The 139,707-nt window shown below is 47.4% G+C and overlaps 3 protein-coding genes across 17 annotated transcripts; all 3 read right to left on the bottom strand.

The window, feature by feature from the left end:
• Window positions 1-21,211: 21,211 nt before the first annotated feature.
• On the bottom strand, window positions 21,212-67,996 carry LOC135899795 (endothelin-converting enzyme 2-like). Of its 4 annotated transcripts, none has more exons than XM_070534086.1 (9): window positions 67,775-67,996; window positions 64,412-64,488; window positions 61,070-61,162; window positions 51,050-51,156; window positions 39,712-40,330; window positions 38,775-39,254; window positions 30,074-30,495; window positions 28,456-28,772; window positions 21,212-23,662 (listed from the first exon to the last, which is right to left on the bottom strand). In XM_070534086.1, the coding sequence occupies exons 7-9, from the start codon at window positions 30,471-30,473 to the stop codon at window positions 21,689-21,691; spliced, it is 2,691 nt and encodes an 896-aa protein (XP_070390187.1). In that variant the 5' UTR covers window positions 30,474-30,495; window positions 38,775-39,254; window positions 39,712-40,330; window positions 51,050-51,156; window positions 61,070-61,162; window positions 64,412-64,488; window positions 67,775-67,996; the 3' UTR covers window positions 21,212-21,688. The 4 variants fall into 4 exon arrangements, with proteins under 4 accessions (XP_070390187.1, XP_070390188.1, XP_070390189.1 ...); XM_070534087.1 differs by having other exon boundaries at window positions 39,765-40,330; XM_070534088.1 differs by having other exon boundaries at window positions 39,868-40,330.
• Window positions 67,997-70,730: 2,734 nt separating this feature from the next.
• LOC135899875 (uncharacterized) lies at window positions 70,731-128,253 on the bottom strand. 12 transcript variants are annotated; one of them, XM_070534085.1, is made up of 8 exons: window positions 128,046-128,253; window positions 123,965-124,041; window positions 119,764-119,856; window positions 95,436-96,636; window positions 79,054-79,475; window positions 77,467-77,783; window positions 72,685-72,870; window positions 70,731-72,612 (listed from the first exon to the last, which is right to left on the bottom strand). In XM_070534085.1, the coding sequence occupies exons 5-8, from the start codon at window positions 79,451-79,453 to the stop codon at window positions 70,897-70,899; spliced, it is 2,619 nt and encodes an 872-aa protein (XP_070390186.1). In that variant the 5' UTR covers window positions 79,454-79,475; window positions 95,436-96,636; window positions 119,764-119,856; window positions 123,965-124,041; window positions 128,046-128,253; the 3' UTR covers window positions 70,731-70,896. The 12 variants fall into 12 exon arrangements, 8 of the variants coding, with proteins under 8 accessions (XP_070390186.1, XP_070390178.1, XP_070390179.1 ...); XM_070534077.1 differs by having other exon boundaries at window positions 70,731-72,870; window positions 95,436-95,563; window positions 95,988-96,636; XM_070534078.1 differs by having other exon boundaries at window positions 70,731-72,870; window positions 95,436-95,563; window positions 96,020-96,636.
• A 2,251-nt stretch (window positions 128,254-130,504) lies between these two features.
• Window positions 130,505-137,067, bottom strand: LOC139055566 (uncharacterized). Its single transcript, XM_070533086.1, has 2 exons — window positions 136,900-137,067; window positions 130,505-132,425 (listed from the first exon to the last, which is right to left on the bottom strand). The coding sequence occupies exon 2, from the start codon at window positions 132,075-132,077 to the stop codon at window positions 130,986-130,988; it is 1,092 nt and encodes a 363-aa protein (XP_070389187.1). The 5' UTR covers window positions 132,078-132,425; window positions 136,900-137,067; the 3' UTR covers window positions 130,505-130,985.
• Window positions 137,068-139,707: the final 2,640 nt, after the last annotated feature.

Here is a 139,707-nt window from a genome sequence, read left to right as displayed (position 1 = left end):
CACGACGCACTCGGTATGGGCCTGTGTAACGAGACAACAGTTTTTCTGACAGGCCGACCTGACGTGACGGAGACCATAGAAGCACCAAAGAACCAGGCGGGAAGTATACGTCTCGGCGTCGCCGGTCGTTCAAACGCCTTTGACTCTCTTGCGATTTCAGAAGGCGCTTCCGGACAATTTGCCTTGCGTGGGCACAGCGGGCGATAACATCAAGTGCATATTGACTGGTCCGTGCCGCATGAACAGGGAGGGTGGTGTCGAGGGGCAGTGCTGGTTGTCGGCCGAACAGAAGGGAAAATGGGGAATAACCGGCAGCATCCTGGCGCGAGGAATTGTAAGCAAATGTGACAAAGGGTAGAGCGAGGTCCCAGTCAGGGTGGTCTGAAGAGACATATTTCGCGAACGTCTGTGAGAATGCGATTGAGACGCTCCGTGAGGCCATTTGTTTGCGGATGGTATGACGTGGATAGCTTGTGCCCCGTGGCACAGGACTGCAGGATGTCCGCGCTAACTTTTCAAATCAAATCAAATCAAATCAAATCATATTTTATTCTCCAGCAAGTACCTGGATGGTCTGGATGATAAGAATGTCCGGCCACGGTCTGTGAGAAGTTGTCGTGGAGCTCCATGTAATAAAATTACGTCGCGTAGAAGAAACTCGGTGACATCTGTGGTGCAGCTTGTCGGAAGCGCTCGGGTGATGGCTTATAGAGCGTGGCCTAATTCGTGGCCACAGCGATCCACCTGTGCCAAGAGGTAGAAAGAGGAAAAGGGCCAAGTAAATCCAAACCAACCCGAAAGAATGGTTCCTCATAGAATGTCGAGTGGTTGAAGGTACGCAGCAGGGAGCGTCGATGGTGTTTTGCGTTGCTGGCATTTCTCACACACAGCTATGTATCTTCGAACAGAGCTAGCTAGCCCTGGCTAAAACAAGCGTCGACGGATCCGGTCGTAGGTACGCCCAGGTGACCGGCAGTGGGGAGGTCGTGAAGTTCGCGGAGAACAGCCGATCGAAGGTGTTTAGGGATCGCAAGGAGTAATGCAGGGCCGTCGGGGTGAAGGTTGTGGCGGTATAGAGTACGCCATCTTGAAGTGTGAATAGGCGAAGGGAACTGCCGGCAAGTGACAATTCCAGGCGGTCATTGATGAAACGCAAGTACGGGCCGCAGCGCTGCTCGTCGGCGACATGTAGCAGTGGAAAAACACAGAGAACACAGGCGTCGGCGTCAGTGTCGGACGTAGAAGGCGCGTCTTCAATTGGGTAGCGAGAGAGGCAATCGGCGTCCTGGTGTTGGCGTCCCGACTTGTAAGTAACTGTGTGGGCATACTCTTGTAGTCGGAGGGCCCAACGATCGAGCCGGCCAGTAGGATACTTGAGCGACGAAAGCCAACAGAGAGCATGATGGCCTGGGATTACTGAGAAGGGCTTGCCATATAAATATGGACGGAACTTTGAAACAGCCCAGACAAGAGCAAGACATTCGCGCTCGGTAATCGAATAGTTGCATTGGTTGTTAAGAAATTATTGAATATAGCTTGACCTTTCTGACTACCATGTTTGGCGGCTTTCTATGAAACTCCTACTATGTGTCCTCCATGCATTCGGGGGAGGGGGTGGTGGCGGGGCGAGGGAAGGGCAGCGATTTCTGATTGTGAACAAGACAATAACGCCATGCTATCACTTAGGCACATTAAACGTTTTTAATGTGTAGGTTAGCTATGTGTTTTAAAAATATTTACTAAATGCTTCTTGTACTTGTTCACTCCCTAATTCGATACGTTCTACGGAGCGTGTACTTGGCTTTCCCTGTCGCCTCGGAGACCTATGCGAAGGAAGCAGGTTTAGTTTCATTCATGTACATATGCGTATTGTGTAGGATGTACGAGCAATTTTTCATCTACGTAGATTATTTACAACCTTTGTACAAAAATGACCATTCAAATTATACGCAATGTCGCACAGCTTCTATCCAAGATGTGTTTCTTGCAATCGTAAACATACTGACATTGGGTTGAACATTGATAGAATTGTAGGGTATACACTCTTAGACAACATTACACCCACACAACAATAACCGTCACCTGTCTTGTCCGCACTTCTTTTAACGCTTCGAGCACGGTACTTCGAAGTCACAAACGGCATGCGCGTCATGAGCATGACAGAGCATTCTCGACAGGAAAGCAGCCAGCGCAACGTTTTCAAGAGATGAAACGCAAACAAGACAGATGATTATTATTGTGTGGCAACGTACGATTCAAAGGAGGTACATTTGTTTATTTGTGTAAGAATATAGTAAGTTCGATGTATGTCCAAACTTAAATGACCGCAGGCTAATTGGACATGTTGCAAGTAACTCAACCCTTCTGTCTCCGCCTATCTTTAGCGATATACAAGTTATGTTGTTAATTTCAGCGTTGTTCTCTGTGAACTGAAAAATGACGTTCTTCGTACTTGGTTACAAGGGGACACGGTATGCGTAATTGCAGGCAAACATTAATGACTGTAGGTTAATAGCGGCTTTTGCAATATATCAGTTATTCAAGTGCTCCCCAGTGTTATGATTGTGTTTAATGAGCAGCGCAATATCCACCCCGCTCTACTGCAATAACAAACTACACCGAGTTTTATCAAGAGAAAATAGTGGAGAATGCTATGGAGAAACTGTATACGCTTCTAAGTGCTTGTGGAAGAAACACTGTCCTTGCAAAAAAATTCCTAAAGGTGTGCCAGAAAGTGTCTCAGAGCCGGAGTCAGCTATGTTTCCTAAACACGTGAGACCATTCTACGCTACTCCTAATATATATTTGGCGGAAATAGGGGGCATGTTAGGTGTAATGTGTGGCCAAATTATAACTTTGGTGGCTTAATGAGCACAGTTGCGAAGATATCTGCTGAACCCACGTTGTCATTTCGTGTTATGCGTCATACGTTGTTCGTTGTACCATGTCTTCTGTAAACTGAACTAGGCATCTCTAAAATATTCAGCTAACATTAGGAAAAATTTATTGGTTATTTGTAAGAAAAGTTGAGAACGACTGGCCTTTCATGATTTAAAATTCAATAGAGATGGCCGGCCGGGTGCACGAAAGTGGTAACCGTTGCCTTCGCTACACTTATATTGCTCTACAACCAGTGACAAATGTAGTACGGGAGTTCAAAGGCCGCAAGCATAATAAACAAAGGACGCAATTTTTCATTTTTGCTTCATCTAGTTATTCGTCGCAAGATTCTGGAAACAAGAGGTTATGGCCACCGAGAATCGACACTATATCGTGCAACCTATGACGATCAGCAAAACCAGCCAAGCGTGGACAAATCAGCGGATCTCTTAGGCATGTAGGGCCCTCTGGGCCGTACTTTTCGGTGGCAACGTAGCCTAGCAGCCTGCGAGATTATCTTACTGAGCTATGCCGAATGCTCGGCTGCGGTAGTCGGAAGTACAAATCCCCCCGTCTTTTTTTTTTTTTTTTTTACATTTGCAGGCTTGGTAGCACCGGCGAAAGATGCCGAGATCGAGTGGGGCTATACTAATCCAGGTACAACCAAATTAGGAAGACAACCACTAAGCTGAACAAAGACACTCTCTCACCAGAACAGCAATTGGCCTCCCTGGTGCAGCTTTGGCAGCAACCTCCCTAATGATATCTTCAATTAACCAATGGCCCTCAGTCCCCAGCGGCTGCGGAGCATCTTATCAAGGCGGCGGTCAGACTTGTAACGCTGCAGAGGGTGGTAATATTCTCTGGGTCCGGACAGGCTGCCAATGGAAACTGACCCTGCAACGTTTAACACCCGAACCCTCTCGAGTGATGCTAGCTTAGCAGGATTATTTGCGGAACTATCAAACATTCTTTGGGATATTAGCGGTCTTAGTGAGATTAGAAGAACTGGTGAGGCTTACACATTGCTGAATAACGGCCATGTCCTCTGCTATAGAGGTCTCCCGGATAAGAAGGAATACGGGGTAGGATTCCTAATCCATAAGGACATAGCGGGGAGCATTGACAAATTCTACAGCATTAACGAGAGGGCAGCGGTAGTCGTAATCAAACATAATACGAGGTATAGATTAAAGGTGGTACAAGCCTACGCTCCAACATGCAGTCACTACGATGAGGAAGTAGATCAGTTTTACGAAGATGTTGAATTAGCGATGAGAAAAGTGCGAGCTTGGTATACAGTAGTAATGGTTGACTTTAATGCAAAAGTTGGGAGAAAGCAGGCGGGTGAACTAGATATTGGCAATTACGGTGTCGATTCCAGAAATACTAGAGGAGAGATGCTGGTAAAATACGCAGAAAGCAATGAGCTGAGAATAATGAACACCTTTTTCAGCAAACATAGCGACAGAAAGTGAACCTGGAAAAGCCCTAATGGTGAAACAAGAAATGAAATTGACTTCATACTTACTGCTGATCCCAGCATAGTGCTGGATGTAGAAGTGATAGGTAGGGTAAAGTGCAGTGATTATCGGTTAGTGAGGGCCCGGATTCACCTCAATTTGAAGAGAGAAAGAGCAAAATTGGTCAAAAAGAAGCAGGTCAACTATGAGGCAGTAAGGGTAAAAGCAGAGAAATTTAGGCTGGTACTTCCAAACAAATTTGCAGTCTCAGAAGAGAGAGATAATGATGATGACATAGAGGTCATGAATGAAACCGTAACGAGGCTGGCTTCAGAGGCAGCAACTTAAGTGGGAGGCAAGGCAACCAGCAGGAAATAAGCTCCCCCAAGTAAAAAAGGACCTAATAAAGAAACGACAAAAAATGAGTGTCCAACTCAAGAGATAGGATAGAATTCGTGGAACTGTCAAAATTGATCAAAAAAGCGAAAATAAGAGATATTCGAAATTATATAACGTGAGAAAAACTGAAGAAGCCGTAAAAAATTGGCGCAGCCTGGAATCAATGAGAAGGAAACTTGGTATACGACAAACCGAGATGTATGCACTGAAAGATAAGCACGGTAATATCATCAGTAATCTCGAAGACATAGAAAAAGTGACGGCAGAATTCTATACTGATTTGTACAGTACCCAGAGGAGTCACGATACCTCAATTACAAACAGTAATGAACAGGATACAGAAAATACTCCTATAGCTACATGAAGTAAAAAGGGCCTTGCAAGGCATGAAACGTAAAAAAGCGGCCGGTGAGGATAGAATAACAGTCGATTTAATCAACTCGATTTGTTATATATCTTATGTGTATATGTTATATGTTATATATCTGTTATGTTAATAGTCGATTTGATAGAGGAGACATAATCCTAGGAAAACTGGCGGCTCTCTATACCAAGTTAGATACACTGCAAGGGTCCCAGAAAATTGGAAGAATGCAAACATTATACAAATCCACAAAAGGGGAGACGTTAAAGAACTGAAAAATTATAGGCCCATTTATCTTACTCCCAGTTATATATAAAACATTTACTAAAATAATCTCCAATAGAATAAAGGCAACACTGGACTTTAATCAACCAAGGGAACATGCTGGCTTAAGGAAGGGATACTCTACAATGAATCACATGCATGCCATTAATCAGGTTATACAGAAATACAGAGAGTACAATAAGCCTCTCTACATGGTTTTCATAAGTTACGAAAAAACATTTAAGTAGAAATACCAGCAGTAATAGAGGCATTGCGTAATCGAGGAGCACATAGCGCTTACGTAAATACCCTGGAAACTATCTACAGAGATTCCACAGCCCCCTTGATTCTACACAAGTAGGAAGATACTTGTAAAGAAAGGAGTCAGACAAAGAGACACAATCTCTCCAATGCTATTCACTGCGCGCTTGGAAGACGTATTCAACCTATTAAACTGGGGAAGTTTAGGAGTAAGGATCGACGGTGAATACCTCAGTAACCTTCGCTTTGCCGATGACATTGTTCTATTCAGCAACACTGCGGACGAGATTGAAGATTAATATGCAGAAGACAAAGATAATGATAAATCACCGGGCAAGGGAACAAGAGTTCAATATCGCAATTCAGCCTCTAGAGTCTGTGAAAAAGAACTTTTACCCTTGTGAACTGATCACAGGGAACCCTGACCACGAGAAGGAAATTCATAAAATGATATAAATGGGTTCAATCGGGGGGGGGGAGGGGGGTGAGGGGAGAGGCCAATGGCAGAAACCGCGAGCTCCTGACTGGGAGCTTAGCGTTGTCATTGAAAAGGAAGGTATAAAATCCGTGCATTTTACCGGTGCTGAAAAATGTGACAGAATTGGAGACTGACAAAGAAGCTTGAGAACAAGCTAAGGACCACGCAAAGATCGCCGGAGCGAAAAATGCTAGGCATAACTTTAAGGGACAGAATGAGCGGCTTGGATCATAGAGCAAGCGGGTATAGACGATATTGTAATAGACATTAAGAGAAAAAAATTGCGATGAGCAGGTCATGTAATGCGCAGATTAGATAACCGTTGGACCATTAGGGTGGTAGAATGGATATCAAGAGAAGGGAAACGCAGTAGAGGACGGCAGAAGACTAGCTGGTGCGTCGAAATGAGAAAATTTGCGGGTGCTAGTTGGAATCGGCTGGTGCAGGACAGGGATAATTGGAGATTGCAGGGAGAGGCCTTCGTCCTGCAGTAGACATAAAAGAGGCTGATGATGATTATGATGATGATGATGACTTATTCATCAGAAACAACTCTAACGGGAAAGCTGATAATTGTTAAATGTGTCTCGAAGTGCTCAACCTTACTGCTTTCTGACCCCCTTCACCTTGGACGCCTCAACCGCTGCTAACCACTCCCGCTGCCTGCACGGCGGAAACTTCTAATGGAAATCTACCGTATACAAACAAGTTTGTCTGCTGCCTGCTTGCTGTCAGCACCCTAGCATGCTTCATTCGATGTCCTCAAGCATTCACCCTTCCGTTCATGGTCACGAATAGGCTAACTCCAGGAAGTGCTGGAGGCCAATTAGCTTGTAGCGGCAGCAGCATCGGCGTCGCACGAGGGATGACGTAGACGCGAGCGTCTACACGAGGCTCGAGCGGCTGGCACGCTCCGGCACGGGCTAGCGTTCCGAAGGAGATTAAAAAAAAAAAAGAATGCTACGCTAAGCGTAGCATTCCGGACAGGATGACCGGAATGACAGGACAGGATGACCGGACACGGCCATCTGCACACTCTCCGCGCTTACCAGCACAAACCCCTACGCAGTCCACTTTTTGCGGTCCCTTCTTTCACAGGCAAACCGTCTCCACGGCCACTCAAATGGGTTCCTCATTAGCCAAGTCTTCCACACCATAGCAAGAGGGGGGGGGGGGGGGGGCGGGATGACGTTGCCCCTTCTCCTGACTTTCCAGGATGTTGTGGTCTTGCTGATGCGTGCCGCTAGGTTCCTTGCAACACCACAAGGTGGCACTCGCCTCGTGGTAAGGCTCGCTTGCGCCACGGTAGTGTTTCACAGTGTGTGCATACAGTACGTCCTGTGCTTGCTTTCATGTGCAAAGAAAATGGAGGTAGTAGGTTGTAGAGGTCGCGTGCTGGACTGTGATAGTTTAAACATTACAATCGTCCATAGGCTGAAAAGAGAGCTTGGAGCTGGCGTGTCAACAGCGTGCTGCCAACGTATGCAGAAGGAGCTCGTAAACACGTGCCAGCAGACCGGCTCCAAAGCGTGGAGTCAGCGTCGAGAACACTCAGGCTCAAAAGAAGCGTCGCATGGAAAAGGAACGCCTTCGCCACTTAGTGAAACGTGAAGATCGCGGCAGTATTTATGCAATGTATACATAAAATTGCAAATTAACTGATTGCCATACAAACTCATAATTCAAAGAGTTTAACACTTCTGCCAGGTCAACCAAAGTAAACATCCCACAAATCTTCCCTTACATCCGACAGTGCTTTAGATCCGCCAATTTCTTGTAAGACTGAAACTACCTGCTTTTTTTTTCTCTCCGCACTTTCCGAACCATCTTGGAGCGTTTTAGCATTGCAAACGAAAATAACATGTCAACAACGAGCACCCTCAGACCTTATTTGAGGCTCCAGTAGTAGCATTTTCTCTCACATTTCTCGGTTTATTATTCAGCAACTAAAAAGAATGCTTAATGTTTTTTCCTCATTGTGTTATTCTATGTCAAATCACCTAATTTAACAAATTTATAAGGAAGAATCCACGATTACTTATTTTTATGAAGAGGTGTTTAAAATCGTGTTCATTTTTTAACATGCCAGAACATGAACGCTTCTTGTGGATTTCTTACCCAGCGAGAGGAAAGTATTTACTTCAAATTTCAATGAATTTCTTGCGGCGAGTTTCCAGGTTGGCAAAGTTGAAAAATGTGCTCTCTTCATAAGCGGAGGTAAAAATATTTGATCTTTCGCCAACGTTGTGCAATGTTCACTCCTTGCATTTTTTGTTTATCTTTCACAAATTGATAGCTGTGATACCTTGTAGTAATACTTTAGAATCGACGTTATTTACCCATAAGCTCTCTTGCTAAATATTCTTAGACCCGTGGACATAGTGCCTTTTCTATTCGAGCTAACCATGAGGTGAACTTCTACGACGAAATCCGCAAAAAGCTCTTTCTACGGACACGACGCTTCTGCATTTCTTTCGTGATGGCATCTTTTTCTCGCGATAGTAACACTCATTTATTTATTATTGGTACTCAGGCAGAACAGTGCCATCATTTTTTGTTTTTCAAAACTAAGAGTGGCCACCAGATATGTTCGGCCGAACTCATCTGAACCCACCCTTCTCACACGTTCGCCGCCTTCAGGATCGGCGTAAGAAATAGCGCACCCAGCGTTGCGTGTTACGCCCCAGTCTACACGTCAATGGAGGGTTTGCGAATAACATCACGAACAGCAGCGCGTATCACCGTCGCGTAGGTGATGCACTACGAAGTGTAGCCACGGAACATACGTACACAACGGCGACAAGATCTTTCAAGAAAAAGAACGCAAGACGGACCCGAGCACAGTTTATACGGTACAAAACAACATCACGTTTGCTTATTTTATACAGTTGCTTGATAAAAGCGCATTTTCATACGCATGCTACCTCTGACTCCCAGCGTTCCGGTACAAGTAACACATGAAAGCTGGTTAATCAGCCAATTCTATGTGTACTTAGAATTAGTAGTACGTGTCGCACAGTGACCGCAGTGATAGCAGCGATTAAGATCTCGAGGTATCGTGTGTGTGCTGCAGAACTACTCTTTCATAGCTCTGCAAGGACACAGCAAGTGGCCTGCAAACTTATAGAGCTAGTTTATTTTATCTGACAGTTTTGCCACGTGTATAGTCGAATTGGGATAGACGTACAGATGAACAACAACCTCAATGGGTTCTAAACAAAGGTGTTTATTGGAGAGCTCCGGAATCATTTTGGCATTTTGCAGGTCTTAAAACAGCCCCTAAGGTTGCAGGTCGCTTTCATCTGTGCCCCCTAGCAAGCATCTGTGCCCCCTAGCAAGCCAGAAGTAGAGCATACACACACGTTGAAATTGTACAAGCGAACGGGCTACCTCCAATCTGATTACGCCGTGAAATACTTTCTTACGCGAAGGGGCAGGCCACCTCGTGGTCCCTCACAGCGTCCATCGGGAGAACCGCGGGGCACCCCTGGGGCCGGTTGGAGCAAGGTGAAAGGCATCTGCATTAAAAAGTAGGCAAAATTATTAATCGTACAAGGCACGAAAATAGGAGCGATCATTTTGAAGCTGATAAATAGCTCGTCTTCACTACTGTATCGTAAAGAGGCCATAAACGACAATTTTCGAAGCCCGAAAATCCCCTTTGAATGAGTCGGGTGCCTCCAGGGATATATAGCCGAAATAGTTTTTCAAAATGACGTTACGCGCTTAGTTAAATCGTGCGCGCTATTTATTTATTTATTTATTTATTTATTTATTTATTTATTTATTTATTTATTTATCGATTTGTTTGTTTGTTTCTTTGTTTCTTTGTTTGTTTATTGCATACTGCAGACTGATCTGGTTCAAGCAGGGCGGGCAATACAATTTACAGAATATTTCTATTGCACAAAAAGAGAACAACAACAAGAAAAGAAACATGATAGTACCGGAGGAAAGAACACAAAAGAACATAATCATCTAGTCATACAGTGCGTCATTAGGTTCTGTTAGGCTATTCCAGTCGAACACAGAATGCGGAATAAAAGGAGAACTTATAAATGTCTGTTCTTGCAATGTAAGGGGTTAGAAAGTGTGTTTGGTAATGTTGCGTAGGTCTTGTGGCCAAAGGGGAAAGAAACTGTGCCTGATCAATAGCCATTTTACCGTTAAGAAGTAAGTCTAAAAAATTCAAACGACATTTTTTGCTTCTCGATTCAAGTAGTTAAATGATGTTAGCTTTCATGAGCTCAGAAGGAGCATCAGTGTACTTAAATTTAGAATAGATAAACCTGTCAGCTTTTCGCTGAATCCTTTCTAACTTTTTAATGTTATGCTTAGTATAGGGATCCTAAAAGATATAGCAGTATTCAAGCTTAGGGCGTATGAATGTGAAATAGCTAAGAAGTTTGACCTTAGGAGGAGAATTACGAAGATTATGTCTTAAGTAACAAAGTTTGTGGAAACCTGAAGAGTAAATGTTATCAATGTGCCGATTCCAATAGAGGTTATTAGTGATTTTGACTCCTAGGTACTTGTAACTGGCAACTGGTACCAGTTTGACTCTTAGGAACTGTAACCGGTAATTTATGTCCCATTCGCCCAGCATTTCTCTGTTCCGAAGGAGCGGAGGAGCATTTCTGCCGTCGCCGTCGCCGTGATGTTCTGTATAAAGACCGAGAGCGATAAAATCGTCGCCGCGCACCGTATGCAGTATGTGTGAGAGAAAACGTACAGCCGGCGATCGCGGGTCAAACTCGCGCATTAAAGAGGGGAAGCGCACCGTCTGCATCACGTGCAAGGCTGAGGGAAGCGGGTAGGGTGGAGTAGAGTTACTGTACATGCTGTATACATATACAGTAACTGTATATGTATATGGGTGGAGTAGAGTTACTGTATAACCGCACTGGCAACAATTTCAGCGGAAATACCACCACAAAGCTTAATTTTACGAAGAACATCTTACAAAAGGACTGGTTCCACACGGGAGTCAAATTCGGCAGCGATCATTACATGCTAACAAGTACGCTACCGTGTGCCATTTTAAGCCCGCAGTTCAACCTAAAACCTATTGTCGGCTGGGACAAGTCCCGGGAAATCTGAGGCCGAAACATAACAGCAGAAATTCAGGACTGAAAAGACTGGACTTCTAATTCTCCAACGGGACGTAGCTCTTAGCGAAAAAGTGGCCCCGGTAGAACATATCCGCGATCCAGTGGACAGCAGGCTGCTCCACCTATGGGACGCCTATCAGGTTTTGGAGAAACGATAGCTCGGAAAAAAACATAATCGTAAATTGAAACGGAAAATCGCGCAAACGCTCCAGCTCATCACTGAACACGTGGCCGAGCTTTCGTCACAGTAACTAAATCGGATATGCAACCGACTTGACGGTAATCTACTTACAAAGAACTCGTGGTCTCTCCGTCGCTATATGTTAGACTCATGCTCTTCGCGCTCGGAAAATAGCAGGAAAATCATCCAAGTCCCGTTGGACGTAGATAAACAGGGTCAATGATTTGATGGTGTTCTTAAAGCCACTTAATTATTCGACCTAAAGCAGAAACCATCGCCGACCTATAAAGGAGCCCCGATTCACACTTGGAGGCCGGCATCACAGAAGCGGAGGTACTTCATTCGTAGGTACACGTTTAACGCGTACGTCCGAATAAATATAAGCACAAGCACTTACAGTAACGCAGCATCAAAATACCCTTAATATGAACATTTTCAAGCAGTAATCAAAATTTATTATGGGTAAATTTGAATCACAACGGATTACATGGTGTATAACCATATGTTGAAAGCGACAATTATATGAATAGAGGCAAATATGATCAATAAAATTAGGAAGTTCGATTTAGCACCAATAAGTACTTAAGCACTGAAGAAAAGTTTTACGCCTGTCTTATTTGTACCAGTAGTTAATTCGAAACTTTAAGCCAATTAAATTTAGTGAGATCGTGACTGCAAGAATTCTTGTCAGAAGGAAGATTAAAAGTTGCGAACGTTTGGTTTCTGATGGCACGAGAGCGTGAGTGAAATACAGATTGTTGTAAGGGAAAGTTTTTTTAGAAAGCTAAAGACATGCGGAAATTTTTATTATATGTATCCTATCATAGGGCAATACATTCTACTAACAAACCCAGAGTAGGTTCATAAATCTTGAGTGAGTAATTATTCACTAAGCTCGTTTCCCTAGCAGGCGAATGTGTTCAAGAGAAATTTTGTACGTCGCACAAGATTCATTACGATACCCTAGACGACAGTGAATTAACGTAAAATATAAAATATGCAATCCTTATACTAAGTTATGTCATGCTCGTGAGAGTGCATAGCATCCTTTCACCAGTAAAACATAGTGCATAGCATCCAACATAGCATAGCATCCTTTCACAGTGAAAGAACAGTAAAAGAACAGTACAGGTTATCAAATAACACGCCGCGATATTGAAATGAACTTCATCCAATGTGATTTCGTTTATTAATAACGGTAAATCTTCAAGTGCCAGGGAGTTGCTACATGTCCTAAATAAAACATATTTAGTTTTCCTAACGTTAATTGCATGTTTGGCGAATAAAACCATTTTCAGACCTTTTACCTCTTCGTTTCCGTTATCTTCTAGACCATAAACGATGTCGGCTTTAAGCAAAATGCAAGTGTCGCCGGCAAACAAAAGGGCTGTATTTGATTTCATTATTGTTCTTACGACATTACCATATAAAAAATATAGTATTGGTTCGAGAAAGGATCTTTGCGGGATCCCAGTACTCACATGCGGAATTTGGGGAAAGGTTGCCCTGTCCATGTTTGGGGTCGACGTCCAAGGGACTGCAACCAGGAATCTGAGAACTGCAGACATGGAGGGAGCATAATTTCAGTATAAGAGATAAATGTACGATTTGAAAAATACTTGTCTAGCACGAAGAATACTTAGGACGAGAAGGACAAGCACGAAGAACATGTCATGAAAGTCCTTTTAACTCTAGATAATTTTCTATTTCTTTCTTTTTCACTTGCCATCTTGCACACTTACAAAGATTCACTCATACAGCTTGTACACTCATACTGATGGGAAGACTGGGTAAAAAAGCTGATTTTTGGCAGCTTGACGAGGCCCGCAGCCCCTGAAGTCAGTGCTTGGAAGCACGCAAGGAAGTACACAGGAAGCACGCAAGGGTCCTAGGCCAATTTAATAGTCCAATGAGTATCTCTAAGATAATATCTCTAAGGGAACGCGCCAAATCAAAGTTTACCAATAGGTTCCGTGTCTTCCCCATGATTCGAAATCCTAAACTGTTTACAAATTCGCCGCGAAGGTGATTTGTGATGTATTCCTTGGTGTGACCCGATCGAATATTCATGACTCCCTTGCCAGTGAGTTGAGAAGGTTGGCTTGCGTCGAATACTTCAACAGGAATCCTACGCGCTTTATCTGGCGATCCCATGGTTAGTGTGAGCTCTCGTTGTGCCGGCAAAGTTTTGAAGTACATTTTATTCCAATTGGAAAGCGTTAACAGCATTGGCTTTAGCTATGTAGCCGAATGCCAAGTGTTCGGTTGCAACGCTTGCAGGGGCAGTTTGTCCTATGAGGTGGTAAATGGTTGACTTGGGGATTTCTTCTGCAGACATCTGGTTAGCGGCCTGACGAACTCGAAAAAGTGGGGCCCACCCACCCGCTCCGATAGCAGTTCACCCTCGAGTATTCGCATCGTGCATCTGCAGTAGTTGCGTCATCGTCTGATGCGTCGACGTCGTCTTGCTCCATACTGTCCGTCATCAGGGGTGCCGAGCCGGCGGATTCTCCCTTCGCCTGCACCTCGGAAACCGCGCGCCTTCCCCGCCGTATTGAGTTGACGCCCGGAAATTTCACGGTGATTTCATGCGAACGAGAAGGCATGGTTCATTCTACGGGACGACCTTATTGCTGAAGTGGGTCTACGAAGGGTGTAGGGGCGTTCGTCGAGTCCGTGCTGAAGAAAGCCTAGTCGCAGTCGCAAGTCAGAGAGGCCATACTCGAGCTAAGCCTAGGCGCAGTTAGGCCTAACCCGTCGACCAAGAGCAACAAAAATTTGGAGGACTCTTAAGCTCCGCATTTGAGAGTGGAACGCCATAGCATTCAAAGGTCCCTGACTACTTGTCACGCTTCCTGGCAACCGCAGCTCTCTTTTAAAGCGAAAGCTTCACTGGCCGCGAACTTGCGATTTCGCCGCGGCAGTGCTCTGAGGAGGCACATGACGTCACAACGCGCGCCTCTCCATGAATGTTTATCTCTCTCTCTCTCGCTATCTAGTCACTACTGCGCATGCGCCACTAGTAGCACGGAGCCACGGATATTCCGCCGCGGCGCAGCGGCGCCCCTCAGCACCGCCGTTTGGTATGACGTCACAAAGCGTTCCTCGTCGTTGAGCTCCCCTCCGCTCGCGTCGCCAGCTGCGTCGCATGCCTGATAACGTGCCGTAGGATTGAAAAGGAAAGCTCCAGTGCGCGGCAACCACAGTTCAGGCGGCAGTATCGACGGCGACAATTCTGATAAGCAGGAGGAAGCCTGGAATCGACATCGGAACGAGATGAAGAGGAAGCGAATCGCCCAGGAAACAGACGAACAGCGCGCCGGACGACTGGCTAAACGCCGCAACATAGCTAGACAACCAGACTAACCTGTACGTGCAATCAAGATTAACCAAAGCTAACCATGCTATGCCTTAGCTTTCGCTACGTATATCCTGGCATAGCCGAGACAATTAAGCCACTGCCAATTTTTTTTCTCCCCCTTCCAGGCAAGCGCCATCTAGATGAGTATGTTGCAAGGAACCCAGCGGGGGCGCCGCTCTATGAATGGTAGAAACGCTGGAAAGAGGGTTTGTGTTTCAGCTTCTGTATAACAATTTTCTCGTATATGCAAGTTACAATCCAAGCTGTCATCTCTGTAGGTTGCCTATAGGTCGTAGTTTACGATTTTATGCGAAGCATATTATAGAGAGCTCAACCCAGTTCCTCAGGCGCGGCGGTGTCGCCTTGAAACCACGTGACACCGTGACGTCACGACAGAGGAGAAGTGGCTTTGGCTCAACTCTTGCAAGACGGGCTGGGTGGGAATCGAACCAGGGTCTCCGGAGTGTGGGACGGAGACGCTACCACTGAGCCACGAGTTTTTTTTTTCTTTATTCACAAAATGACATACATAAAAACACGTTGGACTACTTGGACCAACGTGACAAGCTAAAATTTCTTGAAATTCACTAATTCATCAAGATTACCCAACCAGTCAGGCGGATCTGCCTGTACACGATATATCTCACGTATGAAAATAATGCTTTCAACAAAATTTTCTCGCGCTGGGCGCGCATTCACATCGGCGTGCGTTACCGCCATCCGTGTCTTCCAAAGACCATGGAGGCCCAGGAGCATTATCATGTCATACGGAAAGCCCTGATGGCTGTCTACCGGCAGGAAACGTATACCCTGTACTGTTATCGGCAGTTCCTTTTTAAGAGTTCTTTGCAAGACATCCCAATAAAAAATTGCATCCCAGCACTCAATGAAAGCGTGCTCAATGGTCTCCGGCTTGTTACATAGCGCACAGTTGGTCGTCCATGGTACAGATATTCCTTTGTCGGCTATCCATGTTTTGACCGGAAGGGTAGATGTATGCAATTTAAAGAAGAACGACTTTACGCTTGCTCTCACTGGCATCTTTTTAACTCTTTTTAAAACATCTTGTCCTGGGCCTCCATAGTATTTCATTCGGTACAATGGCACTGGCATCATAACGTCAACTAAATCCTTGTAAAGTTTCTTTCTTGTTACTGTGCTCAGGTACTGAAAGGAAAACCGAGTTTTTAATATTCGAAGGGAGTCGACTACCTCTCGCAAGTAGCCTTTAAGCCGGTAGTGTACAGGCTGTGCACTAGACACAATAAATTCAGGCAAAACGCTTTTCAAACGGATCTGGATCATCGTACGCAAGAATGAATCACTTTGATCTCGTAAGAAGACAAAACGAGAAACAATCTGTCGTAAGAACAAATGCGACAATCCAAGACCACCATGTCGAACAGGACGAAACAAGTTGGTACGGCTGACCCTTTCCCAAGTGGAACCCCAGATAAAAACAGCAAAGACTCTGTGTATTTTCTGTACATTCACACGGGTCATCGACAAAAATTGGAGGACATACCACACTTTGGCAATTAAAAACAAATTACAAACAGTTGCCCTTGCAAACATTGACAAATCACGACCCTGCCATCCTCCGGTTTTCTCTTTTACGCGCGACGTCTCATCCTCCCAGTACTGCGCGGCACTCTCGTAGTGCTCAAGCGGCACCCCCAAATATTTCGGAGGAGACACGGTCCATTGTAACTCCGCAAAGACAGACGGTGTGTTGTCCCAACTTCCAGGACAAAATCCGATGCTCTTGTTCCAATTGATCTCGCATCCGGTTTGCCTGCAATATCTTTTAGCACCGCTTATCGCCTCTAGTACACTTTGGCGATCTGTACAAAAGATTGCGACGTCGTCAGCATATGCAAGCACTTTAACATGGGACGATTCAAGCTTATAACCATTGATTTTTTCGTTACTTATTAGAGATAAACAGAAAGGCTCTAAATAAATTGCAAAGAGCAGCGGTGACAATGGACAACCTTGCCTCACTGATGATCTGAGTTTAATGTTCTCAGTTAGTGTCTTATTCAGCACGATGTTTACTATGCAGTCATTGTATATCATTTTTAGACCATCGAGTATAACTGTGCCTATGTTAACGTGTTCAAGGATACAAAAAAGAGCTTCATGCGACACACGGTCAAATGCCTTTGCTAAGTCCAGCTGCAACATAGCGACCCGTCCGCCAAAAATGTCACAGCACTCAAGAATACTACGGGCTACATGCACATTTGTAGAGATAGAGCGACCTTTTATGCCACATGTCTGGTGTGGTCCGACTAGAAATGTGATGACACTTTGCAGTCGTTTTGCTAGCACTTTCGTATAAACTTTGTAGTCGGTGTTCGTGAGCGTTATCGGACGGTACGCGCCCACAGATAGCAGCGTAGTATGATCGTCGGTTTTAGGAATCAGCACCACGTGAGCAGCACGGAAAGAGAGCGGCATTTCTCTCGTTTCGTACGCCTCCGTGATGACTGCGTGTAAAATGGGCGCTAGTTCATCGGCATAAGCTTTGTAGAATGCGGCACCGAGGCCGTCTGGCCCAGGTGTCTTCCCCAGCGGTAGTTCAGTTATCGCCTGTTTTATTTCGTCTACGCTAATGGGTTTCTCCAAAAGGGCTCGAGTATCACCATCTAACCGTGGCATTAAATCAAGGGTATCCTGTGTCAGCGGAATGCTCCCACTTCTTTGTACACCTATTAAGTTCTCATAGTGCTCGACAAATGCACGTTCAATTTCTTCAATGTCGCTGGTAATAGTGTTCTGATACGTAATTTCTCTGATTTCATTTTGTGTTGCGTATCTCCTTTCGTCACACAATGCGCGCTTATTTGGAGTTTCCCCCAACCATATCTTCTCAGCTCGCGCCCTTATTACGGCGGATCGATACTTTTCGACGTCCATAGCCTCGAGCTCACCCTTAACTTCACAGATGTCTTTACCGTATATCCCGGGATTTGAGGCCAGGGTCTCCGGAGTGTGGGACGGAGACGCTACCACTGAGCCACGAGTACGATGCTTCAAAGCGGTACAAAAGCGCCTCTAGTGAATGCGGTGTTGCCTTAGAAACGAGCTGTTTCTAAGGCGTGCGTCTCTTGCTCAGGCGCACATTTCGTTGCCGCGCCGAACGCTGCTTTGCTCGACGCTCACCGCGTCCAATGCGGGGCGCGTAGTCGCTGCCCTGTAGCCCATTGTCTTACACCCCTTGGCGGGTCGACGGGAACGCTGTCGCGTTCCACTCTTGAAGGCGAAGCAGTAATGCATGAGTTGTTTCTTCGTCTAGCCGAACCAAATATAGCCAAGCAACAGCAGTTCACCAGGCTAAACAGTGGTTAAACAACCAAAATAAAGGCTAGTACGCTTCGCATCCTGGGTTTAACCTTACCTAAGCCACAGCCATTTTTTCTGGCACATTTTACATCGAGGAATTTAATTAGTTCAGTAATGCATCTGTACCACGCAGAGGGACTGCGTGGTTGTGGTTCAGAATGATTTTTAGCTAAAGGATGGTCGGCGCCTGAGCATCCGGATGGCGACACCGGATGTTTTGCAAGATGGGACCTTTAACGTTGTCTGGAGAGGTTCACGGTCCCGTACACAAAGATTCGTAAGTAGACAGTGAGGATATTCGCTGTAAAGCTGAAAAAACAGAGTCCATACGAAGCACGCCTTTATCACGCTGCGCGTTCGAAGCCATCCACTCCGCCCCTCCCACCACCCCCCACCCACGGTGTGAATGCGCCTCGAGCGTTCGGTAAGTTGCTTGCGTAACGCTGAAACGCTAAGCTTGAGAGGAACCGTGGCTAGAGTGCATCGCGAACGCACGACAGCTCCCGCAGGACACGATTCCCCCGCGCGCTAAGCAATGTGATTCGGCAAAAAAAGCTTGAGCGCGTAGTGCCGCTGGATCAGAAATTTCGGTCGTTTAAGCACATCGCTAGCTAGAAGCTTCACACTGTGCGTCCTACTGGCGGACGTTTGGCAGGAAAGTCGCTCACCTCTGGTGCCTCTCTCGGCTGACCCTCTTCTGGACCGGATTCTTGAGGCCAAATTCTTGAACGCTCGAGCAACGACTTCCACGAGCTCTCTTCGCCTGGCCTTCTTTTATGCGAAGCATACTAGCCGCACAACCACGCTCTTCCTTGCTGCGCCGCGCACGGCCGCGTAGCTACCATATGACGTCGTCACAGCTGCAAAAGCGGAGGCTCCTTCGGAACGCTAGCCCGCGCCGGACGTGCCAGCCGCTCGTGCCTCGTGTAGACGCGAGCGCCTACGTCACCCCTCGTGCGACGCCGATGCTGCTGCCGCTACAGAGGGCTCCCCCCGCTAGAGAGGAGGAAAGTTCGACGAACGATGGAAAGTCCACGTGACGCGGCGTGTCTTGGCGTTGGTCTTGGGTGTCACGTGCACTGGCGGCGGCGAAGCATGCAGCAGGGTCGCGTCGCATACTGGTGGTGGCCTGCATGAGTTGTTTCTTCGTCTAGCCGAACCAAATATAGCCAAGCAACAGCAGTTCACCAGGCTAAACAGTGGTTCTAAAAATAAAGGCTAGTATGCTTCGCATCCTGGGCTTAACCTTAGCTAAGCCACAGCCATTTTTTCTTCCACAGCCATTTTTTCTTCCAAGATATTGCGCTAAGGTCAAAACGCTACCTTAAGAAATGAAGGAACATTGTTAGCGTCCTAATTAGTCGTGGGAGATCATTTTTCAGCAATAATTATGTCCTTACGCTTTCTCTGAAGCTTTCCCCAGCGTTTGTGAAACCGAAACTCAAGGTCACACTTTTATGCTGAAATTGTGTAGTCTTTTTTCTTTTTCAAGGTTTTGCATTACATTCAAACAAGTAATATAGGCTGAAAAGCATTTGAAACGTGTTCCCATATGTTATAACGATGACAATAATGCATAATGTTTTGCGGCGCATGAACCACTAAGTGGCCAAGAGCGCCTCCCCCACCAAAAAAAAAGTATGATATGATTGATGGTGGGACAGAGGAAATATCGGACATGGCTGTATAGTATAGGCGCACAATTTGCGGGCCGGCGACTGTGTTCACGTGTGGTTGGTGAGCGCGCTGTCCAGCTGCCGAGTCGCTTTGGTGACAGTATGACCATTTTTGTCCGGCTCCATGGTGTCTTGGGCAGCATTGAGTTGCGACGCGCTCAGCTTCAAGAATGCGAGCGGCAGAGTTCTCAGCGTGCGCCGGGAACGCGCGATGGCGTTCTGCTTCCCGCTCGCGTGTCTCTCGCTGCACCAAAGCCAAGTTCGCCTGTCGACGCCGTTGCCTATCTGCGCCTCTTAGCGCAGCAGTTTAAGATTCTTAGTTGGCGCCATCGCAAGCAAGCAGTGAGCGACGTGTAAGCACTGCTGATGCATGTTGAAACTGCACTCCATAGGTGACGAGGCGCCACAGGCTAATACGACAAGAAAGGGAAACCCTGTGCACCAAGTGCCAGCACCAGGCATATATGGAGCGTCCGCTGCGCTACGACTAACGAAGCGCTCCGTGTCGGTGCTCGTTAGTATCACGATGCAGAACTTCGCTTCACCGCTCCTATCTCCATTGCACTGTCAGCACTGCCAAAGGTACAAGGCGCATACAGCGGTATCTTGCGCAGCGGTATATAGTTCTGGACATAACTGGCTGATTATTGGGTATACACTAAAAAAGCCTTATCTTTTATCACTTAATGATCAAAATAACGGCGATACGTGACATGTTAGGACGATTGCACATGTACGTCATGCACCAAAAATTCCTGTGACGGTTAACGCCGGTAACCGTAATAGTCACCATAACCGTGATCAACTATAACAACATGGCAGCGCTCATACAACGCCTATACTACCAGCTTCGATCCGAATTCGCGCTTGTCACTGGCTCTCCACCCTGTCAGAAAGAAACCACTGGCAAAATCTGCAATTGCTAAGTCTCATCTCAAGCTGAGGTCAAATCATTAAGTATGTTTTGTCGTAATTATTGAGATTAGCTATTTGTTTTCACTCCTGCTAGGAGTATAGACACGGCACCGAGCCGTAAAACTGATTTGATTTCTAGTTAGCAGATGGCGCCACAGCTGTTCTAGCTTGAGAACTTCAGTTCAGTAGCTTCCTTGCGCCACAGGAGAGCCTGGGTATGGCTGGCTCGAAAATGTTTTGCCGAAACGACGTCCGATGCTGGACGCGGGAGGCGACACGCGACACAGGGCTTTAACGCGTTTAGTAACAAAGCGGGTATGTGGGAAAAGGAGCGAGGAGGGAAATCGTAGGAATAATCGGGATGTTTTCCACAAGAAGTCACGCAGAGCTTTCAGTACTGATATCCATCAAATGCGTTTAATACGCACGCGCGCGAGAAAAACAGAGAGAGAAAAGAGAAAGAAAAAGACCGTAAGAAGCAAAAGAAATAAACGCAATTACAACGCTAAGTTTAAGAACCTCACAACATGGTTTTACTCGAAAGATGTATGCTGTGCGCGGTATCGTTCAAACGAACTTGAATGCCCAGCTCCCAAATGAAATAAAGTCATAGGCAGACAGTAAGACCGTGATGCAAAATGGGGGTGTTAAAAATACGCTGAGATAAGGGCTTGGTACGCGCACAGCGCTGCCACCTGAACTGTACACCAGGAGACTATAGCCAGTACAGGTTCGTGTAACCGAGAATGCTGTGCCAGAGTTCGACGAAGGCTTTCACGTATTTTGGCATCCATATACGGAAAAAATAAAATAAATGTACGACTATTTAAAACGCATTTACCGAGACATTGCATGCAGCGATGTAAAGATCAAACATTGTGCGATAAGGGCGGACGAGAGTTCAAAAAGAAAATGAAAATGAATGTAGATATATCGGCCAAAGCATGGATGCCTTGAAGATTAGTGGCAGTACTACAGTGCATTCACCTATGAACTCGACAGTCTGCACTGTCTCCATGGGTTCAAGGGTGTTCCTGGAGAACAGCCGAAAGCCTCAGCAAACTCTGACATGAATTGGAAGCTCGAGTCACACAGTCCGAGCATGCTTGCCTTTGGCGTGACCTCGCACTTCATATAGCAGGCGGCGATAAACAAGAGCTGCCTGTTTTCATATGATTCAAGTCCTATAAGTCGGTCGCCGTCCTGCTGCGCACCGCTCATGTAGGCGCTAATCAGTGCTTTGCTCGTGATAATCTCGGCCAAGGCAGCCATGGCGTTCCGGCCGTGCAAGAAGCTTCCGGCCGTAACGCAGTCCAACAGGGCACTGATGTGCTTGCGCCTGGTGACGTTCTGCTGGTAGGCGTAGATAAATAGCATGCCCAGCGCCTGGGCTACTCCCAAACCCAGGCCTCCATAGTTAAGCGCAGGAACAAGGTCGACGTTGAAGTGCAGGAAGGTCAGGGAGTAGACCATTACTTGAAAGTCCTCTCCCGGCCGCAACGCGGCAAACTCGAGCGACGCGATGGCGCTTACGACGGCCTCGTCCCACTCGCTCCAGTCGGGCACCAGGACTGACTTGCGCCAGTTCGCAACAAACGAGTCGCCCAAATCCAGAGATTGAGGCGCGAATGAATGGTTGGCGCCATGGCTCGCGCTGACTTCGATTTGGCTGCGGAACGCGCTGAACGACGTGTCCAGCGAGCGCCAATCAGTCACTACAGCGATGCTCTCGTCGTAATGAATCCACGTGGATAGCAGCTGGTGCACGGCTTCGCGAACCCGGAGAGCGAGTTGTCCGGCAGCGGTGAGCGTGTGCATGTTTAAAGCCTTGTCGCTGTATTCGTGGGAGAGGGCGTGTCTCGAGAACCGGTAGGCTCTGCTCAAACAGAAGGCACCTTGACGAACCAAGGCTAGAGCTTTCGTTTCACCGTAAAACGCTAGGATAAGGTCTTGGTTCGCGTACAGCGCTGCCACCTGCACTGTGCCCCAGGAGACTAGCCAGTACAGGTTCGTGTCACCGAGAATGTGCCACAGCTCGATGAATGCTTTCACGTACTTTAGCATCAGTACGCGGAAGATCAAGTCGCCGGTCGCATTGAAGTCGAGTTCTGCGAGGACGCGGCGCCAGCTGCTCTCGGAGAGACTCTGCGACCCCCACCTGCTGAAGGTGCCAGGCGGCAGGTCTACTGGCGCTGTTATGACGTTGTACACCTGCGACAGCTCTCCCATGGCTATCTTCTCAATGTGAGTCAACTCCCTGAAGGTCGCTTCGTCGCCCGCGTCACCATTTTCAAAACTATTTTTGAGCGCGTAAAAGAAGTCTTCCTTCTCGACTAATGTCCTCTGCATCGTGAACTGATGGTTTAGCTGCACGAAGGACCCGCCGCGACTGACGACCACCACATGGCGACCATCGACCTGCATGGGAAATACGCGCAGGAAGACGTCCCAGCCGAGCTTGACGCTTGCGTACAGGGCCACGCGAAGGGCGTCGACTTTGCTGGGACGGCGTGGCCACGTGATGCCGGCTTCGGCGAGGGCTTGCCTCACGGCGGGGAGTTCGTCTCTCTTGCCCTGGGCGACGTCGTAGCAGCTCTTGTAGGCGGCGGCCGCCCTCTGCAAGTCATTCTGACCACTGCTGGGGACCTTGATACGGTGCACCAGGCGCCCGATACGGTCCAGGGTCTCCCACACGAGGTCGTCCTGCACCGAGAGCACGCTCTCTCGCCGCCAGCCATCGCAGACGAAGTTGGTGAAGCTGTGGCAGGGACTGACCGATGTGTTCAGCGAGGAGGCAAGCCGGCGTCCGTACTCGAGGCACTCGTGCGTCTTGCACGGGGCGCTTCTCACGTCTGGTAGGAACATTCTGCTCAGCAAGAGGGCGAACGCGATGGTGCAGGCGATGAGTGCGATGAGAGCCGTGATGAACCACTGAGGCATTGACGGGCCGCTTTCGGTGACCTGCGAGTATGGTGTACGCATTTAGCTGCTACAAGAATGCCGGGGGGGAATAACTATAACGAACGGCCCCCTGCACTTGCCGAGAACAGATCGAAAGAAAGAAATGCTAACCAAGAGAAATTACTACATATATTCACAATGTTATAACATCCTAAATATGCTCCAAGAACATAAGGTATCTGAACCGCCTCCCACCACCATTACCTAAAGATGTAGGCAGCAGGTCGGGCAATCCTCGTAAACTACAGAATGTTATGAAAATGTATGAAACTATATTGAATAATCACGTTGCTGTCGTTGAACGAGTGCACCGTGTTCAAGATGTTGGCATTCTCTGTACTTGGGCCAATAATTTGTAAAGAAGGCTGCTTTCTTTAGCGCAGCGAAATAAAGAGCACTGAGTGTTCCGTCTAAGATTTTCGGGGTAAGGACAAAAGGCGAACACCACAAAAACGCTGAAATGCAACTCAGATGTTTTTCTGTTTCTCTCAGAAGGGCTTGCCAGGACTCGGCCACGGCGACTTTATTCCCTATGCCAAATTTGTAGCTAACACGAAGACCTTTTACAAAGTACCTAAGCCAGAATCACCACGGAAGATAAATATGTAGCCTTGCAGTATTACACTTCTGAACCAGCAAGTAATTGCTTGGGAGAAGGCATGAGTAGAGTTTTAAGCACGGAGTCAACAGGGGACAGGGTAGCACGTGTCCATAGGTCTGGTTCCCTGTCAGCTGTGTCAATGTTGCGCTTCAACTCGACTACAGCAAGCAAGTCACATTAACCCAGTGGAAGAGCTTATTTTAATGCTGTAGAACATGAATTGCTTTCCGCGGTTTTACGTGCCAAAACTACGATTCGATTATGAGGGACGCCATAGTGGAGGACTCCGTATTAATTTTGACCAACAAAAGATCTGTAACGTGCCCCCAATGCACGCGGACACGGGCGTTTTTGCATTTCGCCCCCCATCGAAATGCGGTCGCCGTGGCCGGGATTTGATCCCGCGACGTCGTGCTTAGCAGCGCGACACCATAACCGCTAAGCCACAGTGACGGGTCTACAGAAAGCAACGTATATGTGACACGAAAAGTGCCCTAAATGAAACGAAAAGTCCGTCGAGACCCAACCTTTGAATTCACATTGCAGCTTTCGGTTCCGTCAAGTATAAAGTGAACGAGCATACTCGTTCACTGCTTTGCCTATAGGCGAAGCAGTTGAGCAAGATTTTGAAGTTTCTTTATTTCACCGTCCGCGCAGCCACTGAGGTCACGGACGTGTGTCGGCACGTATTTCGCAGTCCTTTGCTCATTTGGTTTTGTTATTTTCACAAAAGAGGATCAGAACTGATGTCTCTAACGAAGGACGTGCCCCGACTGTACGATACTGGTACAAGATAATCGCGCCTAGCACAGGACATACCGTGGACTTGCCAAGGCCCACAAGCTATTCTGGAGCCCTTCGTCAGTCTCTTGTCCCCAGAGTTGACCGGCATTCTCACTTCAGCAGGTGTTTTCAAGATGACTGTCATTAGGAGAGCGCTACTACAGTTCCTGTTTGATGCACGATTGCATGAATTTTTATAAGCTTTTTAAGTTACCTTGCCTTAAAGATAGCCTACCTTGAATAAGGAAGAAAACGTATGCCTACTTGAATTTTGTTTTTGAATGCTACATCATTATCTCTTATTAGCAGAGGATAAGAGAACGTTGGAGAAAGAATCAAGTGCGTAAAAGAATCCAGCGTCCGCAATTTATAACCTATAGAGAAACGGGGGAAATAAAGGCTTGGTATTATTTGCGATTACTTTCTCCTCTGAGAATACATTTTTCCTACGTCATTCAAAAGCCCTGCCTGAACGAGTTCGGAAACAGTGGTCTGTCCCTCTGCGATAAAAAAGGCATTAGGTTGTCGACTCGAACCTCCGCGCTGTTTCTTTGTGGCGCTGCCTGTTGGTTTCTCCGACGATAATCATGACACTTCCTGAGCCACGACATCTAAGTCATTCGAGCATCCACCGAAAAGCACGTGTCACAGACGTGTTTGGACGTATAGGATGTCAATTTAGTCAAGAGGATCGGAACTGACCTATACCACGCGGAGTGGCTGAGGAGGCCGGCATTGCCCAAAATGCGACGGTCAGTACCTGTTGCAGTGCTCGAATCGCGCGACACGATTTCTCGGGCTAAATATCATGGCGTTTGATCAAATATTTAAAACGAACAGAGCATGTGCTCAACTTTCCAAATAATTTCCTAGGATTGTAATATAAGCGGATTGGTATGTGTACCAGTCTTCGAATTACGTTTCGCAGTTTATGTAGAACGAATTGCCGCACAGTCAAATTCATTATTTGAAACGAAGTTCGACTTGTCAAATAATTTTCGAACATTCATATATTATTATTCAAACGTACTAGTGGCTCGGCTTCTGGGAAACAGAGCAGAGAGCTCGAAATCTGAGTAGAGTCGCCAACGGGGGATAAGAATAGAGAGCCTCAAGATGTCGCCATACCTCGGATACGGGACTTTAGTTATTGAACTATAGGGTCCGTATCGCATTGCTTTAAATGTGTTTTTTTTTCCTAGCATGTGAACCCGAACCACATTCGGGGCTTCCAATGCATTTCTTTATCTTACGCTCCTATCAACCAAATGCAGTAGCCAGACTTGTTCCAGCACCAAAAAATATGGAAGGGACCAGTAGCCGAATTTGCGCTTGATTTAGTCGCACGAATTCAACGACTGAGAAGAACACGTAGTCGTCCTGCTCTATAGTTTCGCGCAAACAGATAACTATATTATTTTCATCTAAATTTTATTAACGCTGCTTGCAGATGCCGGTAATCCCGTGTTTCGAGGTTAACGCATCGCTAGAGAATTTCCTCCTCCCCCCATTTTGCATTCTATAAAAATGCTGTTCCTTTAAAGGGCCTCTGAAACGGTTCGGACAAATTTTGTAGACGCGTAGGGTACTGCTTAAGTAGAACATTCGCACCACAATTTAAGTGAAGCGTAACGTATTAATGGAGCTACAAGCGATTAGAAGTTACCCTCCTCCCCAGCCATGCTTTTCCTCCTCAACTCGTTCGCCGAGCGAGCGGGGCTAAGCTCCGCCTTCACTGGTCCTGCGTCACGATGCGACGTCGCATCGTCCACTTCCGGTGGTTTTCGAACCCGCCCCCGCCCGCGCGAAACCTCTCCGCTAGCCGCTTGGCTGTCGACCCCAAGCGAGAGCTATCGAAGCAGCGTGCGTTGCGAGCATTCTGTCGTAGCGCCGAACGTGTCTGGTATTCCGTTTTAACCACAGGCAAGCTGGTCATTTCGTCAAATGACTGGAGGCATAAACATCAAGCTGCTGAAGGAACTTTAGCGTAGACTTAACGTGAGCGGCCTGACCGGTCTGCACGGTCCAGACACTTGTTGGCGCAGCGCTTAACCAGCCAAACAAAGCGCTAATTTGCTCTAACCAAGTGTAAAACATTTTAAACATTTATAAAAACAACGTGTTGATGATTACACTCCTGCGAAAAATACACACCAGCAGCAAAGAATACACTTCGCTGCTGCTACTTTGTGTGGTTGAGCTCTGTGCCACCAGGTGACTGCACCGTGCAGACCATTCACATTTGCCCTTCTGCTCATCTCGGCTCATCCCGTTACGGCACAGTCAAGCGGCCAGACCCTGTCCCCTTGCGCTTACGTTTGCCCTATACGGGACTCGCGATATTGCGTTAGTAATCTTCCGGTGTAAAGTGACGGCCACAAACGCGCAAATTCCTGGCGCCGATCGGATAGCGGCAGTCCGATGCGCAGCAGCCAGTTCGCTCGTACGCTGCCTTGCAGAGGGACACGATGTCGCAGCTTGACATATTGCCAGTCGCTACGTTTGCAGTCCACAAGGCAACAAAGTCGAATAATAGTGCTCGCGAAAAGACTACGACCAACTCTGACCGCGGAGCTCTCGTCAAAATGGAGTACGTTGTAACACAAGCAGACGACACTTGCTGTGTGCCGGAAGTGCTTAAGTGTACTGAAAAATTGTTCTTGTGCATTCCCTTTATGCTACTTTCTCTTTATAAAAACAAATTAACTAACATTCCAATCATTACGAAGATCATTTGTTTACCATGAAGTTGGAAAAATTATCGATCATGCGTCCTGGTCAGCCAATCGGATAGCTCGCCCCACTGACGTCATATGGGTTATTTCGGTCATATGGATAGGGGCGGCTTAAAATTCCGCCGAGCAGTGCGCTGCGATCGGCAGCGATGTGCATTTTTAAAACCTTATAATAAATTACACGCTTTACGCAGAGCACTTAGATGTGTCAATTAATGATCAGAAGGACATACTCTAACGACTCAGCACGTTTATAGAAAATCGTCAAAAGCGTTTCAGGGTCCCTTTAACAAATATTAGAGGCTATTCTCGCCTCAACTCACGCTCCGGTGTTTACATTTGCTTGTGATGAAAGGGCAGAGAGTACGTTATTGGCCTGACCTACAGTTAAGTAGATCCACAAAACCACAGTACCATTAAGTCACGAGATGCACCTGAACGTGCTTAAATAAACTTGGAAAAAAAACAGTTGAGGGCAAATTATTTTGGAGGCCGATACAAATAAGCTCGTTCGTTCGAGAACTATTCATGCTGTAGGCAGAAATATATCCTAGATACATTTCGGAAATGTTTAATTTGTAGGTTATGTTTCGGAAATCATTCGCTACCTCCGCGATCTCTTTTTAGTACGAGTTTGACGCGCGCATGCAAAAAGGAAAAAAAAAAACACGCACATCGACGAGGTCTGGTTGGACGTCTTTCCGCCACGGGACGATCCCGCTGAGAGGGGTAAAACTGTCGTGTCCCGTGGTCATGCCTGTCTTCATCACGGACTCATGCTTTGCCACCGCCCCCTCGGTTGCCTCATTCCTCTGTGTGAAAGGACGCGTTGGCATCAACGCCGGAGGTGGCAGGGTGGCCAGTGGCACCCGCGAAACCAGGTCCTCTTCGGGTATCTGGTGCGAAGCGGGCACTGCTGGCTCAGGCGATGCGAGCGCCGCCATCAACTCCGACGCTGCCGACAGAAGTGTCAGCGCTGATCGGGGCATCTCTGAAAAAGAAAATGTGGCAGAACCCAGATCACGTATTAATGTAGATGGTAATGTGTTTATCAATTAATCGATATAGCGACACAACATTCCCATCGCCGAAACGAGTTATGTATGAAGCGTGTTCGGCAGCGGGACTCCTCTTTCGCGCTTCCCTACAAAACTTACTCCATTCCGCAAGAACACTCAGCGCCATCTAGCGCCGCCACCACGAAGCCTCTGCGTGGCCTCCGAAATTCATGGCGCGCCGGTGCGAGCGACCGCCTAGAGGCGCGTCATGCGGCAACCAGTTTCCTCTTGCATCGTGATCACGTGTAGCGCGTAAGAGGTGACGGAGATATTCGAGGTCGTGCTACATCACTATACGCCTTCGGCGTGACCACCGTTTGTCCCATCAGACTGCGTTCATCAGCATACGGAGCTGTGAAACTGGTTGCGTTGACATTAACTTAGATGAATAGGAGAAAAAAGCAAAAGAGGTAAACCGGTGACCAAAACCTTTTGCGCGGTCTGAAGTATGTATAGCTTATCTACCCATATCTTACCTATTGATAGAACGGCGCGAAAATAGCGCGCAAGAACGGACAAACAGACGCGAATAAATGGGCGTCCACCAAATTGGCGTTTGTTTGTGTCTGTGTCCGTCGCTTGCGCACGCGTATAAGTATCGTGATCGTTCTACAATGGCATCAAAGCGACAACTCACTCAACAAGTCTTTTCCTGCATCGTTTCTTTTTTGTTATGTTGGTCTGACGTGTTTCTTTAAATGCAAACTGCGCAATACATTCGGTCGCGTTCTATGGCGTCTTCAATGCACGAAACTGCGACACCATGGCACTGTGGTGCAACGCTTTCTAGGGTGGGCGCGTTGTAAAGCATTTTAATTGAGCGCACGTGAATATCGAGGTCGATACGCAAGAACTCTCGTGTTTCGATTTTAGCATGCACTTTTGAGGAACACCTGTTGGGCAAACTTACTTGGGAGCCCTACGGTGTCGCTTATAACGCGTGCTCTCTTGCTTTCTCTTTTCTTCTTTGGGGAGGTGGGGGTGGAGTTCGTAAAGAAAGTAAGACAGGCAAGTAAACAAATAGGCGGATGCTGGAATAAATAAATAAATAAATAAATAAATAAATAAATAAATAAATAAATAAATAAATAAATAAATAGGCCATAACGGTGTTGGCGCCCGCCCACGCGCATCGTACGACTATAGCCTGAACCACCAGCTACTGGCTTCATCGCCGCTCGAATTACTACAGGCGTCCCCCGTGCTGGTCACTGTAATGGAGCAGTACAAATACCTGAGTTAGCGATGTCGCTTTGGTCCTCAGCGACACCCATACTCCCAGCGATCGACGTCCGTTCGCTCGCGGCTCGAGGGTGCTTGTGCCGTCCAGTCGAGGACTTCGTCGACGCCTCGGCCAGCGTGGACGTACTAGGCCGATGGGAATCCACGGACAGCGACGGGACTGCATCCTCCACCTCGGCGACGCCTAGAGAGATTGTACTGCGTTTGCGGGCCCGCCTTGAGGATCGCCGCGAGTGCTTTTTCTTGGACTTGGCCTTAGCCCTGGACTTGGAGCGGCCAGAGGTTCTCTTTTCGCTCTCTGTCGCGGACCGCATCGAAGAATCCATCCTCTTCGTCAGCTGCTGCTTCTTCTTCTGCCCGTGGCATGCGCCTATACGAGGAGAAACTGCCATGGCGCGCGGTCAGCGTAGAGGCCTGCAAAAAAGATGAAAATAAATAACTGACTCAATCAAATTTATTTACTTTGTTTGTTAGTCATTTATTTATTTAAACACTCTCAGGGCCACTAGGGCGTTACGGAGAGGAGTGGGTAGCAGTAGAAATGGCGGTCTTGAATGAAGGCTCGTCTGTATTGCTGGCGATGAAGGAGGGGAGGTGGTTACAGTCAGAGGCAGTCTTCGGCATGAAGGAATTTGCGCACTGGTGTGTGCGGCAGCTGGGCACGTGGACCGTCAGACTGTGACCAACGCGGGAGTAAGGAAATGTTTGAAGCGGCAGCAACAAGTTCACGTTTTAGCTCTGAAATACGGATAAAAAGTTCTATCAAAAAAGAGGCACAGTCGGGCCCCTTTCCGTCTAATTGCCAATCACGTAGTTCGAGAGAATGCCTGATGGCTGACACGCTTGCGTTGCGGACTTAGTTGCGCACAGTAAAACGGGCACATCGATTTTGAATTGATTCAAGGGAACAAGATATAGTAGAAAGGAGATCCCAAATATATACGCCATGTCTGAGTTTTGACCCGATGACAGTTTGTAGAGAACGAATTTAGATAGCTCGGAGGGAGGAGAAATTACGGCGAATGAAACCGAGCCTACGGTTAGCATTATTAATTACGTTGTCAGTGTGCATTTTCCATGAAAGGCTATTCGTAATATGGATGCCAAGGTATGCATACGAGTTAACTGAATCTTGGGGTACACTATTAAGCACATGCGGGAAAGTTCCGAGAGGCCACCTGAGCGCGATATTCTCATAGTCTTGCACTCACGGATTTTGAGCGTCATCACATATTTAGAACACCAATGCGAGACATTGTTAAGATCGGTTTGAAGGAAGACATTGCGTCATTCGGGTTGGTTATTTTGCGGTAAACAACACTGTCATCAGCGTATCATCTGATGGTTGAGGAATAATAATTTATTTGTTTACGGCTCGTCCGACGCTGTCGTCGCCTTCTGTAAATTATTTAATAAACGTGAAACGATTTATGATTTCCTTTTTTTTTAAATGTGCTGTTGATTTGCAGCACAAAAAAGATCGGCAGAAGGCATTCTCGATTATTACGTAAGTCAATGCGAATCATTTCTCACCGGCACGAGGCACGAAAGGCAAGCAAACCCACGTCATTTCGAGGGAGCGCTCGCTCGAGGAGCTGTCGCATGCGCGGGTCCCGACCCGTCATCACGGCGTACGATCGGGACCGGAGGCAATCGCAGATGCTACATGCCGCGCCAAATTATTATTCGACAAAGTGGTTTGGAAAGTACGCCGTCTGCGTCCCACAAGTGGCGGTCCTCCCATCGGCGCCGCTCGGTATCCGCGGACTGTTCTGCAGCCGTGCGCTTGGCGTGCCGCTGCTCTTCGGCCGCGCGCATAATCGTTGGCCTGTGTCGCTTCACATCTTGGCTAGCCGCATCAGCATGCATCCAATACCTTCGTAGTCTCTGCAGAGCCTTGGAACCATTCCGCTTGGTACTCTCCAGGGCTCATTGAGGTATCAGCAAGGATAGGCCACGCGCAACATAGAGTAGCTAGCGCAACTGAGCCGCGTCTATCTGTAGCGCGCACGCCCGCGCACGCCCGCGCACGGATAGAGTTTCTCACTACATTCATCATCATCATCATCATCATCATCATCAGCCTGGTTACGCCCACTGCAGGGCAAAGGCCTCTCCCATATTTCTCCAACAACCCCGGTCATGTACTAATTGTGGTCATGTCGTCCCTGCAAACTTCTTAATCTCATCCGCCCACCTAACTGTCTGCCGCCCCCTGCTACGCTTCCCTTCCCTTGGAATCCAGTCCGTAACGCTTAATGACCATCGGTTATCTTCCCTCCTCATTACATGTCCTGCCCATGCCCATTTCTTTTTCTTGATTTCAACTAAAATGTCATTAACTCGCGTTTGTTCGCTCACCCAATCTGCTCTTTTCTTATCCCTTAACGTTACGCCTATCATTCTTCATTCCGTAGCTCGTTGCGTAGTCCTAAATTTGAGTAGAACCCTTTTCGTAAGCCTCCAGGTTTCTGCCCCGTAGGTGGGTACTGGTAAGACACAGCTATTATACACTTTTGTCTTGAGGGATAATGGCAACCTGCTGTTCATGATCTGAGAATGCCTGCCAAACGCACCCCAGCCCATTCCTATTCTTCTGATTATTTCCGTCTCATGATCCGGATCCGCCATCACTACCTGCCCTAAGTAGATGTATTCCCTTACGACTTCCAGTGCCTCGCTGCCTATTGTAAATTGCCGTTGACTATTAAACATTACTTTAGTTTTCTGCAGATAAATTTTTAGACCCACTCTTCTGCTTTGACTCTCCAGGTCAGTGAGCATGCATTGCAATTGGTCCCCTGAGTTACTAAACAATGCAATATCATAAGCGAATCGCAAGTTACTAAGGTATTCTCCATTACTTTTATCCCCAATTCTTCCCAATCCAGGTCTCTGAATACCTCCTGTAAACACGCTGTGAATAGCATTGGAGAGATCATATCTCCCTGCCTGACGCCTTTCTTTATTGGGATTTTGTTGCTTTTTTTATGGAGGACTACGGTGGCTGTGGAGCCGCTATAGATATTTTTCAGTATTTTTACATACGGCTCGCCTACACCCTGATTTCGTAATGCCTCCATGGCTGCTGAGGTTTCGACAGAATCAAACGCTTTCTCGTAATCAATGAAAGCTATATATAAGGGTTGGTTATATTCCGCACATTTCTCTATCACCTGATTGATAGTGTGAATATGATCTATTGTTGAGTAGCCTTTACGGAATCCTGCCTGGTCCTTTGCTTGACAGAAGTCTAAGGTGTTCCTGATTCTATTTGTGATTACCTTAGTAAATATTTTGTAGGCAACGGACAGTAAGCTGATGGCGAAGAACACTTCTGCCGCTTCAGAAGCTTCTACTTCCCAGATGGCCGACTCCTCGCAGCACAGTCCTAAGACTGCAAAGGCAGTGGAGCGTGAGGACCTCCCAGCTCGTCAGCGACCTGTGGATGGCTTTCAGCTGGTCCTTTCGAAAGGACATCGGCGCCGTGCAAGGGTTTTGGAGAAGGCAACCCTTCCTGTCAACCCTGCTGTCACCGGCACGGTCCTCTGCCGCCCATCTGTGTTGGGTGGAGCCATCCGAGTGCCCTGCGCCTCGCACTTCCGGCGGCACTTTCTGCGCGACCAGGTATTGCATCAGTTCGTGTCAATCACAAGCGCAACATCGTGGCCACCGTTACGAACATTCGGGTATGCCTTGAGGAGCTGCGGGCAGTCGCTGAGCTCCGTGGCATTCCAGGGATGGCCTGCCTGCCGGCTGAGCGTGGAAAGAGCACCGGCTTTATACACGCGATGGACGGAATTCCTGCAGACGAGGACCTGCTGGAGGTCATCGAGTCTTCTGTTCCAGTGCTAACAGCAACAAAGGACGGCATCACAGTTACGATACGATTTGCGGGCCGGTCCACCCTGAACAAGTGGGCATCATCGAGCTCTGGTTCAAGGTATGTCCGGCAGGGCCTCGTTCACTGCAGTGCCGGCAGTGTAGCCGTTTCGGTCACGTAGTGGAGAGCTGCAAATGACCGACAGGCTGCATTTCCTGTGGCAGAAGCCAACCTGATGGGATCCCCTTGCAAGACAGCCCACTGTGTGAACTGCGGTGACGCCTACACCGCGGGTACTCCTGCTGTCCCAAGTGGCAGGAGGAACGACGGGCGGCCACCATCATGGCGTCCTTCACCAATGCACTCTCCACGCATGCTGTGCGGGCAGTGAGCGGTTCGTGAGGAGAGCCAGCTGGAGCAAGCCACCACACCCTCACCGCGCTCCTATGCAAATGCACTCAAGGACATCGCTGATGCTTCAAGGCGCCCGGTACCAGCTCCACGCTGCTCCCAACGTCTGGTGCCGCAGGCCACTACTGTCACTTCGACCAAGCTCCCTACCACCCTCCCGGTGCAGACAAAGGTGGAACAGCTGCTGGCAAACCTGCATCTGACTATACAGGCCGTCAGCACCATGCTGCCCGCTGACCACCCACTCCACGCCATCTGCCTACAGACAGTGGCAGTCCAGAACGAGACCACCCAACATGGCTCATCCCTCTGCTACAAGGAAGAGTCGCCGTTATCCAAGTGTTCTCCAGGGGCACGCCAACTCACTGTGGCGCTGGCATGCAGACCTCTCGTTACATCTCCTGCAGAGTGAAGCTGATGTGCTTGCTCTGCAGAAGGTGTACGTTTCTGCAGAGGAGCTGCGACTGCCAAGCTACCTGGGCTTCAGTGCTCGCACCTCCTGCTCACAGGAGGCATGCCAAGCTGCCCCTTGCCTCGATGACACACATCCGCCAGGAGCTCCCCGCTGCGCAGCGTACGGGGATCCCCCGTGGATCGTTTTCGCGCTCCGCAGGCAGATTCGGGTTCTTCAAACCCGAGCGCTCGCTCGAGGATTTCGGCGACCGCTTCAGATTGCCCAGTGGAAAACGCCGTTAAGCTTGGGCAACCGTCATGCCATATTAAGCACGGGAACAAGTATTTCTATCACGCCTGCTAAGCGCGAAGAGGGGTTGCTGATGATTCCTAGTGGGCGGAATCTGTACGCGTGGAGAAATATGCGTAGATTAGGCTTGTAAAAAAACTGCAAATGTACTTTTAGATAAGCGTCGATTTTTCAGTGTACGTTGCTCACATTTTCTTCACCTGAGGCGTTGCCAAAGGGAAAGGACCACAAATTCAGGCTACGTCCTTAATTGTGCCATGCGTGAGAGCCATGGAACAATACAATGAAAACACTTTATGAGTCACATTGATGGTTTATTTACACTTCGGAAAAGATTTGAACTTGCAGCCGTATATTTCCATTGACACTCAGATCACGGACTAAATCTTCCGAGACGCGCAGACTGTGTGGGTTTTCCCGTCCAGGAATAGTAACTTTTGATTGCCACAAATTACACCCTGCTGGGCCCTGCATGTGCAGGGTGTAGATGTGGGTGTCTTCACTTGCGCTGAGCAAAAAGACTTCGAAGGTCACTTCTCGAGTGGATTGCCCGTGGCGAGAAACCACAAAGGCGAAGACGACACCTCGTCTCAGCAATAGCGCAATGCGCGTTGCGCTCCATCGAGTGTAGCAATCCTCGATGTAAAATGTATTGTCTTCTGCAAAGGATGGTCAGAAAAATATAGAAAGTATTATTAAGAGAGGACACTTGGTGAGCAATGGAATCAAAGAACACGTCATGGCCTAGTTACAACACCAATCGCTGCGTTGTAGCTCGTCTGGGAGCACGAGCGCCGCTTCGCGCAAGTGCCTAATCACTCTTTATGAGCTTTTTATAAACCTTTAAAAACCTTTATAAACCTTTTTATAAACCTTTGTAAGTCCTGCAACTATCCACAGGAAAACACACTATGTGGGTATTCGTCAAGAGCCTCTACAACTTCTCCATATAAGAATTTGTGTTTAAAGGAATGCTTCAAAAGTTTGTCTATTAATAATGGTTCATTACCTAGGCTGATAACAAGCATACTCTGAGTTGTTCAAGAAAGCATGAACCATACTGAACCGTTTTCTTAACGCATACGTGAATATTGTAAGGCTTGGCATGGGAGTTGCGTTAAAGATCCAGCATTTCCCCGGTATAGTAAGAGCGTAGTTTCCAGCTTCGGCAACGATCCGAATCATGGGGTCTATGCAATTACTGCTCCGCACTGTGCTGCTCTTCTTTTATCCCATGTGATTCGCGTAGACCTTGAATGCGCCATTCTGAGCCTTCCTTGTATGGTGATCATCTGAAGTTTTACTTTTCGTTCAGCATAACCCTGATTCATGCACGTCTTGTAAATATTCATGTATGCGACGCACCTCGTTAGTCACATTGCACAGTGTAAGGTGCCCTGCTCACTCATACAATTGACCCATCGAATTCAAAAAATGGCAGCAACTCATGCAAGGTTGTGTCAGAAGCGCACGATCAGCTTCGGTTTTTTTCTGTTCAAACACTCTTGGCTTCAATGTTGCGCTCCAAAACACTGTACAATGGCAAATTTGGTTTTAAAGAGGCTAACGTTATTATAAGTGTTTTCTTTGCCACGTGCCGAGAGACTGGTGTATTCGAGAATGCGGCATTTAAGGTTAATTTGCATTCAGCAATGAGCTTTACTATCATTATACCATATCTTAATATCATACTACCATGCTGTTCTGCTATACTACGTGGGTACCACGAGGCGACGAGAGCTCCCACTTCTCCACGACGAATCAAGAATTCGACACGTTGTGCCATACTACGAGCACCCTGTGGTGACCACAAGGCGACGGATGCTGCATTACATTCCCCACATGGCTACCACGGGGCGACGAGAGCTCCTACTTCTCCGCGACAAATAAAGAATTCGACACGGGCGATGTCATTACCCTGCCCCGCATGGTACCTGCCGACGAGAACTCGCCCGAACCGGTTCCTGCCGACGAGGGGTCGCCGAAGGGATTTAAGGGAGAACCAGCCCATTGTGAGATCAGAAGTCGCTTGCAGCCGCCCAGCCGGTCTGACGCGCTGCTACTGCTACCTGTATGCTATCATCCACTATATGTAAATATTGTATAAAGTTTCTCGTTTCTTTTTCGTCAACGGAACGCGTCCGGCTTTCGTCCTCCGCCCCGACGTCACAACAATGCCCAAACGTAAATACAAGACGTTTCACACTTAGGGCAAAACTCGGAGCGCATTGCATCGCGATGCGGCGAACGCTGGAGTCGGGTAGCGGCAGCAGCTCGCGCAGGCGCAGACGCCCCAGGTGCGTAGTCTTGAACTGCGTTGTCTGCTACAGCGGCTCGCGCCGGCCGCACTGTCGGGAAGCGTGCTACTGTCAGGCGCAACGCGCGGATTTCTTTGTTACTGCGGGAAACGAGCCAACACTCCTTAGTAAGCGTTGTGCGACGCCAAACTCGTACCTTTCGTTGGCCGGATTGTGGTTCTACAAACTTCTTCTGACAGCACGCTTCTTTAGGTCTTTCGTAAGGCTGGAGTACTGAGTGCGTGCACGTATATTTCTTCGCTGTGTGTGCTGCCATAATACGCGTCGACAAAAAAGGGACACCAAATTGTGCGCGCAACATACTCGGTCATTATTTGACGCAGTAGAATATAAACCACTCAACAATAATAACTATGCGGGTGAAACACGATGAAACAAATGGATAAGAAAAAAAGACTGCTTTAAGTTAATACAGTGCGCTGATAGTTTCTTTTCGACAATAGTTCATTCCTTAAGACAGGCTCTGCCAGCCGGCGGGGAAATGCAAGCGTCACGCTCCGAACATCGCTTAGTATATGGTCATGTCCCCAGCGGCAGCGATGACAGCGCTCCTACTGGAGGGCAGTGAGGTCTAAATTGACTCGGTAAGCGATGTGTTCATTCGGAGCACGTCCCACTCGCTGATAATGGCGTACTATAGCGTATCCTCGGACAACCCATGCAGAGGATGGCACGCCAGCGGTACTTTCAACGAACCCCAGACATTTTCAATGATGTCGAGGTGCGGGGATTGGGGCGGCCACTCCAGGACAGTTACGCCGCGCTCATCGAGCAGTTCTTGCACGGCACGTGCAGTGTGGATCGGCGACCTATCGCGTTGAAATATACAGTCACCTTTCGGGAACGGGCCGTCCAGAACGTAGGCAATCAATACATCGTCTATGATTGCCCCGTACCTTTCAACGGTGAACTTGCCTTGTAAGCGTATCAGTGAGCCAACATCATCTTTGCTAATGCAAGCCCACACGCTCGTACTAGTGCGCCCACTAGCTGCGAGCCGTTGCAGGTTACCGCGGCATATAGCTGAGACAAGAAAAGGAACCATATATTGATTACAGATATTTTATGATGGGTAATCAACTTGTCTAAGAATCTGCGCCAATCTCACTTAAGTTCATGTTTACAGCATGGATTGCGAGCACTGGCTCGATTCACAAGCGCATGCACTGCCTCAGGCTCGACAGTAAATCTGAAATACTGACCGCAATAAGTTGTTTAATCGCGGTGCACTGGCCCACTTTGTTAAGCAAATATGTAAGTCTAATATAGTTGCACTTTTTACTACTTAAGTGGAGAAATATCTTAGCAATGACTTATTCGTGTCGCCGAACGAAGTAAAATTAGACTGGATCTGAATGCGAGGGAAACCAACACAAATACTACAACTACCATTTTAAATGTATAGATGATTAATAATTGGTTCTAGAAAATAACTTACCGTGTCTCGCTGGTCGCCAGCGGTCGTAAGCGTGGAATCATCACCGAATACAACGTTTTTCCCTTGTGGCACAGTCCACCGTTCATGTTCTTGTGCTAAACCAAGCCGCTTTGCTCTGTTTGCGGCCCTAAGTAATGGTCTTTCCTCCCAGATCTTGACTTCCACACTCAAAATGCCATTCTCGCACATCCTTTTCAGAAAATCTTCTGTGATCTTGAGGTCCTCTGCATCTGCTTGACCAGCCATGAGTACTGTGGATTTCCACAAGTTGCTGGAGCTCCCATTGGACATTTGTATGGTATATGTCAGGGGATTAGAAAGGGAGCTCAATGTGGTCAGCTTCAGGCTCACCTCGCTGTTGTAATTGCCCTCTCTTGTGATCTCCAGCAGGAACACTTCGTCGTTTCTGACGAGCAGAGCAGTACTGATTGAGCAACGTCTGCTGCAAATGTCGTCAGAAAAGATCGCCTGTGCTTCTGTCTGCAAAGGTTGATCAGAGAAATATAAAAAGAATTTCTAAGAGAGAGCATTTGGGGAGAACTGGAATCACGGAACACGTCATGGCCTAGTTGCTACACCTATCGCTGCTTTATAGCTCGTCTGGGAGCACGGAGTGTCGCTCCGCGCAATTGCTTAGTCACTTATTTATGCTTTTTATAAACCTTTTATATATCTTGCGCGCTTTTTAACATCGAGAAAAGACAGTCTTGCAGCTATCCACAGGAAAACAAACTACACGGTATTCGTCAAGAGCCTCTACAACTTCTCCATATAAGAATTTGTGTTTAAAGGAATGCTTCAAAAGTTCGTCTATTAATAATGGTTCATTACCTAGGCTGATAGCAAGCATACTCTGAGTTGTTCAAGAAAGCATGAACCATACTAAACCGTTTTCTTAACGCATACGTGATTATTTAAGCCTTGGCACGGGAGTTACCCTAAACATCCAGCATTTCCCCGATGTACAGTAGCGGACAGATTAATATGCACCACTGCAAAGGCAGCCGGAGCTGCTGCGAGGGCGGCGTTGCTGTCCCGCTTCGCGCGTTCACGACGAGAGTACCCCGAGTTGCGCCAAACTTCTCCTCCGCACCCTCGCTCTCGCGCTGGAGCTTGTCATGCTTGATAAATTTGTAGTGCCGCGTTCAGCTGCTCTGCTGCTGACGGTCGGAACGAAGGGGGCGCGTGAATCCGGGTGGAAGTACGCCATCTAGGTCAGTCTTCCGTGATCTCAATTTCCACCCTCAAGGTGCCGTTTTCACACATTCTCTTCAAAAAATCCTCCGTGATCTTGAGGTCTTCTGCATCTGGTTGACCAGCCATCACTACCGTTGACCTCCACACGTTCGTTGATCTCCCATTTGACATCTGTATCGTGTAGGTCAGGGCAGTGGAAATTGGGCTCAGTGCGGTCACCTTAAGATTCACCTCACTATTGTAGTTCCCCTCTCTTGTTAACTCAAACAGGAACACTTCCTCGTTCCTGACGAGCAGCACCGTACTTGTGGAGCAACGACGGCTGCATACGTCATCAAAGAAGATCGCTTGCGGTTCATCTGCAAAGGTTGATCAGAGAAATATAAAAAGAATTTCTAAGAGAGAGCATTTGGGTAGAACTGGAATCACGCAACACGTCATGGCCTAGTTGCTACACCTATCGCTGCTTTATAGCTCGTCTGGGAGCACGAGTGTCGCTCCGCGCAATTGCTTAGTCACTTATTTATGCTTTTTATAAACCTTTTATATATCTTGCGCGCTTTTTAACATCGAGAAAAGACAGTCTTGCAGCTATCCACAGGAAAACAAACTACACGGTATTCGTCAAGAGCCTCTACAACATCTCCATAAAAGAATATGTGTTTAAAGGAGTGCGCCAAGGTTCCTCTATTAATAATGGTTAATTACCTAGGCTGATAGCAAGCATACTCTGAGTTGTTCAAGAAAGCATGAACCATACTTAACCGTTTTCTTAACACATACGTGATTATTTTAAGCCTTGGCACGGGAGTTACCCTAGCATCCAGCATTTCCCCGATGTACAGTAGCGGACAGATTAATATGGACCACTGCAAAGGCAGCCGGAGCTGCTGCGAGGCCGGCGTTGCTATCCCGCTTCGCGCGTTCACGACGAGAGTACCCCGAGTTGCGCCAAACTTCTCCACCGCACCCTCGCTCTAGCGCTGGAGCTTTTCATGCTTGATAAATTTGTAGTGCCGCGTTCAGCTGCTCTGCTGCTGACGGTCGGAACGAAGGGGCGCGTGAATAGCCAATAGTTCAGCACTTTGAGCTGTTGCGCAGTAGCGGATGGCCGCAGGCCATCAAACCGCCGCTCTGTGAAGGAACCAGAACCCATTTTTTTTTTAAAGCGAAAGGTTTTCTGGCCGCGAACTTGCGATTTCGCCGTGGCGGTGCTCCGAGGAGGCACATAAGGTCACAACGCGCGCCACGCCGCGGATATTACTCTCTCTCTCACTCCCTAGTCACTACTGCGCATGCGCCACTAGTAGCACCGAGCCACAGATGCTCTGCCGCTGCGCAGCGCCGCGCCTTAGCGTAGCCGCCGTTTGGTATGACGTCACACGCGTTCCTCGTCGTTGCCCTCGCCTCCGCTCGCTTCGCCAGCTGCGTCGCATGCCTGATAACATGTAGGAGGATTGCGAAGGAGAGTTCGCGTGCGCCGCAACCATATTTGAGGCGGCAGTATGGACGGCGACAATTCTGATAGGCAGGAGGAGGCCTGGAATCGACGTCGGAACGAGATGAAGAGGAAACTAGTCGCCCAGGAAACAGACGAACAGCGCGCCGAACGACTGGCTAAACGCCGCAACATAGCTAGACAACCAGACTAACCTAGACTTGCAATCAAGATTAACCACGGCTAACCATGATATGCCTTAGCTTTCGCTACGTATATCCTGGCATAGCCGAGCTAAGCAACTGACCATTTTGTCGGTGATTTGCAGTCGCGGACAATGAAACGAAGCATGGCTCCGGGTAAAAAACGCGGACCAGTGCCGACTGGTGAAAACGGCGCCTGGTGTCGAGACGTCTGTTCTTGCATGCGCATCCCTTTTAGCTAGCAGCCTCTCCAAGCCTCTAGCAACGGCTTAGCGCTATTTAATCGTAGGGAGCAGCGCGAGATGACACCGCTATTAGCGGTGAGAATTTGGAGTGGCGCCCTCCCGCGAGTGACGTCACGGCCAGGACGCCGCTCGCTCCTGCTCGCTCGGCTGCCGCGCGCACTCGTTCCCTACGCGCATGCTTGGGTTTTTTTGCGGCTCGAGCCGTGCTTACAGAGGGATATTTCGGATTATTTCAGCTGCCATCCTGAACCGCAGTTTCTACTTGAAAACCGCGTGAATCAAGACAATTTGCGACTTGCATATCGCAAGCTATGTAGCGCTGAAGGGGTCGATTGTCCCTACGATGCATATATGCGCCCTGTCTGTCCATAAATGTTGATTAAAAAGAATGTCTGCAAGCTCAACACTCGGAGTTATGTATTATGCTCCTCTAAACACTTAATATTCGCTCAGTACTTAGCTGTGAGAGACATAGCATTTTACATGAAAGGAAACCATGATATTTGGTGTCAATATTATAAAATCGTGTTAGAAGGAAGCTTTCATCATGATTCTTATTACTCTGGTGGCTACTGTATTAAGGCCTGAAAGGAAGAGTTAGGCGCGTATTTTTTTGTGAAAAGGTTTGGTACTACTTTCACCGTTCTCTGAAACAGGCAGCCAGAAACGCATTGGCTGTTAACGGCGCATCATGTATTGTGTATATATATATATATATATATATATATATATATATATATATATATATATATATATATATATATACAATACATGATGCGCCGTTAACAGCCAATGCGTTTCTGGCTGCCTGTTTCAGAGAACGGTGAAAGTAGTACCAAACCTTTTCACAAAAAAATACGCGCCTACCTCTTCCTTTCAGGCCTTAATACAGTAGCCACCAGAGTAATAAGAATCATGATGAAAGCTTCCTTCTAACACGATTTTATAATATTGACACCAAATATCATGGTTTCCTTTCATGTAAAATGCTATGTCTCTCACAGCTAAGTACTGATATATATATATATATATATATATATATATATATATATATATATAGAGAGAGAGAGAGAGAGAGAGAGAGTTAACGAATATCGTAACAGCCATCACATGAAAGAAAAATTCGTGGTAATTATCGAAAACCAATCAACCGTAAGCGATGAAATGCATCATAGTGGCCTTCGCTAGCTTTTATTGACGACCTGGCACACCCCACCCGCAACGGAAGCAACCGACTCTCATTGTGGCGAGGCACGCATTGTTCGCGAAACCGAGCTGTTTACTTCAACTTCCAATTGAAACCATGAAGTAGCTCTTTACAGCGCCAATTACAATGCCTATAGCATACTCGAGGAATTACAGCGCAGCTTAGGCTCCCTTGAAATGGAAAATTCAAACACATTATTCTGCCTCGCCATGTTTCGATCCTGCATTGTTTAATTATACAAACTGAAAACTATTCCCTTCGTACGTACGTACGTACGTACAATAAAACTTCGCATACCTGCCTCAGAGAGAAGACACCACAAGCCTTACACGAATTCACTTGACTTTGGCCTCCACTGGCGAACAATGATATCTTCAATATCTGCCACACTACTAATGAATGAGGCTTTGGTTTGTTGCTTGCTGCACCGAAATGGTACAAAAGGCATATTTCACTCAAATATTTGGCCCGAGCAACCTGTGTGAGTTCTCCAAAGAGGTTCATGCAAGAAGCACCAGTAAATTGCTCAAGTGAGCTGAGCGTGTAGCATGGCAAGGCAATAAATATTGGCACATTCCTTTCCGTGCGCTGCAAATAGCTGTAAGCCTCAATCAGCTTTGCTTGAAATTACCCGCACTTAAGTTTAACCAGTGCAGTACGACCTTATGAGAAGCAGTTAAAAATGCAAGTGGTGCTGGCAGAATCTAAACTGCAGTGTTAGTTAAGTCATCGTAGTATACTGCCGAGCGTTTCTGTGAAGAAATAGAACAATTAGATATTGTACCATGAACTACTCGTCGTCAGCAAACATGTTTTAGTGGTTTAGAATAAAGATAAATGTTTGTACAAGTCATATATCTCGAGCGTTTGATTGTGACAAGCATGTTGGACCACGGTGAATATGGAATCCTAACTGGATTCTTATGTGCTGCGCTTTTGTGTCTATACTTTTATTATTCACGTGAGCTACCGCTGTGAAGTGTAGATCCGCGCATGAGAAACCCGTAATGGGCTGATCTGAGCTCCCTCGAGTGGCACCATAAAAAATTATGGCATTTTACGTGCCAAAACAACTTTCTGATTATGAGGCATGCCGTATAGTGGAGGACTCCGGAAATTTCGACCACCTGGGGTCCTTTAGCGTGCACCTAAATCTAAGTACACAGTGGTTTTCGCATTTCACCTCCATCGAAATACGGCCACCGTGGCCGGTATTCGATCCCTCGATCTGATGCTCAGCAGCCCAACACCATAGCCACAGGGCAACCACGGCGCGTGAGTGGTTGAGAAATATGTTGTCGTCTAGGAAATAAGCTCCTTGATTAAATTTTCGCGAAAGATGACTTCGTAAAAGATATATTTGAGAGGCTCGCCATAAGTATATAAGCGTAGAGAACGGGAGTGAACAAACGGAAACACTGCAGAAGGCGCCCGGCAACCGCCCGAACTGCAGCAGACGACAGGCGCGAGTCCATGGAGCGCGAGTCCGTGCCCTGACGTCACGCGAGCGCCGCTCGCAGCGCCCCTCTAGCCCGTTCTGCGCACTAATAGCCCCAACGTCTGATGCGCTGCCGGATGGGGATGTCGGGGGTGCGACTGTTGTCTGGGCCCAGCTCACGCTGCAGCTGACGGCTGCCACCTCAAGAGGAAGCTTCAGCTCGTGCGCGACTCTTATTATTATTATTATTATTATTATTATTATTATTATTATTATTATTATTATTATTATTATTATTATTATTATTATTATTATTATTATTATTATTATGGGGTTTTACGTGCCAAAACCACTTTCTGATTATGAGGTACGCCGTAGAGTGGGACTCCGGAAATTTTGACCCCCTGGGGTTCTTTAATGTGCACCTAAATCTAAGTACACGGGTGTTTTCGCATTTCGCCCCCATCAAATGCGGCCGCCGTGGCCTGAGTTCTACAAATTCTACTAATAACTCTCCCCTGCTATTCCTAGATCCTATGCCATATTCCCCCACTGACTTGTCTCCAGCCTGCTTCTTGCCTACCCTGGCATTGAGGTCACCCATCAGTATGGTGTATCTTGTATTGACTTTACCCATCGCCGACTCCACGTCTTCATAAAAGCTTTTGACTTCCTGGTCATCATGATTGGATGTAGGGGCATACACCTGTACGACCTTTAATTTGTACCTCTTATTAAGGTTTACAAGACCTGCCACCCTCTCGTTAATGCTATAGAATTCCTGTATGTTACCAGCTATATCCCTATTAATCAGGAATCCGACTCCTACTTCTCGTCTCTCCGCTAAGTCCCGGTAGCACAGGACGGGCCCGCTTTTTAGCACTGTATATGCTTCTTTTGTCCCCCTAACCTCACTGAGCCCTATTATATCCCATTTACTACCCTCTAATTCCTCCAATAACACTGCTAGACTCGCCTCACTAGAAAACGTTTTAACGTTAAACGTTGCCAGGTTCAGATTCCAAATGGCGGCCTGTGCGGAGCCAGGGATTCTTAGCACCCTCTGCTGCATCACAGATCTGACCGCAGCCGTGATCAGTTGCTTCGTGGTTGTTGGGGACTCAGGGCCGGGGTTTGATTCTTGTATTCATATAGGAGGTTGTGGCCAAATACTGCACCAGGGTGGCCAATCCTGCTCCGGTAAGAGAGTGCGTTACCGGTTTTGGTCACCGGGATCAGGCCGCACTCCAGTCCTGTTTATGGAATTTTCTCATCACGCGGTTTTTTTTTTTCGGTGGAAAATTCCGCGGCACCGGGATTCGAACCACGGTCCTCTTGCACGCGAGGTGGATACTCTACCCCTTCGTTACCGCACGAGTTGTACGCCTCATTCAACCCATAGTGGTGCGTTCTTCGATCAGTAAAGGTGGATCAATCTGAGCTCGGTAAAACCGCACAGGTGCGCTCAACTGGAGAAACCAGGTAGTTTATAACCTGCACATGAGTGGCCATACATAATAGGGGAGAATGTTTTTTTTTTTGTTAAGAGGGTCCCCATGCGGACGGTCTTGGCGAAGATATGCAATTCCCTCGTATAGTGATAATATAAAAGAAAAGAAATATATAAAGGGGAGGAAAAGAAAGAAAATAAAAAAAGGAAGAGAATAGGGGATTTGAACTCGTCACCCTTAGATTTTGCCCGGAGAGATAGCTCAGTTGGTCGGTCCGTCAGGCCCCAGGTTACATTAAAGCGCCATAGCTCCTGTCCAAAGCCTCATACTTACGTGGAAAGAGACTGATATTGTCCGCGATGGTCGATTTTGGTTTGGTTGGAAGGTAGAAAAACCTGAGTGGGCCGTAGATCGTTCACATATTTGTGCCGGAAAAACACCGATTCACAGAGGAAGAGACGGACCAGGAAGCTCAGTAGCAAGTATGCGACCAGTATGGTGAGCAACGTGAAAACAAAATACGTCAAGCGGGAACTCAGAGAGGCTGACATAATCTCATAGGCGGCGGCAACGGGAAAGAACCCTGCTATGAGTAACCACTTAGAAGGAAAACAAGTGACAGCAGGGAGGAAACAATTGATGATAACTGAAGGGGAATCTCTTTCATTTTCTTATTTAATCTCTTAAACAAGTGGTTGGAAGGCATACTTTCTTGGAAAAAATAGCCGCCCGTCGATGAAAGGGAACTCGAGTGGCTCTAGAGACTAGGAAAAGCTTAAGCAGGTGCGCGCGCGGCTCGCTTAGCGTTGGAAGCTAGCCCGAGTAACTATCCCAACGACTGCTGCTCACGAGAGCGAAATACCTTTGTGTAATTATAATAACCCTAATAAGAGTACTTTCGAATGGCCCAGAGGGCTGTACTACGAGTGCTATGACTGATAATTTATATATATATATATATATAAACGAGAAGAAAGGGGGTTAACCGAGGGACCCGATAATTATTAGTCATATAATGTTGCCTTCAGTTGCCTTCACCCGAAAAGATCACGTTCTCTTGACGCCTGCGGCAAAAAATACGTTCCACGTCCACCGCCAAGGTCTGTGAGTGGGGGCGCTGGCTAACACTCCCAGGGTTCTACTAGTACACATAAATACCCAAGAAAGTGGATGGGGAAACGCCGACGCGGTAGCTCAATTGGTAGAGCATCGCACGCGACATGCGAAGGTTGTGGGTTCGGTTCCCACCTGCGGCAAGTTGTTTTTTCATCCACTTTAATTTCCATTAATTTATCATTACTTTATTTCATTTATTAAGCACATGCAATTTCCCCTATGTTGTACTTGGTGTCAGTGTTTGTTGGCTTCTCATTATATGACTACATATATATATATAATCTCATTTATAGGATCGAATGCGACCGCTGTTGCTTTGTTTCTGCGTGTAGTAGTTAAGAGAACTAGTTTTAAAAAAAGGAAAGGGAAATGACTGAATCATCATTGCAGCGCCGTGGTTCTAAAGCGCAGCCGCGGTAGAGAAACGGAAGGAGATATAAACGTGCGTGGCCATGGTACGCACGCGAAAAACTGCCTCAATAAATTTAGAGACTTGAGAATAAGTTTCGTTAACAGCCGATAACATGGTAATCAGCATTCGAATACGAGAAGAGAAATTATTGAAACATGGAAAATTCCCTTGAATTAAGTGTGGTTTGCGAGAGAAATGCTTGGAAGTATTGAAAAATTTTAGAAGATGAGGGATTATAAGATAGTCTCTTAATAGTATGGATAGTAATAATTCGTTCTAGAAAATACGTTACCGTGTCTCGCTGGTCGCCAGTGGTCGTAAACTTGGATTCATCCCTGATTACAAGGTTTTCCTATTGTGACAGAGTCCACCCGTTATGTTCTTGCGCAAAACCGAGCCTCTTTGCTCTATTTGTGACCCTAAGTAATGACGTTTGGGCGGCTGATCTGCTCCTTAGACCGGCTTCATTGAGCCGCCACGTCGCGTAGACCTCGAAGCCTTCACCTTCAAACTTTGTCGTAGCTTGTTACGGATGGCCGGCGGAGGCTGCCGATCTTCGGGTAACCACGACGGAAAGGCGCCACCATGGCTGCTCCAACGACTCGCTTCGAAAGGACGAAATCTGCCTGGCCCGCTGCTATGACTCACTTTGTTAGGACTACAATGCTCGAATAAACAGTACTTCGACGCTGGCAGGTCTGCGGCGACAACCTGCTTTGTGACGTCAAGAATGCGCCACGTCAACATGGGGACGGTACCCAGATGGCTATTTGTAGCCGCAGTCGGCGGAGGAAGTATTGTTAGTGTGTATGCCGTCACCGTCAAGGTTTGGTTGGAGAGGGGGAATTCCTGGAAGGATATGCTTGGCGGTGCCCTCTCACGCAGCTTAGAAGTCGTCGGTCAATGGACAGACGCGGCGGCCATTGTCTGTGGAGTCGACTGTGGGATAAAGAGGCGCCTGCTAGGGTCCAGCACCGTGTCTGCGAGAACCCACTCTACTCGACGTGGTCAGTGCGACCTGTGCGGAAGTGAGTGCGTCGGCCCTTTCCCTCAAAGGCGGCTCGGCTACGATGTCGTTGGACACTCCGAATTGGCAGTGAACTGCCATTTTCCCTCACTTAGGGATCTAGGGATGATAGCGTGTACTTAAGGAGCCGTTGTCGGCTCCTCAGGGTGCATTCCTCTTTCAGTCATGTTAGACTGATGAACTGTAACGTTCTCATGTAGATACTGCAAATAAATCCCCAACTCCTCGTTCTCGTGGTGGAGCAGTCCTTCCCTTCAACAACGTCCTCAGCGTAGATTAGTTGGACGACGGCGTGGACCAGCTACCATCTATTTCATGCCCGGCTCCAACCATCACAACTGGCTGGCAGCGGTGAGACGGACTTTGCGACGCGGTGCTGTGTCTGCGGTGAGTGCTTGGTTCTTGCTTTGAATCTCTAGGCTTCATTTTGTGGTTGTTCTGTTTAAAACAGAAGGGAAGCTAGATTGTTGATTGTTAGCTAGGTTGTGTTTTCCAAGGTAGGTTTAGCGAGCAGGGCCAAGGCAGTAAAGCAGCAATCATGGAGTTAAGGACACTGCTGAGAGACGAATTGCTGATTGTTGGTGAGGAACTGGACCTAGAGGTACGCAAGGAAACGCTAAAACCGGAATTATTGCTGCTGATTTCCGAAAAGACCAGTGAGGAGGACATGTAAACGCGGTTGTAACTTCTTAAGGAAAGAGAGAAACGGGACAAAGAGAGATAAGAACGGGACAGAGAGAGAACGAGGAATGCGAGAAAGATCGCGAGTTAAGAAAAATGCAACTTGAACTTGAAAGCAAACGTTTGGAATTGTCTCAAGGAAGTGAAGGGGCTCTAGGACGAGCAAGTGAGCCAGAATTATACCGCGTGGACAGGCTGTTAAAGCCATTTGAGGTCGGGAATGACATAGGCTTGTTCCTAGGAAATTTTGAAAGGACTTGCAAAAAGATGAACTTCGGCCCGAGTTCATGGCCACAGCTGTTACTGTCTATGTTGCCGTGTGAGGCTGCGGAGGTAATCGCCAGACTCAGTGCGCATGATGAATATGATTGTGTGGAAGTTAAGGCTAGTCTTTTGAAAAAGTACCGCCTTTCTGCCGAAGCCTTTCGGCAGAGGTTTAGAAGCACAGGCAAGAAGGATAGCGAGGGATATCCGGAGTTTGCATAGAGCTTAAAAGGCAACCTAGTGGAGTGAATTAAAAGCGCGGAAGCGTACGAGAGCCTAGACATGATAATTGAATGCATGTGTCTAGAGTAGTTTTACAGAGGCATCCCACAATCTGTGAAGCTGCGGGAGCAAGACAGAGGAAATGCAAACACTGTGGAAAGGGCAGCTGAATTAGCCGAAGAGTACGCACAGCGTAGAAAGCTGAACGCCGAGGACGGAAATTGGGGTGGCCGAAATGGACCACGGGAACAATTTCCATTCAAAAAAGGGTTCACAGACTAGAAGACCGGAGCCTGTAGACGTGGAGGAAAAGCCCTCAGAAAAGAGCATGGAGAAATCAAACAAATCTTTCGAATTCGAAACAAATTCGAATCAAATTCGTATCTTTTAGACCAATCCGCTGCTGTAAGTGCTACAAACTCGGACATATCACTGTAAACGGACATATCACTGTAAATTTTTCTTTCGACGTCACTGCTGCAGTATATTGACACGTGGACTTGTTTATTTCTAACGAGTGGGCACTTTTCACTGCCATACAAATGTTATCGCTCAGCGCGGGACACACCCGCATGTATGGGAAGTTTCTAGAATGTTATCGATGGTTCTGTGGTCACCAAAGCTTGTGTAATTTGATTACATGTGCGACGCGAATTGTGCAGAACTTTTTGGAAGACACGCGGGCACCGCCGATGACTCTGCAACTTTCGATGACTCGTGTATAGAAGCACACGTACTTGACCGGCAGATCAGTATTCGATGACTGCCGACTGTGTTCGCTGCTATTACTGTGCTTTGAGTGTAACTTGCTTTTGTGGGCACAAGTGCGCCCAATAAGAATTTAGTTTTGTCATACAGAGTATTGCAGCTGTATTATTCACCGTCACGACAACCGTGACAATGTCACTAAATACTTTCCGAGTACACGCCGTGGTGGCTCAGTGGCTATGGTGTTGGGCTGCTGAGCACGAGGTCGCGGGATCGAATCCCGGCCACGGCGGCCGCATTTCGATGGGGGGCGAAACGCGAAAACACCTGTGTGCTTAGATTTAGGTGCACCTTAAAGAACCCCAGGGGGTCGAAATTTCCGGAGTCCCCCGCTACGGCGTGCCTCATAATCAGAAAGTGGTTTTGGCACGTAAAACCCCATAATTTATATTTTACTTTTTGAGTAAAGGATAAAATCAATGTATCACGCTTCCGTATTCTGACTGGCCCCTGTGCACGGTAGTTCCATACGGCTGTTACGGCTATCTGCACACTACAAAGGCAAGTTTTCATGTCGATGTTACGGCGACATTCAGTGCAAGTAATGACCTATGATTATTACATTGGAATACACTTCGCACTTCCCTTCTTGGTATACTGACTTACCTGCGAGATGGTAATAAGGGCAGCCATGCGCGCTCACCAGGTGCCCCGCCATGTCCGTGACCCTTGCGATGTAACCGCAAGTTCTCCGATGGACGCATCGAAGAATACTACAGGAAGATAAAAGAAATTACATTCATCAACATCTTTCAGGTTGTACCAAGATTCGAACTAGTTTTACAGCGAAGTTCTCGAATACCTTCAACGCCTGCTCCAAACATTTCTCAGAAATATAGATAACTCCTGAAGGTTAGATTTGGAGACAAGAGGATATATTGTTACACGAAGGACGAGTCAGTAAGACGAGCAACTATTTACACGTTACAATTACAAAAGTGGTTGCAGCGCTGAGCGGTTAGATTCGCCGCGCGAGCCTAGCTCGATCTTCTCGTTTCTCTAGTGATGGCACCCACGCGCCTCGTTCAAACAATCAAATGCCACTCGCGTGTAGCATAATCCCCCGGCGACAGAAGCGATGTCCCGGAGCGTCTAAATGTCATCACTGGGAGACTTATACTGCTTCAGTCGTGTGACGTGCACGATGTCACTGGACTGAGAAGCAGATGGCGCGTAAGGGGCGATCTCGTATGTGACAGGAGTCACGGCACGACGCACTCGGTATGGGCCTGTGTAACGAGACAACAGTTTTTCTGACAGGCCGACCTGACGTGACGGAGACCATAGAAGCACCAAAGAACCAGGCGGGAAGTATACGTCTCGGCATCGTCGGTCGTTCAAACGCCTTTGACTCTCTTGCGATTTCAGAAGGCGCTTCCGGACAATTTGCCTTGCGTGGGCACAGCGGGCGATAACATCAAGTGCATATTGACTGGTCCGTGCCGCATGAACAGGGAGGGTGGTGTCGAGGGGCAGTGCTGGTTGTCGGCCGAACAGAAGGGAAAATGGGGAATAACCGGCAGCATCCTGGCGCGAGGAATTGTAAGCAAATGTGACAAAGGGTAGAGCGAGGTCCCAGTCAGGGTGGTCTGAAGAGACATATTTCGCGAACGTCTGTGAGAATGCGATTGAGACGCTCCGTGAGGCCATTTGTTTGCGGATGGTATGACGTGGATAGCTTGTGCCCCGTGGCACAGGACTGCAGGATGTCCGCGCTAACTTAATAAAAATAAAATCAAAATAATCAAAAATCAAATAAAATCAAATCAAATCAAATAAAATCAAATCAAATCAAATCAAATCAAATCATATTTTATTCTCCAGCAAGTACCTGGATGGTCTGGATGATAAGAATGTCCGGCCACCGTCTGTGAGAAGTTGTCGTGGAGCTCCATGTAATAAAATTACGTGGCGTAGAAGAAACTCGGCGACATCTGTGGTGCAGCTTGTCGGAAGCGCTCGGGTGATGGCTTATAGAGCGTGGCCTAATTCGTGGCCACAGCGATCCACCTGTGCCAAGAGGTAGAAAGAGGAAAAGGGCCAAGTAAATCCAAACCAACCCGAAAGAATGGTTCCTCATAGAATGTCGAGTGGTTGAAGCTACGCAGCAGGGAGCGTCGATGGTGTTTTGCGTTGCTGGCATTTCTCACACACAGCTACGTATCTTCGAACAGAGCTAGCTAGCCCTGGCTAAAACAAGCGTCGGCGGATCCGGTCGTAGGTACGTGACCCATTCGGGTGACCGGAAGTGAGGAGGTCGTGAAGTTCGTGGAGAACAGCCGATCGAAGGTGTCTAAGGATCACAAGGCGTAATGCAGGGCCGTCGGGGTGAAGGTTGTGGCGGTAGAGTACGCCATCTTGAAGTGTGAATAAGCGAAGGTGCCGGCAGCAAGTGACAATTCCAGGTGGTCAATGATGAAACGCAAGGACGGGTCACGGCGCTGCTCGTCGGTGACATGGAGCAGTGGAAAAACACAGAGAACACAGGCGTCAGCGTCAGTGTCAGACGTAGAAGGCGCGTCTTCAACTGGGTAGCGAGAGAGGCAATCGGCGTCCTGGTGTTGGTGTCCCGACTTGTAAGTAACTGTGTGGGCATACTCTTGTAGTCGGAGGGCCCAACCATCGAGCCGGCCAGTAGGGTACTTGAGCGACAAAAGCCAACAGAGAGCATGATGGCCTGGGATCATTGAGAAGGACTTGCCATATAAATATGGACGGAACTTTGAAACAGCCCAGACAAGAGCAAGACATTCGCGCTCGGTAATCGAATAGTTGCATTGGTTGTTAGGAAATTATTGAATATAGCTTGACCTTTCTGACTAGCATGTTTGGCAGCTTTCTATGAAACTCCTACTATGTTTCCTCCATGATTTGGAGGGAGGGGGTGGTGGCGGGGCGAGGAAGTGCTGCGATTTGTTATTTTGAACAAGACAATAACGCCATGCTATCACTTAGGCACATTAAACGTTTTTAATGTGTAGGTTAGCTATGTGTTTTAAAAATATTTACTAAATGCTTCTTGTACTTGTTCACTCCCTAATTCGATACGTTCTACGGAGCGTGTATTTGGCTTTCCCTGTCGCCTCGGAGACCTATGCAAAGCAAGCAGGTTTAGTTTCATTCATGTACATATGCGTATTGTGTAGGATGTACGAGCAGTGTTTCGTCTACGTAGATTATTTACAACCTTTGTACAAAAAGGATCATTCAAATTATACGCAATTTCACACAGCTTCTATCCAAGATGTGTTTCTTGCAATCGTAAACATACTGACACTGGGTTGAACATTGATAGAATTGTAGGGTATACACTCTTAGACAACATTACACCCACACAACAATAACCGTCACCTGTCTTGTCCGCATTTCTTTTAACGCTTTGAGCTCAGTACTTCGAAGTCACGAACGGCATGCCGGTCATGAGCATGACAGAGCATTCTCGACAGGAAAGCAGCCACCGCAACGTTTTCAAGAGAGGAAACGCAAGCAAGACAGATGATTATTATTGTGTGGCAACGTACGATTCAAAGGAGGTACATTTGTTTAATTGTTTAAGAATATATTAAGTTCGATGTATGTCCAAACTTAAACGATCGCAGGCTAATTGGACATGTTGCAAGTAACTCAACCCTCCTGTCTCCGCCTATCTTTAGCGATATACAAGTTATGTTGTTAGTTACACCGTTGTTCTCTGCGAACGGAAAAATCACGTTCTTCGACCTTGGTTACAAGGGGACACGGTATGTGTAATTGCAGGCAAACATTAATGACTGTAGGTTAATAGCGGCTTTTGCAATATACCAGTTATTCAAGTGCTCCCCAGTGTTATGATTGTGTTTAATGAGCAGCGCAATACCCACCCCGCTCTACTGCAATAACAAATTACACCGAGTGTTATCAAGAGAAAATAGTGGAGAACGCTATGGAGAAACTGTATACACTTCTAAGTGCTTGTGGACGAAATACTGTCTTTGCGAAAAATTCCTAAAGGTGTGCCAGAAAGTGTCTCAGCGCCGGAGTCAGCCGTGTTTCCTAAACACGTGAGACCATTCTACGCAACATCTAATATATATTTGGCGGAAATAGGGGGCATGTTAGGTCTGATGTGTGGCCAAATTATAACTTTGGTGCCTTAATGAGCAGAGTTGAAGATATCTGCTGAACCCATGTTGTCATTTGGGTTTATGCGTTATACGTTGTTCGTAGTACCGTGTCATCTGTAAACTAAACTAGACATCTCTCAAATATTCAGCTAAAATTAGGGAAAATTAATTGGTTATGTGTAAGAAAAGTTGAGAACGTGTGGTCTTTCATGATTTAAAATTCAGTAGAGATGGCCGGCTGGGTGCACGAAAGTGGTAACCGTTGCCTTCGCTACATTTATATTACTCTACAACCAGTGACAAATGTAGTACGGGAGTTCAAAGGCCGCAAGCATAATGAACAAAGGGCGCAATTTTTCATTTTTGCTTCATCTAGTCATTCGTCGAGAGATTCGGGAAACAAGAGGTTATGGCCACCGAGAATCGACACTATATCGTGCAACCTATGACGATGAGCAAAACCAGCCAAGCGTGGACAAATCAGCGGATCTCTTAGGCATGTAGGGCCCTCTGGGCCGTACTTTTCGGTGGCAACGTAGCCTAGCAGCCTGCGAGATTATCTTACTGAGCTATGCCGAATGCTCGGCTGCGGTAGTCGGAAGTACAAATCCCCCCGTCTTTTTTTTTTTACATTTGCAGGCTTGGAGTGACACCTGACACCGGCGAAAGATGCCGAGATCGAGCGGGGCTATACTAATCCAGGTACAACCAAATTAGGAAGGCAACCACTAAGCTAAACAAAGACACTCTCTCACCAGAACAGCAATTGGCCTCCCTGGTGCAGCTTTGGCAGCAACCTCCCTAATGATATCTTCAATTAACCAATGGCCCTCAGTCCCCAGCGGCTGCGGAGCATCTTATCAAGGCGGCGGTCAGACTTGTAACGCTGCAGAGGGCGGTAATATTCTCTGGGTCCGGACAGGCTGCCAATGGAAACTGACCCTGCAACGTTTAACACCCGAACCCTCTCGAGTGATGCTAGCTTAGCAGGATTATTTGCGGAACTATCAAACATTCTTTGGTATATTATCGGTCTTAGTGAGATTAGAACTGGTGAGGCTTACACATTGCTGAATAACGGCCATGTCCTCTGCTATAGAGGTCTCCCGGATAAGAAGGAATACGGGGTAGGATTCCTAATCCATAAGGACATAGCGGGGAGCATTGACGAATTCTACAGCATTAACGAGAGGGCAGCGGTAGTCGTAATCAAACATAATACGAGGTATAGATTAAAGGTGGTACAAGCCTACGCTCCAACATCCAGTCACTACGATGAGGAAGTAGATCAGTTTTACGAAGATGTTGAATTAGCGATGAGAAAAGTGCGAGCTCGGTATACAGTAGTAATGGTTGACTTTAATTCAAAAGTTGGGAGAAAGCAGGCGGGTGAACTAGATATTGGTAACTACGGTGTCGATTCCAGAAATACTAGAGGAGAGATGCTGGTAAAATACGCAGAAAGCAATGTGCTGAGAGTAATGAACACCTTTTTCAGCAAACATAGCGACAGAAAGTGAACCTGGAAAAGCCCTAATGGTGAAACAAGAAATGAAATTGACTTCATACTTACTGCCGATCCCAGCATAGTGCTGGATGTAGAAGTGATAGGTAGGGTAAAGTGCAGTGATTATCGGTTAGTGTGGGCCGGGATTCACCTCAATTTGAAGAGAGAAAGAGCAAAATTGGTCAAAAAGAAGCAGGTCAACTATGAGGCAGTAAGGGTAAAAGCAGAGAAATTTAGGCTGGTACTTCCAAACAAATTAGCAGTCTTAGAACAGAGAGATAATGATGATGACATAGAGGTCATGAATGAAACCGTAACGAGGCTGGCTTCAGAGGCAGCTACTTAAGTGGGAGGCAAGGCAACCAGCAGGAAATAAGCTCCCCCAAGTAAAAAAGGACCTAATAAAGAAACGACAAAAAATGAGTGTCCAACTCAAGAGATAGGATAGAATTCGTGGAACTGTCAAAATTGATCAACAAAGCGAAAATAAGAGATATTCGAAATTATATAACATGAGAAAAACTGAAGAAGCCGTAAAAAATTGGCGCAGCCTGGAATCAATGAGAAGGAAACTTGGTATACGACAAACCGAGATGTATGCACTGAAAGATAAGCACGCTAATATCATCAGTAATCTCGAAGACATAGAAAAAGTGACGGAAGAATTCTATACTGACTTGTACAGTACCCAGAGGAGTCACGATACCTCAATTACAAACAGTAATGAACAGGATACAGAAAATACTCCTATAGCTATAGATGAGGTAAAAAGGGCCTTGCAAGGCATGAAACGTAAAAAAGCGGCCGGAGAGGATAGAATAACAGTCGATTTAATCAAATCGATTTGTTATATATGTTATGTGTATATGTTATATGTTATATATCTGTTATGTTAATAGTCGATTTGATAGAGGAGACATAATGCTAGGAAAACTGGCGGCTCTCTATACCAAGTGTATATAGACTGCAAGGGTCCCAGAAAATTGGAAGAATGCAAACATTATACAAATCCACAAAAGGGGAGACGTTAAAGAACTGAAAAATTATAGGCCCATTTATCTTACTCCCAGTTATATATAAAATTTTTACTAAAATAATCTCCAATAGAATAAGGGCAACACTGGAATTTAATCAACCAAGGGAACAGGCTGGCTTAAGGAAGGGATACTCTACAATGAATCACATGCATGCCATTAATCAGGTTATTCAGGAATACAGAGAGTACAATAAGCCTCTCTGCATGGTTTTCATAAATTACGAAAAAACATTTAATTAAGTAGAAATACCAGCAGTAATAGAGGCATTGCGTAATCGAGGAGCACAAAGCGCTTACGTAAATAACCTGGAAACTATCTACAGAGATTCCACAGCCCCCTTAATTCTACACAAGTAGGAAGATACCTGTAAAGAAAGGAGTCAGACAAAGAGACACAATCTCTCCAATGCTATTCACTGCGCGCTTGGAAGACGTATTCAACCTATTAAACTGGGGAAGTTTAGGAGTAAGGATCGACGGTGAATACCTCAGTAACCTTCGCTTTGCCGATGACATTGTTCTATTCAGCAACACTGCGGACGAGATTGAAGATTAATATGCAGAAGACAAAGATAATGATAAATCACCGGGCAAGGGAACAAGAGTTCAATATCGCAATTCAGCCTCTAGAGTCTGTGAAAAAGAACTTTTACCCTTGTGAACTGATCACAGGGAACCCTGACCACGAGAAGGAAATTCAGAAAAGGATATAAATGGGTTGGATCGGGGGGGGGGGGGGGGGGGGTAGGGGAGAGGCCTATGGTAGAAACCGCGAGCTCCTGACTGGGAGCTTAGCGTTATCATTGAAAAGGAAGGCATGAAATCCGTGCATTTTACCGGTGCTGACATATGACAGAATTGGAGACTGACAAAGAAGCTTGAGAACAAGCTAAGGACCACGCAAAGATCGATGGAGCGAAAAATGCTAGGCATAACTTTAAGGGACAGAATGAGCGGCTTGGATCATAGAGCAAGCGGGTATAGACGATATTGTAATAGACATTAAGAGAAAAAAATTGCGATGAGCAGGTCATGTAATGCGCAGATTAGATAACCGTTGGACCATTAGGGTGATAGAATGGATACCAAGAAAAGGGAAACGCAGCAGAGGACGGCAGAAGACTATCTGGTGCGTCGAAATTAGAAAATTTGCATGTGCTAGTTCGAACCGGCTGGCGCAGGACAGGGATAATTGGAGATTGCAGGGAGAGGCCTTCGTCCTGCAGTAGACATAAAAGAGGCTGATGATGATTATGATGATGATGATGACTTATTCATCAGAAACAACTCTAACGGGAAAGCTGACAATTGTTAAATGTGTCTCGAAGTGCTCAACCTTACTGCTTTCTGAACCCCTTCACCTTGGACGCCTCAACCGCTGCTAACCACTCCCGCTGCCTGCACGGCGGAAACTTCTAATGGAAATCTACCGTATACAAACAAGTTTGTCTGCTGCCTGCGTGCTGGCAGCACCCTAGCATGGTTCATTATATGTTCTCAAGCATTCACCCTTCCGTTCATGGTCATGAAGAGGCTAACTCCAGGAAGTGCTGGAGGCCAATTACCTTGACCGGACACGGCCATCCTGCACACTCTCCGCGCTTAACAGCACAAACCCCTACGCAGTCCACTTCTTGCGGTCCCTTCTTTCGCAGGCAATCCGTCTCCACGGCCGCTCAAATGAGTTCCTCATTAGCCAAGTCTTCCACACCATAGCAAGAGGGGGGAGGGGGGGGATGACGTTGCCCCTTCTCCTGACTTTCCAGGATGTTGTGGTCTTGCTGATGCGTGCCGCTAGGTTCTTTGCAACACCACAAGGTGGCACTCGCCTCGTGGTAAGGCTCGCTTGCGCCACGGTAGTGTTTCACAGTGTGTGCATACAGTACGTCCTGTGCTTGCTTTCATGTGCAATGAAAATGGAGGTAGTAGGTTGTAGAGGTCGCGTGCTGGACTGTGATAGTTTAAACATTACAATCGTCCATAGGCTGAAGAGAGAGCTTGTAGCTGGCGTGTCAACAGCGTGCTGCCAACGTATGCAGAAGGAGCTCGTAAACACGTGCCAGCAGACCGGCTCCAAAGCGTGGAGTCAGCGTCGAGAACACTCAGACTCAAAAGAAGCGTCGCATGGAAAAGGAACGCCTTCGCCACTTAGTGAAACGTGAAGATCGCGGCTGTATGTATGCAATGTATACATAAAATTGCAAATTAACTGACTGCCATACAAACTCATAATTCAAATAGAGTCTAACACTTCTGCCAGGTCAACCAAAGTAAACATCCCCCAAATCTTCCCTCACATCCGACAGTGCTTGAGATCCGCCAATTTCTTGTAAGACTGAAACTACCTTTTTTTTTCTCTCCGCACTTTCTGAACCATCTTGGAGCGTTTTAGCATTGCAAACGAAAGTAACATGTCAACAACGAGCACCCTCAGACCTTATTTGAGGCTCCAGTAGTGGCATTTTCTGTCACATTTCTCGGTTTGTTATTCAGCAACTAAAAAGAATGCTTAATGTTTTTTTTTTCCTCATTGTGTTAGTCTATATCAAATCACCTAATTTAACAAATCTATAAGGTGGAATCCACGATTAGTTATTTTTCTGAAGAGGTGTTGAAAATCGTGTTCATTTTATAACATGCCAGAACATAAATGCTTCTTGTGGATTTCTTACCCAGCGAGAGGAAAAGTATTTACCTCAAATTTCAATGAATTTCTTGCGGCGACTTTCCAGGCTGGCAAAGTTGAAAAATGTGCTCTCTTCATAAGCGGAGGTAAAAATATTTGATCTTTGGCCAACGTTGTGCAATGTTCACTCCTTGCATTTTTTGTTTATCTTTCACAAATTGATAGCTGTGATACCTTGTAGTAATACTTTAGAATCGGCGTTATTTGCCCGTAAGCTCTCTTGCTAAGTATTCTTAGACCCGTGGACATAGTGCCTTTTCTATTCGAGCTAACCATGAGGTGAACTTCTACGACGAAATCCGCAAAAAGCTCTTTCTACGGACACGGCGCTTCTGCATTTCTTTCGTGATGGCACCTTTTTCTCGCGATAGTAACACTCATTTATTTGTTATTGGTACTCAGGCAGAACAGTGCCATCATTTTTTGTTTTTCAAAACTAAGAGTGGCCACCAGATATGTTCGGCCGAACTCATCTGAACCCACCCTTCTCACACGTTCGCCGCCTTCAGGATCGGCGTAAGAAATAGCGCACCCAGCGTTGCGTGTTACGCCCCGGTCTACACGTCAATGTAGGGTTTGCGAATAACATCACGAACAGCAGCGCGTATCACCGTCGCGTAGGTGATGCACTACGAAGTGTAGCCACGGAACATACGTACACAACGGCGACAAGATCTTTCAAGAAAAAGAACGCAAGACGGACGCGAGCACAGTTTATAGGGTACAAAACAACATCACGTTTGCTTATTTTATACAGTTGCTTGATAAAAGCGCATTTTCATACGCATGCTACCTCTGACTCCCAGCGTTCCGGTACAAGTAACACATGGAAGCTGGTTAATCAGCCAATTCTATGTGTACTTAGAATTAGTAGTACGTGTCGCACAGTGACCACAGTGATAGCAGCAATTAAGATCTCGAGGTATCGTGTGTGTGCTGCAGAAGTACTCTTTCATATCTCTGCAAGGACACAGCAAGTGGCCTGCAAACTTATAAAGCTAGTTTATTTTATCTGACAGTTTTGCCACGTGTATAGTCGAATTGGGATAGACGTACAGATGAACAACAACCTCAATCGGTTCTAAACAAAGGTGTTTATTGGAGAGCTCCGGAATCATTTTGGCATTTTGCAGGTCTTAAAACAGCCCCTAAGGTTGCAGGTCGCTTTCATCTGTGCCCCCTAGCAAGCATCTGTGCCCCCTAGCAAGCCAGAAGTGGAGCATACAAACACGTTGAAATTGTACAAGCGAACGGGCTACCTCCAATCTGATTACGCCGTGAAATACTTTCTTACGCGAAGGGGCAGGCCACCTCGTGGTCCCTCACAGCGTCCATCGGGAGAACCGCGGGGCACCCCTGGGGCCGGTTGGAGCAAGGTGAAAGGCATCTGCATTAAAAAGTAGGCAAAATTATTAATCGTACAAGGCACGAAAATAGGAGCGATCATTTTGAAGCTGATAAATAGCTCGTCTTCACTACTGTATCGTAAAGAGGCCATAAACGACAATTTTCGAAGCCCGAAAATCCCCTTTGAATGAGTCGGGTGCCTCCAGGGATATATAGCCGAAATAGTTTTTCAAAATGACGTTACGCGCTTAGTTAAATCGTGCGCGCTATTTATTTATGTATTTATTTATTTACTGATTTGTTTGTTTGTTTCTTTGTTTCATTGTTTGTTTATTGCATACTGCAGACTGATCTGGTTCAAGCAGGACGGGCAATACAATTTACAGAATATTTCTATTGCACAAAAAGAGAACAACAACAAGAAAAGAAACATGATAGTACCGGAGGAAAGAACACAAAAGAACATAGTCATCTAGTCATACAGTGCGTCATTAGGTTCTGTTAGGCTATTCCAGTCGGACACAGAACGCAGAAAAAAGGAGAACTTATAAATGTCTGTTCTTGCAACGTAAGGGGTTAGAAAGTGTGTTTGGTAATGTCGCGTAGGTCTTGTGGCGAAAGGGGAAAGAAACTCTGCCTGATCAATAGCCATTTTACCGTTAAGAAGTAAGTCTAAAAAATTCAAACGACATTTTTTGCTTCTCGATTCAAGTAGTTCAATGATGTTAGCTTTCATGAGCTCAGAAGGAGCATCAGTATACTTAAATTTAGAATAGATAAACCTGTCAGCTTTTCGCTGAATCCTTTCTAACTTTTTAATGTTATGCTTAGTATAGGGTTCCTAAAAAATATAGCAGTATTCAAGCTTAGGGCGTATGAATGTGAAATAGCTAAGACGTTTGACCTTAGTAGGAGAATTACGAAGATTATGTCTTAAGTAACAAAGTTTGCGGAAACCTGAAGAGCAAATGTTATCAATGTGCGGATTCCAATAGAGGTTATTAGTGATTGTGACTCCTAGGTACTTGTAACTGGTAACTGGTACCAGTTTGACTCTTAGGAACTGTAACTTGCGACTCCTAGGAACTGTAACCGGTATACTTATGTCCCATTCGCCCAGCATTTCTCTGTTCCGAAGGAGCGGAGGAGCAGTTCTGCCGTCGCCGTCGCTGTGAGGTTCTGTATAAAGACCGAGGGCGATAAAATCGTCGCCGCGCGCCGTGTGCAGTATGTGTGAGAGAAAACGTACAGTCGGCGATCGTGGCTCAAACGCGCGCATGAAAGAGGGGAAGCGCACCGTCTGCGTAACGTGCAAGGCTCAGGGAAGCGGGTAGGGTGGAGTAGAGTTACTGTACATGCTGTATACATATACAGTAACTGTATATGTATATGGGTGGAGTAGAGTTACTGTATAACCGCACTGGCAACAATTTCAGTGGAAATACCACCACAGAGCTTAATTTTACGATGAACATCTTACAAAAGGACTGTATCCACACGGGAGTCAAATTCGGCAGCGATCATTACATGCTAACAATTACGCTACCATGTGCCATTTTAAGCCCGCAGTTCCACCTCAAACCTATTGTCGACTGGGACAAGTCCCGGGAAATCTGAGGCCGAAACATAACAGCAGAAATTCAGGACTGAAAAGACTGGACTTCTAAGCTCCAACGGGACGTAGCTCTTAGCGAAAAAGCGGCCCCGGTAGAACATATCCGCGATCCAGTGGACAGCAGGCTGCTCCACCTATGGGACGCCTATCAGGTTTTGGAGAAACGATAGCTCGGAAAAAAACATAATCGTAAATTGAAACGGAAAATCGCGCAAACGCTCCAGCTCATCACTGAACACGTGGCCGAGCTTTCGTCACAGTAACTAAATCGGATATGCAACCGACTTGACGGTAATCTACTTACAAAGAACTCGTGGTCTCTCCGTCGCTATATGTTAGACTCATGCTCTTCGCGCTCGGAAAATAGCAGGAAAATCATCCAAGTCCCGTTGGACGTAGATAAACAGGGTCAATGATTTGATGCTGTTCTTAAAGCCACTTAATTATTCGACCTAAAGCAGAAACCATCGCCGACCTATAAAGGAGCCCCGATTCACACTTGGAGGCCGGCATCACAGAAGCGGAGGTACTTCATTCGTAGGTACACGTTTAACGCGTACGTCCGAATAAATATAAGCACAAGCACTTACAGTAACGCAGCATCAAAATACCCTTAATATGAACATTTTCAAGCAGTAATCAAAATTTATTATGGGTAAATTTGAATCACAACGGATTACATGGTGTATAACCATATGTTGAAAGCGACAATTATATGAATAGAGGCAAATATGATCAATAAAATTAGGAAGTTCGATTTAGCACCAATAAGTACTTAAGCACTGAAGAAAAGTTTTACGCCTGTCTTATTTGTACCAGTAGTTAATTCGAAACTTTAAGCCAATTAAATTTAGTGAGATCGTGACTGCAAGAATTCTTGTCAGAAGGAAGATTAAAAGTTGCGAACGTTTGGTTTCTGATGGCACGAGAGCGTGAGTGAAATACAGATTGTTGTAAGGGAAAGTTTTTTTAGAAAGCTAAAGACATGCGGAAATTTTTATTATATGTATCCTATCATAGGGCAATACATTCTACTAACAAACCCAGAGTAGGTTCATAAATCTTGAGTGAGTAATTATTCACTAAGCTCGTTTCCCTAGCAGGCGAATGTGTTCAAGAGAAATTTTGTACGTCGCACAAGATTCATTACGATACCCTAGACGACAGTGAATTAACGTAAAATATAAAATATGCAATCCTTATACTAAGTTATGTCATGCTCGTGAGAGTGCATAGCATCCTTTCACCAGTAAAACATAGTGCATAGCATCCAACATAGCATAGCATCCTTTCACAGTGAAAGAACAGTAAAAGAACAGTACAGGTTATCAAATAACACGCCGCGATATTGAAATGAACTTCATCCAATGTGATTTCGTTTATTAATAACGGTAAATCTTCAAGTGCCAGGGAGTTGCTACATGTCCTAAATAAAACATATTTAGTTTTCCTAACGTTAATTGCATGTTTGGCGAATAAAACCATTTTCAGACCTTTTACCTCTTCGTTTCCGTTATCTTCTAGACCATAAACGATGTCGGCTTTAAGCAAAATGCAAGTGTCGCCGGCAAACAAAAGGGCTGTATTTGATTTCATTATTGTTCTTACGACATTACCATATAAAAAATATAGTATTGGTTCGAGAAAGGATCTTTGCGGGATCCCAGTACTCACATGCGGAATTTGGGGAAAGGTTGCCCTGTCCATGTTTGGGGTCGACGTCCAAGGGACTGCAACCAGGAATCTGAGAACTGCAGACATGGAGGGAGCATAATTTCAGTATAAGAGATAAATGTACGATTTGAAAAATACTTGTCTAGCACGAAGAATACTTAGGACGAGAAGGACAAGCACGAAGAACATGTCATGAAAGTCCTTTTAACTCTAGATAATTTTCTATTTCTTTCTTTTTCACTTGCCATCTTGCACACTTACAAAGATTCACTCATACACCTTGTACACTCATACTGATGGGAAGACTGGGTAAAAAAGCTGATTTTTGGCAGCTTGACGAGGCCCGCAGCCCCTGAAGTCAGTGCTTGGAAGCACGCAAGGAAGTACACAGGAAGCACGCAAGGGTCCTAGGCCAATTTAATAGCCCAATGAGTATCTCTAAGATAATATCTCTAAGGGAACGCGCCAAATCAAAGTTTACCAATAGGTTCCGTGTCTTCCCCATGATTCGAAATCCTAAACTGTTTACAGATTCGCCGCGAAGGTGATTTGTGATGTATTCCTTGGTGTGACCCGATCGAATATTCATGACTCCCTTGCCAGTGAGTTGAGAAGGTTGGCTTGCGTCGAATACTTCAACAGGAATCCTACGCGCTTTATCTGGCGATCCCATGGTTAGTGTGAGCTCTCGTTGTGCCGGCAAAGTTTTGAAGTACATTTTATTCCAATTGGAAAGCGTTAACAGCATTGGCTTTAGCTATGTAGCCGAATGCCAAGTGTTCGGTTGCAACGCTTGCAGGGGCAGTTTGTCCTATGAGGTGGTAAATGGTTGACTTGGGGATTTCTTCTGCAGACATCTGGTTAGCGGCCTGACGAACTCGAAAAAGTGGGGCCCACCCACCCGCTCCGATAGCAGTTCACCCTCGAGTATTCGCATCGTGCATCTGCGGTAGTTGCGTCATCGTCTGATGCGTCGACGTCGTCTTGCTCCATACTGTCCGTCATCAGGGGTGCCGAGCCGGCGGATTCTCCCTTCGCCTGCACCTCGGAAACCGCGCGCCTTCCCCGCCGTATTGAGTTGACGCCCGGAAATTTCACGGTGATTTCATGCGAACGAGAAGGCATGGTTCATTCTACGGGACGACCTTATTGCTGAAGTGGGTCTACGAAGGGTGTAGGGGCGTTCGTCGAGTCCGTGCTGAAGAAAGCCTAGTCGCAGTCGCAAGTCAGCGAGGCCATACTCGAGCTAAGCCTAGGCGCAGTTAGGCCTAACCCGTTGACCAAGAGCAACAAAAATTTGGAGGACTCTTAAGCTCCGCATTTGAGAGTGGAACGCCATAGCATTCAAAGGTCCCTGACTACTTGTCACGCTTCCTGGCAACCGCAGCTCTCTTTTAAAGCGAAAGCTTCACTGGCCGCGAACTTGCGATTTCGCCGCGGCAGTGCTCTGAGGAGGCACATGACGTCACAACGCGCGCCTCTCCATGAATGTTTATCTCTCTCTCTCTCGCTATCTAGTCACTACTGCGCATGCGCCACTAGTAGCACGGAGCCACGGATATTCCGCCGCGGCGCAGCGGCGCCCCTCAGCACCGCCGTTTGGTATGACGTCACAAAGCGTTCCTCGTCGTTGAGCTCCCCTCCGCTCGCGTCGCCAGCTGCGTCGCATGCCTGATAACGTGCCGTAGGATTGAAAAGGAAAGCTCCAGTGCGCGGCAACCACAGTTCAGGCGGCAGTATCGACGGCGACAATTCTGATAAGCAGGAGGAAGCCTGGAATCGACATCGGAACGAGATGAAGAGGAAACGAATCGCCCAGGAAACAGACGAACAGCGCGCCGGACGACTGGCTAAACGCCGCAACATAGCTAGACAACCAGACTAACCTGTACGTGCAATCAAGATTAACCAAAGCTAACCATGCTATGCCTTAGCTTTCGCTACGTATATCCTGGCATAGCCGAGACAATTAAGCCACTGCCAATTTTTTTTCTCCCCCTTCCAGGCAAGCGCCATCTAGATGAGTATGTTGCAAGGAACCCAGCGGGGGCGCCGCTCTATGAATGGTAGAAACGCTGGAAAGAGGGTTTGTGTTTCAGCTTCTGTATAACAATTTTCTCGTATATGCAAGTTACAATCCAAGCTGTCATCTCTGTAGGTTGCCTATAGGTCGTAGTTTACGATTTTATGCGAAGCATATTACGAGAGCTCAACCCAGCTCCTCAGGCGCGGCGGTGTCGCCTTGAAACCACGTGACACCGTGACGTCACGACAGAGGAGAAGTGGCTTTGGCTCAACTCTTGCAAGACGGGCTGGGTGGGAATCGAACCAGGGTCTCCGGAGTGTGGGACGGAGACGCTACCACTGAGCCACGAGTACGATGCTTCAAAGCGGTACAAAAGCGCCTCTAGTGAATGCGGTGTTGCCTTAGAAACGAGCTGTTTCTAAGGCGTGCGTCTCTTGCTCAGGCGCACATTTCGTTGCCGCGCCGAACGCTGCTTTGCTCGACGCTCACCGCGTCCAATGCGGGGCGCGTAGTCGCTGCCCTGTAGCCCATTGTCTTACACCCCTTGGCGGGTCGACGGGAACGCTGTCGCGTTCCACTCTTGAAGGCGAAGCAGTAATGCATGAGTTGTTTCTTCGTCTAGCCGAACCAAATATAGCCAAGCAACAGCAGTTCACCAGGCTAAACAGTGGTTAAACAACCAAAATAAAGGCTAGTACGCTTCGCATCCTGGGCTTAACCTTACCTAAGCCACAGCCATTTTTTCTGGCACATTTTACATCGAGGAATTTAATTAGTTCAGTAATGCATCTGTACCACGCAGAGGGACTGCGTGGTTGTGGTTCAGAATGATTTTTAGCTAAAGGATGGTCGGCGCCTGAGCATCCGGATGGCGACACCGGATGTTTTGCAAGATGGGGCCTTTAACGTTGTCTGGAGAGGTTCACGGTCCCGTACACAAAGATTCGTAAGTAGACAGTGAGGATATTCGCTGTAAAGCTGAAAAAACAGAGTCCATACGAAGCACGCCTTTATCACGCTGCGCGTTCGAAGCCATCCACTCCGCCCCTCCCACCACCCCCCACCCACGGTGTGAATGCGCCTCGAGCGTTCGGTAAGTTGCGTGCGTAACGCTGAAACGCTAAATTTGAGAGGAACCGTGGCTAGAGTGCATCGCGAACGCACGACAGCTCCCGCAGGATACGATTCCCCCGCGCGCTAAGCAATGTGATTCGGCAAAAAAAGCTTGAGCGCGTAGTGCCGCTGGATCAGAAATTTCGGTCGTTTAAGCACATCGCTAGCTAGAAGCTTCACACTGTGCGTCCCACTGGCGGACGTTTGGCAGGAAAGTCGCTCACCTCTGGTGCCTCTCTCGGCTGGCCCTCTTCACGGTGGGATCCTTGAGGCCAAATTCTTGAACGCTCGAGCAACGACTTCCACGAGCTCTCTTCGCCTGGCCTTCCTTTATGCGAAGCATACTAGCCGCACAACCACGCTCTTCCTTGCTGCGCCGCGCACGGTCGCGTAGCTACCACATGACGTCGTAACAGCTGCAAAAGCGGAGGCTCCTTCGGAACGCTAGCCCGTGCCGGACGCGCCAGCCGCTCGTGCCTCGTGTAGACGCGAGCGTCTACGTCACCCCTCGTGCGACGCCGATGCTGCTGCCGCTACAGAGGGCTCCCCCCGCTAGAGAGGAGGAAAGTTCGACGAACGATGAAAAGTCCACGTGACGCGGCGTGTCTTGGCGTTGGTCTTGGGTGTCACGTGCACTGGCGGCGGCGAAGCATGCAGCAGGGTCGCGTCGCATACTGGTGGTGGCCTGCATGAGTTGTTTCTTCGTCTAGCCGAACCAAATATAGCCAAGCAACAGCAGTTCACAAGGCTAAACAGTGGTTCAACAACTAAAATAAAGGTTAGTATGCTTCGCATCCTGGGCTTAACCTTAGCTAAGCCACAGCCATTTTTTCTTCCACGTGTCAGCGGGGGCAGAATCAAGATATTGCGCTAAGGTCAAAACGCTACGTTAAGAAATGAAGGAACATTGTTAGCGTCTTAATTAGTTGTGGGAGATCATTTTTCAGCAATAATTATGTCCTTACGCTTTCTCTGAAGAAACACAGGGAAAGTTGGTCCCCCACCCAGCGTTTGTGAAACCGAAACTCAAGGTCACACTTTTATGCTGAAATTGTGTAGTCTTTTTTCTTTTTCAACGTTTTGCATTAGATTCAAACAAGTAATATAGGCTGAAAAGCATTTGAAACGTGTTCCCATATGTTATAACGATGATAATAATGCATAATGTTTTGCGGCGCATGAACCACTAAGTGGCCAAGAGCGCCTCCCCCACCAAAAAAAAGTATGATATGATTGATGGTGGGACAGAGGAAATATCGGACATGGCTGTATAGTATAGGCGCACGATTTGCGGGCCGGCGACTGTGTTCACGAGTGGTTGGCGAGCGCGCTGTCCAGCTGCCGAGTCGCTTTGGTGACAGTATGACCATTTTTGTCCGGCTCCATGGTGTCTTGGGCAGCACTGAGTTGCGACGCGCTCAGCTTCAGGAATGCCAGCGGCAGAGTTCTCAGCTTGCGCCGGGAACGCGCGAAGGCGTTCTGTTTCACGCTCGCGTGTCTCTCGCTGCACCAAAGCCAAGTTCGCTTGTCGACGCCGTTGCCTTTCTGCGCCTCTTAGCGCAGCAGTTTAAGATTCTTAGTTGGCGCCATCGCAAGCAAGCAGTGAGCGACGTGTAAGCACTGCTGATGCATGTTGAAACTGCACTCCATAGGTGACGAGGCGCCACAGGCTAATACGACAAGAAAGGGAAACCCTGTGCACCAAGTGCCAGCAGCAGGCATATATGGAGCGTCCGCTGCGCTACGACTAACGAAGCGCTCCGTGTCGGGGCTCATTAGTATCACGATGCAGAACTTCGCTTCACCGCTCCTATCTCCATTGCACTGTCAGCACTGCCAAAGGTTGTTGTTGTTGTTGTTGTAGCCTGTGGCACGTGTGGCTCCTACCCACGATGGGGGATTGGCCAAGAAATGGATGGATTATTCCAAAATATTTTATAGCATAAATTTCCTATTATCTATGGGAATAGCATTGAATAGGGTTGAATAACCGGCTAAAATAAAATCAGGAAGGTGCTGTTGAATGGGAAATAATTGACAAGGCGCATACAGCGGTATCTTGCGCAGCGGTATGTAGTTCTGGACATAACTGGCTGATTATTGGGTGTACACTAAAAAGCCTTATTTTTTATCACTTAGTGATCAAAATAACGGCGATACGTGACATGTTAGGGCGATTGCACATGTACGTCATGCACCGTGAATTCCTGTGACAGTAACGCCGGTAACCGATCACGGTCGCTATAACCGTGATCAACTATAAGAACATGGCAGCGCTCATACAGTGCCTACTACCAGCTTGGATCCGAATTCGCGCTTGTCACTGGCTCTCCGCCCTGTCAGAAAAAAACCACCGGTAAAATCTGTAATTGCTAAGTCTCATCTCAAGCTGAGGTCAAATCATTAGGTATGTTTCGTCGTAATTGTTGAGATAGGCTATTTGTTTTCACCCCTGCTAAGAGTATAGGCACGGCACCAAGCCGTAAGACTGATTTGATTTCTAGTTAGCAGATGGCGCCACAGCTGTTCTAGCTTGAGAATTTCAGTTCAGCAGCTTCCTTGCGCCACATGGAGAGCCTGGGTACGGCTGGTTCGAAAATGTTTTGCCGAAACGACGTCCGATGCTGGACGCGGGAGGCGACACGCGACACAGGGCTTTAACGCGTTTAGTAACAAAGCGGGTATGTGAGAAAAGGAGCGAGGAGGGAAATCGTAGGAATAATCGGATGTTTCCCAGAGGATGTCCCCCAGAGCTTTCAGTACTGATATCCATGAAATGCGTTTAATACGCACGCGCGCGAGAAAAACAGAGAGAAAAGAGAAAGAAAAAGACCGTAAGAAGCAAAAGAACTAAACGCAATTACAAAAACAGCTTAAAAGCCCCACAACATGGTTTTACTCGAAAGATGTATGCTGTGCGCGGTATCGTTCAAACGAACTTGAATGCCCAGCTCCCACATGAAATCAAGTCACAGGCAGACAGTAAGACTGTGATGCAAAATGGGGGTGTTAAAAATACGCTGAGATAAGGGCTTGGTACGCGTAAAGCGCTGCCACCTGCACTGTACACCAGGAGATTACAGCCGGTACAGGTTCGTGGCACTAACAATGCGCCAAAGCTCGACGAATGCTTTCACGTATTTTAGCATCCGTATGCGGAAAAAATAAAATAAATGTACGAATATTTAAAACGCATTTACCGAGACATTGCATGCAGCGATGTAAAGATCAAACATTGTGCGATAAGGGCGGACGAGAGTTCAAAAAGAAAATGAAAATGAATGTAGATATATCGGCCAAAGCATGGATGCCTTGAAGATTAGTGGCAGTACTACAGTGCATTCACCTATGAACTCGACAGTCTGCACTGTCTCCATGGGTTCAAGGGTGTTCCTGGAGAACAGCCGAAAGCCTCAGCAAACTCTGGCATGAATTGGAAGCTCGAGTCACACAGTCCGAGCACGCTTGCCTTTGGCGTGACCTCGCACTTCATATAGCAGGCAGCGATAAACAAGAGCTGCCTGTTTTCATATAATTCAAGTCCCATAAGTCGGTCGCCGTCCTGCTGCGCACCGCTCATGTAGGCGTTAATCAGTGCTTTGCTAGTGATAATCTCAGCCAAGGCAGCCATGGCGTTCCGGCCGTGCAAGAAGCTTCCGGCCGTAACGCAGTCCAACAGGGCACTGATGTGCTTGCGCCTGGTGACGTCCTGCTGGTAGGCGTAGATAAATAGCATGCCCAGCGCCTGGGCAACTCCTAAACCCAGGCCTCCATAGTTAAGCGCGGGAACCAGGTCGAGGTTGAAGTGCAGGAAGGTCAGGGAGTAGACCATCACTTGAAAGTCCTCTCCCGGCCGCAACGCGGCAAACTCGAGCGACGCGATGGCGCTTACGACGGCCTCGTCCCACTCACTCCAGTCGGGCACCAGGACTGACTTGCGCCAGTTCGCAACAAACGAGTCGCCCAAATCCAGAGACTGAGGCGCGAGTGAATGGTTGGCGCTATAGCTCGCGCTGACTTCGATTTGGCTGCGGAACGCGCTGAACGACAGGTCCAGCGAGCGCCAATCAGTCACTACAGCGATGCTCTCGTCGTAATAAATCCACGTGGATAGCAGCTGGTGCACGGCTTCGCGAACCCGGAGAGCGAACCGGCCGGCAGCACTGAGCGTGTGCAGGTTTAAAGCCTTGTCGCTGTATTCGTAGGAGAGGGCGTGTCTCGAGAACCGGTAGGCTCTGCTCAAACAGAAGGCACCTTGACGAACCAAAGCTTGAACGTTCGTTCCACCGTAAAACGCTAGGATAAGGTCTTGGTTCGCGTACAGCGCTGCCACCTGCACTGTGCCCCAGGAGACTAGCCAGTACAGGTTCGTGTCACCGAGAATGTGCCACAGCTCGATGAATGCTTTCACGTACTTTAGCATCAGTACGCGGAAGACCAAGTCGCCAGTCACATTGAAGTCGAGTTCTGCGAGGACGCGGCGCCAGCTGCTCTCGGCGAGAGTCTGCGACCCCCACCTGCTGAATGTGCCAGGCGGCAGGTCTACTGGCGCTGTCATGATGTTGTACACCTGCGACAGCTCGCCCATGGCTATCTTCTCAATGTGAGTCAACTCCCTGAATGTCGCTTCGTCGCCCGCGTCGCCGTTTTCAAAACTATTTTTGAGCGCGTAAAAGAAGTCTTCCTTCTCGACTAATGTCCTCTGCATCGTGAACTGATGGTTTAGCTGCACGAAGGACCCGCCGCGACTGACGACCACTACATCGCGACCATCGACCTGCATGGGAAATACGCGCAGGAAGACGTCCCAGCCGAGCTTGACGCTTGCGTACAGGGCCACGCGAAGGACGTCGACTTTGGTGGGACGGCGTGGCCACGTGATGCCGGCTTCGGCCAGGGCTTGCCTCACGGCGGGGAGTTCGTCTCTCTTGCCCTGGGCGACGTCGTAGCAGCTCTTGTAGGCGGCGGCCGCCCTCTGCAAGTCATTCTGACCACTGCTGGGGACCTTGATACGGTGCACCAGGCGCCCGATACGGTCCAGGGTCTCCCACACGAGGTCGTCCTGCACCGAGAGCGCGCTCTCTCGCCGCCAGCCGTCGCAGACGAAGTTGGTGAAGCTGTGGCAGGGATTGACCGATGCGTTCAGCGAGGAGGCAAGTCGGCGCCCGTACTCGAGGCACTCGTGCGTCTTGCACGGGCCGCTTCTCACGTCTGGTAGGAACATTCTGCTCAGCAAGAGGGCGAACGCGATGGTGCAGGCGATGAGTGCGATGAGAGCCGTGATGAACCACTCAGGCATTGACGGGCCAGTTTCGGTGACCTGCGAGTACGGTGTACGCATTTAGTTGCTACAAGAATGCAGGGTGGAATAACTATAACGAACGACCCCCTGCACTTGCCGAGAACAGATCAAAAGAAAGAAATCCTAACCAAGAGAAATTACTACATATATTCACAATGTTACAACACCCTAAATATGCTCCAAGAACTTAAGGTATCTGAACCGCCTCCCACCACCATTGCCTAAAGATGTAGGCAGCAGGTCGGGCAATCCTCGTAAACTAGAGAATGTTATGAAAATGTATGAAACTATATTGAATAATCACGTTGCTGTCGTTGAACGAGTGCACCGTGTTCAAGAAGTTGGCATTCTCTCTACTTGGGCCAATAATTTGTAAAGAAGGCTGCCTTCTTTAGCGCAGCGAAATAAAGAGCACTGAGTGTTCCGTCTAAGATTTTCGGGGTAAGGACAAACGGCGAACATCACAAAAACGCTGAAATGCAACTCAGATGTTTTTTTGTTTCTCTCAGAAGGGCGTGCCAGTACTCGGCCACGGCGACTTTATTCCCTATGCCAAATTTGTAGCTAACACGAAGACCTTTTCCAAAATACCTAAGCCAGAATCACCACGGAAGATAAATATGTAGTCTTGCAGTATTACACTTCTGAACCAGCAAGTAATTGCTTGGGAGAAGGCTAGGTGGTATTGCATGAGTAGAGTTTTAAGCACGGAGTCAACACGGGACAGGGTCGCACGTGTCCATAGGTCTGGTTCTCTGTCAGCTGTGTCAATTTCGCGCTTCAACTCGACTACAGCAAGCAAGTTACATTAAACCAGTGGAAAAGCTTATTTTAATGCTATAGAACATGAATTGCTTTTCGCAGTTTTACGTGCCAAAACTACGATTCGATTATGAGGCACGCCATAGTGGGGGTCTCCGTATTAACTTTGACCAACAAAGGATTTGTAACGTGCCCCCAATGCACGCGGACACGAGCGTTTTTGCATTTCGCCCCCCATCGACATGCGGTCGCCGTGGCCGGGATTTGATCCCGCGACGTCGTGCTTAGCAGCGCGACACCATAATCGCTAAGCCACAGTGACGGGTCTACAGAAAGCAACGTATATGTGACACGAAAAGTGCCCTAAATGAAACGAAAAAGTCTGTCGAGACCCCACTTTTGAATTCACATTGCAGCTTTCGGTTCCTTCAAGTATAAAGTGAACGAGCATACTCGTTCACTGCTTTGCCTATAGGCGCAGCCGTTGAGCAAGATTTTGAAGTTTCTCTAGTTCACCATCCGCGCAGCCACTGACGTCACGGACGTGTGTCGGCACGTATTTCGCAGTCCTTTGCTGATTTGGTTTTAGTATTTCACAAAAGAGGCTCAGAATAGATGTCTCTAACGAAGGACGTGCCCCGACTGTACGGTACTGGAACAAGATAATCGCGCTAGCTCAGGACGCCGATGTCTGAAACCTACCGTGGACTTGCCAAGGCCCACAAGCTATTCTGGAGCCCTTCATCGGTCTCTTGTCCCCAGAGTTGACCGGCATTCTCACTTCAGCAGGTGTTTTCAAGATGACTAGGAGAGCGCTACTACAGTTCCTACTTGATGCATGATTGCATCAATGTTTATAAGCTCTTTAAGTTACCTAGCCTTAAGACAGCCTACCTTGAGTAAGGAAGAAAACAGATGCCTAGTTTAATTTTGTTTTTAATACTACGTAATTATCTCTTATTAGTAGAGGATAAGAAAACGTGGGAGAAAGAATTGAGTCCGTAAAAGAATCCAACGTCAGCAATTTCGAACCTATAGAGAAATGGGGGGGGAAGAAAAATTGGTATTTGCGATTACTTTCTCCTCGGAGTATACATTTTTCCTGCGTCATTCAAAAGCCCTGCCTGAACGAGTTCGGAAACAGTGATCTGTCCCTCTGCGATAAAAAAGGCATTAGGTTGTCGACTCGAACCTCCGCGCTGTTTCCTTGTAGCGCTGCCTCTCGGTTTCTCCGACGATAATCATGACACTTCCTGAGCCACGACATCTAAATCATTCGAGCATCCACCGAAAAGCACGTGTCACAGAAGTGTTTGGACGTATAGGGTGTCAATATAGTCAAGAGGATCGAAACTGGCCTGTTCCACGCGGAGTGGCTGAGGAGGCCGGCATTGCCCAAAATGCGACGGTCAGTATCTGTTGCAGTGCTCGAATCGCGTGACACGATTTGTCGGACGAAATATCGCGGCCTTTGATCAAATATTTAAAATGAACAGAGCATGTGCCCAACTTTCCAAATAATTTCCTTGCACACGGGGCGGATCGCAATATAAGCGGATCGGCATGTGTACCAGTCTTCGAATTGCGTTTCGCAGTTTATGTAGAACGAATTGCCGCACAGTCAAATTCATTATTTGAAACGAACACGCGCAGTGTTCGACTTGTGAAATCATTTTCTAACATTCATATATTATTATTCAAACGTACTAGTGGCTCGGCTTCTGGGAAACAGAGCCGAGGGCTCGAAATCTGAGTGGAGTCGCCAACGGAGGATAAGAATGGAGAGTTCTAGCATAGCGTAAAATGCTTGCTTTAGCGTTAGCCAGCGAGGAAACGATATTGCTCTCGTACGTTTCGGAGCACCGCACAAACTAGTATTTTAGTAAAACCGAACGGAACGATAACAGAAAAGCAAACAGCTGCGATGCTATGTAGATGTAAACGTTCACATAGTAGAAGTAAACTTAATGGACATAAAATGTCAAACTAATACACTGATGTATCCATATTGTGAGCACAGCAGTCACCACGGTGGCGCTTCACTTTTCCGCGAATTACGATTTCGCTTGTGGTCCCATCTGTACTAAAAACAAACAAGCATTCGTAATCTATGGCCTCTGAGATGGGGTGGCGCACGCGTCTTGCCGCTCGCGCTGTCAAATCTCGGAGGCCATGTACGTAGCACAACCACTCCTGTTAAGCCCAAAGTCCCGAAAAATCAAGAAGGGATTTAGGAAACAGCGGCCTGTTGTCACTAATACTTTGTTATCCAGGTATCATGTCATCAATCTAAAACAAATTCAAGAATCTGTTGGGAACGAATGAACCAAACAGCGCAGGGCGATGAATTGATATGAAGCGGGTGACTCTCACATCGAAGGCGCCGCCATGTTTTCCGCGCTAAACCGTCTTAGCGAGCCGTGGAAGTAAGCAGAAAACAGTGGAGGCATGCAATGCGCAAACCTAAGGCACCGTCTGGAGGACGCACGCGCAGTTTGACCCTGCTATTTCTTTGTGTATAGCGTGTTGCCACTTGAGCTACACTGAAACTCTCATTTATTTATTTGTTTATTTATTTATTTATTCACCCCTAAGAAGATCTTGGACAGCTAGCCGTCATCATAGACACACGGACTTCAACAAATTCGTGCACGCACACACGCACGCACGCAGAACCGCAATTTCCTCGCAAAAAAAATTTAATTTTCGTTTGCAGGCCACTGTGCAAACGAATATGATGTCCTTGGACTAGTGTACGAAAGTCTACTTGCCAATCCATGCCGTTCTGGTGGCTGTTCATATAGTATAGTTCGATAATTTCAATTATAATGTTACGGAATAGTTTTCCACGAATAACCTCTTAAAGCAGCTAAAGCTCAAATAAAATACGGACAGCAAAAAGAACTAGGACATACGGAGTGCTGTATTCGAGTTTATATACGGGTTTTCTCGCGTGATAAATTTAGTTGGAATAGCGCTCATGCATGAGCTCGTTTTTTCCACTGCCCGTGTTTAATTTGCGTTTTACCTCCCTCAAGATGTCGCGATACCTCGGATACGGACCTATAGTTATTGAACAATATGGTCCGTATCACATTGCTTTAAATGTGTTTTTTTTTTCCTAGCATGTGAACCCGAACCACATTAGGGGCTTTGAATGCATTTCTTTATCTTACGCTCCTATTAACCAAATGCAGTAGCCAGACTCGTTCCAGCACCAATAAATATGGAAGGGAGCTGTAGCCCAATTGGCGCTTGATTGAGTCGCACGAATTCAACGATTGAGAAGAACATGTAGTCGTCCTGCTCTATAGTGTCGCGCAAACAGATAACTGTATTATTTTCATCTAAATTTTATTAACGCTGCTTGCAGATGCCGGTAATACCGTTCTTCGAGGTTAACGCATCGCTAGAGAATTTCCTCCTCCCGCCATTTTGCATTCTATAAAAATGCTGTTCCCTTAACAAATATTAGAGGCTATTCTCGCCTCAACTGACGCTCTGGTGTTTACATTTCCTTGTGCTTAAAGGGCAGATAGTACGTTATTGGCATGACCTACAGTTAAGTAGATCCACAAAACCAAAGCACCATTAAGTCACGAGATGCACCTGAACGTGCTTAAATCAACTTGAAAAAAAGAAACAGTTGATATAAAAATATTTTGGGGAGCAATACAAATAAGTTCGTCCGTTCGAGAACTATTCATGCTGTAGACAGAAATATATCCCAGATACATTTCGGAAATGTTTAATTCGTAGGTTATGTTTCGGAAATCGTTCGCTACCTCCGCGATCTCTTTTTAGCACGAGTTTGACGCGCGCATGCGAAAAGGAAAAAAAAAAAACACGCACATCGACGAGGTCTGGTTGGACGTCTTTCCGCCACGGGACGATCCCGCTGAGAGGGGTAAAACTGTCGTGTCCCGTGGTCATGCCTGTCTTCATCACGGACTCGTGCTTTGCCACCGCGCCCTTGGTTGCCTCATTCCTCTGTGTGAAAGGACGCGTTGGCATCATCGCCGGAGGTGGCAGGGTGGCCAGTGGCACCCGCAAAACCAGGTCCTCTTCGGGTATCTGGTGCGAAGCGGGCACCGCTGGCTCAGGCGATGCGAGCGCCGCCATCGACTCCGAGGCTTCCGGCAGAAACGTCAGCGCTGATCGGGGCATCTCTGAAAAAGAAAACGTGGCAGAACCCATCTCACGTATTAATGTTGACAGTTATGCGTTTAGCAATTAAGCGATATAGCGACACAACATTCCCATCGCCGAAACGAGTTACGTATGAAGCGTGTTCGGCAGCGGGACTCCTCTTTCGCGCTTCCGTGCAAGACTTACTCTATTCCCTAAGAACACTCAGCGCCATCTAGCGCCGCCACCACGAAGCCTGCGCGTGGCCTCCGAAATTCATGGCGCGCCGGTGCGTGCGACCGCGTAGAGGCGCGTCATGCGGCAACCAGTTTCCTCTTGCATCGTGATCACGTGGAGCGCGTCAGACGTGACGGAGATCTTGGAGGTCGTGCTACATCACTATACACCTTCGGCGTGACCACCGTTTGTCCCATCAGATTGCGTCCATAAGCATACGGAGCTGTGAAACTGGTTGCGCGTTGATATTAACTTAGATGAATAGGAGAAAAAAGCAAAAGAGGTAAACCGGTGACGAAAACCTTTTGCGCGGTCTTAAGTATGTATAGCTTATCTATCCATATCTTACATATTGATAGAACGGGCGCGAAAATTACGCGCAACAACGGACACACAGACGCGAATAAATGGGCGTCCACCAAATTGGCGTTTGTTTGTGTCTGTGTCTCCGTCGCTTGCGCACGTGTATAAGTATCGTGACCGTTCTACAATGGCATCAAAGCGACAACTCACTCAACAAGTCTTTTCTTGCATCGTTTCTTTTTCTTATGTTGGTCTGACGTGTTTCTTTAAATGCAAACTGCGCAATACATTCGGTCGCGTTCTTTGGCGTCTTCAATGCACGAAGTTGCGACACCGTGACACTGTGGTGCCACCTAAAAGGCTTTCTAGGGAGGGCGCGTTGTAAAGCACTTTTAATTGAGCGCACGTGAATATCGAGGTCGATACGCAAGAACTCTCGTGTTTCGAGTTTAGCATGCACTTTTGAGGAATACCAGTTGGGCAAATTTACTTGGGAGCCCTACGGTTTTTGCTTATAACGCGTGCTCTCTTGCTTTCTCTTTTCTTCTTTGGGGAGGTGGGGGTGGAGTTCGTAAAGAAAGTAAGACAAGCAAATAAACAAATAGGCGGATGCTGGAATAAATAAATAAATAAATAGGCCATAACGCAGTTGGCGCCCGCCCGCGCGCATCGTACGAGTATAGCCTGAACCACCAGCGACTGGCTTCATCGCCGCTCGAATGACTACAGGCGTGCCCCGTGCCGGTCACTATAATGGAGCAGTATAAATACCTGAGTTAGCGATGACGCTTTGGTCCTCAGCGACACCCATACTCCCAGCGATCGACGTCCGTTCGCTCGCGGCTCGAGGGCGCTTGTGCCGTCCAGTCGAGGACTTCGTCGACGCCTCGGCCAGCGTGGACGTACTAGGCCGACGGGAATCCACGGACAGCGACGGGACCGCATCCTCCACCTCGGCGACGCCTAGAGAGATTGTACTGCGTTTGCGGGCCCGCTTTGAGGATCGCCGCGAGTACTTTTTCTTGGACTTGGACTTGGCCCTGCACTTGGAGCGGCCAGAGGTTTTCTTTTCGCTCTCTGTCGCGGACCGCATCGAAGAATCCATCCTCTTCGTCAGCTGCTGCTTCTTCTTCTGCCCGTGGCATGCGCCTATACGAGGAGAAACTGCCATGGCGCGCGGTCAGCGTAGAGGCCTGCAAAAAAGATGAAAATAAATAACTGAATCAATCAAATTTATTTACTTTGTTAGTTAGTCATTTAGTTATTTAAACACTCTCAGGGCCGCTAGGGCGTTACGGAGAGGAGTGGGTAGCACAGGAATAACAATGTAGAAATGGCGGTCTTGAACGAAGGCTCGTCGGTATTGGTGGTGATGGAGGCGGGGAGGTGGTTACAGTCAGAGGAAATCTTCGGTACAAAGCAATTCGCGCACCGGTGTGTGCGGCAGCTGGGCACGTGGACCGTCAGACTGCGACCAACGCGGGAGTAAGGAAATGTTTGAAGCGGCAGCGACAAGTTCACGCTTTAGCTTTGGAATATGGAATTAACAGTTCTATCAGAAAAGAGGCACAGTCGAGCCCCTTTCCGTCTAATTGCTATAAGTCAGGCAGTTCGAGAGGATGCTTGATGGCTGACCCGCTTCCGTTGCGGACGCAGTTGCGCAGAGTAAAACGGGTACATCGATTTTGAATTGATTCAAGGGAACAAGGTAGAATCGAGTGGGGATCCCAAATATATGCGCCATATTCGAGTTTTGACCCGACGAGAGTTTTGTAGAGAGTTAAGCTGAATTCCAATGGCGGAGTCGGAGCAGCCGACGCATTCCGCGAGCGAGCACTCGACTCTGGCGCAGAGCAACGCCTCCAGATCCGCGAGTGGAACACAACCTGCGCCACCGGAGCAATGCGGAAGCGGAAGTTCTATCACCGAGTTACCCAGGATACCTTGCTTGTTGTCATTTCCTTGCGCTGTTTGCTCCCAGCACCGCCGCACCGGTCACTTGTCTCTTCAGCGCCGTTCACCTGTTGTTTTTTTTAAAGTGCGGAATGGATATCTCGCCAAGCGTGCAGCAGCTTTTGCTTCCTCGCGAGTCGTGACCGGTGACGCCTCCCAGCAGACAAACGTGGTAAAGGAAATACGTCACGCAGAGTTCCGGTCCACTCCGCCGATTTTGGCGGAGCATCTTTTTCTGCTCCACGGAGTGACTCCCGCTCTGAATCCCCTCCGACTCTCTCATTGGAACATCTTACTCCCGCCCACACCCTGCCATTGGAACATACTTGCTCCGAAACAAGCAGAAAAACTTGCTCCGACTCCGCCATTGGAGAGAGAGAGAGAGAGTAAAACTTTATTAATGTAAATAAAACAAGGCACGATGGTTGGAGCCCCTATACCAGGGCCCCACTGGCACGAGCGGCTCGCTGGGCTTGGTCCAGAAGAGCCAACTGGCTCTCCCGACCCTCGTCCGCAAGCCATGCCTCCCACTGCCTATTCCTCATCAGTGGATGTTCGTGTAATATGGGACTGTCTATGTGCGGAGGCCTCCTGGGACACTCCCATGTGATGTGTTTTAGTGTGGGTGTGTCTGTGCACCACGGGCACTCGTCAGTGAACCTCGTGGGGTGTATTCCGTGTAGGTGGTGCAGGTTGGGGTATGTATTCGTCTGAATACGACGCCAGTCCCTCTCCTGTTGGCTGTTTAAGTCGGAGTGAGGATGTCCAAAACGTCTCCGCTCCTGCCTTTGCTGAAGGAGGATGTCACGAGAATTCGGTGGAAGGTCATCGCTAGGCCATGCCGTTGCTCGGACGTTCAAACCTCGAGCAATACGGTCTGCCCTAGCGTTTCCTGCCAGTCGCTCGTGTGCCGGACACCAGACGATAGTGTGGTGCCCCTCTAGTTGAGTGCCTAAAATTTTGATTACTGATTTGGGTGCGGTTCCTTGTAAAAACAGGCGGCAAGCCGCTTGTGAGTCGGATAATATGACAGCCGAATTGGTTTGGCGCTCGGCGTCCTGAATGGCCAAGGCGATGGCTGCAGCCTCTGCCACGCATGCCGAGGTGGTTTTGAAGGATGCCGTTGTTATGTTGTTGCATGTAGAAACTATGGTGAAAGTGTCTGAGCTGGCTCGACTGGCATCCGTATAATACACCCCCGGTCCCATGCCGAAACGTTTGTGAAGGGTATTTGCCCTTGCTCTGCGTCGTCCGGGATGGTACTTGGGGTGCATGTTTTTGGGAATTGGGGCCACCGCGATGTGCGATCGAACATTGCGGTCTATCTGTGCCGTTTCTTCTCCGCAATACTGGGGTCTCAGGGGAAAGCCTAACCTCGCCAATACTTCCCTGCCCTGAGTTGAAGAACAAAGTCGTTCTTTCTGGGCATATAACGTCGCGACTGCGTACTCCTCAAAAGTATTGTGCAGGCCCAGTCCCTCGAATCTCTCTGTGCTAGCGCATTCGGGAAGACCAAGGGCGGCTTTGAAGGCTTTTCTTATTATTGCGTTTGCCTGTTTAATCTCTTGGTTTGTCAAGGCCTGATATGGAAGGGCGTATGTGAGTCGGCTAATTACGAATGCGTGAACCAGGCTGATGGTCTCTCCCTCAGTTAGGCTGTCTCTGCTTCTTGCCACTCTCCTTATCATTCTGGCCACGTTTCCTGTGACCGCCTTTAGTTTTTGTAGGGTGTGAGATGTTCCAGCATTCTGCTGTATCCACATCCCCAATATTCTGAGTGTCTCCACTTCACGAATTGGCGCCCCGTCGAGAGTCAGAGTGAGCGGCACCCAGTCCTTCTTTCTTGCGTATTTCGCACGCACCCGAATGAATTCCGATTTTTCGGGTGCGCATACCATGTCCGCCGCCCTCGCGTATTCCACGACTGCGTCTATGGCCTTTTGAAGGGTTTCTTGCTTGTCCCCGTAGGACCCCTGGTGAGCCCAGAACGTAATATCATCGGCATATATCGCACAACCGAGATTCGGGTGTTTATCTAGCTCCAGGGCTAGCTTTCTCATCCCTACATTGAAAAGCAGTGGAGAGAGTATAGCTCCCTGAGGGGTACCTCTGTCGGGACAGTTGAAGGTGTCGGACCTCGTGGAGCCTAATCCGATTGTGGCCGTGCGATGGCTGAGGAACGAGCGCACGTAGTTATAAATTCGCGTTCCGCAGTTCACCGCTTCCAGTCCCTCCAGAATAGCGTGGTGGGAGATGCTGTCGAAGGCCTTTTTGATGTCCAATGCCAGTACAAATTTATCTTCCGCCATTGGAATTCAACATTAGTTTAGAGAGCTAGAAGAGAGGAGAAATTACGGCGAATAAAACCGAGCCTACGATTAGCATTATTAATTACGTTGTCAGTGTGCATTTTCTCTGAAAGGCTATTCGTAATATGGATACCAAGGTATGCATACGAGTTAAGTGAATCTAGGGGTACACTGTTAAGCACATACGGGCAAAGTTCCGAGAGGCCACCTGAGCGCGATATTCTCAAAGACTTGCACTGACGGATATTGAGCGTCATCACATATTTAGAACACCAATGCCAGACATTGTTAAGATCGGTTTGAATGAAGACATTGCGTCATTGGGGTTGGTTATTTTGCGGCAAACAACACTGTCATCAGCGTATCATCTGATGGTTGAGGAATAATAATTTCTTTGTTTACGGCTCGTCCGACGCTGTCGTCGCCTTTTGTAAATTATTTTAATAAACGTGAAACGATTCATGATTTCCTTTTTTTTTAATGTGCTGTCGATTTGCAGCAGAAGAAAGATCGGCAGAAGGAATTCTCGATTAATATGCAAGTCAATGCGAATCATTTCTCACCTGCACGAGGCACGAAACGCAAGCGAACCCACGTCATTTCGAGGGAACGCTCGCTCGAGGAGCTCGAGGAAGTGGTTTGGAAAGCACGCCGTCTGCGTGCCACAAGTGGTGGTCCTCCCATCGGCGCCGCTTGGTATCATTACAAAGACGGCGCCGAATAAAACAGCACACGAAGAAGGGGGACACGACACACACGCTTCTTCGTGTGTTGTTTTGTTCGGCGCCGTCTTTGTAATCATGCTTAACCAACAAGCCCACCAACACATGCTCAGCTTGGTATCGGCGGACTGTTCTGCAGCCGTTCGCTTCGCGTGCCGCCGCTCTTCGGCCGCGCGCATAATCGTTGGCCTGTGTCGCTTCACATCTTGCCTCGCCGCATCAGCATGCATCCAATACCTTCGTAGTCTCTGCACAGCCTTGGCACCCTTCCGCTCGGTACTCTCCAGGGCTCATTGAGGTATCAGCAAGTATAGGCCACGCGCAGCATAGAGTAGCTAGCGCAACTGAGCCGCGTCTATCTGTAGCGCGCACGCCCGCGCACGCATAGAGTTTCTCACTACATTACCTAGAGGGAAATCTGGCGCTGCTGCGCTGTGGTATGCATGGGAATGCCGGTATATTGTGGATTCGGATTGGCATTGTTCTCGTATAGACAGGAAACCTTGAAGACGCTCTTGGCAAGTACCGTTCCGTCTGTCACAATGATTCATTTTCTACTAGAACAGCACGTGAAAAGCTGTTTTAGCTTTATTATTACGCGAAAACATGTTTTGTTTAACTATGAGGACTTATTATTGTGTGTACGACTACATGTTACGTAAAAAGTATCAGCGGGCCGCTAAAGTTGGAGGACAGACGACAAGGTTCGCGCTCGCTTTGAAACAGTTGGTCGTCTGTTCTTGCTTTTTTCGCTTGGTCATGCATCGTGGGTGAGTAAAGATGTAATATGCGTGAATGGAAACATTTTATGAAGATCTTACTTTGAGAACGCGTTATTTGCGTAGCCACATCCACGTTTTAGACGAAGCCTCTTACAACACCAGCCAACACGAGCCTCGCAGACACATATACCGTCATTCCCATGACGGCACGGTGCCCCCTTAAGAAACTCCCATAGACGGTGGCGATCGATTACCCTCTAGGTGTTATAGTGGGAAACTCTATGCGCGCACGTACCGGCGAGTGGAGGAGGAGGGGCCAAGCCGGCAGCATGCCGGCAGCGGCGGGCGCTTGGGAGAGAGTGCGCATGCGCATAGAGCAGGGACGCGCTGGGCCAATACCGGCCAGCGAGAGGGCGCATGGGAGTGCGCATGCGTCGGCGACAAACTCTGTGACCTTGAACAAATTCGCGTTTGACTTTGGCTCCGAATGGGCAAAGAAATGCTTCGCATTTAAAATACTCGTTGAAGCTCCGTTTCGCCCGGTTGCACTTCCCTCACCTGAACAATTTTCCTTTCTATCGTGGCATCGGCTCTGAGTGTTTATCTCGACATACGCGATGTACTTTGGCAACGCCAAAAGATTGCTCCGCTAGTTTGACACTGGCTTTCCATTTTCTCTTTTTTTTGCAATTCCCATCTGAATTGTGTTTTTCACTTAATTCATGTTTAAATGCTACTGCATTGTTTCTCTTGTCGCTATTTTAAATTTATTTCCACCACATTGCATTGGCTATTCCTCTATTTTTATGTAACTATGCATCTAAAAAATAACTCTGGCTTCATTACTTGTAACGATGATGATATTATTTGCAAGAACAAATTTAGCAATATTAGAAATGGTTGTACACAGCAGTACAATGTTGTAGTCGTTGCGCTGGAAATAAATCAGCTACTGATTACGGTGTATGGGACACGAATCGTGTGGTAGAGATTTACGCAAAAATTACGAAATAAAGAAGGCAAAACAAATGAGAAAACCAAGTGGGAAATAGAAATCGGCTGAACCTCGACTTAACGAAGTACATCTCAACCAATTATTTCGTTAAATGTAGAACTTTATTGAATCGAGAACGCTTAAAACACTCGCGTGATTAGCAGTATTTATCCAACGGCGAAATAAAGGTGAGATTTTTCGCCGGTGTAGGCTCTGTCAGACTAAGCGCTGGGAACGCACGTTTCAACTCTGCTACAACAGAGTAGCTGGCGCTGTTTGGTAGAGCCAACGCTAAGCTTGCAATGCCGAGCCACTGAGATGCACGGTTTCGTAAAAACTAACATGCCCCGCCTGACGCCGGCAATGTAACGCAATTTCTCTAGGAATACGAATGCATTTCGTGGCATTTTTAACGCTACGGGTCTCCTACGACGTGATTACCTACTTCTTTTATCACCACAAGAAAACTTTCTTAAATTGAGCGAAACGTCCGACTCACTTTGCTGCTTCGAGGCTTTCATCCCATTAGGATGTATAAACGACTTTCGAGGAATCGGAGGCACTTCGCTAAACAAACAAATTTCGTAAAAATAAGTTTCATTAGGCCGAGGCACATCTATTCGAATAGGACGACCGTATACGAAAATAAGCATGTTCTGCGCCAAATAGACACCTCATAAAGAAGATGAACATCACAGACCATTACTACCTGCTGAATTCTAATGAAATGACTGTTTACTTAGTCTTGCATTTTACTCGCTTTGATTTATCCGGTAAAATTATTTTTCTCTAAATTCATTAACACATGTATAAAATCTGCCCGGCTGTTGATCAATGCGCCTGAGTGGGTATTGACTTTGGTCCTCCTCCTCCTCCTCCTCCTCCTCCTCATCATCATCATCATAATCATCATCATCATCATCATCATCGTCGTCGTCGTCGTCGTCGTCGTCTTTTTTTCCTGCTTGGTGAACACAATTATGCGAATGCACCATGTTCTACGTAACTTGAACCAAGAATTTAAAGAAAAAATTAAGACTTTATTCTGTGAGATGCAGTGATCAAGTATCCGTGCTCTTCAGTCACTGCTAGAATGATCTGCCCCATATGCAGCTGACTTCTATTAATTCTACCCTGACAGGAACAACGAAAGAAGCCAGTGGAACGTGCGGCATGACTAGTTGCATGGTACTTTCATGTTTGCAGGCTTTCTTTCAGGCTTGGAAAAAACTTCTATTATGTAGCATGCATTTGCAGCAGAAAACTGGATTGTAAAATTTTCAGGATAGTCCACAATTTCCTCCATTGACACTTTTGCTGTGAATATTTCATGAAGTTGAATAATAAATGAAATGTGTAATTAGGCAAAACTACAAGAAAATTGACTTGCTCCAAGCAGCAGCAAACAACATTACCTTGGTTCTGTCCAGCTATGTGGCACTTTTTTAAGCTTCGGCACAAGTTGTGTGGGACACATCTTATACACATGAAATTAATTATGCTTTAAACTGTGAAATCAAATATAGAATAATTGTAACTACAAAAATTGTAAAGAAGCTCCAAATATCTGGAGTTTTGCTACAAAATTGCATAAACTGGCAGTTGTAATATTATGACACATGAGGTCAATGTAGCAAGCTTAAAATTGGAATTTGAAAAAATTCCTAAAGGACTTCTTATTGAGCAAGTTGGTGCTTAGATTTCCTAGGTACACTTTGTGGCGCAAAATACATTTCTTGAAAAGGGGCAGAAAAAAGGAAGACAGTGAAGTGCCAAACTACCAACTGTTTAATGACGGCCTGAACAAACGTATAGAAGAAAACGCGGAAGTTGTATTTTCTTCTATACGTTTGTTCAGGCCGTCATTAAACTTTTGGTCACGAACGCAATGATTCGCAATCTAAGTGATGACACGCTAAAGAGCTTGACCAAATTCTTTAACGACACGGTCTGGACAGAGGACGGCGTCCTTCCAAAAGAATGGAAGGAAGCAAAAATTATTCTTATTCCAAAACCAGGTAAGCCTCGTAACATCAACAACCTTCGACCCATCTCCCTAACGTCGTGCGCGGGGAAACTCTTTGAAAAAGTTGTGCAGGTCCGGCTCTCGAACCACATAGAGCTAAACAACATGTTCCCCTCCAACATGTTCGGTTTCCGACCCCACGTGTCAGCGCAGGACGTTTTTCTACTACACGAGGTCCTGCACCCCAACAGAGGGTCGGAAGATAAATTTGTATTGGCATTGGACATCAAAAAGGCCTTCGACAGCATCTCCCACCACGCTATTCTGGAGGGACTGGAAGCGGTGAACTGCGGAACGCGAATTTATAACTACGTGCGCTCGTTCCTCAGCCACCGCACGGCCACAATCGGATTAGGCTCCACGAGGTCCGACACCTTCAACTGTCCCGACAGAGGTACCCCTCAGGGAGCTATACTCTCTCCACTGCTTTTCAATGTAGGGATGAGAAAGCTAGCCCTGGAGCTAGATAAACACCCGAATCTCGGTTGTGCGATATATACCGATGATATTACGTTCTGGGCTCACCAGGGGTCCTACGGGGACAAGCAAGAAACCCTTCAAAAGGCCATAGACGCAGTCGTGGAATACGCGAGGGCGGCGGACATGGTATGCGCACCCGAAAAATCGGAATTCATTCGGGTGCGTGCGAAATACGCAAGAAAGAAGGACTGGGTGCCGCTCACTCTGACTCTCGACGGGGCGCCAATTCGTGAAGTGGAGACACTCCGAATATTGGGGATGTGGATACAGCAGAACGCTGGAACATCTCACACCCTACAAAAACTAAAGGCGGTCACAGGAAACGTGGCCAGAATGATACGGAGAGTGGCAAAAAGCAGAGACAGCCTAACTGAGGGAGAGGCCATCAGCCTGGTTCACGCATATGTAATTAGCCGACTCACATACGCCCTTCCATATCAGGCCTTGACAAACCAAGAGAATAAACAGGCAAACGCAATAATAAGAAAAGCCTTCAAAGCCGCCCTTGGTCTTCCCGAATGCGCTAGCACAGAGAGATTCGAGGGACTGGGCCTGCACAATACTTTTGACGAGTACGCAGTCGCGACGTTATATGCCCAGAAAGAACGACTTTGTTCTTCAACTCAGGGCAGGGAAGTATTGGCGAGGTTAGGCTTTCCCCTGAGACCCCAGTATTGCGGAGAGGAAACGGCACAGATAGACCGCAATGTTCGATCGCACATCGCGGTGGCCCCAATTCCCAAAAACATGCACCCCAAGTACCATCCCGGACGACGCAGAGCAAGGGCAAAGACCCTTCACAAACGTTTCGGCATGGGACCGGGGGTGTATTATACGGATGCCAGTCGAGCCAGCTCAGACACTTTCACCATAGTTTCTACATGCAACAACAACATAACAACGGCATCCTTCAAAACCGCCTCGGCATGCGTGGCAGAGGCTGCAGCCATCGCCTTGGCCATTCAGGACGCCGAGCGCCAAACCAATTCGGCTGTCATATTATCCGACTCACAAGCGGCTTGCCGCCTGTTTTTACAAGGAACGGCACCCAAATCAATAATCAAAATTTTAGGCACTCAACTAGAGGGGCACCACACTATTGTCTGGTGTCCGGCACACGAGCGACTGGCAGGAAACGCTAGGGCAGACCGTATTGCTCGAGGTTTGAACGTCCGAGCAACGGCATGGCCTAGCGATGACCTTCCACCGAATTCTCGTGACATCCTCCTACAGCAAAGGCAGGAGCGGAGACGTTTTGGACATCCTCACTCCGATTTAAACAGCCAACAGGAGAGGGACTGGCGTCGTATTCAGACGAATACATACCCCAACCTGCACCACCTACACAGAATACACCCCACGAGGTTCACTGACGAGTGCCCGTGGTGCACAGACACACCCACACTAAAACACATCACATGGGAGTGTCCCAGGAGGCCTCCGCACATAGACAGTCCCATATTACACGAACATCCGTTAATGAGGAATAGGCAGTGGGAGGCATGGCTTGCGGACGAGGGTCGGGAGAGCCAGTTGGCTCTTCTGGACCAAGCCCAGCGAGCCGCTCGTGCCAGTGGGGCCCTGGAATAGGGGCTCCAACCATCGTGCCTTGTTTTATTTATATTAATAAAGTTTTACTCTCTCTCTCTTGGCGCTTCACTGTCTCCCTTTCTTCTGTCCCTTTTCAAGAAATGTATTTTCGCCACAATGTATACCTAGAAAAAAAAAAGAATCCGTTTTGTTAGCTAAAGCTGCAAGCAATGTCACAAAACAGCATTAGTAAGTACACTTCAAAGAGAGTTAGTTTCCTTTCTTCGAAGTGTTCTTTATTGGGCCTGGAAGCATACTTACAAAATGTATAGAGCCCCAAGTTGAAGCAGAATGGTTCCTATAGTTCTCAAGGTGTCAAAATGGCGCCAGTGCAAATAACTTTTAGAGTGCTACTTTCAACCATAAATGTCGATTTTTTTTTTGTCGTCGAAGCATGTCACTGAAAGTAAAGCATCAGGAGCAAGCTATGCAGGCAGGCGTTTGGTCACTCAGCCTTTTAACCCTCAATCCCATGCCCTACACCCTATACAGGTTGTACGAATATTGCGAATGAAGAGTCACGCTTCTTGAGACCGATTCTGCGCTGCTCCCATTGTCAAAGGCAGCTTACTGTCGGCAATGAGGGAAAGCTGCCCTCAAGGGCAGCTTTTCTGTATCTTTAATTTTCGTGTTATTTCTAACCAAAAACCAATCAAGTAATATATTTTCAGCATCACAATGACATAAAAAAAGAATTCTGACTATACAAAAAAAGTTTCAGAAAATTTATGTTTTTGCTGGAATTACTTACGGGCTTAAAGGGTTAATAAGTTATCAGAAATCATTACATTGTTACCATCATTGATATTTATAGCTAATAAATCTACCTGTGTATGCAGGCAGCATGCAAATGACATTTGCGGTTAACGTGCGAGTACATGATGCCATTTAATTTGCCTGTGAAACCGTGGGATAACCTTTCGAGTGCCATATTCATCCTAATGAACCATAGATCGGCACATATTTAATCTTGCTGAATTATTATTGGTATTTTCTCAGCTTGAGAAAAAGGTATTGTTTTAATTTTAAATTGTTGTATTGTTGTTGTATTGTTTTAATTTTAAAGCATCAGGAGCAAGCTATGCAGGCAGGCGTTTGGTCGCTCAGCCTTTTAACCCTCAATCCCATGCCCTACTCCCCATACAGGTTGTACGAATATTGCGAATGAAGAGTCACGCTTCTTGAGACCGATTCTGCGCTGCTCCCATTGTCAAAGGCAGCTTACTGTCGGCAATGAGGGAAAGCTGCCCTCAAGGGCAGCTTTTCTGTATCTTTAATTTTCGTGTTATTTCTAACCAAAAACCAATCAAGTAATATATTTTCAGCATCACAATGACATAAAAAAAGAATTCTGACTATACAAAAAAATTTCAGGAAATTTATGTTTTTGCTGGAATTATTTACGGGCTTAAAGGGTTAATAAGTTATCAGAAATCATTACATTGTTACCATCATTGATATTTAGAGCTAATAAATCTACCTGTGTACGCAGGCAGCATGCAAATGACATTTGCGGTTAACGTGCGAGTACATGATGCCATTAAATTTGCCTGTGAAACCGTGGGATAACCTTTCGAGTGCCATATTCATCCTAATGAACCAAAGATCGGCACATATTTAATCTTGCTGAATTATTATTGGTATTTTCTCAGCTTGTGAAAAAGGTATTGTTTTAATTTTTGTCTTCAACAAGGTTATTAATATGTTGAGAAAAGGCTCTTCTTCAAAATGCAAGGTTTTAATAAAACTGCCTAACCATGCTATACTGAAAGCATTATAAACAGTTCTAAAATTGTACAACCATGCAAACTCAACCTCACAACCTGAAATAAGTACCCTTTCATTGTTATTTTACATTACAATAAAAAACATAGTTATATCTCCTGTGCTTGGCCATCATGGCCAAAATGTTTTGGGGGGAACAACTTGGAAAAATGTGTGACTTGAACATGCTGAACATGTGCACTTTCGGCTTGACAAACTTATCAAAAAAGCGACGCAGCACAAAACCGACGAGGTACTATCCTTCTACCCCCCTCGGGCGCCGTCTCTAGTGGCGTTTTCCACCGGTCGATTCCGAGCAGGATTTCTTTCGAGTCTCATCCGAACTGCGATACGAGCAGGTCGCACCACTCCTCGATGCCCCGTGGATCGCTTTTGCGCTCCGCTGGCCTATCCAGGTTTTAGCGCTCGCTCGAGGACTTCGGCGACCGCTCCAGATTGCCCAGTGGAGAACGCCATAAGCTTGGGCAACCGTCGCGCCATATTAAGCACGGGAACAGTTATTTCTATCACGCCTGCTAAGCGTGAAGAGGGGTTGCTGATGACTCCTAGTAGGCGGAATATGTACGCGTGGAGAAATATCATGCGTAGATTAGGCTTGTAAAAAAACCGCAAGCGTACGTTTAGATAAGCGACGATTTTTCAGTGTACGTTGTTCATATTTTCTTCACCTGAGGCGTTGCCACAGGGACAGGACCACAAATTCAGGCTACGTCCTTAATTGTGCCACGCGTGAGAGCCATGGGACAATACAATGAAAACTTTTTATGAGGCAGCTTGTTCGTTTAATACTCTTCGGTCAAGATTTGGATCTCTAGGTTGATAATGCCGTTCACAGTCAAATCGCGGACAAGTTCTTCTGTAACCCTTAACGAGTGCGGGTTCTCGCGACCGGGCACCACCACTTTCGACTGCCAGAGATTCGAGCCCGCGGTGCTGTGGAGCTGAACGCTATAAACAAAACTGTCCACACTGGAGGTGAGGATGAATGCCTCAAAGGCCACCTCCCGACTGGATGGTCCTTGCCGAGACATGACGAAGGCAAAAAGGAGACCTTGCCGCAAGCACAAGGCAATCCGGGGGGAATTCCATCTCGCAAAGGAATCTTCAATTCTGAACGCATGTTCACCTGCAAAGGATGGTCAGAGAAATATAGAAAGAATTTCTAAGCGAGGACACTTGGTGAGCAATGGAATCAAAGAACACGTCATGGCCTCACCTATCGCTGCTTTGTAGCTCGTCTGGGAGCACGAACGCCGCTCCGCGCAAGTGCCTAATCACTCTTTGTGAGCTTTTTATAAACCTTTAAAAACCTTTATAAACCTTTTTGTAAACCTTTATAAGTCCTGCAACTATCCACAGGAAAACGCACTATATGGGTATTCGTCAAGAGCCTCTACAACTTCTCCATATAAGAATTTGTGTTTAAAGGAATGCTTCAAAAGTTTGTCTATCAATAATGGTTCATTACCTAGGCTGATAACAAGCATACTCTGAGTTGTTCAAGAAAGCATGAACTATACTGAGCCGTTTTCTTAACACATACGTGAATATTGTAAGGCTTGGCACGGGAGTTGCGTTAAACATCCAGCATTTCCCCGGTATAGTAAGAGCGTAGTTTTCAGCTTCGGCAACGATCCGAATCATGGGCTCTATGCAATTACTGCTCCGCACTGTGCTGCTCTTCTTTTATCCCCTGTGCTTCGTGTACACCTTGAATGCACCATTCTGAGCCTTCCTTGTATAGTGTTCATCTGAATTTTTACCTTTCGTTCAGCACAACAACCCTGATTCATGCACGTCTTGGCGGTCTAAGTAAATATTCATGTATGCGATGCGCCTTGTTAGTCACATTGCACAGTGTAAGGTGCCCTGCTCACTCATCCAATTGACCCATCGAATTAAAAAAAATGGTAGCAATTCATGCAAAGTTGTGGCAGAAGCGCACGATCAGCTTCGTTTTTTTCTGTCCAAACACTCTTGGCTTCAATGTTGCGCTCCAAAACACTCTACAATGGCAAATTCGGTTTTAAAGAGGCTAACGTTATTATAAGTGTTTTCTTTGCCACGTGCCGAGAGAACTGTGGATTCGAGAATGCGGCATTTAAGGTTAATTTGCATTCAGCAATGAGCTTTACTATCATTATACCATATCTTAATATCATACTACCATGCTGTTCTGCCATACTACGTGGCTACCGCGAGGCGACAAGAGCTCCCACTTCTCCACGACGAATCGAGAATTCGACACGTTGTGCCATACTACGAGCACCCTGTGGCGACCACAAGGCGACGGATGCTGCATTACATGCCCCACATGGCTACCACGGGGCGACGAGAGCTCCTACTTCTCCGCGACGAATCAAGAATTCGACACGGGCGATGTCATTGCCCTGCCCCGCATGGTACCTGCCGACGAGAACTCGCCCAAACCGGTTCCTGCCGACGAGGAGTCGCCGAAGGGATTTAAGGGAGAACCGGCCCATTGTGAGATCATAAGTCGCTTGCAGCCGCCCAGCCGGTCTGATGCGCTCCTACTGCTACCTGTACGCTATCATCCACTATCTGTAAATATTGTAGAAAGTTTCTCGTTTCTTTTTCGTCAACGGAACGCGTCCGGCTTTCGTCCTTCGCCCCGACGTCACAACAATGCCCAAACGTAAATACAGGACGTTTCACACTTAGGGCAAAACTCGGAGCGCATTGCATCGCGATGCGGCGAACGCTGGAGTCGGGTAGCGGCAGCAGCTCGCGCAGGCGCAGACGCTCCAGGTGCGTAGTCTTGAACCGCGTTGTCTGCTACAGTGGTTCGCTCCGGCCGCATTGTCGGGAAGCGTGCTACTGTCAGGGGCAACGCGCGGATTTCTTTGTTACTGCGGGAAATGAGCCAACACTCCTTAGTAAGCGTTGTGAGACGCCAAACTCGTAGCTTTCGTTGGCCTCATTGTGGTTCTACAAACTTCTTCTGACAGCACGCTTCTTTTGTCCTTTCGTAAGGCCGGGGTACTGAGTGCGTGCACGTATATTTCCTCGCTGTGTGTGCTGCCGTAATACGCAGCGTCAAGAAAGGGACACCAAACTGTGCGCGCAACATGCTCGGTCTTTATTTGACGCAATAGAAAGTAAACCACTCAACAATAATAACTATGCGGGTGAAACACGATGAAACAAACGGATCAGAATAAAAGCATGCTTTAAGTTAAGACAGTGAGCTGAAAGTTTCTTTTCGACAATAGTTCATTGCTTAAGACAGGCTCTGCCAGCCGGCGGGCAAATGCAAGCTCCGAACATCACTTAGTATACGGTCATGTCCCCAGCGACAGCGGTGACAGCGCTCATACTGGAGGGCAGTGAGGTGTAGGTTGACTGGGTAAGCGATGTGTTTATTCGGAGCACGTCCCACTCGCTGATAATGGCGGACTAGAGCGTGTCCTCGGACAACCCATACAGAGGATGGCGCGCCAGCGGTACTTTCAACGAGCCCCAGGCATTTTCAATGATGTTGAGGTGCGGATATTGGGGCGGCCCCTCCAGGACAGTGACGCCGCGCTCATCGAGCAGTTCTTGCACAGCACGTGCAGTGTGGATCGGCGACCTATCGAGTTGAAATATACGGTCACCTTTCGGGAACGGGCCGTCCAGAACGTAGGCAATCAGTACATCGTCTATGATTGCCCCGTACCTTTCAACGGTGAACTTGCCTTGTAAGCCTATCAGTGGGCCTACACCATCTGTGCTAATGCAAGCCCACACGCTCGTACTAGTGCGCCCACTAGCTGCGACCCGTTGCAGGTTACCGCGGCATATAGCTGGGACAAGAAAAGGAAGCATATATTGATTACAGATATTTTATGATGGGTAATCAACTTGTCTAAGAATCTGCGCCAACCTCACTTAAGTTCATGTTTACAGCATGGATTGCGAGCACTGGCTCGAATCACAAGCGCATGCACTGCCTCAGGCTCGACAGTAAATCTGAAATACTGACCGCAATAAGTTGTTTAATCGCGGTGCACTGGCCCACTTTGTTAAGCAAATATGTAAGTCTAATATAGTTGCACTTTTTACTACTTAAGTGGAGAAATATCTTAGCAATGACTTATTCGTGTCGCCGAACGAAGTAAAATTAGACTGGATCTGAATGCGAGGGAAACTAACACAAATATTACAACTACCATCTTAAATGTATAGATGATTAATAATTGGTTCTATAAAATAACTTACCGTGTCTCGCTGGTCGCCAGCGGTCGTAAACGTAGAATCATCACCGAATACAACGTTTTTCCCTTGTGGCACAGTCCACCGCTCATGTTCTTGTGCTAAACCGAGCCGCTTTGCTCTGTTTGTGGCCCTAAGTAATGGTCTTTCCTCCCAGATCTTGACTTCCACTCTCAAAATGCCATTCTCGCACATCCTTTTCAGAAAATCTTCTGTGATCTTGAGGTCCTCTGCATCTGCTTGACCAGCCATGAGTACTGTGGATTTCCACAAGTTGCTGGAGCTTCCATTGGACATTTGTATGGTATATGTCAGGGGATTAGAAAGGGAGCTCAATGTGGTCAGCTTCAGGCTCACCTCGCTGTTGTAATTGCCCTCTCTTGTTATCTCCAGCAGGAACACTTCGTCGTTTCTGACGAGCAGAGCAGTACTGGTTGAGCAACGTCTGCTGCAGATGTCGTCAAAAAAGATCGCCTGTGCTTCGTCTGCAAAGGTTGATCAGAGAAATATAAAAAGAATTTCTAAGAGAGAGCATTTGGGGAGAACTGGAATCACGGAACACGTCATGGCCTAGTTGCTACACCCATCGCTGCTTTATAGCTCGTCTGGGAGCACGAGTGTCGCTCCGCGCAATTGCTTAGTCACTTATTTATGCTTTTTATAAACCTTTTATATATTTTGCGCGCTTTTTAACATCGAGAAAAGACAGTCTTGCAGCTATCCACAGGAAAACAAACTACACTGTATTCGTCAAGAGCCTCTACAACATCTCCATAAAAGAATATGTGTTTAAAGGAGTGCGCCAAGGTTCCTCTATTAATAATGGTTAATTACCTAGGCTGATAGCAAGCATACTCTGAGTTGTTCAAGAAAGCATGAACCATACTTAACCGTTTTCTTAACACATACGTGATTATTTTAAGCCTTGGCACGGGAGTTACCCTAGCATCCAGCATTTCCCCGATGTACAGTAGCGGACAGATTAATATGGACCACTGCAAAGGCAGCCGGAGCTGCTGCGAGGCCGGCGTTGCTATCCCGCTTCGCGCGTTCACGACGAGAGTACCCCGAGTTGCGCCAAACTTCTCCACCGCACCCTCGCTCTCGCGCTGGAGCTTTTCATGCTTGATAAATTTGTAGTGCCGCGTTCAGCTGCTCTGCTGCTGACGGTCGGAACGAAGGGGCGCGTGAATCCGGGTGGAAGTACGCCATCTAGGTCAGTCTTCCGTGATCTCAACTTCCACCCTCAAGGTGCCGTTTTCACACATTCTCTTCAAAAAATCCTCCGTGATCTTGAGGTCTTCTGCATCTGGTTGACCAGCCATCACTACCGTTGACCTCCACACGTTCGTTGATCTCCCATTTGACATCTGTATCGTGTAGGTCAGGGCAGTGGAAATTGGGCTCAGTGCGGTCACCTTAAGATTCACCTCACTATTGTAGTTCCCCTCTCTTGTTAACTCAAACAGGAACACTTCCTCGTTCCTGACGAGCAGCACCGTACTTGTGGAGCAACGACGGCTGCATACGTCATCAAAGAAGATCGCTTGCGGTTCATCTGCAAAGGTTGATCAGAGAAATATAAAAATAATTTCTAAGAGAGAGCATTTGGGTAGAACTGGAATCACGGAACACGTCATGGCCTAGTTGCTACACCTATCGCTGCTTTATAGCTCGTCTGGGAGCACGAGTGTCGCTCCGCGCAATTGCTTAGTCACTTATTTATGCTTTTTATAAACCTTTTATATATCTTGCGCGCTTTTTAACATCGAGAAATGACAGTCTTGCAGCTATCCACAGGAAAACAAACTACACGGTATTCGTCAAGAGCCTCTACAACATCTCCATAAAAGAATATGTGTTTAAAGGAGTGCGCCAAGGTTCCTCTATTAATAATGGTTAATTACCTAGGCTGATAGCAAGCATACTCTGAGTTGTTCAAGAAAGCATGAACCATACTTAACCGTTTTCTTAACACATACGTGATTATTTTAAGCCTTGGCACGGGAGTTACCCTAGCATCCAGCATTTCCCCGATGTACAGTAGCGGACAGATTAATATGGACCACTGCAAAGGCAGCCGGAGCTGCTGCGAGGCCGGCTTTGCTATCTCGCTTCGCGCATTCACGACGAGAGTACCCCGAGTTGCGCCAAACTTCTCCACCGCACCCTCGCTCTCGCGCTGGAGCTTTTCATGCTTGATAAATTTGTAGTGCCGCGTTCAGCTGCTCTGCTGCTGACGGTCGGAACGAAGGGGCGCGTGAATAGCCAATAGTTCAGCACTTTGAGCTGTTGCGCAGCAGCGGATGGCCGCAGGCCATCAAACCGCCGCTCTGTGAAGGAACCAGAACCCATTTTTTTTTAAAGCGAAAGGTTTTCTGGCCGCGAACTTGCGATTTCGCCGTGGCGGTGCTCCGAGGAGGCACATAAGGTCACAACGCGCGCCTCGCCGCGGATATTACTCTCTCTCTCTCACTCTCTAGTCACTACTGCGCATGCGCCACTAGTAGCACCGAGCCACAGATGCTCTGCCGCTGCGCAGCGCCGCGCCTTACCGTAGCCGCCGTTTGGTATGACGTCACACGCGTTCCTCGTCGTTGCCCTCGCCTCCGCTCGCTTCGCCAGCTGCGTCGCATGCGTGATAACATGTAGGAGGATTGCAAAGGAGAGCTCGCGTGCGCCGCAACCATGTTTGAGGCGGCAGTATGGACGGCGACAATTCTGATAGGCAGGAGGAGGCCTGGAATCGACGTCGGAACGAGATGAAGAGGAAACTAGTCGCCCAGGAAACAGACAAACAGCGCGCCGAACGACTGGCTAAACGCCGCAACATAGCTAGACAACCAGACTAACCTAGACTTGCAATCAAGATTAACCACGGCTAACCATGATATGCCTTAGCTTTCGCTACGTATATCCTGGCATAGCAGAGCTAAGCAACTGACAATTTTGTCGGTGATTTGCAGTCGCGGACAATGAAACGAAGCATGGCTTCGGGTAAGAAACGCGGACCAGTGCCGACTGGTGAAAACGGCGCCAGGTGTCGAGACGTCTGTTCTTGCATGCGCATCCCTTTTAGCTAGCAGCCTCTCCAAGCCTCTAGCAACGGCTTAGCGCTATTTAATCGTAGGGAGCAGCACGAGATGACACCGCTATTAGCGGTGAGAATTTGGAGTGGCGCCCTCCCGCGAGTGACGTCACGGCCAGGACGCCGCTCGCTCCGGCTCGCTCGGCTGCCGCGCGCACTCGTTCCCTTCGTGCATGCTTGGGGTTTTTGCGGCTCGAGCCGTGCTTACAGAGGGATATTTCGGACTATTTCAGCAGCCATCCTGAACCGCAGTTTCTTCTTGAAAACCGCGTGAATCAAGACAATTTGCGACTTGGGTATCGCAAGCTATGTAGCGCTGAAGGGGGGTCGATTGTCCCTACGATGCATATATGCGCCGTGTCTGTCCATAAATGTTGCTTAAAAAGAATGTCTGCAAGCTCAACACTCGGGGTTATGTATTATGCTCCTCTAAACACTTCATATTCTCTCAGTACTTAGCTGTGAGAGACATCGCATTTTACATGAAAGGAAACCTTGATATTTGGTGTCAATATTATAAAATCGTGTTAGAAGGAAGCTTTCATCATGATTCTTATTACTCTGGTGGCTACTGTATTAAGGCCTGAAAGGAAGAGTTAGGCGCGTATTTTTTTGTGAAAAGGTTTGGTACTACTTTCACCGTTCTCTGAAACAGGCAGCCAGAAACGCATTGGCTGTTAACGGCGCATCATGTATTGTGTATATATATATATATATATATATATATATATATATATATATATATATATATATATATATATATATATATATATATATATATATATAGAGAGAGAGAGAGAGAGAGAGAGAGAGAGAGTTAACGAATATTGTAACAGCCATCACATGAAAGCAAAATTCGTGGTAATTATCGAAAACCAATCAACCGTAAGCGATGAAATGTATCATAGTGGCCTTCGCTAGCTTTTATTGACGACCTGGCACACCCCACCCGCAACGGAAGCAACCGACTCTCATTGTGGCGAGGCACTCATTGTTCGCGAAACCGAGCTGTTTACTTCAACTTCCAATTGAAACCATGAAGTAGCTCTTTACAGCGCCAATTACAATGCCTATAGCATACTCGAGGAACTACAGCGCAGCTTAGGCTCCCTTGAAATGGAAAATTCAAACACATTATTCTGCCTCGCCATGTTTCGATCCTGCGTTGTTTAATTATACAAACTGAAAACTATTCCCTTCGTACGTACGTACGTACAATAAAACTTCGCATACCTGCCTCAGAAAGAAGACACCACAAGCCTTACACGAATTCACTTGACTTTGGCCTCCACTGGCGAACAATGATATCTTCAATATCTGCCACACTACTAATGAATGAGGCTTCGGTTTGTTGCTGGCTGCAGCGAAATGGTACAAACGGCATATTTCACTCAAATATTTGGCCCGAGCAACCTGTGTGAGTTCTCCAAAGAGGTTCATGCAAGAAGCACCAGTAAATTGCTCAAGTGAGCTGAGCGTGTAGCATGGAAAGGCAGTAAATATTGGCACATTCCATTGCTTGCGCTGCAAAGAGCTGTAAGCCTAAATCAGCTTTGCTTTAAATTACCCGCACTTAAGTTTAACCAGTGCAGTACGGCCTTTTGAGAAGCAGTTAAAAACGCAAGTGGTGCTGGCAGAATCTAAACTGCAGTGTTAAGTCATCGTAGTATACTGCCGAGCGTTTCTGTGAAGAAATAGAACAATTAGCTATTGTACCATGAACTACTCGTCGTCAGCAAACATGTTTTAGTGGTTTAGAATAAAGATAAATGTTTGTACAAGTCATATATAGCGAGCGTTTGATTGTGACAAGCATGTTGCACCATGGTGAATATGGAGTCCTTCCTGGATTCTTATGTGCTGCGCTTTTGCGTCTATGCTTTTATTATTCACGTGAGCTACCGCTGTGAAGAAACCCGCAATAAGCTGATCTGAGCTCCCTCGAGTGGCACTATAAAAAATTATGGCGCTTTACGTGCCAAAACCACTTTCTGATTATGAGGCATGCCGTAGTGGAGGACTCCGGAAATTTCGACCACCTGGGGTCCTTTAGCGTGCACCTAAATCTAAGTACACGGGGGTTTTCGCATTTCACCTCCATCGAAATACGACCACCGGGGCCGGTATTCGATCCCTCGATCTGATGCTCAGCAGCCCAACACCATAGCCACAGGGCAACCACGGCGCGTGAGTGGTTGAGAAATATGTTGTCGTCTAGGAAATAAGCTCCTTGATTAAATTTTTGCGAAAAAATACTTCGTAAAAGATATATTTGAGAGGCCCGCCATAAGTATATAAGCATAGAGAACGGGAGCGAACAAACGGAGACACTGCAGAAGGCGCCCGGCCACCACCCGAACTGCAGCAGACGACAGGCGCGAGTACATGGAGCGCGAGTCCGTGCCCTGACGTCACGCGAGCGCCGCTCGCAGCGCCCCTCTAGCCCGTTCCGTGGACTAATAGCCCTAACGTCTGATGCGCTGCCGGATTGGGTTGTCGGGGGTGCGACTGTTCTCTGCGCCCAGCTCACGCTGCAGCTGACGGCTGCCACCTCAAGAGGAAGCTTCAGCTCGTGCGCAACTCTTTTTTTTATTATTATGGGGTTTTACGTGCCAAAACCACTTTCTGATTATGAGGCACGCCGTAGTGTGGGACTCCGGAAATTTTGACCACCTGGGGTTCTTTAACGTGCGCCTAAATCTAAGTACACGGGTGTTTTCGCATTTCGCCCCCATCGAAATGCTGCCGCCGTGGCCTGAGTTCTACAAATTCTACTAATAACTCTCCCCTGCTATTCCTATATCCTATGCCATATTCCCCCACTGACTTGTCTCCAGCCTGCTTATACTCTGGCATTGAGGTCACCCATCAGCATGGTGTATTTTGTATTGACTTTACCCATCACCGATTCCACGTCTTCATAAAAACTTTCGACTTCCTGGTCATCATGATTGGATGTAGGGGCATAGACCTGTACGACCTTCAATTTGTACCTCTTATTAAGTTTTACAACCCTCTCGTTAATGCTATAGAATTCCTGTATGTTACCAGCTATATCCTTATTAATCAGGAATCCGACTCCTAGTTCTCGTCTCTCCGCTAAGTCCCGGTAGCACAGGACGGGCCCGCTTTTTAGCACTGTATATGCTTCTTTTGTCCCCCTAACCTCACTGAGCCCTATTATATCCCATTTACTACCCTCTAATTCCTCCAATAACACTGCTAGACTCGCCTCACTAGAAAACGTTCTAACGTTAAACGTTGCCAGGTTCAGATTCCAAATGGCGGCCTGTGCGGAGCCAGGGATTCTTAGCACCCTCTGCTGCGTCACAGATCTGACCGCAGCCGTGATCAGTTGCTTCGGGGTTGCTGGGGACCCAGGGCCGGGGTTTGATTCTTGTATTCATATAGGAGGGTTGTGGCCAAGTACTGCACCAGGGTGGCCAATCGCGCTCCGGTAAGAGAGTGCGTTACCGGTTTTGGTCACCGGGATCAGGCCGCACTCCACTCCTGTTTATGGAATTTTCTCATCACGCGGTTTTTTTTTTTTCGGTGGATAATTCCGCGGCACCGGGATTCGAACCACGGTCCTCTTTCACGCGAGGTGGATACTCTACCCCTTCGCCACCGCAGGAGTTGTACGCCTCATTCAACCCATAGTGGCGCCTTCTTCGATCAGTCAAGGTGGACCAAACGTGAAAACAAAATACGTCAAGCGGGAACTCAGAGAGGCTGACATAATCTCATAGGCGGCGGCAACGGGAAAGAAACCTGCTATGAGTAACTACTTAGAAGGAAAACAAGTGACAGCAGGGAGAAAACAATTGATGATAACTGAAGGGGAATCTCTTTCATTTTCTTCTTTAATCTCTTAAACAAGTGGTTGGAAGGCATACTTTCTTGGAAAAAATAGCCGCCCGTCGATGAAAGGAAACTCGAGCGGCTCTAGAGACTAGGAAAAGCTTAAGCAGGTGCGCGCGCGGCACGCTTAGCGTGGGAAGCTAGCCCGAGTAACTATCCCCACGACTGCTGCTCACGAGAGCGAAATACCTTTGTGTAATTATAATAACCCTAGGAAGAGTACTTTCGAATGGCCCAGAGGGCTGTACTACGAGTGCTATGACTGATAATTTTCTCTCTCTCTCTCTCTCTCTCTCTCTCTCTCTCTCTCTATATATATATATATATATATATATATATATATATATATATATATATATATATATATATATATATATATATATATATATATATATATATCCTACGTATATTGTTACGTAGGAAGACACCGACGAAAAGCTATTTACAATTATATTTACAGGGCAATACGCCGCAGTTGACCAAGAGGCAACAGCCCGCGCTAGCTTCCAATCGTCGTCTTCGTCTTCTTCCTGCTCGGCTCTTCGTCATTGGGAATACTACCCCGTAGCACTACCCCCGGCGGCAAAAGCGCCGTCCCGGAGCGACTAAAGGCTGGACTCAGTGGAGCAGTGGAGTAGCAGTGGAAGCAGTGGAGTAGCTCTTGAGCCTACTGACGTGCACGACATCACTAGACGCCAGAGTAGATGACGAGGTTGAGCTCACAGGAGCAATTTCATAAGTCACAGGCGTCACCTGGCGCAGTACGCAATAGGGCCCTGTGTATCGCGAAAGGAGCTTTTCGGAAAGTCCAACGTGACGACAGGGCGACCACAGGAGCACGAGTGCACCAGGCGAAAACTGTACGTCACGGTGGCGGGCGTTGTACTGACGCTGCTGCGTGGTTTGCGAGTCCGTCAGTCGAGCACGGGCAAGCTGGCGTGCATGATCGGCGAGGGCGATGGCGTCGCGCGCATACTCGGTTGCTGAGGTCGCAGCAGGAGGAAGTACCGTGTCAAGGGGCAAGGTCGGTTCGCGACCGTAGAGTAGATAAAATGGAGAAAATCCGGCGGTGTCGTGCCGGGAAGAATTGTAAGCAAAGGTGACGTAAGGAAGGGCAACGTCCCAGTCGCGGTGGTCCTTCGAAACGTACTTGGACAGCATGTCGGTAAGAGTACGGTTTAAGCGCTCTGTCAGGCCATTGGTTTGAGGATGGTATGAAGTAGTCAGCTTGTGTTGAATAGAGCAGGAACGCACAATGTCGGCGATAACTTTCGAGAGGAAGTTACGACCACGGTCAGTAAGCAGCTGTCGCGGGGCGCCATGCACTAAGATAATGTCACGCAAGAGAAAGTCAGCGACGTCAGTGGCGCAACTGGTAGGTAGAGCCCGCGTGATAGCGTATCGGGTGGCGTAATCAGTTGCGACGGCTACCCATTTGTTCTCAGAGGATGACGTGGGAAAGGGACCGAGGAGGTCTAATCCAACACGAAAAAACGGTTCCACAGGGACGGTGATCGGCTGGAGATGACCGGAAGGTAGCACCTGAGGCGTTTTCCGACGCTGGCAGGGATCACAGGCAGCAACATAGCGTCGGACGGAGCGAGCAAGACCAGGCCAATAGAAGCGGCGGCGGACGCGGTCGTACGTGCGGGTTACGCCAAGATGTCCTGCAGTGGGTGCGTCATGCATCTGAAAGAGCACAGTCTGTCGTAGATGTTTTGGCACGACAAGAAGAAGATCAGGGCCATCAGGGAGGAAGCTCCTTCGGTACAGAATGCCGCCCTGGAGGACATATCGGCGAACGGATGCGTCGGTAGGTGTAGAACGCAGACGCTCGATGAGTACTCGCAGCGATAGCTCTCGGTACTGCTCATCGGCGATGCTAGCGAAGGCAGACACAGAGAAAATGCCGTCGGCGGTACTACTGTCGGCGTCGTCAGGCTCGTCTACCGGGTAGCGAGACAGGCAGTCAGCGTTCTTGTGTAGTCGGCCAGATTTGTAGGTGACAGAGAACGAATATTCTTGGAGGCGTAAGGTCCAGCGACCAAGTCTTCCTGAAGGGTCTTTCAATGAGCATAACCAACAAAGCGCGTGATGGTCTGTGATAACGGAAAAGGGTCGGCCATATAAGTATGGGCGGAACTTCGCAACCGCCCAAACTAGGGCCAGACACTCACGCTCAGTGATTGAATAGTTGCGCTCCGCGGGCGAGAGGAGCCTGCTGGCGTAAGCGATAACACGGTCGTGGCCACGCGGGCGTTGTGCCAGTACTGCGCCAATTCCGTGACCGCTGGCATCAGTACGGACTTCGGTAGGCGCAGAAGGATCGAAATGGGCCAGAACGGGAGGCGTTGTGAGAAGATCGATGAGAAGCGAGAATGCAGAGGCCTCGTTATCGCCCCACTGGAAAGGGGCGTCTTTTTTCAAAAGCTCGGTTAGTGGTCGTGCTATGGCCGCGAAATTTTTGACGGAACGGCGGAAGTACGAGCAAAGGCCGATGAAGCTGCGCACATCCTTGACACACTTCGGAACAGGGAAGTGCGTAACAGCATGGATCTTGCCTGGGTCCGGTTGCCGAACAAGTCTCGAAGCTTTTGCTTAAGCGAATCCCAACTGGTCAGCTCATCTTCGTGCGTCCGATACCAAACTCGAGGTGTGCCACCGAGGTAAAAGACGACGTTGGCGAGCATGATAGTTGGGTCCCACCGGTTATTGCGGCTGACGTGTTCGTAAAGGCTGATCCAGTCCTCGACGTCTTCCCCATCTTTTGCCGAGAATACGCCAGGATCACGGGGAGCGGAGAGGGTGATGTAGGTCGTCGAAGTGGCAGCAGGTGTCGGAGCCGGCGGAGTCGGGTTGGCGTCGCCGGGAGCCATGAAGGTAGGCTCGACGTACCGTCCACTGCGAAGCTCCGTGACGAGGTACAGGGAACGTCCACCTCCACCAAATATGTTACGTAGGAAGACACCGACGAAAAGCTATTTACAAGTATATTTACAAGGCAATACGCCGCAGTTGACCAAGAGGCAACAGCCCGCGCTAGCTTCCAATCGTCGTCTTCGTCTTCTTCCTGCTCGGCTCTTCGTCATTGGGAATACTACCCCGTAGCAATATATATATATGAAATCTCATTTATAGGATCGAATGCGACCGCTGTTGCTTTGTTTCTGCGTGTAGTAGTTAAGAGAACGAGTTTAAAAAGAAGGAAAGGGAAATTACTGAATAATCATTGCAGCGCCGTGGTTCTAAAGCGCAGCCGCGGTAGAGAAACGGAAGGAGATATAAACGTGCGTGGCCATGGTACGCACGCGAAAAACTGCCTCAATAAGTTTAGAGACTTGAGAATAAGTTTCGTTAACAGCCGATAACATGTTGATCAGCATTCGAATACGAGAAGAGAAATTATTGAAACGTGGAAAATTCCCTTGAATTAAGTGTGGTTTGCGAGAGAAATGCTTGTAAGTATTGAAAAATTTTAGAAGATGAATGAATATAAGATAGTCTCTTAATTGTATGGATAGTAATAATTCGTTCTAGAAAATAGCTTACCGTGTCTCGCTGGTCGCCAGTGGTCGTAAACGTGGATTCATCCCTGATTACAAGGTTTTCCTATTGTGACAGAGTCCACGCGTTATGTTCTTGCGCAAAACCGAGCCTCATTGCTCTATTTGTGACCCTAAGTAATGACGTTTGGGCGGCTGATCTGCTCCATAGACCGGCTTCATTGAGCCGCCACGTCGTCTAGACCTCGAAGCCTTCACCTTCAAGCTTTGTCGTAGCTTGTTACGGATGGCCGGCGGAGGCTCCGATCTTCGCGTAACCACGACGGAAAGGCGCCACCATGGCTGCTCCAACGACTCGCTTTGACAGGACGAAATCTGCCTGGCCCGCTGCTATGACTCACGTTGTTAGGACTACAATGCTCGAATAAACAGCACTTCGACGCTGGCAGGTCTGCGGCGACAACCTGCTGTGTGACGACAAGAATGCGCTACGTCAACATGGGGACGGCACCCAGATGGCTATTTGTAGCCGCAGTCGGCGGAGGAAGCATTGTTAGTGTGTATGCCGTCACCGTCAAGGTTTGGTTGGAGAGGGGGAATTCCTGGAAGGAGATGCTTGGCGGCGCCGTCTCACGCAGCTTATAAGTCGTCGGTCAATGGACAGACGTGGCGGCCATTGCCTGTGGAGTCGACTGTGGGATAAAGAGGCGCCTGCTAGGGTCCAGCACCGTGTCTGCGAGAACCCACTCTTCTCGACGTGGTCAGTGCAACCTGTGCGGAAGTGAGTGCGTCGGCCCTTTCCCTCAAAGGCGGCTCGGCTACGATGTCGTTGGACGCTCCGAATTGGCAGTGAACTGCCATTTTCCCTCACTTAGGGATCTAGGGATGACAGCGTGTATTTAAGGAGCCGTTGGCGGCTCCTCAGGGTGCATTCCTCTTTCAGTCATGTTAGACTGATGAACTGTAACGTTCTCATGTAGATACTGCAAATAAATCCCCTACTCCTCGTTCTCGCGGTGGAGCAGTCCTTCCCTTCAACAACGTCCTCAGCGTAGATTAGTTGGACGACGGCGTGGGCCAGCTACCATCTATTTCATGCCCGGCTCCAACCATCACAACTGGCTGACAGCGGTGAGACGGATTTTGCGACACGGTGCTGTGTCTGCGGTGAGTGCTTGGTTCTTGCTTTGAATCTCTAGGCTTCATTTTGTGGTTTTGTTTAAAACAGAAGGGAAGCTAGATTGTTGATTGTTAGCTATACGTTGTGTTTTCCAAGGTAGGTTTAGCGAGCAGGGCCAAGGCAGTAAAGCAGCAATCATGGAGTTAAGGACACTGCTGAGAGACGAATTGCTGATTGTTGGTGAGGAACTGGGCCTAGAGGTACGCAAGGAAACGCTAAAACCAGAATTATTGCTGCTGATTTCCGAAAAGACCAGTGAGGAGGACATGTAAATGCGGTTGTAACTTCTTAAGGAAAGAGAGAAACGGGACAAAGAGAGATAAGAACGGGACAGAGAGAGAAAGAGGAATGCGAGAAAGATCGCGAGTTAAGAAAAATGCAACTTGAACTTGAAAGCAAACGTTTGGAATTGTCTCAAGGAAGTGAAGGGGCTCTAGGACGAGCAAGTGAGCCAGAATCATACCGCATGGACAGGCTGTTAAATCCATTTGAGGTCGGGAATGACATAGGCTTGTTACTAGGAAATTTTGAAAGGACTTGCAAAAAGATGAACTTCGGCTCGAGTTCATGGCCACAGCGGTTACTGTCTATGTTGCCGTGTGAGGCTGCGGAGGTAATCGCCAGACTCAGTGCGCATGATGAATATGATCGTGCGGAAGTTAAGGCTAGTCTTTTGAAAAAGTACCGCCTTTCTGCCGAAGCCTTTCGGCGGAGGTTTAGAAGCACAGGCAAGAAGGATAGCGAGGGATATCCGGAGTTTGCATAGAGCTTAAAAGGCAACCTAGTGGAGCGAATTAAAAGCGCGGAAGCGTACGAGAGCAGAGACATGATAATTGAATGCATGTGTCTAGAGTAGTTTTACAGAGGCATCCCACAATCTGTGAAGCTGTGGGAGCAAGACAGAGGAAATGCAAACACTGTGGAAAGGGCGGCTGAATTAGCCGAGGAGTACGCACGGCGTAGAAAGCTGAACGCCGAGGACGGAAATTGGGGCGGCCGAAATGGACCACGGGAACAATTTCCATTCAAAAAGGGTTCACAGACTAGAAGACCGGAGCCTGTAGACGTGGAGGAAAAGCCCTCAGAAAAGAGCATGGAGAAATCAAACAAATCTTTCGAATTCGAAACATTCGAATCAAATTCATATCTTTTAGACCAATCCGCTGCTATAAGTGCTACAAACTCGGACATATATCACTGTAAACGGACATATCACTGTAAATTTTTCTTTCGACGTCACTGCTGCGGTATATTGACACGTGGACTTGTTTATTTCTTACGAGTGGGCGCTTTTCACTGCCATACAAATGTTATCGCTCAGCGCGGGACGCACCCGCATGTATGGGAAGTTTCTAGAATGTTATCGATGGTTCTGTGGTCACCAAAGCTTGTGTAATCTGATTACATGTGCGACGCGAATTGTGCAGAACTTTCTGGAAGACACGCGGGCACCGCCGATGACTCTGCAACTTTCGATGACTCGTGTATAGAAGCAGACGTGCTTGACCGGCAGATCAGTATTCGATGACTGCCGACTGTGTTCGCTGCTATTACTGTGCTCTGAATGTAACTTGCTTTTGTGGGCACAAGTGCGCCTAATAAGAATTTAGTTTTGTCATACAGAGTATTGCAGCTGTATTATTCACCGTCACGACAACCGTGACAATGTCACTAAATACTTTCCGAGTACACGCCGTGGTTTCTCAGTGGCTATGGTGTTGGGCTGCTGAGCACGAGGTCGTGGGATCGAATCCCGGCCACGGCGGCCGCATTTCGATGGGGGCGAAACGCGAAAACACCTGTGTGCTTAGATTTAGGTGCACCTTAAAGAACCCCAGGGGGTCGAAATTTCCGGAGTCCCCCGCTACGGCGTGCCTCATAATCAGAAAGTGGTTTTGGCACGTAAAACCCCATAATTTATATTTTACTTTTTGAGTAAAGGATAAAATGAATGTATCACGCTTCCGTATTCTGACTGGCCCCTGTGCACGGTAGTTCCATACGGCTGTTACGGCTATCTGCACACTACAAAGGCAAGTTTTCATGTCGATGTTACGGCGACATTCAATGCAAGTAATGACCTATGATTATTACATTGGAATACACTTCGCACTTCCCTTCTTGGTATACTGACTTCCCTGCGAGATGGTAGTAAGGGCAGCCGTGCGCGCTCACAAGATGCCCCGCCATGTCGGTCACCGTTGCGATGTAACCACAAGTTTTTCGATGGATGCATCGAAGGATACTACAGGAAGATAAAAGAAATGACATTCATCAACATCTTTCAGGTTGTACCAAGAGTCGAACTAGTTTTACAGCGAAGTTCTCGAATACCTTCAACGCCTGCTCCAAACTTTTCTCAGAAATATAGATAACTCCTGAAGGTTAGATTTGGAGACAAGAGGATATATTGTTACACGAAGGACGAGTCAGTAAGACGAGCAACTATTTACACGTTACAATTACAAAAGCGGTTGCAGCGCTGAGCGGTTAGATTCGCCCCGCGAGCCCAGCTCGTTCATTCTTCTCGTTTCTCGAGCGATGGCACCCACGCGCCTCGTTCAAACAATCAAATGCCACTCGCGTGTAGCATAATCCCCCGGCGATAGAAGCGATGTCCCGGAGCCTCTAAATGTCATCACTGGGAGACTTATACTGCTTCAGTCGTGTGACGTGCACGATGTCACTGGACTGAGAAGCAGATGGCGCGTAAGGGGCGATCTCGTATATGACAGGAGTCACGGCACGACGCACTCGGTATGGGCCTGTGTAACGAGACAACAGTTTTTCTGACATGCCGACCTGACGTGACGGAGACCATAGAAGCACCAAAGAACCAGGCGGGAAGTATACGTCTCGGCGTCGCCGGTCGTTCAAACGCCTTTGTCTCTCTTGGGATTTCAGAAGGCGCTTCCGGGCAATTCGCCTTGCGTGGGCACAGCGGACGATAACATCGAGTGCATATTGACTGGTCCGTGCCGCATGAACAGGGAGGGTGGTGTCGAGGGACAGTGCTGGTTGTCGGCCGAACAGTAGGGAAAATGGGGAATAACCGGCAGCATCCTGGCGCGAGGAATTGTAAGCGAATGTGACAAAGGGTAGAGCGAGGTCCCAGTCAGGGTGGTCTGAAGAGACATATTTCGCGAACGTCTGTGAGAATGCGATTGAGACGCTCCGTGAGGCCATTTGTTTGCGGATGGTATGACGTGGATAGCTTGTGCCCCGTGGCACAGGACTGCAGGATGTCCGCGCTAACTTTTCAAATCAAATCAAATCAAATCATATTTTATACTCCAGCAAGTACCTGGATGGTCTGGGTGATAAGAATGTCCGGCCACCGTATGTGAGAAGTTGTCGTGGAGCTCCATGTAATAAAATTACGTGGCGTAGAAGAAACTCGGCGACATCTGTGGTGCAGCTTGTCGGAAGCGCTCGGGTGATGGCTTATGGAGCGTGGCCTAATTCGTGGCCACAGCGATCCACCTGTGCCAAGAGGTAGAAAGAGGAGAAGGGCCAAGTAAATCCAAACCAACCCGAAAGAATGGTTCCTCATAGAATGTCGAGTGGTTGAAGGTACGCAGCAGGGAGCGTCGATGGTGTTTTGCGTTGCTGGCATTTCTCACACACAGCTACGTATCTTCGAACAGAGCTAGCTAGCCCTGGCTAAAACAAGCGTTGGCGGATCCGGTCGTAGGTACGTGACCCAATCGGGTGACCGGCAGTGAGGAGGTCGTGAAGTTCGTGGAGAACAGCCGATCGAAGGTGTCTAAGGATCACAAGGCGTAATGCAGGGCCGTCGGGGTGAAGGTTGTGGCGGTAGAGTACGCCATCTTGAAGTGTGAATAAGCGAAGGTGCCGGCGGCAAGTGACAATTCCAGGCGGTCATTGATGAAACGCAAGGACAGGTCACGGCGCTGCTCGTCGGCGACATGGAGCAGTGGAAAAACACAGAGAGCACTGGCGTCGGCGTCAGTGTCACACGTAGAAGGCGCGTCTTCAATTGGGTAGCGAGTGAGGCAATCGGCGTCCTGGTGTTGGTGTCCCGACTTGTAAGTAACTGTGTGGGCATACTCTTGTAGTCGGAGGGCCCAACGATCGAGCCGGCCAGTAGGATACTTGAGCGACAAAAGCCAACAGAGAGCATGATGGCCTGGGATTACTGAGAAGGGCTTGCCATATAAACATGGACGGAACTTTGAAACAGCCCAGACAAGAGCAAGACATTCGCGCTCGGTAATCGAATAGTTGCATTGGTTGTTAGGAAATTATTGAATATAGCTTGACCTTTCTGACTAGCATGTTTGGCGGCTTTCTATGAAACTCCTACTATGTTTCCTCCATGCATTGGAGGGAGGGGGTGGTGGGGGGGCGAGGAAGTGCTGCGATTTCTTATTTTGAACAAGACAATAACGCCATGCTATCACTTAGGCACATTAAACGTTTTTAATGTGTAGGTTAGCTATGTGTTTTAAAAATGTTTACTAAATGCTTCTTGTACTTGTTCACTCCCTAATACGATACGTTCTACGGAGCGTGTACTTGGCTTTCCCTGTCGCCTCGGAGACCTATGCAAAGCAAGCAGGTTTAGTTTCATTCATGTACATATGCGTATTGTGTAGGATGTACGAGTAGTGTTTCGTCTACGTAGATTATTTACAACCTTTGTACAAAAAGGACCATTCAAATTATACGCAATTTCGCACAGCTTCTATCCAAGATGTGTTTCTTGCAATCGTAAACATACTGACACTGGGTTGAACATTGATAGAATTGTAGGGTATACACTCTTAGACAGCATTACACCCACACAACAATAACCGTCACCTGTCTTGTCCGCATTTCTTTTAACGCTTTGAGCTCAATACTTCGAAGTCACCAACGGCATGCCGGTCATGAGCATGACAGAGCATTCTCGACAGGAAAGCAGCCAGCGCAACGTTTTCAATAGAGGAAACGCAAGCAAGACAGATGATTATTATTGTGTGGCAACGTACGATTCAAAGGAGGTACATTTGTTTAATTGTTTAAGAATATATTAGGTTCGATGTATGTCCAAACTTAAACGATCGCAGGCTAATTGGACATGTTGCAAGTAACTCAACCCTCCTGTCTCCGCCTATATCTTTAGCGATATACAAGTTATGTTGTTAGTTACACCGTTGTTCTCTGCGAACGGAAAAACCACGTTCTTCGACCTTGGTTACAAGGGGACACGATATGTGTAATTGCAGGCAAACATTAATGACTGTAAGTTAATAGCGGCTTTTGCAATATATCAGTTATTCAAGTGCTCCCCAGTGTTATGATTGTGTTTAATGAGCAGCGCAATACACACCCCGCTCTACTGCAATAACAAATTACACCGAGTGTTATCAAGAGAAAATAGTGGAGAACGCTATGGAGAAACTGTATACGCTTCTAAGTGCTTGTGGACGAAATACTGTCTTTGCGAAAAATTCCTAAAGGTGTGCCAGAAACTGTCTCAGCGCCGGAGTCAGCTGTGTTTCCTAAACACGTCAGACCATTCTACGCAACATCTAATATATATTTGGCGGAAATAGGGGGCATGTTAGGTCTAATGTGTGGCCAAATTATAACTTTCGTGCCTTAATGAGCAGAGTTGAAGATATCTGCTGAACCCGCGTTGTCATTTGGGTTTATGCGTTATACGTTGTTCGTAGTACCGTGTCGTCTGTAAACTAAACTAGACATCTCTCAAATATTCTGCTAAAATTAGGGAAAATTTATTGGTTATGTGTAAAAAAAGTTGAGAACGTGTGGTCTTTCATGATTTAAAATTCAATAGAGATGGTCGGCTGGGTGCACGAAAGTGGGAACCGTTGCCTTCGCTACATTTATATTACTCTACAACCAGTGACAAATGTAGTACGGGAGTTCAAAGGCCGCAAGCATAATGAACAAAGGGCGCAATTTTTCATTTTTGCTTCATCTAGTTATTCGTCGTGAGATTCTGGAAACAAGAGGTTATGGCCACCGAGAATCGACACTATATCGTGCAACCTATGACGATCAGCAAAACCAGCCAAGCGTGGACAAATCAGCGGATCTCTTAGGCATGTAGGGCCCTCTGGGCCGTACTTTTCGGTGGCAACGTAGCCTAGCAGCCTGCGAGATTATCTTACTGAGCTATGCCGAATGCTCGGCTGCGGTAGTCGGAAGTACAAATCCCCCCGTCTTTTTTTTTACATTTGCAAGCTTGGAGTGACACCTGACACCGGCGAAAGATGCCGAGATTGAGTGGGGCTATACTAATCCAGGTACAACCAAATTAGGAAGACAACCATTAAGCTGAAGAAAGACACTCTCTCACCAGAACAGCAATTGGCCTCCCTGGTGCAGCTTTGGCAGCAACCTCCCTAGTGATAACTTCAATTAACCAATGGCCCTCAGTCCCCAGCGGCTGCGGAGCATCTTATCAAGGCGGCGGTCAGACTTGTAACGCTGCAGAGGGTGGTAATATTCTCTGGGTCCGGACAGGCTGCCAATGGAAACTGACCCTGCAACGTTTAACACCCGAACCCTCTCGAGCGATGCTAGCTTAGCAGGATTATTTGCGGAACTATCAAACATTCTTTGGTATACTATCGGTCTTAGTGAGATTAGAAGAACTGGTGAGGCTTACACATTGCTGAATAACGGCCATGTCCTCTGCTATAGAGGTCTCCCGGATAAGAAGGAATACGGGGTAGGATTCCTAATCCATAAGGACATAGCGGGGAGCATTGACGAATTCTACAGCATTAACGAGAGGGCAGCGGTAGTCGTAATCAAACATAATAAGAGGTATAGATTAAAGGTGGTACAATCCCACGCTCCAACATTCAGTCACTACGATGAGGAAGTAGATCATTGTATTGTATTGTATAGGGTTTTATGGCGCATAAGCGACTTAGGCTATCATGCGCCAAACACATGGTATAACTTATTTCAAAATTGGGTATCCTCAGCGAGGTCCTTGTCCGGACAAGGCCTCTGAGGAGCCCAACAAACCAAATGAAGACCTCAGCTTTCTTCTCAGAACTGAGAAAACGGGTGAGGTGCATCATAAGATGCGTGAAAAAACCGGGTAATAATTTTTAAGATGAGTAGTTCTGTGATACGTTATATTTCGTTTAGGATCGCTGCGTCTTTCAAAAAACTAAAAACAGATGAAGTTTCTACTAGTGGGTTATCTCCTAAAAGCAGACTGGGATGGAAGGGAATGCGTTCATTGTAAAATACAGTAAAATGTTTTTTCCTTAGCCGTTCGAGTTGTGTGCACGAGAATAAAATGTGATTTACAGTGAGTTCATCTCCACATTTCTCACATAAGGGTTTGTCTTGTTTTGTCCGTAGAAAGTTATGTGTTAGGTGTGTGTGTCCGATGCGCAGGCGGCATAAAATTACTTCTATAAAACGTTCCTGATGCCTGCATGATCTCCATTCTCCTAGAATAGGTTTTACTAAATGTAGCTTGTTATTTTCTTCGTTATTCCATGTACGCTGCCATTTTTCTTTAAGCTTGTTTTTTACTAACTTCATGCAATCTGCATAGGGTATATTTACAGTACTGACATTCTTATGGCAGGCTTGAACGGCGCACGCGTCAGCTCTCTCGTTGCCTCTAATTCCTTGATGGCTTGGTATCCAACAAAGCTTAATTTCATGTCCTTGCGTTTGAGCGGTGATTAAGTTATGGATTACATTTCCTATTAATGGTTCCCTTGCGTTTCTGGCTTTCAGTGCTGTGATTGCACTAAGCGAGTCCGTGTAGATAATGCTGTTCTGAATGTTCATCTCGACTATTTTTGATACAGCCACCGAAATGGCATGACATTCGGCTGTGAAAATTGACGCGCACTGAGGCAACCTGACTACCTTTTCCCATTTATCTTGCACTACAGCACTTCCGACGTAAAGTGATGTTTTAGAACCGTCAGTATAAAATGCTGTGCGTTCTTTGTACTTTTTGTCTAGCGCCAAAAATTCTTGTATTAGATGTTCACGTGGAGTTTGCTTTTTATGAAATTGTGTCAGTGTGTAGTCACCTACACTGGGAAAGGCGTGCCAAGGTGGTAGTGGTTCGGGTCTCTGGGCAACATCGGGCAGTGTGTCTAGAATACCTAATTCCTGGCAAATTTCTTCAAATCTGAGAATAAGGGGTCTCGTCGCATTCGGTTTGTTGTTAAAAAGCTGCTTAGACGGGCACTTGGTAACTATGGAGTAGCAGAGATGTTTTGGTAGTGAACGGGTTTTTAGGACATATGCACATGTGAGCATGGCTCTTCTATCTGCGAGGGCTGGTTCGTTACATTCGACATGTAGGCTGTTTATGGGTGATGTCCTGTATGCCCCACTTGCAAGGCGCAGACCTGAGTTATGAACTGGATCTAATTGCTTCAGGTAGGACGGTCGAGCTGAGTTGTATACTATGCACCCGTAATCGAGGCAAGAGCGAACTATACTGCGGTAGATGTGTAAAAGGCAGGTCCTATCAGCCCCCCAGCGTTTATGTGAAAGCACCTTTAATATGTTTAATGATTGGGACGTTTTCTTCTTCAGGTTTTTTATGTGCGGCAAGAAGGTCAGTCTTCTGTCGAAAGTGATGCCCAGAAATTTGTGTTCACTTTTTACCGGCAATTCCACTTCGTTCAGGTATAGTCTAGGATCTGGGTGTAGGCCACGTTTGAGTGAAAAAAGGATGGCCACTGTTTTCTGTGGGGAGAACCGGAAACCATTTCGGTCAGCCCACGTTGAAAGTTTATTTATTGTTAACTGCAGTTGTCTTTCGCATGTTGTTATGTTTGAGGATGTGCAAGCTATCTGAAGATCATCGACATAGATTGAATACATAATTGACCTTGGGATTATTTTACTGATCGAATTCATTTTAACAACAAAAAGGGTCATGTTTAAAACACTCCCTTGGGGCACTCCATTGTCTTGAATGAAAATTCTCGACAGGGTTGAACCGAGGCGTACATGGAATGAACGGTTTGACAGGAAGTCTTTTAGGCAGTTCAGCATCCTGCCACGTATGCCAAGTTCAGCCAAATCCTGAAGAATTCCGTACCTCCAGGTTATGTCATAAGCTTTCTCTAAATCCAAAAAGACAGCGAGAAATGGTTGTTTGTGTATAAAGGCTTCACGGACAGTATTTTTAAGACGAACCAGGTGGTCTGTTGTGGAGCATGCCTTTTTGAAACCGCACTGATGGACATCGAGAAGCTCACGGACTTCTAGCACGAAGGTTAATCTCATATTCACGATACTCTCAAAGGATTTTGCGAGGCAGCTGGTGAGTGCTATGGGCCTGCAATCACTGGGAGAGGTTGGTGGTTTTTCGGGCTTTAAAAATGGAACGATGATGGCCTTCTTCCAGGCTTCGGGTAGTTTACCCGATACCCACACCTTATTAAAAAAACTTGCTTCTATGGCAGGTTCAGAGAGGTGGGACAGCATTTGATAGTGTATTCTGTCAGGGCCGGGTGCAGTCTGTTTACCAGCGGACAAGACTGTGTTGATTTCATGAACTGCGAATAATTTATTGTATGGTTCATTTGTATATCCACTTGTAGGGAGTCTTTGTTTCTCGGCTGTGTTTTTGTACGTAAGAAATGATTCTGTGTAGTTTGATGAGCTGGTAACTGCTGAAAAATAGGAAGTAGATCAGTTTTACGAAGATGTTGAATTAGCGATGAGAAAAGTGCGAACTCGGTATACAGTAGTAATGGTTCACTTTAATGCAAAAGTTGGGAGAAGGCAGGCGGGTGAACTAGATATTGGCAACTACGGTGTCGATTCCAGAAACACTAAAGGAGAGATGCTGGTAAAATACGCAGAAAGCAATGAGCTGAGAATAATGAACACCTTTTTCAGCAAACATAACGACAGAAAGTGAACCTGGAAAACCCCTAATGGTGAAACAAGAAATGAAATTGACTTCATACTTACTGCTGATCCCAGCATAGTGCTGGATGTAAGTGATAGGTAGGGTAAAGTGCAGTGATTATCGGTTAGTGAGGGCCGGGATTCACCTCAATTTGAAGAGAGAAAGAGCAAAATTGGTCAAAAAGAAGCAGGTCAACTATGAGGCAGTAAGTGTAAAAGCAGAGAAATTTAGGCTGGTACTTCCAAACAAATTTGCAGTCTTAGAACAGAGAGATAATGATGATGACATAGAGGTCATGAATGAAACCGTAACGAGGCTGGCTTCTGAGGCAGCAACTTAAGTGGGAGGCAAGGCACCAAGGCAACCAGCAGAAAAGCTCCCCCAAGTAAGAAAGGACCTAATAAAGAAACGACAAAAGATGAGTGTCCAACTCAAGAGATAGGATAGAATTCGTGGAACTGTCAAAATTGATCAACAAAGCGAAAATGAGTGATATTCGAAATTATAACGTGAGAAAGACTATAACGTGAGAAAGACTTCACCTTGGACGCCTCAACCGCTGCTAACCACTCCCGCTGCCTGTACGGCGGAAACTTCTATTAGAAATCTACCGTATACAAACAAGTTCGTCTGCTGCCTGCTTGCTGGCAGCACCCTAGCATGGTTCATTCTATGTTCTCAAGCATTCACCCTTCCGTTCATTGTCATGAAGAGGCTAACTCCAGGAAGTGCTGGAGGCCAATTACCTTGACCGGACACGGCCATCCTGCACACTCTCCGCGCTTAACAGCACAAACCCCTACGCAGTCCACTTCTTGCGGTCCCTTCTTTCACAGGCAATCCGTCTCCACGGCCGCTCAAATGAGTTCCTCATTAGCCAAGTCTTCCACACTATAGCAAGAGGGGGGGGGGGGTGACGTTGCCTCTTCTTACTTTCCAGATGTTGTGGTCTTGCTGACGCACACCGCTAGGTTCCTTCCAACACCACAAGGTAGCACTCGCCTCGTGGTCAGGCTCGCTTGCGCCGCGGTAGTGTTTCACAGTGTGTGCATACGGTACGTCCTGTGCTTGCTTACATGTGCAATGAAAATGCAGGTAGTACGTTGTAGAGGTCGCGTGCTGGACTGTGATAGTTTAAACATTACAAACGTCCATAGGCTGAAGAGAGAGCTTGGAGCTGGCGTGTCAACAGCGTACGTGCTGCCAACGTATGCAGAAGGAGCACGTAAACACGTGCCAGCAGACCGGCTCCAAAGCGGAGTCAGCGTCGAGAACACTCAGACTCAAAAGAAGCGTCGCATGGAAAAGGAGCGCCTTCGCCACTTAGTGAAACGTGAAGATCGCGGCTGTATTTATGCAATGTATACATAAAATTGCAAATTAACTGATTGCCATACAAACTCATAATTCAAATAGAGTTTACCACTTCTGCCAGGTCAACCAAAGTAAACATCCCACAAATCTTCCCTTACATCCGACAGTGCTTGAGATCCGCCAATTTCTTGTAAGACTGAAACTACCTGTTTTTTTTTTTCTCTCCGCACTTTCCGAACCATCTTGGAGCGTTTTAGCATTGCAAACGAAAGCAACATGTCAACAACGAGCACACTCAGACCTTATTTGAGGCTCCAGTAGTAGCATTTTCTGTCACATTTCTCGGTTTGTTATTCAGCAACTAAAAAGAATGCTTAATGTTTTTTCCTCATTGTGTTATTCTATGTCAAATCACCTAATTTAACAAATTTATAAGGTAGAATCCACGATTATTTATTTTTATGAAGAGGTGTTTAAAATCGTGTTCATTTTTTAACATGCCAGAACATGAACGCTTCATGTGGATTTCTTACCCAGCGAGAGGAAAGTATTTACTTCAAATTTCAATGAATTTCTTGCGGCGAGTTTCCAGGCTGGCAAAGTTGAAAAATGTGCTCTCTTCATAAGCGGAGGTAAAAATATTTGATCTTTCGCCAACGTTGTGCAATGTTCACTCCTTGCATTTTTTGTTTATCTTTCACAAATTGATAGCTGTGGTACCTTGTAGTAATACTTTAGAATCGACGTTATTTACCCATAAGCACTCTTGCTAAATATTCTTAGACCCGTGGACATAGTGCCTTTTCTATTCGAGCTAACCATGAGGTGAACTTCTACGACGAAATCCGCAAAAAGCTCTTTCTACGGACACGGCGCTTCTGCATTTCTTTCGTGATGGCATCTTTTTCTCGCGATAGTAACACTCATTTATTTATTATTGGTACTCAGGCAGAACAGTGCCATCATTTTTTGTTTTTCAAAACTAAGAGTGGCCACCAGATATGTTCGGCCGAACTCATCTGAACCCACCCTTCTCACACGTTCGCCGGCTTCAGGATCGGCGTAAGAAATAGCGCACCCAGCGTTGCGTGTTACGCCCCGGTCTACACGTCAACGGAGTCACGACCGTTTGCGAATAACATTACGAACAGCAGCGCTTATCACCGTCGCGTAGGTGATGCACTACGAAGTGTAGCCACGGAACACACGTACACAACGGCGACAAGATCTTTCAAGAAAAAGAACGCAAGACGGACGCGAGCACAGTTTATACAGTACAAAACAACATCACGTTTGCTTATTTTATACAGTTGCTTGATAAAAGCGCATTTTCATACGCATGCTACCTCTGACTCCCAGCGTTCCGGTACAAGTAACACATGAAAGCTGGTTAATCAGCCAATTCTATGTGTACTTGGAATTAGTAGTACGTGTCGCACAGTGACCACAGTGATAGCAGCGATTAAGATCTCGAGGTATCGTGTGTGTGCTGCAGAAGTACTCTTTCATATCTCTGCAAGGACACAGCAAGTGGCCTGCAGACTTATAAAGCTAGTTTATTTTATCTGACAGTTTTGCCACGTGTATAGTCGAATTGGGATAGACGTACAGATGAACAACAACCTCAATGGGTTCTAAACAAAGGTGTTTATTGGAGAGCTCCGGAATCATTTTGGCATTTTGCAGGTCTTAAAACAGCCCCTAAGGTTGCAGGTCGCTTTCATCTGTGCCCCCTAGCAAGCATCTGTGCCCCCTAGCAAGCCAGAAGTGGAGCATACAAACACGTTGAAATTGTACAAGCGAACGGGCTACCTCCAATCTGATTACGCCGTGAAATACTTTCTTACGCGAAGGGGCAGGCCACCTCGTGGTCCCTCACAGCGTCCATCGGGAGAACCGCGGGGCACCCCTGGGGCCGGTTGGAGCAAGGTGAAAGGCATCTGCATTAAAAAGTAGGCAAAATTATTAATCGTACAAGGCACGAAAATAGGAGCGATCATTTTGAAGCTGATAAATAGCTCGTCTTCACTACTGTATCGTAAAGAGGCCATAAACGACAATTTTCGAAGCCCGAAAATCCCCTTTGAATGAGTCGGGTGCCTCCAGGGATATATAGCCGAAATAGTTTTTCAAAATGACGTTACGCGCTTAGTTAAATCGTGCGCGCTATTTATTTATTTATTTATTTATTTATTTATTTATTTATTTATTTATTTATTTATTTATTTATTTATTTATCGATTTGTTTGTTTGTTTCTTTGTTTCTTTGTTTGTTTATTGCATACTGCAGACTGATCTGGTTCAAGCAGGACGGGCAATACAATTTACAGAATATTTCTATTGCACAAAAAGAGAACAACAACAAGAAAAGAAACATGATAGTACCGGAGGAAAGAACACAAAAGAACATAATCATCTAGTCATACAGTGCGTCATTAGGTTCTGTTAGGCTATTCCAGTCGAACACAGAATGCGGAATAAAAGGAGAACTTATAAATGTCTGTTCTTGCAATGTAAGGGGTTAGAAAGTGTGTTTGGTAATGTTGCGTAGGTCTTGTGGCCAAAGGGGAAAGAAACTGTGCCTGATCAATAGCCATTTTACCGTTAAGAAGTAAGTCTAAAAAATTCAAACGACATTTTTTGCTTCTCGATTCAAGTAGTTCAATGATGTTAGCTTTCATGAGCTCAGAAGGAGAATCAGTGTACTTAAATTTAGAATAGATAAACCTGTCAGCTTTTCGCTGAATCCTTTCTAACTTTTTAATGTTATGCTTAGTATAGGGATCCTAAAAGATATAGCAGTATTCAAGCTTAGGGCGTATGAATGTGAAATAGCTAAGACGTTTGACCTTAGGAGGAGAATTACGAAGATTATGTCTTAAGTAACAAAGTTTGCGGAAACCTGAAGAGCAAATGTTATCAATGTGCGGATTCCAATAGAGGTTATTAGTGATTGTGACTCCTAGGTACTTGTAACTGGTAACTGGTACCAGTTTGACTCTTAGGAACTGTAACTTGTGACTCCTAGGAACTGTAACCGGTATACTTATGTCCCATTCGCCCAGCATTTCTCTGTTCCGAAGGAGCGGAGGAGCAGTTCTGCCGTCGCCGTCGCTGTGAGGTTCTGTATAAAGACCGAGGGCGATAAAATCGTCGCCGCGCGCCGTGCGCAGTATGTGTGAGAGAAAACGTACAGTCGGCGATCGTGGCTCAAACTCGCGCATGAAAGAGGGGAAGCGCACCGTCTGCGTCACGTGCAAGGCTCAGGGAAGCGGGTAGGGTGGAGTAGAGTTACTGTACATGCTGTATACATATAGAGTAACTGTATATGTATATGGGTGGAGTAGAGTTACTGTATAACCGCACTGGCAACAATTTCTGCAGAAATACCACCACATAGCTTAATTTTACGAAGAACATCTTACAAAAGGACTGGATCCACACGGGAGTCAAACTCGGCAGCGATCATTACATGCTAACAATTACGCTACCGTGTGCCATTTTAAGCCCGCAGTTCCACCTCAAACCTATTGTCGGCTGGGACAAGTTCCGGGAAATCTGAGGCCAAAACGTAACAGCAGAAATTCAGGACTGAAAAGACTGGACTTCTAAGCTCCAAGGGGACGTAGCTGTTAGCGAAAAAGTAGGCCCGGTAGAACATATCCGCGATCCAGTGGACAGCGGGCTGCTCCACCTATGGGACGCCTATCAGGTTTTGGAGAAACGATAGCTCGGAAAAAAACATAATCGTAAATTGAAACGGAAAATCGCGCAAACGCTCCAGCTCATCACTGAACACGCGGCTGAGCTTTCGCCACAGTAATTAAATCGGATATGCAACCAACTCGACGGTAATCTACTTACAAAGAACTCGTGGTCTCTCCGTCGCTATATGTTAGACTCGTGCTCTTTGCGCTCGGAAAATAGCAGGAAAATCATCCAAGTCCCGTTGGACGCAGAGAAACAGGGTCAATGATTTGATGCTGTTCTTAAAGCCACTTAATTATTCGACCTAAAGCAGAAGCCATCGCCGACCTATAAAGGAGCCCCGATTCAGACTTGGAGGCCGGCATCACAGAAGCGGAGGTACTTCATTCGTAGGTACACGTTTAATGCGTACGTCCGAATAAATATAAGCACAAACACTTATAGTAACGCAGCATCAAAATACCCTTAATATGAACATTTTCAAGCAGTAATCAAAATTTATTATGGGTAAATTTGAATCACAACGGATTACATGGTTCAGAAGAACTTCAGTTTGGCCTAGTTGGTATTTACTGCAAATCATATTGACCGCAAAAAAGACGGGGACAGAGGAAGGAACAGAGGAGCTGTTTGACAGAGGACAGAGGTGCTGTTTATGTGTTTTCTTCCTCTGTCCCCGTCTTTTTTGCGGTCAATATGATTTGGATTACATGGTGTATAACCAAATGTTCAAAGCGACAATTATATGAATAGAGGCAAATATTAATCTGCAAAAAACTAAAGTAATGTTTAACAGTCTCGGAAGAGAACAGCAATTTACAATAGGCAGCGAGGCAATGGAAGTCGTAAGGGAATAAATCTACTTAGGGCAGGTGGTGACGGCAGATCCGGATCATGAGCCAGAAATAATCAGAAGAATAAGAATGGGCTGGGGCGCGTTTGGCAGGCATTCTCAGATCATGAACAGCAGGTTGCCATTATCCCTCAAGAGGAAAGTGTATAATAGCTGCGTCTTACCAGTACTCTCCTACGGGGCAGAAACCTGGAGGCTTACGAAAAGGGTTCTACTCAAATTGAGGACGACGCAACGAGCTATGGAAAGAAGAATGATAGGTGCAACGTTAAGGGATAAGAAAAGAGCAGATTGGGTGAGGGAACAAACGCGAGTTAATGACATCTTAGTTGAAATCAAGAAAAAGAAATGGGCATGGGCAGGACATGTAATGAAGAGGGAGGATAACCGATGGTCATTAAGGGTTACGGACTGGATCCCAAGGGAAGGGAAGCGTAGCAGGGGGCGGCAAAAAGTTAGGTGGGCGGATGAGATCAAGAAGTTTGCAGGGACGGCATGGCCACAATTAGTACATGACCGGGGTTGTTGGAGAAGTATGGGAGAGGCCTTTGCCCTGCAGTGGGCGTAGCCAGGCTGATGATGATGATGATGATGATGATGATGATTAAATATGATCAATAAAATTAGGAAGTTCCATTTAGCACCAATAAGTACTTAAGCACTGAAGAAAAGTTTTACGCCTGTCTTATTTGTACCAGTAGTTAATTCGAAACTTTAAGCCAATTAAATTTGGTGAGATCGTGACTGCAAGAATTCTTGTCAGAAGGAAGATTAAAAGTTGCGAACGTTTGGTTTCTGATGGCACGAGAGCGTGAGTAAAATACAGATTGTTGTAAGGGAAAGTTTTTTTAGAAAGCTAAAGACATGCGGAAATTTTTATTATATGTATCCTATCATAGGGCAATACATTCTACTAACAAACCCAGAGTAGGTTCATAAATCTTGAGTGAGTAATTATTCACTAAGCTCGCTTAATTAGCAGGCGAATGGGTTCAAGAGAAATTTTGTACGTCGCACAACAAGATTCATCACGATACCCTAGACGACAGTGAATTAACGTAAAATATAAAACATGCAATCCTTATACTAAGTTATGTCATGCTCTTGAGAGTGCATAGCATCCTTTCACCAGTGCAGGTTATCAAATAACACGCCGCGATATTGAAATGAACTTCATCCAATGTGATTTCGTTTATTAATAACAGTAAATCTTCAAGTGCCAGGGAGTTGCTACATGTCCTAAATACAACATATTTAGTTTTCCTAACGTTAATTGCAAGTTTGGCGAATAAAACCATTTTCAGACCTTTTACCTCTTCGTTTCCGTTATCTTCTAGACCATAAACGATGTCGGCTTTAAGCAAAATGCAAGTGTCGCCGGCAAACAAAAGGGCTGTATTTGATTTCATTATTCTTCTTACGACATTACCATATAAAAAATATAGTATTGGTTCGAGAAAGGATCTTTGCGGGATCCCAGTACTCACATGCGGAATTTGGTGGAAGGTTGCCCTGTCCATGTTTGGGGTCAACGTCCAAGGGACTGCAACCAGTGATCCGAGAACTGCAGACATGAAGGGAGCATAATTTCAGTATAAGAGATAAATGTACGATTTGAAAAATACTTTTCTAGCACGAAGAATACTTTGGACGAGAAGGACAAGCACGAAGAACATGTCATGAAAGTCCTTTTAACTCTAGATAATTTTCGATTTATTTCTTTTTCACTTGCCATCTTGCACACTTACAAAGATTCACTCATACACCTTGTACACTCATACTGATGGGAAGACTGGGTAAAAAAGCTGATTTTTGGCAGCTTGACGAGGCCCGCAGGCCCTGAAGTCAGTGCTTGGAAGCACGCAAGGAAGTACACAGGAAGCACGCAAGGGTCCTAGGCCAATTTAATAGTCCAATGAGTATCTCTAAGATAATATCTCTAAGGGAACGCGCCAAATCAAAGTTTACCAATAGGTTCCGTGTCTTCCCCATGATTCGAAATCCTAAACTGTTTACAGATTCGCCGCGAAGGTGATTTGTGATGTATTCCTTGGTGTGACCCGATCGAATATTCATGACTCCCTTGCCAGTGAGTTGAGAAGGTTGGCTTGCGTCGAATACTTCAACAGGAATCCTACGCGCTTTAGCTGGCGATCCCATGGTTAGTGTGAGCTCTCGTTGTGCCGGCAAAGTTTTGAAGTACATTTTATTCCAATTGGATAGCGTTAACAGCATTGGCTTTAGCTATGTAGCCAAATGCCAAGTGTTCGGTTGCAACGCTTGTAGGGGCAGTTTGTCCTATGAGGCGGTAAATGGTTGACTTGGGGATTTCTTCTGCAGACATCTGGTTAAGCGGCCTGACGAACTCGAAAAAGTTGGGCGCACCCACCCGCTCCGATAGCAGTTCGCCCTCTAGTATTCGCATCGTGTATCTGCGGTAGTTGCGACATCGTCTGATGCGTCGACGTCGTCTTGCTCCATACTATCCGTCATCAGGGGTGCCGAGCCGGCAAATTCTCCCTTCGCCTGCACCTCGGAAACCGCGTGCCTTCCCCGCCGCATTGAGTTGGCGCCCGGAAATTTAACGGTGATTTCATCCGAACGAGAAGGCATGGTTCATTCTACGGGACGATCTTATTGCTGAAGTGGGTCTACGAAGGGTATAGGGGCGTTCGTCGAGTCCGTACTGAACAAAGCCTACACTCTAAGAAGAAAAGGAGGAAATGGGGTATTGAGGTTACTCCTTTAGGGGAGCAACTGATCTGCCACAACCATTCCTCCCTTTAGGGGGTAAGTGCGAGGGGATGAACTGTTACTCCCCATGCCGTTACTCCTCCGAGGACTAACAGTTGCTCTTTTCCGATGCTCCTCAAAGGAGTAACGGTCATTATTTCCGATGCTCCGCAAAGGTGGAATTAATGAAATTAGCCATTTATACGCTAATAAAAAAGATTACTGAGCTGAAAAAAAAGAAAAAAAAAGAAAAAAAAGGGTGCCCGAAAGCAGGATTCGAACTCACGCCCTCACGCCCCCATGTTAGCTACTCTAACCACTGCACCACGGCAAATTGCTTGACGGGGGCAGGAAATTGAGACACGTGAAGCAATGGATCGCAGGTGCGGCAATGTAAAAGCGACTCGGCATTTTCTATATGCTGTGCGGGGAGAGTGTAACGTTGAGTGTACTTGCAACCATAAGCGAGTGCGAAAAGAAATATGCCCGAGTATTCTTAGGGTGCTTTAAACTGAGGCACTACACGATGTAAACGTGTAGCGAGCTCAAACGGGGCACTAAGACGACAGAGACGGACAATTGCTCTGTCGCTTAGTGTGTCCCGTTTGAGCTACACATCGCTTCAGTTAAGTTCGTAATCTCCTTGGAACGGAAGGAACTTAGGTACTATTGACCAGAAAATCTGGCAGTCTATTAATGACTTGCGCGTTTAATGTGTATCGCTCACTTATGGGGTGCGCACGAAGGGCATGGCTCTTCACATTCCAACTTTAAATTTCACGCAATTTTCTCACGAAGAGGCAAAGTGCTGCTTTGCATGTAGTTCAATGGACAGTGCACGAACTTCGAACTATTCACGATTTATAGACAATACAGTTTTTGCCGCATCACTGCACGACACGGACGAAAACAGCGGAGCGCATGGGGAGTAACTGTTGCCGTTCGTCCTCCCGTTGCTCTCTTTCCGACCAGGGACTAAACACTTACTCTCCAAAATTTGCACACGGCACGCACATTCATGCAGTTACTCTCTTGAAGGACGAAAGCGCCCTTTTTGGGACGAACTGCGCAGTTACTCCCGTTTTCCCCGGAATTCTTCTTAGAGTGTAGTCGCAGTCGCAAGTCAGCGAGGCCATACTCGAGCTAAGCCTAGGCGCAGTTAGGCCTAACCCGTCGACCAAGAGCAACAAAAATTTGGAGGACTCTTAAGCTTCGCATTTGAGAGTGGAACGCCATAGCATTCAAAGGTCCCTGACTACTTGTCACGCTTCCTGGCAACCGCAGCTCTCTTTTAAAGCGAAAGCTTCACTGGCCGCGAACTTGCGATTTCGCCGCGGCAGTGCTCTGAGGAGGCACATGACGTCACAACGCGCGCCTCTCCATGAATGTTTATCTCTCTCTCTCTCGCTATTTAGTCACTACTGCGCATGCGCCACTAGTAGCACCGAGCCACGGATATTCCGCCGCGGCGCAGCGGCGCCCCTCAGCACCGCCGTTTGGTATGACGTCACAAAGCGTTCCTCGTCGTTGAGCTCCCCTCCGCTCGCGTCGCCAGCTGCGTCGCATGCCTGATAACGTGCCGTAGGATTGAAAAGGAAAGCTCCAGTGCGCGGCAACCACAGTTCAGGCGGCAGTATCGACGGCGACAATTCTGATAAGCAGAAGGAGGCCTGGAATCGACATCGGAACGAGATGAAGAGGAAACGAATCGCCCAGAAAACAGACGAACAGCGCGCCGGACGACTGGCTAAACGCCGCAACATAGCTAGACAACCAGACTAACCTGTACTTGCAATCAAGATTAACCAAAGCTAACCATGCTATGCCTTAGCTTTCGCTACGTATATCCTGGCATAGCCGAGATAATTAAGCCACTGCCAATTTTTTTTCTCCCCCTTCCAGGCAAGCGCCATCTAGATGAGTATGTTGCAAGGAACCCAGCGGGGACGCCGCTCTATGAATGCTAACCATGCTATGCCTTAGCTTTCGCTACGTATATCCTGGCATAGCCGAGATAATTAAGCCACTGCCAATTTTTTTTCTCCTCCTTCCAGGCAAGCGCCATCTAGATGAGTATGTTGCAAGGAACCCAGCGGGGACGCCGCTCTATGAATGGTAGAAACGCTGGAAAGAGGGTTTGTGTTTCAGCTTCTGTATAACAATTTTCTCGTATATTCAAGTTACAATCCAACGCCGTCATCTCTGTATGTTGCCTATAGGTCGTAGTTTACGATTTTTCTGGCACATTTTACATCGAGGAATTGAATTAGTTCAGTAATGCATCTGTACCACGCAGAGGGACTGCGTGGTTGTGGTTCAGAATGATTTTTAGCTAAACGATGGTAGGCGCCTGAGCATCCGGATGGCGACACCGGATGTTTTGCAAGATGGGGCCTTTAACGTTGTCTGGAGAGGTTCACGGTCCCGTACACAAAGATTCGTAAGTAGACAGTGAGGATATTCGCTGTAAAGCTGAAAAAACGGAGTCCATACGAAGCACGCCTTTATCACGCTGCGCGTTCGAAGCCATCCACTTCGCCCCCCCCCCACCCCCCACCCACGGTGTGAATGCGCCTCGAGCGTTCGGTAAGTTGCGTGCGTAACGCTGAAACGCTAAATTTGAGAGGAACCGTGGCCAGAGTGTATCGCGAACGCACGACTGCTCCCGCAGGATACGATTCCCCCGCGCGCTAAGCAATGTGCTTCGGCAAAAAAAAAGCTTGAGCGCGTAGTGCCGCTGGATCAGAAATTTCGATCGTTTAAGCACATCGCTAGCTAGAAGCTTCACACTGTGCGTCCCACTGGCGGAGGACGTTTGGCAGGAAAGTCGCTCACCTCTGGTGCCTCTCTCGGCTGGCCCTCTTCACGGTGGGATCCTTGAGGCCAAATTCTTGAACGCTCGAGCAACGACTTCCACGAGCTCTCTTCGCCTGGCCTTCCTTTATGAGAAGCATGCTAGCCGCACAACCACGCTCTTCCTTGCTGCGCCGCGCACGGCCGCGTAGCTACCATGTGACGTCGTAACAGCTGCAAAAGCGGTGGCTCCTTCGGAACGCTGGCCCGTGCCGGAGCGTGCCAGCCGCTCGTGCCTCGTGTAGACGCGAGCGTCTACGTCATCCCTCGTGCGACGCCGATGCTGCTGCCGCTACAGAGGGCTCCCCCCGCTAGAGAGGAGGAAAGTTCGACGAACGATGGAAAGTCCACGTGACGCGGCGTGTCTTGGCGTTGGTCTTGGGTGTCACGTGCACTGGCGGCGACGAAGCATGCAGCAGGGTCGCGTCGCATACTGGTGGTGGCCTGCATGAGTTGTTTCTTCGTCTAGCCGAACCAAATATAGCCAAGCAACAGCAGTTCACAAGGCTAAACAGTGGTTCAACAACTAAAATAAAGGTTAGTATGCTTCGCATCCTGGGCTTAACCTTAGCTAAGCCACAGCCATTTTTTCTTCCACGTGTCAGCGGGGGCAGAATCAAGATATTGCGCTAAGGTCAAAACGCTACGTTAAGAAATGAAGGAACATTGTTAGCGTCTTAATTAGTTGTGGGAGATCATTTTTCAGCAATAATTATGTCCTTACGCTTTCTCTGAAGAAACACAGGGAAAGTTGGTCCCCCACCCAGCGTTTGTGAAACCGAAACTCAAGGTCACACTTTTATGCTGAAATTGTGTAGTCTTTTTTCTTTTTCAAGGTTTTGCATTACATTCAAACAAGTAATATAGGCTGAAAAGCATTTGAAACGTGTTCCCATATGTTATAACGATGACAATAATGCATAATGTTTTGCGGCGCATGAACCACTAAGTGGCCAAGAGCGCCTCCCCCACCAAAAAAAAAAGTATGATATGATTGATGGTGGGACAGAGGAAATATCGGACATGGCTGTATAGTATAGGCGCACAATTTGCGGGCCGGCGACTGTGTTCACGTGTGGTTGGTGAGCGCGCTGTCCAGCTGCCGAGTCGCTTTGGTGACAGTATGACCATTTTTGTCCGGCTCCATGGTGTCTTGGGCAGCATTGAGTTGCGACGCGCTCAGCTTCAAGAATGCGAGCGGCAGAGTTCTCAGCGTGCGCCGGGAACGCGCGATGGCGTTCTGCTTCCCGCTCGCGTGTCTCTCGCTGCACCAAAGCCAAGTTCGCCTGTCGACGCCGTTGCCTATCTGCGCCTCTTAGCGCAGCAGTTTAAGATTCTTAGTTGGCGCCATCGCAAGCAAGCAGTGAGCGACGTGTAAGCACTGCTGATGCATGTTGAAACTGCACTCCATAGGTGACGAGGCGCCACAGGCTAATACGACAAGAAAGGGAAACCCTGTGCACCAAGTGCCAGCACCAGGCATATATGGAGCGTCCGCTGCGCTACGACTAACGAAGCGCTCCGTGTCGGTGCTCGTTAGTATCACGATGCAGAACTTCGCTTCACCGCTCCTATCTCCATTGCACTGTCAGCACTGCCAAAGGTACAAGGCGCATACAGCGGTATCTTGCGCAGCGGTATATAGTTCTGGACATAACTGGCTGATTATTGGGTATACACTAAAAAGCCTTATCTTTTATCACTTAATGATCAAAATAACGGCGATACGTGACATGTTAGGACGATTGCACATGTACGTCATGCACCAAAAATTCCTGTGACGGTTAACGCCGGTAACCGTAATAGTCACCATAACCGTGATCAACTATAACAACATGGCAGCGCTCATACAACGCCTATACTACCAGCTTCGATCCGAATTCGCGCTTGTCACTGGCTCTCCATCCTGTCAGAAAGAAACCACTGGCAAAATCTGCAATTGCTAAGTCTCATCTCAAGCTGAGGTCAAATCATTAAGTATGTTTTGTCGTAATTATTGAGATTAGCTATTTGTTTTCACTCCTGCTAGGAGTATAGACACGGCACCGAGCCGTAAAACTGATTTGATTTCTAGTTAGCAGATGGCGCCACAGCTGTTCTAGCTTGAGAACTTCAGTTCAGTAGCTTCCTTGCGCCACAGGAGAGCCTGGGTATGGCTGGCTCGAAAATGTTTTGCCGAAACGACGTCCGATGCTGGACGCGGGAGGCGACACGCGACACAGGGCTTTAACGCGTTTAGTAACAAAGCGGGTATGTGGGAAAAGGAGCGAGGAGGGAAATCGTAGGAATAATCGGGATGTTTCCCACAAGAAGTCACGCAGAGCTTTCAGTACTGATATCCATCAAATGCGTTTAATACGCACGCGCGCGAGAAAAACAGAGAGAGAAAAGAGAAAGAAAAAGACCGTAAGAAGCAAAAGAAATAAACGCAATTACAACGCTAAGTTTAAGAACCTCACAACATGGTTTTACTCGAAAGATGTATGCTGTGCGCGGTATCGTTCAAACGAACTTGAATGCCCAGCTCCCAAATGAAATAAAGCCATAGGCAGACAGTAAGACCGTGATGCAAAATGGGGGTGTTAAAAATACGCTGAGATAAGGGCTTGGTACGCGTACAGCGCTGCCACCTGAACTGTACACCAGGAGACTATAGCCAGTACAGGTTCGTGTAACCGAGAATGCTGTGCCAGAGTTCGACGAAGGCTTTCACGTATTTTGGCATCCGTATACGGAAAAAATAAAATAAATGTACGACTATTTAAAACGCATTTACCGAGACATTGCATGCAGCGATGTAAAGATCAAACATTGTGCGATAAGGGCGGACGAGAGTTCAAAAAGAAAATGAAAATGAATGTAGATATATCGGCCAAAGCATGGATGCCTTGAAGATTAGTGGCAGTACTACAGTGCATTCACCTATGAACTCGACAGTCTGCACTGTCTCCATGGGTTCAAGGGTGTTCCTGGAGAACAGCCGAAAGCCTCAGCAAACTCTGGCATGAATTGGAAGCTCGAGTCACACAGTCCGAGCATGCTTGCCTTTGGCGTGACCTCGCACTTCATATAGCTGGCGGCGATAAACAAGAGCTGCCTGTTTTCATATGATTCAAGTCCTATAAGTCGGTCGCCGTCCTGCTGCGCACCGCTCATGTAGGCGCTAATCAGTGCTTTGCTCGTGATAATCTCGGCCAAGGCAGCCATGGCGTTCCGGCCGTGCAAGAAGCTTCCGGCCGTAACGCAGTCCAACAGGCCACTGATGTGCTTGCGCCTGGTGACGTTCTGCTGGTAGGCGTAGATAAATAGCATGCCCAGCGCCTGGGCAACTCCTAAACCCAGGCCTCCATAGTTAAGCGCAGGAACAAGGTCCACGTTGAAGTGCAGGAAGGTCAGGGAGTAGACCATCACTTGAAAGTCCTCTCCCGACCGCAACGCGGCAAACTCGAGCGACGCGATGGCGCTTACGACGGCCTCGTCCCACTCACTCCAGTCGGGCACCAGGACTGACTTGCGCCAGTTCGCAACAAACGAATCGCCCAAATCCAGAGATTGAGGCGCGAGTGAATGGTTGGCGCTATAGCTCGCGCTGACTTCGACTTGGCTGCGGAACGCGCTGAACGATGTGTCCAGCGAGCGCCAATCAGTCACTACAGCGATGCTCTCGTCGTAATGAATCCACGTGGATAGCAGCTGCTGCACGGCTTCGCGAACCCGGAGAGCGAGCCGGCCGGCAGACCTGAGCGTGTACAGGTTTAAAGCCTTGTCGCTGTATTGGTAGGAGAGGGCGTGTCTCGAGAACCGGTAGGCTCTGCTCAAGCAGAAGGCACCTTGACGAACCAAAGCTTGAACGTTCGTTCCACCGTAAAACGCTAGGATAAGGTCTTTGTTCGTGTACAGCGCTGCCACCTGCACTGTGCCCCAGGAGACTAGCCAGTACAGGTTCGTGTCACCGAGAATGTGCCACAGCTCGATGAATGCTTTCACGTCATTCTGGCCACTGCTGCAAGTCATTCAATGCAAGTCATTCTGGCCACTGCTGGGGACCCTGATACGGTGCACCAGGCGCCCGATACGGTCCAGGGTCTCCCACACGAGGTCGTCCTGCACCGAGAGCGCGCTCTCTCGCCGCCAGCCGTCGCAGACGAAGTTGGTGAAGCTGTGGCAGGGACTGACCGATGTGTTTAGCGAGGAGGCAAGTCGGCGCCCGTACTCGAGGCACTCGTGCGTCTTGCACGGGACGCTTCTCGCGTCTGGTAGGAACATTCTGCTCAGCAAGAGGGCGAACGCGATGGTGCAGGCGATGAGTGCGATGAGAGCCGTGATGAACCACTGAGGCATTGACGGGCCACTTTCGGTGACCTGCGAGTACGGTGTACGCATTTAGTTGCTACAAGAATGCAGGGTGGAATAACTATAACGAACGACCCCCTGCACTTGCCGAGAACAGATCAAAAGAAAGAAATGCTAACCAAGAGAAATTACTACATATATTCACAATGTTATAACATCCTAAAAATGCTCCAAGAACATAATGTATCTGAACCGCCTCCCACCACCATTGCCTAAAGATGTAGGCAGCAGGTCGGGCAATCCTCCTAAACTACAGAATGTTATGAAAATGTATGAAACTATATTGAATAATCACGTTGCTGTCGTTGAACGTGTGCACCGTGTTCAAGAAGCCGGCATTCTCTGTACTTGGGCCAATAATTCGTAAAGAAGGCTGCTTTCTTTAGCGCAGCGAAATAAAGAGCACTGAGTGTTCCGTCTAAGATTTTCGGGGTAGGGACAAAAGGCGAACATGACAAAAACGCTGAAATGCAACTCAGATGTTTTTTTGTTTCTCTCAGAAGGGCTTGCCAGTACTCGGCCACGGCGACTTTATTCCCTATGCCAAATTTGTAGCTAACACGAAGTCCTTTTCCAAAGTACCTAAGCCAGAATCACCACGGAAGATAAATATGTAGTCTTGCAGTATTACACTTCTGAACCAGCAAGTAATTGCTTGGGAGAAGGCTAGGTGGTATTGCATGAATAGAGTTTTAAGCACGGAGTCAACACGGGACAGGGTAGCACGTGTCCATAGGTCTGGTTCCCTGTCAGCTGTGTCAATTTTGCGCTTCAACTCGACTACAGCAAGCAAGTCACATTAACCCAGTGGAAGAGCTTATTTTAATGCTATAGAACATGAATTGCTTTCCGGAGTTTTACGTGCCAAAACTACGATTCGATTATGAGGCACGCCATAGTGGGGGACTCCGTATTAATTTTGACCAACAAAGGATCTATAACGTGCCCCGAATGCACGCGGACACGGGCGTTTTTGCATTTCGCCCCCCATCGAAATGCGGTCGCCGTGGCCGGGATTTGATCCCGGGACGTCGTGCTTAGCAGCGCGACACCATAACTGCTAAGCCACAGTGACGGATCTACAGAAAGTAACGTATATGTGACACGAAAAGTGCCTTAAATGAAACGAAAAAGTCCGTCGAGACACCACTTCTCACATTGCAGCTTTCGGTTCCATCAAGTATAAATTGAACGAGTAGGCGAAGCAGTTGAGCAAGATTTTGAAGTTTCTTTATTTCACCGTCCGCGCAGCCACTGACGTCACGGACGTGTGTCGGCACGTATTTCGCAGTCCTTTGCTGATTTGGTTTTAGTATTTCACAAAAGAGGCTCAGAATAGATGTCTCTAATGAAGGACGTGCCCCGACTGTACGATACTGGAACAAGATAATCGCGCTAGCTCAGGACGCCGATGTCTGAAACCTACCGTGGACTTGCCAAGGCCCACAAGCTATTCTGGAGCCCTTCATCGGTCTCTTGTCCCCAGAGTTGACCGGCATTCTCACTTCAGCAGGTGTTTTCAAGATGACTCTCATTAAGAGAGCGCTACTACAGTTCCTGTTTGATGCACGATTGCATCAATGTTTATAAGCTTTTTAAGTTATCTAGCCTTAAGAGAGCCTCCCTTGAGTAAGGAAGAAAACAGATGCCTGGTTTAATTTTGTTTTTAATACTACGTAATTATCTGTTATTAGTAGAGGATAATAAAACGTGGGAGAAAGAATTGAGTCCGTAAAAGAATCCAACGTCAGCAATTTCGAACCTATAGAGAAATGGGGGGAAGAAAAATTGGTATTTGCGATTACTTTCTCCTCGGAGTATACATTTTTCCTGCGTCATTCAAAAGCCCTGCCTGAACGAGTTCGGAAACAGTGATCTGTCCCTGTGCGATAAAAAAAAAAAGGCATTAGGTTATCGACTCGAACCTCCGCGCTGTTTCTTTGTGGCGCTGCCTCTTGGTTTCTCCGACGATAATCATGACACTTCCTGAGCCACGACAACTAAATCATTCGAGCATCCACCGAAAAGCATGGCTCCCAGAAGTGTTTGGAGATGGTGTCAATTTAGTCAAGAGGATCGGAACTGACCTGTACCACGCGGAGTGGCTGAGGAGGCCGGCATTGCCCAAAATGCGACGGTCAGTACCTGTTGCAGTGCTCGAATCGCGTGACACGATTTCTCAGACTAAATATCATGGCCTTTGATCAAATATTTAAAACGAATAGAGCATGTGCTCAACTTTCCAAATAATTTACTAGGATTGTAATATAAGCGGGTTGGTATGTGTACCAGTCTTCGAATTACGTTTCGCAGTTTATGTAGAACGAATTGCCGCACAGTCAAATTCATTATTTGAAACGAAGTTCGACTTGTCAAATAATTTTCGAACATTCATATATTATTATTCAAACGTACTAGTGGCTCGGCTTCTGGGAAACAGAGCAGAGAGCTCGAAAACTGAGTAGAGTCGCCAACGGAGGATAAGAATAGAGAGTTCTAGCACAGCGTAAAATGCTTGCTTTAGCGTTAGCGAGCGAGGAAACGATATTGCTCTCGTACGTTTCGGAGCACCGCACAAACTAGTATTTTAGTATAGCGAAACCGAACGGAACGATAACGCAAAAGCAAACTGCTGCGATGCTATGTAGATGTAAACGTTCACATAGTAGAAGTAAACTTAATGCACATAAAATGTCGAACTAATACACTGATGTATCCACATTGTGAGCACAGCAGTCACCACGGTGGCGCTTCGCATTTCCACGAATTATTATTTCGTTTGGGGTCCCACCTGGACTAAACACAAACAAGCATTCGTAATCTATGGCCTCTGAGATAGGGCTGCGCACGTGCTTTGCCGCTCGAGCTGTTGATCTCGGAGGCCGTGTATAGCGCAACGACTCCTGTTAAGCCCAAAGTCCCAAAAAATTGAACGGATTTAGGAAACAGCGCTCTGTTGTCACTAATACTTTGTTATCCAGGTATCATGTCATCAATCTAAAACAAATTCAAGCATCTGTTGGGAACTAATGAACCAAACAGCGCAGGGCGATGAATTGATATGAAGCGGGTGACTCTCACCTCGAAGGCGCCGCTATGTTTTCCGCGCTAAACCTTCTTAGCGAGCAGTGGAAGCAAGCCGAAAACAGTGGAGGCATGCAAGGCGCAAACCTACCGCACCGTCTGGAGGACGCATGCGCAGTTTGACCCTGCTATTTCTTTGTGTATAACGTGGTGCCACTTGAACAGCTAGCCGTCACCATAGACACATGGACATCAACAAATTCGTGCACGCACACACGCACGCACGCAGAACCGCAATTTCCTCGCAAAAAAAAAATAATTTTCGTTTGCAGTCCACTGTGGAAACGAATATGATGTCCTTGGACTAGTGTACGAAAGCCTACTTGCCAATCCATGCCGTTCTGGTGGCTGCTCATATAGTAGTTCGACAATTTCAATTATTATGTTTACGGAATAGTTTTCCGCGAATAACCTCTTAAAGCAACTAAAGCTCAAATAAAATACGGACAGCAAAAAGAACTAGGACATACGGAGCGCTGTATGCGAGTTTATATAGATGTTTTCTCGCGTGATAAATTTAGTTGGAATAGCGCTCTGCATGAGCTCGTTTTTTCCACTGCCCGTGTTTAATTTGCGTTTTACCTGACTCAAGATGTCACGATACCTCGGATACGGACCTATAGTTATTGAACTATAGGGTCCGTATCACATTGCTTTAAATGTATTTTTTTCCTAGCATATGTGAACCCGAACCACATTCGGGGCTTCCAATGCATGTCTTTATCTTACGCGCCTATTAACCAAATGCAGTAGCCAGACTTATTCCAGCACCAATAAATATGGAAGGGAGCTGTAGCCGAATTGCCGCTTGATTGAGTCGCACGAATTCAACGATTGAGAAGAACATGTAGTCTTCCTGCTCTATAGTTTCGTGCAAACAGGTAACTATATTATCTTCATCTAAATTTTATTAACGCTGCTTGCAGATGCCGGTAATACCGTTGATAGAGGTTAACGCATCGCTAGAGAATTTCCTCATCCCCCATTTCGCATTCTAGAAATGCTGTTCCTTTAACATATATTAGAAGCTATTCTCGCCTTAACTCACGCTCCGGTGTTTACATTTTCTTGTGCTTAAAGGTCAGAGAGTACGTTATTGGCATGACCTACAGTTAAGTAGATCCACAAAACCAAAGCACCATTAAGTCACGAGATGCACCTGAACGCGCTTAAATCAACTTGAAAAAAAAAACAGTTGATATAAAAATATTTTGGGGAGCAATACAAATAAGTTCGTCCGTTCGAGAACTATTCATGCTGTAGACAGAAATATATCCTAGATACATTTCGGGCATGTTTAATTCGTAGGTTATGTTTCGCAAATCGTTCGCTACCTCCGCGATCTCTTTTTAGTACGAGTTTGACGCGCGCATGCAAAAAGGAAAAAAAAAACACGCACATCGACGAGGTCTGGTTGGACGTCTTTCCGCCACGGGACGATCCCGCTGAGAGGGGTAAAACTGTCGTGTCCCGTGGTCGTGCCTGTCTTCATCGCGGACTCGTGCTTTGCCACCGCGCCCTTGGTTGCCTCATTCAGTGGCGTAGCTAGGTCGTCTGGTACCCGGGGCCCATAGGTCTTCTGTCACCTCCCCCCCCCCCGCGGGTGTAGCCGGCGGAAAGAGGGGTGTTTTCAGGCGTATATGACACCCCCCCCCCCGCTGGCCCCTTGCACCCGGGGCCCACGGCCCCCCGGCCCCCCCTGTTGCTACGCCACTGGCCTCATTCCTCTGTGTGAAAGGACGCGTTGGCATCATCGCCGGAGGTGGCAGGGTGGCCAGTGGCACCCGCGAAACCAGGTCCTCTTCGGGTATCTGGTGCGAAGCGGGCACCGCTGGCTCAGGCGACGCGAGCGCCGCCATCGACTCCGACGCCGCCGGCAGAAATGTCAGCGCTGATCGGGGCATCTCTGAAAAAGAAAATGTGGCAGAACCCAGATCACGTATTAATGTAGATGGTAATGTGTTTATCAATTAATCGATATAGCGACACAACATTCCCATCGCCGAAACGAGTTATGTATGAAGCGTGTTCGGCAGCGGGACTCCTCTTTCGCGCTTCCCTACAAAACTTACTCCATTCCCTAAGAACACTCAGCGCCATCTAGCACCGCCACCAGGAAGCCTCTGCATGGCCTCCGAAATTCATGGCGCGCCGGTGCGAGCGACCGCATGGGGACGCGTCATGCGGTAACCAGTTTCCTCTCGCATCGTGATCACGTGGAGCGCGTCAGACGTGACGGAGATCTTCGAGGTCGTGCTAAATCACTATACGCCTTCGGCGTGACCACCGTTTGTCCCATCATACTGCGTTTACCAGCATACGGAGCTGTGAAACTGGTTGCGCGTTGATATTAACTTAGATGAATAGGAGAAAAAAGCGAAAGAGGTAAACCGATGACCAAAACCTTTTGCGCGGTCTGAAGTATGTATAGCTTATCTACCCATATCTTACCTATTGATAGAACGGCGCGAAAATTGCGCGCAAGAACGGACACACAGACGCGAATAAATGGGACGCGTCCACCAAATTGGCGTTTGTTTGTGTCTGTGTCTCCGTCGCTTGCGCACGTGTGTAAGTATCGTGACCGTTCTACAATGGCATCAAAGCGACAACTCACTCAACAAGTCTTTTCTTGCATCGTTTGTTTTTCTTATGTCGGTCTGACGCGTTTCTTTAAATGCAAACTGCGCAATACATTCGGTCGCGTTCTTTGGCGTCTTCAATGCACGAAGTTGCGACACCGTGACACTGTGGTGCCACCTTAAAGGCTTTCTAGGGTGGGCGCGTTGTAAAGCACTTTTAATTGAGCGCACGTGAATATCGAGGCCGATACGCAAGAACTCTCGTGTTTCGAGTTTAGCATGCACTTTCTGGAATACCAGTTGGGCAAATTTACTTGGGAGCCTTACGGTGTCACTTATAACGCGTGCTCTCTTGCTTTCTCTTTTCTTCTTTGGGGAGGTTCGGGTGGAGTTCGTAAAGAAAGTAAGACGGGCAAATAAACAAATAGGCGGATGCTGGAATTAATAAATAAATAAATAAATAAATAAATAAATAAATAGACCATAACGGAGTTGGCGCCCGCCCACGCGCATCGTACGACTATCGCCTGAACCACCGGCGACTGGCTTCATCGCCGCTCGAATGACTACAGGCGACCCCCGTGCAGATCACTATAATGGTGCAGAGAGAGAGAGAGTAAACGTTTATTGTAATAGATGTTGTTTGGTTATGGTGGGTAGAGCCCCTCCTCCAGGGCCCCACTGGTTACAGCGGCTCGCCGGGCCTGGTCAAGGGTCGCCAGTTGGCTTCCCAATTCCACTTCCGCGAGTCGCGCCTCCCACGACCAGTTATGTAGAGTGTTGTCTAGCAGCGGCGAGGTGGCAGCCGCCGGACGTAACGCGCACTGGAATGTTATGTGTTCCAATGTCGGTGTTCCTTCGCACCACGGGCATGTGTTGCTGTGTTTGTCTGGGTACATTTTGTGTAGCCTGTATAAATGTGGGAAAGGGTTTGTTTGCAGGCGGCGCCGGTCCCGTGCTTGCCTCCTGTCTAGGTCTGGGTGAGGAAGGGCTTTGGTTCGCCTACTTAGCCTTTGTAATTCGAGGATTTCTCTTGGCGCACCGGGTGTCGAGGTGTTCTCTCGGGCGGTGTGGCCCGCGGCTCGGTCTGTCATGCCTAGTATAAATACCTGAGTTAGCGATGACGCTTTGGTCCTCAGTGACGCCCATACTCCCAGCGATCGACGTCCGTTCGCTCGCGGCTCGAGGGTGCTTGTGCCGTCCAGTCGAGGACTTCGTCGACGCCTCGGCCAGCGTGGACGTACTAGGCCGACGGGATTCCACGGACAGCGACGGGGCCGCATCCTCCACCTCGGCGACGCCTAGAGAGATTGTACTGCGTTTGCGGGCCCGCCTTGAGGATCGCCGCGAGGACTTTTTCTTGGACTTGGACTTGGCCCTGGACTTGGAGCGGCCAGAGGTTTTCTTTTCGCTCTCTGTCGCGGACCGCATCGAAGAATCCATCCTCTTCGTCAGCTGCTGCTTCTTCTTCTGCCCGTGGCATGCGCCTATACGAGGAGAAACTGCCATGGCGCGCGGTCAGCGTAGAGGCCTGCAAAAAAGATGAAAATAAATAACTGAATCAATCAAATTTATTTACTTTGTTAGTTAGTCATTTATTCATTTAAACACTCTCAGGGCCATTA

This window comes from Dermacentor albipictus, chromosome 2 (assembly GCF_038994185.2).
Source record: "Dermacentor albipictus isolate Rhodes 1998 colony chromosome 2, USDA_Dalb.pri_finalv2, whole genome shotgun sequence".
NCBI classification, from domain to species: domain Eukaryota; kingdom Metazoa; phylum Arthropoda; class Arachnida; order Ixodida; family Ixodidae; genus Dermacentor; species Dermacentor albipictus.
This window is presented reverse-complemented; position numbering and strand designations above follow the sequence as displayed.

Bases quoted from the DNA above. Each gene is read 5' to 3' on its own strand.
- LOC135899875 (XM_070534077.1), bottom strand. From the start codon at position 79,453: ATGGCAGTTTCTCCTCGTATAGGCGCATGCCACGGGCAGAAGAAGAAG. The intron at 77,784-79,053 runs GTATTTATACTG...TTTCTTTTTCAG, and splicing joins AAGCGTCATCGCTAACTCAG to AGATGCCCCGATCAGCGCTG. The intron at 72,871-77,466 runs GTGCGTGTTTTT...CCGTACTCGCAG, and splicing joins TCCAACCAGACCTCGTCGAT to GTCACCGAAACTGGCCCGTC.
- LOC135899795 (XM_070534086.1), bottom strand. From the start codon at position 30,473: ATGGCAGTTTCTCCTCGTATAGGCGCATGCCACGGGCAGAAGAAGAAG. The intron at 28,773-30,073 runs GTATTTGTACTG...TTTCTTTTTCAG, and splicing joins AAGCGACATCGCTAACTCAG to AGATGCCCCGATCAGCGCTG. The intron at 23,663-28,455 runs GTGCGTGTTTTT...CCATACTCGCAG, and splicing joins TCCAACCAGACCTCGTCGAT to GTCACCGAAAGCGGCCCGTC.
- LOC139055566 (XM_070533086.1), bottom strand. From the start codon at position 132,077: ATGACTTGCAGCAGTGGCCAGAATGACGTGAAAGCATTCATCGAGCTG.